Genomic DNA, 144,179 nt, shown 5'->3' with positions numbered 1-144,179 from the left:
AGTCAAAATAATGGGTCGACTTTGATTGCAGGGCTAGTTGGAGCATGCAAGGGCTACATGCATCTCACTAGGTGGATCGGCAGGAAAGGTTTGAGAGGTGACGCCAGCCTCAAGGAAGGGATCTGGTGGAGCCATGCATTAGGGAGGTGCAGAACCCCATTCGCCGAGCATGATTTGCACAGAGCTTGTAGCGCTAGCAAGAAAGGTGTAAGGAGGTGGGAGGACTTGTGGAATGACTCCAAAGCCAACCGGCTATCAATGGAGGAGATCTAGCACAAGTTCTGGCTCAATTTAGGCAAAGCAGACCTTCAAAGGGTTGTAATGGAAAGGATCCCCCAAAACTAGCCTACGAACACTTTGAAATCGCTAGAGAATAGAGTAGTACAGTGGAAGATAGGCAACACCCAGCTTAAGAAAATTGCATCAAGAATAGTGTACAAAAGGCTAGCTCAAGATCTTCCGGTGAATTCAGATCTGAACAAGAAGTGGATGTTGAGGAGATGACCTGCATCATGGAGAGACAAGTTTAGAGAGGTTTGGAAGGATTGTAAAATTGGGAAAGCGAGCTTCCTCCTATGAAATATTATGCATCAGTTGCTCCCCATGAGGGGCAAACTAGCCAAAAGGTTCCAAGTGGACCCTCACTAACCACTTTGTGAGAAGGCCATGGAGTCCGCATGCCACCTATTCTGGAACTGCCCGGTGATGATGGAAGTTTGGTAGAGCTTGGAGCGTGCCATGCGGGACTCAAGGCTGATGTCCATGTTCAATATCCATGGCCGATGGAAGGTTCCCCTGGTCGGTGATACATCTAGAATGCCCTCGACTTTGGCTATCGGCGGCTGGGCATCCGTATGGGCTGCTATTTTGTTTGCAGTCTATGAGACCTGTAACTCTTAGATTTTCAAGAGAAAACTTTGTATAGGAGGGCGACTTCAAGCAATTAAGCAATTAGTGGGGGCCAACCTCAGAGACTTTAGTTTGGTTCTACACCTGAAGGGGCCGGTCATTACCAGTGCTGTTCTGGAAATATGGTGGTTCTTCATCAAGAAATAGGCTGCTTGTAGCATAGGCCCCAAATGCTTTGTCCATTCTAGGCCAAATTTTGTATAGGTCCTTTTTGGCAAGGCTGACCACCCCCCTAATATATCCAGCATTTTTATTTAAAAAAACAAAATGCTTTCACTTTGCAACTTGCTATCATTGAGGTGCATGTAACTAAGTAGGATGTGGGCTCAAAAAAGGGGTATTTGAATCTATAAAAATCACAACAATGAACCTATGAAATGGGTTCTTTAGTCCACAAAATCAAAATCAAAATAAAAGATTTATGATAGAGAATGGAGTCTACAAATACTATCTCTTGATGTACAATCTACGTAGGGTTTGTCTAGTAGTGAAATCTTGAGCTCGTTTTCACCATCAAAGATGAGATATGAAAGTTATATTATTGCTCTTCTCGAGCCCTCTTGAACATTATTCTATTTTCAAACATATATTCCTTATCCACAGTACTTCCTTTCTCACATAGTTTGAGCCAATGCATTACTTCTATAGTGCTCTACTTTTTCATATTCAAATCATTGGAATTTGCAACCTTATTTGAAACCAAGCTATTGCTTTCATCTTGAAGAACATGGCGACTTAATTGATTATGATCTAAATTTGGAGGCTATCTTTTCATGGATACTATTTCTAGCATGTTGGACTAACTGAGGATATCCAAACTCTACTTCACTAAATATTTGATTAGGTTTCCTTTGACATTACAAGACATTGCAAGCTAAAGACTATGGTAAGGTTCTCATGGGAGGATGGCCGCTTTAATGAAAGATTCCAATGCTAACATCATCATTTTTGAAATACTTTATGGATTAGTTCCTTGTAGCATATGTTTTGGGAGAATGCACTTGGTCCTCTAATAATTCATAAGCTTCGATTGTATTGCTAAATACAACTATTATATTTATAGGTTTTCTAGAGGTTTTGCTCCATACTTTGATTACTTTTGTAGCATCAATGTGACTAAGGGAATATACTAGGGTTTCACATCCTAATATATAATTCTATACTATGCACTCGAGGTGGTTGTGTGTAGCTCTTGTATGACTTTTGTGTTGTCACATGGCTCTCTTAAATATTCTTTGAAGTGATGTCTATGAGGGCCCTCAAGACCCTAATCCTTGCCACACTAGATCCCTTGAGTTTAGGAAAAGGTCAACAAGGATGCTAGGAAGGTGTCTCAGTTTATCCATGGGTGTATACCTCATAGTTATGGATATAAGACTATCAAAAGCCCTCTTAATTACATGTGCCAAGAGGTGCTTTCATGAGGCCATGATCTCCACTTACCAATGAAGCTATTTGTATATTGCACCACTAAAGGGCATAGAGGACTACAAATCAGCATCCCCCTGTGGACCCCTCCCCGCGGTGGCCCCTCTTTCTTCCCCTTGAAATCAAAGTAGTGAGTGTGATTAGTGGGACACTCAACATATTTATTTGGCATATGACATTGCCATGTGTCTAAAGCTACCATGCACCCAGATGGCATGCCATTGCAATTACTATACTTGTCCACAATTGTTAGCTCAAGCTCAATTTTGACCATTCCTACCATGTGTCAATATCCATGAGCAACTCTGAGGTTGTAATTGTAGTTGTGCCAAGTAGGTTCAATGACCAACCAACATGATAGTCCCACGGGGAGCCTCCGAGGAGCGCACAATCCTAAAATTCCCCCACTACATGCATTCACCATAAACCCTTGTATATCTCTATAGCAAGAGAAATTCCTAAAGTAAATGGATGCTCCCCTCTTGAAAAATCCCCCTAATTGTAAACACACTTTGGGGAAAAACAAAGATACCCCTAGTGTGCATTCATATATGTCCACACTTTTTAAACTAGGGACCTAGATGCTTGAAAGGAACCACTGTCATTGCCTTGTATTGAATATGTTACCGTGAGACACCACCTCCCATGATATTTATTGGAAACTGCACCAGGCTCGCACTGGTGCTTGTTTTTCTCTAACTATAGAAAATTACTCCTTCCTACTTTGATACCATGTATTGCCATATAGCCACCTTAAGGGTCTTGAAAATTGCACCTAGAAGGTTTCTCAATCCTTGCAACCTAGCCATATTAGCACCCCCAAGCTTTTAAAAAAAAAAGCTAGTGAGGAAGTCAAGACTATAAGAGGGGAGCACATTCTCCTCTTCATTCTAGGGATTATAAATTACTTCAGACATTGATGAATTGTATCAAATTGCCTTAGCTTCTACCCACATAGTAGCATAGTCAATGTGGCGATGAGTATATACTTGTTTTGAGTGAACTTTTTGAGTTTAAAAGGACCAAGAAATTCCAAACCCAATGTTGAAAGGCTTTCCACAGTCGGGTGGGTTGCAAGGCATAGACTAATTAGCTAATAACTTTTTAGTGCATTGACACGCATCACATTGCATAAATCTAGTTTGAGAAACTTTGAATAGTGTCTCCCACCACAATCCTACTTGTAGACTTTTCAAGCAGTTAGCTCGCTCCTCCAAAAAGACTCGATTGAGCCTCTTAAAATAGAACTACACGTTCATGGGGTAACACCCATCGGCAGCGGTGAAGAATCCCATATGTCCATTGTTGATAGAGCTGCCCACCAATGAGAGTGTATTTTCATGCCTTGAGAGCGACACTTATCTCAAGGCATAGTGTTAGGGAATGTGCCTTTAGATAGGTAATCTACCAACTCAGCATATTCATTCTCACAATAATCAAATGCAAACAAGTTAGCATCTGGTTTCCATATCCACTCCATGTGTTTGTTGGGGTGTTGGTAACCTAGACAAACAATTAGATCTCACATGGCTATTGCCTAGTTTATGAATAATTTTGAAGTTTAACTCCTACATCAGAAGAAGCATCTAACAAACAAGCCATCCTTGAATGACAATCTTGTTAATATGATATAGTAAAACTTGATGGTCCACAAAGAACACAAAGGGATTTGTAAGTAAATAATGCCTTAGTTTTTATACACTAAAAACCATCCCCAAAGCTATTTGCTCGGTAGTGCTATAGTTTGACTCAGTATGTGTTAGTGAATTGCTAGCATAATATATTGGGTAGTCTAATCAACCATCCGGTTGAGCTAAAATAATACCCAAAGCATAACCAAAATCATCCACAAGCACATGAAAGATAACATTCCATCTTGGTAGTCTGAGGATACGAGAATCCAATGCTTGGTTTTTTAGATCATTGAAAACTATAATCAACTCGACATTCCATTATACAAGGGTGCTGCAATCTTGGCAACATCCTTGATGAACCTACACAATAGAAACTCATGAAGCCCACAAAAGAACGTAAATGAGTTAAATTCTGAGGTTTAGGCATCTGTTGTATGGCTTTTAATTTACCTGGCTCTGTTTTGATTCCATCCTTAGAAATAACATGACCAAGTAGTATACTAACTCGGACATGGAACACACTCTTAGCAGGATTCAAAGAGATACCCACTTGTCTACATCTCAAAAAAACCTTATCAAGGTATCCCAGGGGATCAATATCAAAGGAATACAAGGTGAAAGCATTTTTTGGCAAAAGAATAACAGGTACTATTTTGGTATTGATTGTGTACTTGTGAATACTTTGATTTTGTTCCATGTCAATTAGACTACTTTTTAAGTTTGGCTATGTTAGATGCAATGTCTTATGAAAAAGAACTCTTAAAACTTTTTTTTCACATAATATTTTAGTAATCTTGAATTTTGGTACTATTTTTTCCAATAGTATATACACCGTAGCAATCACCCTACACATGGAAATCACCTAAGTAAATTGCAATGAGTGGATTTCTGTCAAGTTCTAGTAGATTTTGAGTTGATTTCTTAAAATTTCTTAAATCTTCTTGGACTTTGGGTAGCCTTGCGCTAACTTCGAGATGCTCTTAATTGGTTTTACTATATTCTTGTAGCTTTTTGTGTCAAATATCATGTCCTTATAGGTCAATGCTATTCTTTGGATGGCAAGGCAAGTATTTGGGCCTAGTGTGGCCTATGTATTGAGCCTCAATGTAGGGTTCTTGGGTGGCTGCTTCCCGTAGTAGCTCCATGGGCTGCTCCAAGCAGCTCATGTAGGGAGGTTCTAGGTAGAGGGCCTTGGTGGCATCTTGGTGGCTCCTCCCTACAACCCATACCAAGTGCAGCATGAAGGGAAGTAGGGAAGAGCTGATTGAAGTAGCACAAAGGTGGCTAAGGTAGCACATAGGTGTATGATACAATGCAGGGGTGGCTAAGGTAGTATGGGGGTGTGTGAAGTAGGGTAGGGGGCTGGGAGGGAGGTGAGGTTCTGTCTACAATTTAATAGCACCAACACCATGTTGGTGGATGACTCTATGTGCAAGTGTAGCAAGAATACCTCTAGCATGTATGTAATAGTCCCAAGGGTGGAGGACTAGTCTCCTGCAGAGCTATGGGGTTTCATGATGAGTGACATTGGGCCATGGTTGCATAAGTGGCTACTATCAATTGATTGGGTGGAATGGGCATCAGTGAGCCCATTTAATGCACCCGCATGGGCTAAAAATCAGTCTCTTCTCCAAGGAGGAATTAGTTTACCTTATGATGAATGGTTGAACATGGAAAATAATATGGAAAAGGCTAGGAAAAGGACAAATAGCAGGTAAGGGGAAATTATGTACCACTCCTTATACATTTTTGTATAAGTTGCCTTTGCAATGTAAACATGGGAAAATTTACCCTCGTGATGGCACAAAAATTCAAGGCTACCAATAGTAGAGAAATCAGATCTAAATAAGGCATTTAAAAAAACAAGATTACTACAAGCGCCACTTAAATACCAAGGTTTGGGAAATTCTAATGCTAGTTTTGGATATAAATGCTTGTTCAATGCATGCATGTGTGCACACACACATGAACGTGTGTGTGTCTGTGTGTGCATGCACACACACACATGTGTGTGCATGTGGAAGACAAAACAACAACTGCATTTTGCATAGTGAAAACACAAAAGAGTCAGGGTAAAGGATAGAAAGAGAAGATTATAGAATTAAGGAGGAGTTTGAGTATGTAGGTAAAGCACCTATGAAATTGCATAGGAAGTATATAAGAGCTTTGATAAGAAAAGACAATAATGTTTTTGCAAAAAAAATTGGAGCTTGGTGAAGTCCTAATAAGCATCTCTTTTATTTAAGAGGAGAGTCTGCATACTTGCCACCATCCAACAAGAAAACATGGTAAGAACCAGCTTAACTTTAAGTGGGAAGACTAGTGTCATAAACACCCCTCCCTTGTTATCAAGGCCACAAAAAAATAGTGGCTTAAACACAAACTTAAACAGCTCGATATGGACTTTAAAGGTGTTAAAAAAGGGGCCTAGAGAAAATTTGAAAAAAAGGAAAATTTATTTTAAATTTTAGTTTTAAAAATAATAAAAATAATTGGGAAAATCACATGAAACTAGGGAAAATTATAGGGGAGGAAGAAGAAAAAATAGGGAAGAAAATTGGAGAAAATTGGTTAAAGACGCCGGGGGGGGAGGGGCAGAGAGAGAGACACACAGAGAGAGAGAGAGAGAGACAGAGACAGAGAGAGAGAGAGAGAGAGAGAGAGAGAGAGAGAGAGAGAGAGAGAGAGAGAGAGAGAGAGAGACTTAAGAAAGAAATTGAAAAGAAATTAGGAGGAATCATGAAAAATTAGGAAGTGTTTGTGCTATAGAAGGAAAAGGAATTAGAAAAAATAGGAAAAGGGAAAATTAAGAAATTAAGTGGATGCAAAAGGGAAAGGAGAATAGTAAGTGTGTGTGTGTGTGTACCCACCTTTGCCCCAGTAGGATACAATGCACTAGGTGAGACAATAGGACATCACCTAGTGTGATGACCTACTGTCTACCCAAAAAGGACAAGTAATGTTTTAGAGGTGTCAAATAAGTAGTGAAAAAATAGTAAGAGAAGTGCTTGAGTAAGGCATGCAATTTTGGAGCAATGGGAGCTGTTGGTTTTGCAAGTAAAAATAGTTTATTTGATAGCCATAACAGGGATGGAGTGGCTTAATCTGGGAGTTGTTTGGGGTGGAAGACTTCTTAGAAAGAAGAAAAACCAAAAGAAAGAGAAAATTGCTCGGAAAGCAATAAAGTGAGTCAAAAGGCAATGCCATGATGAATTAAATGTAATAAGTACAACCATCCAAAGATGCTTGGGATGAGGGAGAAGGAGCCGAAAGAGGTTAAGATCTTCTGATTCGAGCAAAATATCCCATGACATTTTCTAAAAGGAAAACAAGACACAAGTTAAAGAAAGGGCTCAAGAAGCCAAAAAAGGCCTTAATGACTTAAGTGTACCATCCAAAGTTGCATGGGAAAGTACATGTGTAGAAGACAAGACAACAACCCCTTTTGCATAGTGAAAATACAAAAGAGTTAGGGTAAAGGATAGAAAGAGAACATTATAGAATTAGGGAAGAATTTTGACTATGTAGGTAAAGGACCTACAAAATTACATACAAGTATATAAGAGCTTTGATAAGGAATGATGTGCAACCATCTAGAGTTGCATGGGAAAGGACGTGTGTAGAAGACAAGACAACAACCCCTTTTGCATAGTGAAAATACAAAAGAGTCAGGGTAAAGGATAGAAAGAGAACATTATAGAATTAGGGAAGAGTTTGAGTATGTAGGTAAAGGACCTACAAAATTGCATACAAGTATGTAAGAGCTTTGATAAGGAATGACAATAATGTTTTTGCAAAAAAATTGAAGCTTGGTGAAGTCCTGATAAGCATCTTTTATTGAAGAGGAGAGTCTACATACCTACCATCATCCAACAAGAAAACATGGTAAGAACCAGCGTAACTTTAATTGAGAAGATAGGTGTCATAAACACCTCTCCCTTGTTATTACGATCAGAATAAAATATTGGCTTAAACACAGACTTAAACAGCTCAATATAGACTCTAAAGATGTTAAAAAAGGGGCCTAGAGAGAATTTGAAAAAAAGAAAAAAGGATTTGAATTTTTAGTTTTTAAAAAATTAATAAAAATAATTGGGGGGAAATCAAGTGAAATTAGGGAAAATTATAGGGAAGGAAGAGGAAAAAATAGGGAAGAAAATCGGAGAAGATTGGTTAAAGATGCAAGGGGGGGGGATGGGGCACAAAGAGAGAGAGAGAGAGAGAGAGAGAGAGAGAGAGAGAGAGCTAGCTAGAGCTTTAAGAAAGAAATTGAAAAAAAATTAGGAGGAATCATGGAAAATTAAGAAGTGTTTGTGCAATAGAAGGAAAAGGAATTAGAAAAAATAGGAAAAGGGAAAATTAAGAAATTAAGTGGACGCAAAAGAAAAAGGAGAATAGTAAGTGTGTGGGGTGTGTGTGTGTGTGTGTGTGTGTGTGTGTGTGTGTGTGTGTGTGTGGTGCAAACCATTCTAATGGCCTATGTGCAATTTCATTTGCAATTGATTCCTTGGTCTTTTGCTAACATTGAGAAATTCATATCCAAGGCAACAGAATGCTTGTGGTGCACTAAAAAGGACTGTAAGGTGGTTCTCCTTCTAAAGTATAGCTATGTCTATTTGCCTAAGATGCATGTGCGATTTAAATATTTTGAAAATTCACACTCATGTGATAGCTCGCAAGGCTACTCTTCTGCTTACTTTTTTGGAGCAGCATCAGCCACCATGGGCACTGATGCTCTCTTGTATGTTTGCTTCTCTTGGTCTCCTGATAGATTTGGACACTAGACATAGCCTGAGTGGCTTATCTACCACGTGGCAGAAAGCTAGGGTGAGCTTTGTTTTTAGGTCATGGCTAGTTGAAGGCGATGGAGATGGAGGTTGTGTTGTGGCACAGGCGCTTGGTTGCCTGTAGCAATTAAGCCACTATCGTGGAAGCATGGATCTAGTGAATAACCATGCCTGCAAGTTGCAACCGTTGGGTTATCAAGGTTTGTGAAGTCCAAATTCAATGGCCAGCAGATTGCCCCATCCTAAGCTGCATAACCAAATGTCGACAATGCGCGCTCAGAGAAGCTATGCACTCACACCATTCTATCGTCTACAGTTCCTAGATTTTGGTTGTATACTTCCTTCATCTTTCGATGATACTGCCCCACCAAGGACGCGATCAGAATCGCCACATCCACCTCTGCAGAGTCCTACAATGTTCTACTATATAGAGTGGCCATTTTGGTGGAGTTCTTGGCAGAGGACACCATGGGAGCTTCGTTGTGCTATAACCAAATAAGAGTTTCTATTTCTACCGAGTCACTCTTTTGCTCTCTAGGCGCTACTGCTTGCTGCTACTGGCTAATCGGGTGTCAAGGCTAGGGAGTCATCCGCATTGTTGAAGGTGTTGAGCATTTGTTGTTGGCTTCACATTGGCTTGTTGTAGCTATTGGGAGTTGGTGAGATGCTTGATAGTGGAGAAAAGCAAGCTCTTTTAGCTTGCCGTTGGAGTTGTGGAGTGCTTGGAACAGCATGTGGAGCAATCGCAATGAAGACAGGTAATGACGGAAGGTCTGATTGCAAGGTGGAAAATCAGCCGAGTGGTGTTCTAGTAGCAAATATGCCTACAAACATCAAAGCAGGCTTTGATTCTCTTGCAGATCTGGTTCTTGCTCACTTGATGCACAACTTGGCACTTGATGTCTCTAACTATCTACTCGATAAAGTATTTTCGTACCAGACTTAGAGCTTCTTCAGAGAGGCAACAAAAAATCTCTCAAGAATGAATAGAATTCCTCTCACATGAACGAAAGTCTCTCATATGGCCAAAAATTCTCTCACCCCATTGAAATGAAAGAATGAGATAAACTCACTATCACTCAAGAACTCTCGATCTATCAAGTGGATCACAATGCCTCAGCAGAAGGCAAGGGAGCTCTGATACCATGTTAAAGTGAGGGATCAAGGAGGATTAAAATACCATGAGAGAGACAATTTTAGGCAACACTCAATCTATTGCAATGTATATTCAACATTACATGATAGGCCTCTTATATAGAGAGAGCCTTTAGAATAGTCAACACTTGTGGGACCTCTAATCCACATCTCTCCTTGTGGATGTCCTTGATCCATATCCTCACATCATGTAGTCCACATCCTTGAGTGGCTACTTTAATACATTCCTATACCATACCTTAGCCTCTAATCTTGTGCTTATGGCACCATATCTCAACACTTTTTACATTGACTGGTTATCTCTATAGTGGATGATGTGGTGGATGACAAGGGCCTTACTCTTTCTTTTCCACATGCCAAGGAGACAATTTTCTTTGGCTATGCATCACAGGCCTATCTGGCCTGTATATTCTCGCTACCATGTTGCTTCCTTTTCAATCGATCCCCGTTTGTTTACTGATCTTTCTCTTATAGATTGGAGATTTTATTTAACCTTTCTCTTATGGATTGGAGATTTGATTTGACCTTTCTCTTATGGATTGGATATTTGATCAAGGAATTTGGGGTTATTCTACTTTCTTCTTTGCAGACCTCACTGCAAAGAAAGCTTATAATCTTCTTCTACTATAGCCATGGATTCAAGGAGCGTGGTCTTTCTATCTGACATCTAGACAAACCACTCTCTTGGTGGAAGTTTTGTCTTGGCTATATTTGAAACAGTAAGCTGCTCAGACATACGCTTTTCTTATGGTGATATTTGGTTGGTGCTTTGCCAATGGGTTCTTACTTGGCTGCCAGACACATTGCTTCTTTGCATTGTCCATCTTGTTCACATCTGAGGGAGACAGTCCTCCATCTACTCTAGAATTTCCCAGTTGCCCATGATTTTCTTCCCAAATTGAACAACCAAAACAGAAAGAACTAGTTTTAACTTTAGTTGGGAAGACAAGTGTCATAAACACCCCTCCCTTGTTATTGGAGTCATAATAAAAATTAACACTTGGCCTTGTTTGGGTAGAAGAATGAGTTTAGAGGTTATGGGTAGAGGAATATTGAACCTTTATAGAAGGGCGTAGGTGAGAAGAGTGTGGAAGGCGAGGGGGAGGGGAGGGGTTTATGGAAAAAGTGTGGAAGAGGAATAGTGATGCTAGAAGGTATAGTTATTAAACATCCAAGCAACTTGAGAGGGAAATTTAAAACAAATGAATATAAAGAAAATGGGGGAAAGTGATTAAAAAGAAATAATCTAACCAAAGGTAAGTCAAAAAATAAAGACATTTGGATGTGGATGCCAATCCACAAGACAAGAGATAAAGGGGAGGTGGGGGTTTTGAGAAGTGTGAAGAAATTAATGAAAATTAAAGGACCATAGATTAAAGGGGGAAAATAATGCAAGGAGTTTATAAAGGACCATAGATTCAAAGAAAAGTAAAGAAATTAATGAAAATTAAAGGACCATAGATTAAAGAGAAGTAAAGAAATAATGCAAGGAGTTAATAAATCTAACTATGAGGGAAAATATTATAAATAGAGAAGGGGGAAAAGCTCAAGGGTTAGTGGGATCAGATCCAGGGAGAGTCCCAGGCAGGGAAGGAAAAGAGACGACGTTTCCTTCATGACTGGGATCACCGGAAGTTATTCTTCCAGCACTCCACTCAGAGTCTTCAGTGGCATTACGCCCCTCCACCATGGCTGTTTGTCCACTCTCTGATGATTATGCCCTAAGAGGCTTGTATTTAGCATTTTGACTTCTCGGGCTGAATCCGTTTTGTGATTACAGCCCATTAGACTTAAGGCCTTCTTGTACTCTCGCTTTCAAGTAATATAACTAGCACTACTTTTTGTGCAAAAAAAAATAGAGAGAATGAAAATAATGCATATAGAGAAGGGGGAGGGAAAAAGAGAAAATATGGAAAAAGGGGGGTTGGGGGGTAAGGTTTAGGGTTTAGATTAATGAGAAGAAAGGGTTCCATAAAGTTTAGAGAGGGGAATTAAAAAAGGAAAGAGGGAGGGGTTAGATTAAAAAGGGGGCGGGGGTTGTTAAATATAAGGTAACTAAAGGGTTCATGGAATGGGGTGTAAAAGTATAGAACCTGTGAGTCCATGGCGGCATAAGGCTTGAAACCAAAGAGGTGTACACATGGTAGAATCTCGCACGAGGTGGTACAAGGCACACGGAGTAGGGGAGATTTACAGTAGGCGGCATGGCAGCAGTACTGTAAGAAAATAATACAACGTCTATGCTCAATAGATAATAGGATCTCGTATGCAAGAGAGAAAACAAGATAGTATGGAGAATCAAAAATTTGATTACTGTAAAACTGATACAATAGATGGCGCTGCCTCCCAGCCATGTGCTCCTATGAAAGAAGCTTCGATGGCATGCTGGAAACAGTAGAAGATGGAGGCTGAATGCTAAGGAATAAGGGTTGCTGTAGCCAGTGATGAAATGGGCTTCACGGGCTTGCTCTTATATAGGAACCAGTTGTAGTTGGTTAGGCTCAAGTGAGTGGCCGACCCAGTCCACCCAAAACGGTCGACTGGGGGTCCGAAGAGGCCACTGACCATACGATAGAACCGGTGCGCAAAACAGAGCAACTTACCTACAACGTTCGGCCCACAGCCCTCCGGGATCATCTGAGGCTCCAAACGGTCCCTGCAACCCGAGAGTGGGCTGCCCTGAGAAATGCTCCGTCTATCCTCAGTGCGTTCAGTCAAGGGATGCCTTCTCACACTTGCATGTAGCCTAGTTGGTAGTGTGCCAACTCTATCTGAAGGCGTCCAGCCATCAGGCCACACATGGCCCCCATCTGGTGTCCAAACCACGACCTACCGGATAACCGAGCTACTCAAATGCCTTCTCCTCATATGGGGGGCTTACAAGTAGAGTTAGCTGGTTCCCGCGTAGTTACACGAGAGTGGAGCATTGATATCTAACACCCCTCCTCAATGTCCACCCGCAAGTGAACTTACTTTTTCGGCCCAATGCCAAGTCGATGAAGATGCCTCTCCAGCAAGTCTCTTCCAAGAGCCTTCATGAAGATGTCCGCAGCATTCTCTATAGTCAGACAGTACACCAAGTTGACCTCTCCATCCATGATGAGCTCGCGTACAAAGTGATATTGAATCTCAATGTGTTTTGTGCGAGCGTGGAACACCGGGTTCTTTGCAATCACCATGCAACTCTGATTGTCACATGATAACTACGTAGGCTTGTTCTGCACTACACCCATGTCCCCCAAAATCCTCCTCAACCACACTGCCTCACAAGAAGCAAAGCATGTAGATTTGTACTCGACCTCGGTAGAAGAAAGAGCAACTGTGGGTTGCTTCTTGCTGACCCATGACACAACTCCAGATCTAAGTGAAAAAGAGTACCTTGTCACTGATCTCCTGCTGTCCACGTCTCCTGCCCAATCTGAGTCACAGAATCCGATCAAGATGTTGCCCTTGGTATAGGTGATGCCATAATCAAGTGTGCCTTTGATGTATTTCAGCACCCGCATCCCTGCCCTCCAATGGTTCTCCCGGGGCTTATTGGAAAACCTGTTTAGTACACCAGTCACAAAGCTGATGTCCAGCCGTGTGTTGCACAAGTAGATCAAGCTGCCCACAAGCCTTCTGTACTTCGCTTCGTCCACTAGTGGTGATGAATCCTCGTTTGAGAGCTTCGCGTCAACCTCCATAGGGGTACCAACTGTCTTGCACTCAGCCATGCCAAATGCCTTCAGTATCTCTCTAACATACTTCAGCTATGAAATGAAGATCTGCTATTTCGGCTCCTGCCAAACTTCAATCCCCAAACAAAAATGCATCAGTCCGAGGTCTGTCATTTCAAACTCTTTTCCTAGCAAATGCTTCGTTTGTGATATCTTCTCTTCATGGTTCCCTGTTATGACAAGGTCATCCACATAAAGGACCACAATCATACACTTGCCTCCTTCTCTGAAGATATACAAATTTGCATTAGATGGGCTCCTCTTGAACCCGTTTTGCAGAAAGTAGGCATCAATTCACTGGTACCATGCTCGTGGGGACTGTTTCAGCCCGTAAAGTGCCTTCTTCAATTTGCAAACTTTACCTTCTGAACCGGGGATCTCAAAACCTAGTGGTTGTTCCACGTATACCTCCTCCTTGAGATCTCCGTTCAGAAAGGCGGATTTCACATCCATCTAAAACACGGGCCAACTTCCCTGGGCAGCTAAAGCCAAAACACTACGAATTGTGGTTAGTCGAGCTGTGGGAGCAAAAGTATCTTGATAATCAAAACCATGTACCTGTGCAAATCCTTTTGCCACAAGCCGAGCCTTGTACTTATCCAACGTGTTGTCGGACTTGTACTTGATCTTGTACACCCACTTGGTTCCGATTACCTTGCACTTTGGTGGTCGATCCATAAGGTCCCAAGTGTTGTTCTTCATTATGGAGCCATACTCTGACTACATAGCCTCCATCCACCTATCATCGCCCTGTGCCTCTTCAAGACACTTGGGTTCATCAGCACAGATCGCTTCTGTCATCAAAGCATAGTTGACCAAGTGTTCCTGTGCCCTTCTTTGCTCCTCTAATCTCTTGGACCGGTGGTGTTCGGATGGTTCCTCCTCAATGGCTAGAGGTTCTCTACCATCCAAAGGCTGCTTTACCCACTTCGGGAATGGCCGTTGCCGTTGTGGTTCTGTAGGCTCTTCTTCATCTTCTTTGTCTTGAATCCTCCCAAGCACCATTAGGGGAGTTCGGTCTGCTATTGGTGGCGGTATTGGATGGATATCCTGGTCCTGGTTGTCTGGGAAGGAAGCATCCTCCTCCAATTGATGCGGTTGTTCTGAGAAAACCACATCGCAACTTACAATTACCTTCTTGGTAACAGGGTTATAGAGATGGTAACCCTTCGCCTCTTCACTGTAGCCCAAGAAAATACACTTCCGGCTCTTCGGTTCCCATTTGGTCCTGGTAGCATCAGGGACATGCACAAAACAGTCACATCCAAAAACTTTGAAATGTGCAGCTGAAGGTTTCTTACCAGAAAAGGCTTGCAGTGGAGTCATCTCGTTCACAGCCTTCGTGTAGCTACAATTGAGGATGTAAACTGCAGTGTTGCATGCTTCAGCCTAGAAAGTCTTTGGCAAATCTTTCCCTTTCATCATACTCCGGCCCATTTTGCAGATGACATGCATCTTGCATTCTGCTACTCCATTTTGCTGTGATGTATGTGGCGGGGGTTTCTGCCTCTTGATTCCGTGACTTTTACAGTAACTTTTGAATTCAATCGATGTGAACTCTCCACCTCTGTCTGATCTCAGCTTCTTCACCTCCCCCCCCTGATTCTTTCTCGACTATTACATGCCATTCCTTGAACCTACTGAAAGCCTCGTCTTTCGTCTTCAAGAAGTATATCCATATCCTTCTACTGTAGTCGTCGATCAGCATCATGAAGTAGAAGGAACCACCCAAAGCTTCCGTCTCCATCTTTCCGCAGAGGTCCATGTGAACAAGCTCTAGAGGAGCCTTTGCTCTACTGGCCTCTTTAGGAAAGGGCTGCCGATGTTGCTTGCCCATCATGCAAGCTTCACATACATCGAGCAGATTTGAAATTTCTGGTAGGTCTGCAATCATTCCACTTTTATGCATCTCCTTCAAAGAACTAAGGTTTAGATGACCAAACCTCTCATGCCATAGCTTAGTGTTCTTCACATTCGCTCGAGCATTGAAAGCTGAGAGTTCGTAAATGTTGTTGTGTCGTGTACCTTTACCAACTACCTTTCCTTGAAGATCCAGGATCTGTGCACCATTCTTATTGAATTGAACTTTGAGGTCCTAATCCGTGATCGTAGAAATGGACAACAAGTTCCTCTTGATATCTGGCACATAAAGAACATCGGACAACTATCTTATAACTCCATCTGACTTGAGAGCAATCGCACCTTTTCCTTTTGCTAGACATTTTGCATCATTGCCGGCTGCTACCATGATGTCATTCCCTACCGGCTGTAGAGAGGTATACCAATCCTTCTGACTGGTCATGTGGTGCGATGCACCACTGTTAATGATCCAAGGTTCATTTGCAAGTACATGAACTGCCTCCATGCAAATCTCCTCAATTGCGATGAACAGCTCTATTGGTACTGCTTGTGCACTGTTGCTGGACTCTTTCTTTACTCCGTTCTTCTCATCTGCAATCTTCTTTTAGCACTCATTCTGCTTGTGCCTTGCCTTGTTGCAATAGAAGCACTTGATCTTCTTCTTTCTCTTTTTATCAGCAGAAGAAGATGGGTTACTAGAGTCCTTACCTTACCTTTCTTTAATCCGGTCCAGAAAGCCGAATCTTCTCTAGTCCTCGTCTTTCGATGCATCTCCTCCTCCAGAACATCGCGCTGAAATCCTCAAAGTTGAGGGGCAGATTTCTGTTCTACGTATTCAGTGCCGTAACAAGACCATCGTACTTTGGTGGGAGAATCCGTATGCACCTTCGTGCTAGATTCTCACTGGTGATGGTGATGCCAATCGCAGTCATCTGATCGCGCAGATTCTTCACCCTGGTAATGAACTTCTCTGCCACTTCAGACTCAGACAACTTCTCGTTCACGAGTTGAGTCTCCAAATTCTGAATCCGCATCTAATTCATGGTCTCGTACTGATTTTTCAAGACCGTCCATGCCTCCTCTGCTGTGGTGACATGTTGAATTAATGCCATGACAGAATCACTAACATTGCAAACAATAGAACACAGCACATCTACATTTCTTCTTGTCCACGCGAGAATCTCATCCGCAGTTGGTACTATTTGTTTCCTGCATTGGCTGGATCCGGTCTCAGGATCCGGTCTCAGAACCGGCCTCACGTCCACCCCAGTAGCAGTGTCCCAAAGCTCATATGCGCTTAGGATGGCCTTCATCTTGAACTTCCAGAGAGGATAGTTAGAGCCGTCCAACTTTTCGCTTTCACCGAAAGGTGGGATTCACAGTCTTGCGGGCTGGGCCATCTCTCACAATCTGCTCGCAAACAGAAACACACTACCGAATCTTCTTGCTAAAGTCCAGGCTCTGATACCATGTAAGAAAATAATACAACGTCTGTGCTCAACAGATAACAGGATCTCGTACGCAAGAGAGAAAACAAGATAGTATGGAGAATCAAAAATTTGATTACTGTAGAACTGATACAATAGATGGCACTGCCTCCGAGTTGTGCACTCCTGTGAAAGAAGCTTCGATGGCATGCTAGAAATAGTAGAAGATGGAGGCTGAATGCTAAGGAATAAGGGTTGCTGTAGCCAGTGATGAAATAAGCTTCACGGGCTTGCTCTTATATAGCAACCAGTTGTAGTCGGTTAGGCTCAATTGGGTGGCCGATCTAGTCCGCCCAAAACGGTCGACTGGGGGTCGGTCCCAAAATAGGCCACCGACCATATGATAGAACCGGTGTGCAAAACAGAGCAACTTACCTATAGTTTCCGTTCGGCCCACAGCCATCCGGGATCATCTAAGGCTCCAAACGGGCCCCGCAACTTGAGAGTGGGCTGCCTCGAGAAATGCTCCATCTACCCTTAGTGCGGTCCCACACTTGCATGTAGCCTAGTTGGCGGTGTGCCAATTCTATCTGAAGCCGTCCAGCCATTAGGCCACACATGGCCCCCATCTAGTGTCCAAACCAGGACCTACTGGATAACCGAGCTACTCAAATGCCTTCTCCTCATATGGGGGCTTACAAGTAGAGTTAGCTGGTTCCCGCATAGTTATAAGCGAGTGGAGCATTGATATCTAACATGTCAATGCTCCATTCTCGTGTAACTACGCGGGAACCAGCTAACTCTGTTTCTCATTTGGATCTGGAGTTGTGTCATGGGTTAGCAAGAAGCAACCCACAGTTGCTCTTTCTTCTACCGAGGCCGAGTACAAAACTGCATGCTTTGCTTCTTGCGAAGCACTGTGGTTGAGGAGGATTTTGGGGACATGGGTGCAGTGCAGAACAAGCCTACGCAGTTATCATGTGACAATCAGAGTTGCATGGCGATTGCAAAGAACCCGGTGTTCCACGCTCGCACAAAACACATTGAGATTCAATATCACTTTGTACGTGAGCTCATCATGGATGGAGAGGTTGACTTGGTGTACTGTCCGACTACGTAGAATGCTGCGGACATCTTCACAAAGGCTCTTGGAAGAGACTTGCTGGAGAGGCATCTTCATCGACTTGGCATTGGGCCGAAAAAGTAAGTTCACTTGTGGGTGGACATTGAGGGAAGGTGTTAGATATCAATGCTCTGTGGGGGTTAAAGGTCACTGTGCCTTAACCCCGGTTATGTACAATACTCAAACACATATATAAATGAATGAAAAAGAAGATTAGGGTGGTTCTGCACCCACCAAAACTTGTGTGGCTCTCTGTCTCTCTCTCTCCTTCTTCTGTTCTTACTTCCGTTGAGAGCACTCTCAACTGGTATCAGAGCCCGGGTGTCTAGCTGAGCGTGCGTGAATGCTTGGAAGCTCAGTAGCTCTGTGGGAGGAAGGAGAAGCTTTGTGGGAAGCTTTGTGGGTGACTTTACTTGCATCCGAGTGTGGAGAGACCTTGGAGGAACCTTTGGAAAAGTCACTTTGGCTTTGCGAAGTGGTTTTGAGAGCGTGTTAAGTGGTTTCAAAGAAAAAGTCGTTTTTTGAGCTTTTCCCTGTTCTGTTCGATGACAGAGTCTCCGTATTGACTTGTAGAGGCAACTATTGCTTGCTTTTGGTGTCCACTTCACTTTAGGAGCTTGGAAACACCTTCATTCTTGAATCTGGAATCATTTCATTGGATTTCTGACTCACTGTGTCAGTTCCTGCGTTTTTTGCCGGGGTGTTGAAACTCAAGTTTAGAGCAACCATTTGCAGATCTGTCAGTTCCAGTGGACTCAGGAGGTGCTAAAACTTCTATGTTGCTCATCATTTGCACTCCGGTGGAGTTTACAAACAGCTCTGTTTCCAAAAACATTTTTCAGTCCGTGTGTTGGACCCAGTGATTGAGACCACGGTTTCCAAAACCGTCTATCCCATTGCGTTTCGGACGCCCAAAAACCCCTACCTGTTAGTTCTTGCACAATTCGGTGGAGGATTTTCAGAGTTATAGATCTTTGTGTATTCGATTTCGTCTCTCTGTTATGCATTTTTCATTCTAAGGTTTTGAAACCTTAGATTTATGCCACATGGCAGTGGATAAGTGTTGACTCCCATTTCTCACTCATCGGTTGGGATTTTGAAGTTCTGGCAGAAGAGAGATATTTGCAGATTTTCTTGTTGAGTCTGATTATGCAATGGCGCCCATGTTTTGAGGCATCTCAGGTTCTATTTTCAGTAGCGGTCATTACCGTGGGACTATGATTTCTTGAGCATACCTTATGCAGATCACTCTGGTTGCAATTTGAGCAATGTGCGCTCCTTTGTGGTATGCATTGGGTTGCAGTGGATGATTTATAGGCCATTTGGATGCATTACGGTCCTTGTTGGATGCGCTGATAGGCCCAAATTGCCTTGTGGGATGCTATTTTTTATGGACGCTTTGCACATGGATGCTATTTTATGCTGAGGGACAGCTTTGACACATTGCAGGTGATGCACTGATAGTGCTATGATCTCTTGGATGAGATATTATTGATGCATATGCCAGTGGACGGTGTTTATGCTTGAGTCATTTGGCACTTATTAGCATTTTGGATTGCCATTGCAATTGGCATTTTCTTTTGGGCCAGATTTGCTCATATGGATGCATAGTATATGCACATGACTCAGATGCATCTTTTGATGCTTTGAGCTTTGAGTTTTGGTGATATTTCACTCTATTGTGGCATACACATTTGGGTGCACCTAGTATTTGGTGTGATTCTCTCTTGCAGGTACTAGCATTTGGAATTTTGTTTCATTTGCATCATGGCATCCTCTTCCATGTGTGAAAAGGAGTTTTTTAGCATGAAAAAGTTTGATGGGACAAACTTTTCTTTGTGGAAAGAACAAATAAGGGATGTGCTTATTCAAAAGAAGCAGATTAAACCCTTGGCAGGTATTGAAGCTAAGCCTGCAGATATGTCTGAGGATGATTGGAATGAGTTGGATGCATTAGCAAAGTCTACTATTAGACTTCATCTTGCAGAGTTAGTTTAGTTCACAATAGTAAATGAGCAGACTACGGAAGATTTGTGGAAGAAACTATGTGCCACTTATGAAAAGGAAACTGCCTCTAATAAAGTTTACCTCATGAAGAGGTTGTTTGAGCTGTAGATGAAGGAAGTGTTCTCCATTGCTTCTCACTTGAATGAATTCAATATTATTTTCAGCCAGCTTCAGGCTCAGAAGATGAATTTTGATGCGGAGACTAAGGCAATATTTCTCTTATGTTCATTGCCATCCTCATGGGATACCTTCCGTACAGCTGTCAGTAACTCTGCACCTGGTGGAGTACTGAAATTTGATGATGTTGTGGGTAGCTTGTTGTCCGAGGAGATTAGACGGAAGTCTATGGACGGCAACAAGCAGGATGCAGCCTTAAATGTGCAAAGGGGCAGGTCACAGTTCAGGGGGAAGTCCCAAGAAAGAGGGAAGCCTCGTAGCAAATCCAGGGCACTGAACATTGAGTGTTACCATTGTGGCAAGAAGGGCCATATGAAAAAGGATTGCTACAAGCTGAAAAGAGAGCAAAAGGATAAGAAAAAGAATGCAAATTGGGGTGCAAATCAAAAGGAAGAGAGTCCAAGGGAGGACAAAGGAAAAGTGAAGATCAAGGAGATCAATGCAGTCACACATGATAGTGACAATGATGTTCTCTTCATGTCTAGTTTATCTGCAGAGTTGCTTACCACTTCAGATGATGCATATTCCCAGGATTGGATTTTGGATTCTGGTGCTTCATTCCATGTTACTCCCCATAGGGAATGGTTCTCCATTTATGATAGTAGAAAGACAGGTGTGTGCATCTTGGAAATGACTATGCATGTGATATAGTGGGAGCAGGTGACATAAAGTTTTCTTTTGCAAATGGGTCTGCATTTGTTTTGAAACATGTGAGACATGTGCCTAAGTTGACCAAGAGTCTTATTTTAGTGGGTCAGCTAGATGATGCTGGTTTTCACACCAATTTTGGCTTTCAGACTTGGAAAATTCAGAAGGGCTCTATGCTTTTGTCCAGGGGTGCCAAGTGTGGGACTTTGTATCCCTTACATGTATCAAGGGTATTGGATCATGTTGTTGCAATAACCGAGCAGCCAAGCACTTCTTTGTGGCATTGCAGGTTGGGACACATGAGCCAGAATGGAATGAAACTCTTATGTCGTTTGGGTTATGTACCGCATTTGAGTTTCTCTGATTTTGAATTTTGTGAGCACTGTCTCTATGGGAAGCATACTAAATCAGCCCATAAAAGAAGGGGAAAGAAAGAGTTTGAAAAGCTTGATTTGGTGCATTCAGATGTATGCGGTCCCATGCCTACACGGTCATTAGGCGGGGCTGAATACTATGTGACATTCATTGATGATGCAACTAGGAAAGTGTGGGCTTAAGCTATAGCTCGGAAGAGTGATGTGTTCCAGGTATTTTAGAAATGGCTGGCCTTGGTTGAGAATCAGTCAGGTAGAATGCTTAAATGCCTACGGACTGACAATGGTGGAGAGTATCTCTCTCATGACTTTCAGCATTTCTGTGATACACATGGGATTAAGAGAGAGCTCACATCCCCTCGTACTCCAGAGCAAAATCCAGTTGCAGAAAAGATGAACCGTACCATTCAAGAAAGGTTGCAATGCATGCTTTCCAATGCAAGTCTTTCTGGTGGTTTTTGGGCTAAGGCAATGAAGACTGTAGTGCATGTGATCAATAGATCACCTAGTAAGAGTTTGGATGGTGGTATTCCTAAAGAGGCATGGAGTGGCAAGAAGCCCTCTTACTCTCATTTGTGTATATTTGGGTGTGAGGCATATGCACATGTGCCAAAAGAGCTTCGAAAGAAGCTAGATCCTAAGTCTAGGAAATGCATCTTTCTGGGTTATGGTGAAAGTGGAGAGATGGGCTATCGTCTCTGGGATCCAGAAGCAAAGAAGATCATACGCAGCCATGATGTAGTCTTCAATGAGAAAAAGATGCATAAGGCACCCATGAGGGATGTGGAAATGAGGAGAATCACTTTCCAGGATGTGAATCCACCTGCATATGTTGATAGACAGCAAGCTGTCCATGCACCAAATGTGCAAGAAATGGTACCACTAAGTACTCCCACAGGTATACAATCAAGGGTAGATGATGGATCATCTATTGGTGGAAATGATGAGCCAAATGTGGCTGATATGCAGGTGGGACAGCAAGCTAAAATGCCATTGAGAAGATCATCTAGAGCGTCTAGATTGTCTAATAGGTTTGTTCCAGGGGTAGACTATGTGATGCTTACTAATTGCGGGGAGCCTTCTTGCTACAGAGAGGCTATGATGCGTGAGGATCAACGCAAGTGGGAGTATGCTATGCAATCAAAGATGAGTTCACTTATGAAGAATAAGACTTGGGACTTGGTTTCTTTGCCACATGGAAAGAAAGCATTGCCATGTAAATGGGTCTACAAAATGAAGGTCACAGGTGATGATGTGCCTAGGTACAAGGCCCATTTGGTTGCTAAAGGGTTCAAGCAAGAGAAGGGTGTGGACTTTGATGAGATATTCTCTCCAGTTGTGAAGATGACCACACTTAGATGCATGCTTGGACTAGTGGCAGCAGAGGATATGGAGCTTATGCAGATGGATGTCAAGACAACTTTCTTGCATGGGGATTTGCATGAGGAAATTTACATGGTGCAGCCGGAAGGCTTTGAAGAAAAGGACAAAGAGCATTTAGTTTGCAAGCTGAAGAATAGTCTCTATGGTCTTAAGCAAGCGCCTAGAGAATGGTATCAGAAGTTTGATGCTTTCATTCAGTCCCAAGGTTTTAGAAGGAGTGAAATTGATCATTGCCTACACTAAAAGGGCTAAGGATAATAGCCTGATAATCCTGGCACTATATGTGGATGATATGCTATTGGCTAGCAAGAATACTTATGAGCTAGATGCATTAAAGGCCAAGTTGCATGAGGCCTTTGATATGAAGGATTTGGGACTTGTAGGTCATATTCTTGGTATGCGCATCACGCGTGATCGGAGTAGGAAACTCCTTTGGCTTTCACAAAAAGAGTATGTTACAAAAGTATTACAGCGTTTCAATATGGAGGGGGGGAAGCCAGTGAGTACTCCATTGCCTCCATATGTGAAACTTAGTCATACAGATAGTCCCAAATCAGATGAGGAAAGGGCCATGATGGCCAAGGTTCCTTATGCATCAGCAGTTGGGAGTCTTATGTATGCTATGATAGCTACTAGGCCAAACATTGCATTTGCAGTGGGAGTTGTTAGCTGGTATATGGCTAATCCAGGAAAGAGGCATTGGGAGGCAGTTAAGTGCATCATGAGGTACATGAAGGGTACCAAGGAGATGTGCATCTGCTTTGGTAAAGGAGACATGCGTGTACTTGGGTACACAGATTCAGACTATGCACGGCATGTGGATAGTAGGAGATCCATTTCTGGTTATGTGTTCACCTTTGCAGGTGGTGCAGTGTCGTGGATGTCTCACGCACAGAAGTGTGTTGCTTTGTCTACCACAGAGGCTGAGTATGTTGCAGCCACAGAGGGATGCAAGGAGGCTATATGGCTTGATCAGCTAGTGGGAGATTTGGGGATTCATACAGGTGTACTGACATTGCATAGTGATTCCATGAGTGCTATTCAGCTAGCACGGAATCCGGTCTTTCATGCAAAGACCAAACACATTGAAGTCAGGTACCATTTCATCAGGGAGGTACTTGAGGACAAGCGCATAGAGCTTGTCAAGATTCATACAGATGATAACCCTGCAGATATGCTGACGAAGAGTCTGCCTAGTCAGCAGTTTGAGTATTGTCGCGTATTGATAGGCATTGGATAGTATGCTCACTGGTTGTTCTCCCTTAAAGGCACATTGTCCTTTAAGTGGGAGGTTGTGGGGGTTAAAGGTCACTGTGCCTTAACCCCGGTTATGTACAATACTCAAACACATATATAAATGAATGAAAAAGAAGATTAGGGTGGTTCTGCACCCACCAAAACTTGTGTGGCTCTCTGTCTCTCTCTCTCCTTCTTCCGTTCTTGCTTCCGTTGAGAGCACTCTCATGCTCCACTCTCGTATAACTACGCGGGAACCAGCTAACTCTACTTGTAAGCCCCCCATATGAGGAGAAGACATTTGAGTAGCTCGGTTATCCAGTAGGTCCTGGTTTGGACACCAGATGGGGGCCATGTGCGGCCTGATGGCTGGACGGCTTCAGATAGAGTTGGACAGAGCATTTCTCGGGGCAGCCCACTCTTGGGTTGCGGGGCCCATTTGGAGTCTCAAATGATCCCGGATGGCTGTGGGCCGAACGGAGACCATAGGTTAGTTGCTCTATTTTGCACACCGGTTCTATCGTATGGTCGGTGGCCTATTTCGGGACCAACCCCCAGTCGACTGTTTTGGGCGGACTAGGTCGGCCACCCAATTGAGCCTAACTGAGACTGGTGGCTATATAAGAGCAAGCCTGTGAAGCCCATTTCATCACTGGCTACAACAACCCTTATTCCTTAGCATTCAGCCTTCGTCTTCTACTGTTTCCAACATGCCATCGAAGCTTCTTTCACAAGAGCGCATGGCTGGGAGGTAGCGCCATCTATTGTATCAGTTCTACAGTAATCAAATTTTTGATTCTCCATACTATCTTGTTTTCTCTCTTGCGTACGAGATCCTATTATCTGTTGTACTGCAACAAGAACGGACGACAGTGGGCACTGGTCCTCCACTATACTGAGTGGAGATAGGGAACACGAGGGTAGAGGGCAAGAGAGTAGGAGGCTTGAGAACTTAGAAGTGTGTGAGGGGGTATGTTTGGTAGAGGAGGTTTAAAGTCTACGGAGGCGTGAAGTCGAAACATGACAAGTGTTAGAGTAGAGCAGTTATTCGCAATCGGTAATGATTGATGTGAAATGGAGATTGAGGCTCGCGGGAATCAAAGGGATTGGAGCAGCATGATTCATGCAAGAGTCAAAGGGCGAGTGGCATAACACGTGGTGCAGGGATTTTTTGGGGGTTTGTTTTAAAAAAAGGAGATAATTAACAGTGGATTTAAAGTGAATAGGAAAAATAGGCAGAAAAAAAATAAAAAATAGGGGGAGAAATGAAAAAGGGGGGAGGGGGGGGTTGGTTGGTTGGTTTGATGGGTATGGTAGAGTTGGGTAGGGAGAGTAAAGTAGATAAAATGAGAAAGAAGGAAAAAATGGTTTTTAAAAAACAAAAGAATTTAGGAATTTTTAATTATAAAAAGCTAGAAATTTAGGAAGAGATTAAAGACTTTGAAAATTAAAAAAGAATTAGGGGGAATCTAATGAGCTAGAGAGAGGGGAAAAGTTGTGAAACGACTTTCAAGGAAAATAACAGGTGGGGGGGGGGAGAAAAATAGGGTAAAGTGAATGTAAAGGGGGAAAGGAATAGGAAGTGTGTGTGTGTGTGTAAAAGCCTTAGCTAAGTTGTTAATTGATAGTGTCACACTCATATCATGAGAAAATTCTACAGTTGGTGCTTTGCCCTTTAATTCTTGGGATATCTGAGATGCAAACGGTTTTTGTGCTTTTTAATTATTATATTATGATGGTCAATGGAGAATATTTTTCCCTATCCACCAAACCTTGGGACCAAGGTACTACATTAGCATCCATAGATTTTGGAAGCTCTGCCAATATAACCTATCATCTAATGTAGTTAAGGTTAGCTACCTCACTACTGTGTGTAAAATGCCAACATTTATTAGTAGAGCATGATGTCGATCATGGTGCAGATAGTTGCTTACAAATCATTCTCTCCATCACTTCCTTCAACCTTTTTCTCAGACTTCTCCTTGGCAAGTCCACTTTTCTCAAATGCAACACCTCAATTCAGGAACTCCTCATATGTCTTTGTTAGGTTGATAATTTTGAGAGACCTCAAATCAATTTGAGTACAACCCATAATAAACCATGCACATAGTGACTTGTTGTCTCCTAGTGTACCGAATTGATTAATAAGAGCTTGCATTCTTAGGAAAAAATCTTGAAAGGACTGAGCCTAGTGCGGACTTCTTTTTCATTAATTTCTTATTTGAACCACTTGAGAAAAGCCTAAAAAATAGTTGTCAATCTTTGAAGTAGCCAATTGGGAACTAGTTAAACCAACATTGAGTCATCTTGTCAACAGGCAATGGAACTAGTTCATATATCCTCCTTGTTCACAGCACCATTAATGTGAAAAACTCATAGCAAACATTGCAAATGGATGTATGGAGTCCCGTTGAAATCTTGAAACTTGACCTTGATAGGTGTAGCTAACAATTGTAAACTCCATACCCTAGTTTCTCCTCATAGCCTTAAGATATTCTTTGTGACATACATCTTTATGTCAACATTCATTAGTGTGAACATGCTCGTGTCGATGTCTTTTGAAGGTGGTCAAGGTATCATCTTCCAACCACGAGGACCTTTGGAGCTACTAGACTAAGTCAATACAAGACTCGGCATTCTATTGCTTGACGGTTTGTAGAAATACTACATGTCATGTATCTTGATCGTGATGTAGCAAGACTAGGTGTCTACTGACCCAATGTTGTTTGATAGTGACTACATGTCATGTATCTTGATGGTGGTGTAGCAAGACTAGGTGTCCACTGACCCAATATTGTTTGATAGTGTGAGATTCTACTAGCTTGACTATGTCCAAGATTTTATTCTTGCTTAGAAGCTCATCCAAGACTATGATGACTGCTTTCCTACTCCATTTCTGATGCGTGAGCAGATCTTCTTTGTTGGTCCTGACTTGAGACATGTCCTACCTCTTTTACTTGGGGATCTATGCTTGTGGCTTGGGTCCATCGGCATACTCATTAGCTTCCTTAAAATCTAGACTTCCTATTGAGACTGCTCAAAATCTTCTTGCCAAAACCTAAAAGGTGTTGAGCTAACTGCCTTCATAACTCTTTTCCACTAATGGACAGCTCATGATGATTCGGCCATAATTGCTCCTGATTACTTGCCTCTCTGTGAGGCTTGGAGGTGCATTGCCTGCCAATTGGTGTTGGCCAAATCCTAAAGCTACTCACCTGGATGATCTCCACCCAAGCTGGCACAATTCAAGTTGTGATCTCAAGACACCTACTAACCATGGGTTAACAAATACATAGACATACTTAAACTAAGCACATATAATGAGTGACCCTCCTAAGTAAGCCATGTGAGTAACTTTTCTACACTAGCAACAGCTAATCAAACGTCTAATTATTTTCAATTTTATAATTAGTTATCAGTGTTATAGTGTATTCATTATTAATGTATTTTAATTTAGTTTTTTATTATCCGATCATTTTATTAAGTATAAATTAACCATTTAAGTTATAAATAATGCTCACATGGCCATGTGCAAGAAAGCTTTTTTTTAACTTTAAAAAAAAGATTTACTTGTTACTCAGTTATTACTTATAATCGGTTATCACTACTACAAATAATATACACATTAATTACAATCACAAATCTATTTAATTCTCTATAAATTGTTTTTGTATAATAATTTATGTCCACCATCAATTTTTTTAGTTCTTAAAAACTCATTATGTAGAATTAGTTTTTTGTATTATAACTAAATTACACTGATTATTAGTATTATAAATTGTTTAGACAATGATGCCGCCCAAACTTCATTTTTTTGAAATTTTTAAAAAGTGACCACACTCTTCATAACTTATATATGGGTACCCTAAGTTCAATTATGGTAACTTAATTACAATAACTTTGTACGAGCTTCATTTTTCCAATTTTTAAAATTAGCTTGACTACATTTACTTCTATCACAAATCTATTTAATTCTTTATAAATTATTTTTGTTTAATACTTTATGTCCACCATCACTTTTTTTCGTTCTTAAAAACTCATTACGTATAATTAGTTTTATGTATTATAACTAAATTACACTAATTATTAGTATTATAAATTTTTTAAACAATGATGTTGGCTTGAACTTCATTCCTCTTAGCATACATTGTGCATGAGTTGGCATCCTCAAGGAAATGAGCAACATGTCAAAAGCCTCTTAGATGGCAGAAATGATACTGAATTGAATTTGAAGGCTATCTTTGTATTCCACAATTTCTCCTTCACCAAGCAAGCAAACGGAATCAAAGGTTCCACTTTTACTACTTCCAAATCTCGTAGCGTGCTTTCATCCATGGCTTCCTGCATCACCTCCTTGGAACACTTTTGCCACTACCACTACCACCACCTTGATTGCCTCCTCCTCCCTCAGGTATTTTCCTTGTCTCTTTGGCACCATTGGTTTTCCACTCCTCTTTGGTGGAGATTTTCCTTGCACTAAAGTCCTTGCCTTTGGGAACTCGGGAGGATTGTTACCTCATTGGCTGTCGTCACGTGCCTCATGGTCATTGAATTCTTCATATTGAATGATTTCCCTTAAAGTGTGCTTTTTGCCTGGAAGGTCCTCCATCCCCTTCCCCTCTTTCCTCGTGTAGAGTTGTGTATGGTCTTTGTTGGCTTTCATTCTCTCTTGAAGAGCTCTCCTTATATGTTAGTGTCTCGTCCTCTCCATATTCTTTCAATGTTTATATCCAAGTCCACCTCTTTGGTAGCTTTGCATCTTTACTTGAGGAGTCTATTGTACTTTCTCTCTAGATATGTGGGTCTCCAATATTATGGCTCTTCCTACCTTTTTTGTCCTTGCCATGCAAGTAATTGAGATGTATAAGAAGTGGAAGGAGAGATGGTGAAGGAGTTGTGAGGAATAGCGAATAAGGTTTTGTGTTTTTGTAAATGTTGGGATTAGGTTTATATAGCCACTTTAACGTTTTGGTATTTGTGGTTGCCCTAAGCTATTGCTAGACCTGAAGTTTTTGTTCAAAACCATAATGTCTATACAAGCTGGAAACTTTCTAATGCTAATATCAACATCGATATTTTTTTATCTTTTGTGTGTGAAAATAATAAACATGTAGAGATTGATTAATGAAAGATGTTAAAATGAAAATATAAACTCCGGAAATATAAAATGAAAAATTTGCAAAAGTATGCCAAAATTACCAAAGTCAAAGACAACCTAAGAAATGTCATTCGATATTTTGTTGTGGTTTGAAATAATCGCTTTCCAAAATAGATTTTCCTTATAATCCATGCTTTGGTGTAGCTTTTAAGGATTTCTAGAAGCCACGTTTGCAAAGCTTTTTCCCTTGCATCAAAGCGGCCAATTATTCCACAATAGAAACACTCATGCATTTCATAAAGAGCATTACTTCACTTGACTTCACCCCCATGCTGCATACTTTTGAAGATGTGCCTCCGTATTGCGATTTCTCCATACCTTGGGTGCCCCAAACATTCAAAGAACCATATTCACCATGGACCCATAAGGGTAAGAAAATAAAAAGTTTGACGTGATTAAAAAAAGAGTAGTGAAGGTTGATAAAACATCTAATGAGTAATGTGTTTTCACTGCATCCATCCACCATGGCTTAAGTGGACTCTTTCACAATCAAAATAGATGATTTGAGATTTCTCACATTAGGATTAGCTTCTAAATTTTTGCACACATAATGCTTTCCAAATCCCCAATGCATCTTTTGTCGATTTTACAATGATTTTACAAAAACAGTTGTTGAGGATTCATCTCAACATCATTTTTCATATTGTGCATAGCACTACTAACACAAAAGATTGCTAAAAAGTCATAAGGGTTGGAAACGCTAATAGGGATATGTGTATATTCATTCTTTTCAACTAATATAATGTACAGTTGGTTATTTATGGTGTGCTCTCTATTGGGCCCTCTATCCACATCTCCACTCTTCCCTCTCCCTCTTCATATTTATGTTATGCCCTCTAGGTGTGCCCTCTGTCCTCATCTCCACTCTTCTCCTCTCCCTCCTAATAGAATATATTTGTTCATGAGAAGTTTTATTCCTTGTGAGCATTTATTCTTGAATGTTTTGAAAGATTCCATTCATTTCTTTCCTTTATGTTTGAGAGAGAGAGAGAGAGAGAGAGAGAGTGAGAGAGAGAGAGAGGCCAACATACCAAAAGTAATACAAGCCATGCAAACAAGCAGCATGATGCCATCGACTTGGGTGCACCAATAGCTAAGATTACCTCTACAACAACAAGGCACTCAATAAGCAACAAAGCATCCTTCATTGGGCTACAATCAATAGCGCAGCACCAGCAGCAAGACCCCATCGGATGTTGGCCTACAAGTAATAGCTAAGATTACCTCTACAACAACAAGGCACTCAATAAGCAACAAAGCATCCTTCATTGGTGGGCTACAATCAATAGCGCAGTACCAGCAGCAAGACCCCATTGGATGTTGGCCTAAAAGCAACTGTGTAGCACCTAGCAACAAGACCACAACAACAAAGTAATAGAAGATGTACATGCAACAAACACACATAGCTTAATGATGGATGCATCTACAAAGCAAACCCATGCCCCGATGGTGGACAATATCCATGACAAAATAGACGTGAGAAGGTTTTAAAAAAATATGAGCAGTCATGAGAAGCTGATGACAATGATGAAGGAGATGTTCCTTTCTCCTCCATCACAAGAAGATAAGGCCACATGGTAGGGGAGGTAAGAGTCACCCACAACTAGATTTGGACACAATTTTGACAAATGTCAAGATAAAGTGCCATGTCAGCTTGCAATATGGCCAATAGGCCATCTCATCACATAGTCCACATCATCCATACACTTCAGGACTAACTAACACATGGCATTTACCATGTCAGCACAAGTCTAGTCAACATCTTGACATGTGCCACATCACCATGTCAATAGCACAGATGGTAACTACCACATCATCCATGCCAGCTAAGCACTCTAACCCCCTACTAAGCACACTATGCACCATGCGTGCACACACACCTACCACCTCATCACGACGTCCCACAAACACTTCTTCACAGGCACACATTGCATGTACACCTAACTACCACATCACCCTTTTGTACCTCTCTTCTTGATTAAATCTTTGGCAAGCCATAATTTGCGATCCAGGAAGAATTCAAAGATGGTCCAAAAAGGAAAAGTGATCAATTTCTTAATTTCTATGTGCTTGTCACATCATATGCACGTTTTGACACTTACATTCGATAGTTTTGAGCATCTACATTAGAATTGATTCCTTTTCACATTGAAGGCTCTTAATTGACACATTTGACCCTAGTAGAGAAAAAAGAACTGAGTAAATAATTTGTTTCTTACATTTCATCAATGTTGTCATGGTTGGTCTAGCATAGATTAGTTTATTTCAGAGGAGATTTAACTCCACAAAGCCATAGATGGTGTCCATGTATCATGATAGAGAGAATCTAGAGGATTGAATTCTCACACGCTATTATATTTGTTTCATGACCTAGTCCTCTCTTTTTGTGTAATTCATTCACTCTTAATGGACAATTTTTGTCAAGGTAAAGGGAAGCAATAAGAAGAAACAATATGCATGTGCTTCATTTAAGGCTTGTCTATCTATTCTTGCCTACTTCATTAACATCTTGCCAGATGGTGTCCATCAAAATGAGGGAACAACAGAGATAGAATCTTGAAAAAATAAAAAAATGATACGCATATGGCTGTGTGGACATCATCTTTTCAATTTAAATAAATAAATTCAGTACAATTCGTAACAAAAATCTATGAAACCTACAATTGACTTGAAATGGGACAAAGATGAAATTAAAAAGTGTGAATATATATTTCTCTTGTGCAACTAGTTAGCATTGTACTACCTAGATTGTACTTCACCTTGTAAATCCATTTGTTTGCAATGGCTTTCTTTCTTGGTTTGGTAAGTCACGTAACTTCGATGTACATACAAGTCAAATGAAGCTGCATTTCACAATTGACTCGGAGCAAGGTGGAGGGGGGGTAGGCAACTCAAGAGTGTGAATAGCCCAATCACCAATAGTCACAACCCCCGTTTGAGTGCCGTTGGAAGTAACAACTTCCTTGGAGACTCGAGGAGAGCTCGCATGAGAAGCAGAACGAGAAAGAAAAGCAGAAGTGTTGGAATAGTGCGATAAAAAAATAACCTTGTCCCAAGGTTGAGTCCCTGTGTAACCTTGTAAGAAAGGGTTGCATGTTGCACACCTTTCATTTTACGACGTTTACAGACTACCCTGTGGTGCATTAAATGCATTAGGGCTGTGGTGGGCAATCTTGCCAATTCATGATCTGTCGCCCATGGTGAGGTACTTAGAGCCTGTTCACGCGGACAAATTGGTTTGCAATTGTAGACGAAAACATTCACGTGCACATTGTTTTTTGGTAATGATGACATTTTGGTTCAAAAGTGGTTGTTGGATGAGCCCCTGCTTGAGAGGAGGGGCTCAGGAGCAATAATGATTATTGGAAGGTTAATGTGTCGACACGTCATCTTTTCGGAGTGCAGAGTCTGAACATCTACCTGCACCCTACGTACACGTGAACGTAACAAAAATTGCGACCTAGTGTTTTCCTTATACTGAGGCTCTTAAGGAAGTCTTTGAAATTCGGAGGAAAAAGAAGTGAAATGAAGGTTCTCGCCCAAAACCCTCAAGAAGTGAATGCAATAGGCATAAAAACCTCTCCTGTTGAGTGTTCACGTGAAGTGTCCAAACTACATACAATGAACTTGCAACATTTTGATGTTCACCTGTAAAAAATGTTTTCTGGATTCTGTAAACCTGCAAATTTTGAAGCAAGTCAGTTACATTTTAGCTTTAAAAATCTGCAAATTCTCAAGAACCTTCAAGAATTTGAAACCCGAATGTAACTTTAAAAATCTGCAAATTCTCGACAACCTTCAAGAATTTGAAACCTGTCTTGTAGATAAAAGATTAAAGAAGCAAGATGAGCACCATCATCCAGCAAAGCTTCCTCTTTGTTCACTCCTCTCCTCATATAATTTAGCTTGCAGTACACTGATCTTGCTTGGGACTAAATTCCATGCAATTAGCGCTGCAGTGAAGAATTCTCGTCTGTCTGAGCTTCCACAATGCAGGCAAGAAGCGCATTGTCTAAAGCCGTTACAGAAGGTGATGAGCACAAAGTGGTTTTGAGCTTGTAGAAAGGGCGTGGAGCTTGATCTTCGCCGTTGGCATAGGGCAACACATCAGACACTATGAGAGTACAGATAATGTATATCCACAACAAAACTAGTAGTCGGGAAAGCAAAAGGATTGCCAGTTTCCGTCATCTTAACGTATGGGCGTGACAATTTACAGGGAATGCATAAACAGGACAGTCAGCCCAATCGGTCCTTGTGCATGGAGAGTCCGCAGTAGTTTCGAACGAAACCTGCAATCAGCCGTCAAAATGGGAAACGAAGCGCATTTGCCCGTATGATTTGTACAGGTCTTGAGAGTTTTGTTTTGACGCATGATAAGGCGAACTTTTCTTGTCTCTCTGTGCTTCAGAAGCTGCTTTCCACTTGACCTTATCGAATCGATACATTTTTGCCTTTCTGATGAGAGCCAAATATCAGATTGCCGCCGATCAACCCTATTAACGGGCAGAAATAGATTCCAAACAGCTGCAAAACACAAAATAAAAGAATCTGCAACGTCGATCAGGGCATCCTCGTTCTCCTCGCCAGTACTGACGACAACAGCATCAAGCTTGACGATGGGTGCAACTTCAGCACCAGTATCTTCCTCGTTGGAGAGCTTAGAGATCCAAAGATATAAAAACATCACAAAAAACCATGCAATAAAGCAAAAAGCCATGAGACTCACATTGTTGGGTCTTGATCAGGATCGACGATATAAAGAACGCCATGTGACTTCATGAGAGATCAGAAAAGGGAAAACTGGGGCTAGATTGCCTACGGTAAACATACCAAAATGACTTTAATGTTGCCCTCAGAAACCTTCTACAAGCTTCTGCCTATGTACCCGCACGTAAAATTAATGAACTGAATTTTATTTTGCAGCGTTTTTTGTACCAAAATCTTTCGCCCAAAATGCAGACAGCCGGAACGGAGAGGTCTGTAGTACTGAGTGAAATGTTCACGGAATTGCAATGCGAACTAGTCAGGTGTGGTACTCCATAGTATGTATTTTCTAATCTTTGTTATAAGCTAGATTGAAGCCCATTTGCTTATTATTGCAAGGCTCCCAGAACTTATTTCAATTTGCAGCTTGAGAGTTTTGCTGCTTCTCTATATCTTTTGCTTCTTCTCTATCAGAGCTCAGGCGACATAGAGAGACTTTGTTGGGAGATAGACAGCCGAGACCAGCCCCACCCAGGCAAAGTACACTCAGAGACTTCTTCACTGCCAGCACCTCAGCTAGTTTTATGCCCTCCCCGCCATCAGAAACCCCTGGCGCCACCACCACCTTATCACACACAGGCAGATTGCCACACTCTAGTGGTGTGATTTTGGACCGAGCCATTGCCATATCCAGGTCACGGAGGCCCAGGCCCCCAAGACCCCGTGCCCGGCACCCATATCTTCATCGGATCCGTGCCATCATTGCCAAACACCGGAAACTTGTGGCACCGAGTTATGAGATCCTAGAGCTGCCCATGATTGGGATTTTTGATATAAGAAGAGTGCAACCTTTTTATTGATTAGCTTTCTGCCTATGCTGATCAATTGGTACTTTAGTAAATACTTGCTTGGTATTTCATTAGTTTTGGGTCACTTGCAGTCCCTCTGACTGTAAGTACCTTTAGTAGCTCTCAGCCCTCCTCCAAAAGTAGTAAATCCTGGTTATTATTCAGGGTTTGTCTCTTGATGAGACAACACTAGCATATGTATCAACTGTTTTAGTCTCATAGGCCGTTTGGCCTTTTAGAGACGTTAATATATATATATATATATCTATCTATCTATCTATCTCTTTTAAGGAGAGGGTGGCTCGGGGGAGGCTCGTAGAGTATGTTGAGTCGTTATTGAGGCTCTCTTACTTTCTGCATAAACCTACTAACTTCCTGCTACTCTTGCTCCTCCACCTTCACTTTTTCTTAATCCCCCTTTGCTACAAGCTCCTACACCCAATCAGGTTGGGCATCCATACTACTATCCTTGGTGTATTACCCACCGTACCAACTACCTGCTCCAAGAGGTCCTTACTGCAGATGAGCTTGATGGGTGGTTTTTGGGGAGGTCGAGGAGGACTAGGAGAGGACCCAACCTTTGAAAGTGATAAGAAGGCATTCTCGTTGTCTTCTACTACCCCGGGTCAGAAAGAATATCTAAGGGCACACAGTTGTCAAAGCCTGTTATAGCTTCCAAGGGTAGTACTTCCAAGAGTGGTCAAAGTATGCCTTCACAATACCAGGCTGTGGTCAGGGGGCTACTCCGGACCTACAATCATGTTTTGAGGAAGGGGGAAGCATTCACTTTCCTTCCTGAAAGCTTAAAGCAGTGCGATTTGCAACCAATCCAAGAAGTGTACACACAAAAGAGCAACTGGGACCCAAACACATACAGTACTAATCCTGTCCAATTAGGGAAAGAAGATGCTCCGTAGAAACCAAGACAAAGGGAAGAAGGTAGTGGACCAAACTTTACAAGAAACAATGGCCAAAGACTCAAATCTACATCCCTTGGCTTGAATAAGCTTTGATCCTCGGATGGACTAGGGTTCTCCGGTCTCAAGAAGGAGATGGTCAGGATGGACCAACAGTGAACCGAGCTCAGCTTATGTTGCCCTCATGTGTGAATGAAGTCCCAGGCTAATCGTGGAAATAAATGGGGTACAATTGAAGGATGTCTTCCTAGATTTACATAATGCCCAAAACAACTTGGCTTCAATCTGACAAGTGACATACATTTCCAAGTACGAACTGCTGATGAATGCAAAGTGATGCCTATGGGAATAGTCAAAGGCATCCAAACAAAGATTGGTGGGGTCACTTTCCCATCCAACTTTGTTGTGGACATGACCTGGGATGAACTAACCTATCCTCTCCTTCTTGGAAGACCATGGGTGAGATTTACCAAGGCTATGTGAGATTAGTCCACTAATGAAGTCAAGTTGCCCTAAGGATTGACATCCTTGTAAATAGACATGATCACTAGAAAGGCTCACCTATTCTCCTACCCATTCAAGGAGAATAGTTGGCTTACATTGAGGATCACACTTTTAGGAGGAAACATATGTGATGCAAAAGCATTAGAGGGTGGTGAGAGCTTCGGGAGCATAGTCCCAGCTGAGATCGTGGAGCATTGTATTGATTTGTACCCAGACATAGGCCCAATTATCAAACGACCAAACTGCATGAACCCCAACTATGGTAAAGCCATGCGACTTGATATTGAAAAATGGAGCAAGTAGGGTTGATCTGCCTAGTAGACTATACCGATTGGGTAAGTGGAATTGTAATCATTCCCAAAAGGGACACATGCAAACTTCTGTGTAGACTACAAGAGTTTGAATACTTTCACATGGAGGGATTGGTTTCCTCTTCACTTAAAGACAGGGTGTTGGAGATAGTCGCTGGTTGTGCTCTGTACTCATTCGTGGATGGTTACATTGGTTATAACATGTAAGGGCTAGTGTTAGAAATTACCCAACAGAGGGTACGCACAGCGGAAGACTGATACTATTGCCCTGGAGCTCACACAGTGTGTGTGGGGTGTGGAATCACAGACTTCTTAACTTAATGTTGTGCAAAGATGTGCAAGCCAGTAAATAACAATGCTCAGAAACAAATATAGAAGCAACTCTTTATATTTCTGTCTGTCCACAAAGTAGGACAGGATACAATACCAAAAGGTTCTCCTACTAGATGTCAAGAACTTCTAGATCTTTGAGCCCACGTGCTCCACCTCGAGCAAATGTAGACTCTCTGTCTAGAGTGATCCTCTCCTTAACCTTGCTGCCCTGAATGTCAGCCTAGGTAGGCAGCCCCCCAAGCTCAGTCTGCAGCTCTTCCTTCTCCTCTTGGTCCTCCGGGAATAGGCTCCAAGAGTAGGTCTTCTGCTGCTCCTGTCTGCCTGTCTTTTGCTGCTGCAGAAGATGTGATGATCACCTCACCTTGCTGCCCTAGAAGACAGCCAAGGTCCAGCCTCTAGGGAACTCAGTCTGCAGCACACCTTCCACTCTCCTTCACCCCCAGTGTGAGGCCCAAGGGAGTGGCTTCTGGCTGCTCCTGTCTGCTCTTTTTCTTGCTGGATAGTTGGATGTTTGTATGAGGCATAATGGCCTCCTTTTATAGGCTCAAGGCCCTTCCCAAAAACCGACTAGTCTGGCTGACTTTCAGGGTCTGTTTGGGCCGACCCTGGTCCGTAGGAATATGTGCTGTAGACAGCCCCTTTTAGGGTCCTCTTTTCCAGGGCCTTTGGCCCACACTCCAAGGGCTTTAGCCCCCCTTCCAAGGCAGGGTCCCAGCCCCTTCTGTCTGCCTATATAAGGCTTGGTTGGCTGGCTCCAACTAGCCCAACCAGCCCAACCAGGATGGCTGACCCTGCTGCTGGTGCACCCGCTTCTGCTGCGCCCCTTTCTGGCACCCTGTCCTGCCCACACATGTGTCCCTTTGCTGCGCCACATGTCGCCTCAGTTGGCCCTCCTGTGTGCCTCTGTTAGGGGCCTATTCCAGCCCGTAGGGACAGTCCTTGAAGCGACTTTGCCAGGCTGCTGTGCTGCTCACATGGCAGCTCATGTGCTGCCCATGTGGCAGCCCCTTTTGGCTGTCCTTTCCCTGTGAGGTGCTGCCCATGTGGCAGCCCCCTCCCTTACCTTTTCTTTTGGGCACATGCCCTAGGTCTCCCTCCCCCATGCTCTCCTCATATGGGGGCTTACTAGGGAGGTGACCTTTCGAACACCCCCTCTCACTGATACATCTTGGCCCAATGCCAACACGTCGATGACGATGCTCCAATAATTCCCTAGCCGTAGTTCTCTGGAACGTTTCGATGTTGAAATCTTTTCTTGGCTTTTCATCGAGTGGCTCCTGCTCCAGCAGGTTTGGTTCCGCTTCCGCACACCATTCTGGTACACAGGTCCATCTCTGGTAGCACCACCTGGCACCACCTCCTTCAGTCATGTTCCTGCCTTTGAACTCGAGCAATCTAGCCGTCACGATCTTCCAGTTGTCCCCCTCATAATGAGTGAACAACTTGGAGTCTTCCAGGCACCATGCTCTGAGGGTCTGTTTCAACCCATCCTTCCTTTGGCAAGGTCTGCAAGAGAAGAACACCTCCAGATAACCTGGACCACGAACTCTAAACGCACCTGAGTGAACCTGAGTCACCCTCCTTCTTGCAAGGGCACTGTCCTCCAGTCGTGGAAGTCGATTCCCAAGAGCTTCTGAATCAGGGTCGTCCTTCAGCAAGGTCCTTGCCTTTAGGCTCCCATACCTGTGAGCCTCCTACTTGGGCTCTGATACCATGTTAGAAATTACCCAAGAGAGGGTACGCACAGCGGAAGACTGATAGTATTGCCCAGGAGCTCACACAGTGTGGTGTGGGGTGTGGAATCACACAGCGTTACAGGCCATAAGGAACCTCCTTACATGTGCCTCTGCATACTAGGGCCTTCTTCATGTGGGCTTTGATAAGTAGCTCCAGGAGTTGTCCCCTCTTTGTGGAATTGAGGACGCCATGGTTGACACGCATCCACCCACTCCAATATGGCAAAAACAGACCTACACCTGTCTATAGCATAGAACAGCCAATACAACATGTAGATAAACCAATGTCCTTGCAATCACCAGATTCATCTAGCGCTGAAGATAGGCCAAGGTACAACACCCGCTGAATCTCACTTAAACACATTTGCACACACAAAACGATAGACACAATTGCAGATCTGGGAGAGAGAACACTCAGATGTACAACCCAAAAGATCTCATGAATACATGTAGAAATCAATACAAAAGAAGCTCCCAAAAAGTAACAAATGCTGCTAAGGTAAGGCACTACCACGAGCCTCATATGCACCCTCTGCCAAGGATCTCCTCCAAGCTGCTGCATGGCTCTTGTTAGGCTTCAGTAGCTGCTCAAGGGAGCCCTGCTACTAACTATGCTCGTGGGCTAAGCATTTGTTCATACTGTGCCGTGGGCCCCTGGCAGGTGGCCACTTTATGGGCCTTTTGGGTCTTTTTTACAGGGCCTGACCACCCCAGAAATTGAAAATAGTCAGAGGAAATGGTAAGAATTGAAGGGCAGAGTTGGAGGCGTACCTGTGGAGAATTATTATGCTGATGAAGATTTCAATGCTTTAACAAAATTGTGCCATCCATCATGTGTTATACCTACTTGATGGAGTCAATTGATAAAGCTGGAAAGGGTTGCACTTTATAGTTTATATCATGGGGAAAAAGTTGAATTCATTTGCCAAGCTAAATGGCTGAAAGGCTTGAAAGTTTAGATATCAGATGATCTCACTCCAGCTCAACTTAAACCGAGACCTGCTGAATTGGACAAAGTGTAGCTAGAAATGCAGGAACGTGGGCAGTTTACAGGGATGTGCACCTCTTTATCATTCCCAAGCTCTTGCTCTCTTTGTTCTCTTTTTTAAAATTTATCTAGTTTTCAGTATTTCTCGTCAGTAAGATTTGACATAATTTTGTCTTGGGCAAGTATGTTTTTGCTGTTCTTTTCTGTATCTCCTTAACTATGTATGAGCTTGGATAAAGATTCTTACCTTAAATTCAATCTGACCTGCTGTAATTATGTGTGGCTTTCCAGAGCTTTCCGTCGCCACAAAAGAAAACTTGCGAGGATTGTTGTTGACCATTGGTTATACAAGGCTAGACTGGTAAAAGAATCAACCAGCCATTCTTTAGCTTCAATTTACTTAGTGGAAAGCGGTGGACAACAAAGTTAAATTCATTGATTTTTTTTGAAGAGAACTGCTAATGCAATAAACTTGTAAGGAGAGATTAAACCTAGAAAATTGAAATACCGCTGTATTATAGCACTGGGATAGCCCCCGTCTTGTCCTTAAAACCTTCACGTAACACATAGACATTGAACTGGGTATTATGTACATAGTGTGACAAATGAGAGCTGCACCAACCAAAACTGATTGCATGGCAATGCATGACAGTCACATGCAAGTTGCTGACCCTGCTCAAATACTGACAATCCGAGCTGCACAAATTGTAGTTATCTCTGCTGTCATGTCAATATTGTTGACGAGCTTGCTGTGTGTTGACTGTCGACAAGAATTTCCACTGAGGTGTTGCTGTAGTAGGACACACAAACTCTTAGGGGTTTTCCTGTGGAAGAGATTTCACAATCCGTTCAGTTGCGAGATTGTTTCAGCTGAGCAAGTCTCTTCATTCACAGTTGATACAAGCTTCAAAGACAAGGAGGAAGGAGCACCAAAGGAGGTAGTACCGGGAGGGCTCTGAAAACAAAGGCAACTGAAGAATTGTCCTTGTGAATTGGCATGGCTTCCCATCCCCATTCACCCACCTGTGAATGCACTCAAGGGTTGCCTCAGTTTGAAAGCAGGAGACAAGGCATGTTATATCTGAATGACATATCCTCAAGAATCAAAGCCGCTTTTGTGGCAAAATAATTTGCAACCCTTTGAGAGGCCCTTTTTTGCTTTTTGTGTACCCTTCCTGAGGGGTAGCTTTTCCCCAACACACCTTTCCACTATCTGATTGCCCCCAAGGTGCCCCCCCGGCCCTTTTCCCACCCTGCTCATGGTTCCTTCTTTCCCTGCCTTTGTTATCTTTTATGCAGCCCTGTTCCCTTTGCTTGCTTTCTTCCACCCAACAGTGAGGAATCTTAGCCTCTTTGGAAGGACAGCGGATTGTTTGCATTTTATTAGAGGTTTTTGTTTGGTGAACTTCTAATGCCTTTTATGGAAGCTCCTTCAACTCCCACCATTGTCAGAAATTAATTTTTTCCTCAAGGCATTTGACAGGTGGAGCTTACTATTGGGAGCTCCAAGCCACAATAGTGGTAGAGTGCATTGTTGGCCTTTCTCCCACATGCTGACAGTTTTAAAGTTGCTTTCAAAGAACGTTGCTTGGAAAGGTGATTACATTCTAAATGTAACCACTACTAGTGAGGAGGTTTTGCATCTAGCTCACCTACTTGTACCTTAGAGGATGTTGGAGTTGCAAGAAGAATTGAGCAAGTGAAGCAAAAGAGAGAGAGTTTATTCAAGAGAGACAAGCCCAATATATAGGCTCCAGTTACATCTAGTATTGACATCACATGTGAGCTCAGTAGAGCATCTAGATCCACAAATCTCTCAATTAGTTCCATGATTCTCTCAATCACACACCACACACCTAGATTCACTCAATCACACCTAATGACACCTATCCAGGCACACCATGTGTTCACACACTCAAAACCTTAGACCTTAGGACTCTAGATCCCACTACATCAATTTGTCCTTCATTCCCCCCCACAAATTGATGACCTCAACCCTAGCAGTAGTCCATGGGAAACTTCATGGCTTGCCCACCTCTAGTGGCAACACACACGATCCACAACCTGGTACTCACTCTAGTTGCATCAGCAGTAGACTCATTTGGGCATCCTCATCCCAACATGATCTCACTCTGACTTTGGTTTGTTGGTTTACAATTTGGTTTACAATTGGGAGATAGACAATGACTATGCATGGGAATACCCTTAGATCCAACAAGGTAACACATAAGACTAACAATCATTTGAGGGGGACATCCCAAGGCAGAGAACCCTTATTGACCACACACACAAAAACATTCTAAGTGGAAGATGTGGGGAAATACCCCCCTTTGATGACATATCTTGTCCTTTTCCTCCTCCTCTTCAAAGCTACCATAGTGTGAGGTTCATTGTCATCGGAGAGGTTCTTGGTGTAGCCAATCTTGTAACTCCTTTGCTCTTTGTCCTTCTCTACACTCTTTAATGTATCTTGTCCATATTCTGCAATACAAGATCATTGTAGTCCTTCACCTTCTTTGAGTGTCCTAGCCTTAAAAACATTTTGTGAATCATATGGACTGAAGAGGGTCTTACCACTTGTCATGCAAGGGTAGTGTCTACTCTTGTACAAGAGGTGGTCATGACTGTATGGCGAGGTATAGTCAACCAAATGCAAGCACATTTCATACATCATGAAAGATACTGAAAACATAACTAAGGCATCTTCAAAATAAGAATCATAATGGTTGTAGTTGAAACCATTGTTCCAATCATATCCAGTGGAAATCATCATGCAAGTCATGATATATACTTTCTTCATGAAAGCTCCTGTCATAGTCAACCCACACTAGTCAACAAGATAGTATGACTTGAAATCCACTTCAAAGTATCATAACCTCAATATAAAAGATGAAAAATGCATTCAACTGAACTTCAAAGAGCATTCTCACAATTGAAAAAGCAATCTCTGAATCTCTGATCTGTACTTCAACTCCTCAAGCATCACCTTAGCATTTAATGTAGCATCAACCTTCAAAAATAGTCTAGAAATGCTTGCAGAAATCAGAGGAACTTTGGAGGGTTGCTACCTCACTCCACAAAGCATCAAGTAGAGGGCATTTGCTGCTCAAAGGTACTTGGAAGTAGAAGACTCAGTGCAAGTCTCAGACCAAATGAAGCTTCACACCTCCAGGGGCAGTAGCATCTTCTCTGCCTCCAAAAACATGTCTTCTTCAAAATTGGACTGGTTTTTCTTTAGTTTCTCCTCATTCCCTTGACCATTTGCCCTCAAAATTCACCAGTAGGTAGCCCATAGGGTCGCCGAAGTGCACCTCAGACCGTTTTTCAAATGGTGGCTCTAGCAAGCTGTATCATCAGAAATGGCGCGGGATAGGGCGAGTGTAAGCATGGGCTGTAGAGGCCATAATCCTTCAATTCCTCTCAAGTGGAAGTGCACCTTAACTACGAGAATCTACACCTGAAAGGGTTGGAGCAATGGTTCAGAGATGAAAGAGAACAAGCACTTGGAAATTTCGTGGGAAGAAGAGGAAGAAAAGCTTCAAAAACTTCATGGTGAAGAAGATGATGACATGGCACTCAAGGAGGTCTCAAGGAGAGTGAACCAAGGCTCTGATACCACATGTTTAGGTGTCAGTAGGTGTGATTGAGTGAATCTAGGTGTGTGGTGTGTGATTGAGAGAATCATGGAACTGATTGAGAGATTTGTGGATCTAGATGCTCTACTGAGCTCACATGTGATGTCACTACTGGATGTAACTGGAGCCTATATATTGGGCCTGTCTCTCTTGTCATAGTCAACCCACACTAGTTAACTAGTCAACTAGTCAACATGATAGTATGACTTGAAATCCACTTCAAAGTATCATAACCTGACCACTAAGTCCCTAACTTATCCCAATCACACCAACATAGGTGACACCTAACTGATGAGTCACCTGACACACCTACCATGGTACTCACTAGTACTCACACCATGTCCTACACAAGCACTAGCACACTGGCACACGCACACCACATGACCATGTCCATAAGTGTGTCCCCTAAACATCAATTTATCCAACAGAGGAACCTCCTAATTATGTGAAGAACAAGCCTATCAAAGTTCTCTTGGTTGGTTGATTAATATGATTGAACGTAAGTAGAGTAACACAATGATGTGACAAGTATTCCATCTATTTTCCTTGGGCACTTTGGACTCAACAAGGGGATCTGACTACCACTTTCTATAGCCTGTTTATTCTAGGCAAAGCCCTCCTTGCTTGAAGTAGAGGCAGCTTGAGAGGAGCACACGAAGGTCTTTTGGACATGATGTGGTGATTGGAGAAGGTCTTGCCAAGTGAAAATGACCCTTGAGAGGACAAATGCCCTCCCTCCCCTTAATGTTGGAACTTTTGGAATCTAGTATCCAAACCTCTCTGCCTTGCTTTCCAAGAGCTCTTCAGGGATGATGTGCCCTTTCTTATTCAGAGGATGTATTTGCCTTTCTCGTAGGAGGGGAATAGGACTGAGATTCGTCGTTAGTTGTGAATGATCACCCTTGTGGACACAATCCACATTTGGGGACAATGGGGTTAACTAGATGGGAGCAATTACCCAACCTAGAAGAGTGATCCAAGTGACTCATGTTGGAGGAGTTGGGTCCTATTTTCCTGCAAGAGGAAATCAGGGACAAGAAGTATGGGGACAATGTGCCATGGACCATGCCATCAGAGAATACATGCAAGAGTTTGAGCTAAGGGTGTTTGGATCACACTTGAAGATCGCCTTCAACGTGTCGGCGTGCTCCTAAGCACTCTTCCTAGGGAGAAACTGGTCCATGTTCTTCAAGGATTGGGCTATGGTAGCCAACGGCTCATTGAGAGGGGGTGGTCAGAAAGGAATTGTCAACTCCCCAATTGTATGCCTCCAAATGAGGAGAGCATGGATGAGTGACCTATAGAATGGTGGGGGGCAGTTCATGGTTATCCTTCTTGGGTTTGAAGAAGACCTACCCTTTAGGGCAGATCTTCCTTCATGGGAAGCTATGGTGTAGGCTAGTTCACCTCAAGAGGGAGTCAAACGAGATTAAAGAAGGATTGAAGGGAAGGACGCAGGATGAGGACTTATCATCCTTTGCAACTCGGGTCTGGAGTGGTCTTTGGTGCAGCGAATGTAGTGGTTCGTATGCTGCAAGTGTTGGTGCAACCTCCGATAGGTTTTGTATAGGACATTCTATAATGACATGGATATGTAGGACATACAATAGTTTTCATTGATTTTCTATTTTCTAGTGCCTGGATATAAATACTAGTGCATGTACTTTCATTTCTACCTAAGTACAACTAAGTCCATTGCTCTCCTATGCTTGTGTTGCATTGGTTGCTCTGCAGAGGTGCGGTGTATCACCATTGTGGGGAAGAGGCACAACCTCTATGAGGTACCCAAAGCGACGAGAGCTCATCTCTCATTAGCTCGAAGAGGTCATCTCCCTTCTACCCCAAATTCAAAGTAGCACAGTAGTTGAAGTGACCCGCTTGCAAGCCTGTTTGAGTGACGTGTGTTGGTTCGAGTGATCTCTAGTAAGCAACTATGAAGTTCATTACCAGCAGTTCAAGTGACTTGCTCAAACAAATAGTGCTCGCAAGCAAGCAATTATGCAGCTATGAGCAACACAACACATACTCGGGCGACATGAAGCTTGCGTAGAGATCAAGAGCTTGGACCTGAGCAGGTCATAATCTTGCCTTGGTCGTAGCAGCCCTACTTGTCGCATCTCCAGCCCGAAACCATCACGAACCATCTACAAGCCTATCATTTCCAAGATCCATCTATAAGCCTATCACTTTCAAGCAATGTCTGAAGCCCAAGCTTCCAAGTTCAAAATCCCACCTTGAAATCCTGCCTTCAAGTCCTATCGCTTCAGCTTACAAGCTCATCTTCTCATAGCACGCTTCATCCTCATCTACACCTGAGGTGCAGCCCTACTTATCGTTGCCCATAGCCAGCAACACACACTAGTCTCCTCAACAAATCCCTAATCAGTCGGTGATGTGGCAAACACACCGCAGGGCTGATGTAGCATAGACATGTGGCATAGACACATGGTAGGGATGACATGGAAGACTCTTGTGGCAGGTGATGTGCCAAGACGGTCCTAAAGTTAACCTAACTTAAATGGATTTAGTGAACCTATGTTAGAAAAATGAAATCCCACCAGAGGGTATTCCATAGTGGAAGAATGATAGATAGCTCAAGAATTACATACGGAAGTATTTCACTATGGAATCAAGCTTCATCAACATGTGTGTACTTCGCAACCATTCAAGTGTGTGCAGACTAGCAAATAGACTGTGCTCAAAGACAATATAGAAGCAACTCTTATATATTTCTGTCCATCCACAAACTTGACAAGATACAATACTAAAAAGGTTCTCCTACTATATGCCTAGCACCTCTAGAGCTGGGAGCCTGCGTGCTCCACTTGGCTTATGTAGACTTTCTGTCCAAAGGATCTCTTCCACCTTGCTGTCCAGAAAATCAGCCTAGGTGGGCCACTTCTTGAGCTAAGTCTACAGCCCTCTGTAGGTCACCTTCACCTCCTGTGTATAGGCCCAAGGATGGTCCTCTTGCTGCTCCAATCTGCTCTTGGATTGCTGCTCCAAGTGATGTGTTATGAGGGCCAAATGACCTCCTTTTATAGGGCTGGAGCCCCTGCCAAAAAACCAACCAGCATGGCCACCTTTTACTGCCCCTACCAGCCAACTGGAGGGCGAGGGCTATAAATAGCCCCCCCAGGGCTCAGCTCCTTGTTTTGATTGGCCCTGCCTAGCCACATGGCTTCCAGCCGTTGGCCTAGGAAGTCCCAACCTTTAACCTTTGGCCCAAACCTGTCCATAGGGTCCAGTACCTTTGCTTAACCTTTTTTCCCTATGCATTTCGGTCCTCTCCATGTGTGAACAGCATTTGGATCTAGATCTGCCCTCCATGGTGGATCTCCTCTGCCAAGTACTTCCATATTCTCTATGCTGCCCACATGACATCTCATGTGCTTCCCATGTGGCAGCCCCATGCCTATTACTACTCTATGGTCCACCCCCCCGATGCACTCCTCATATGGGGGCCACAAGTGGGGAGGTCACCAGTCCTATTCCAACACCCTCTCTCATCTTCCCACATTGGCCATATCCCAATCCCTCGATCAAGATGCTCCAGTAGCTCCCGTGTCGTAGCCCTTTGGAACACTTTGGTGTCATCATAGTCTTCTCTTGGCTTGCTCTGCCAAGTCCTGTTCTGCTTTCGCACACCAATTTGGTACACAGGTCTATCTTTGGCAGCACTAATGGCACCACCACCTTCAGTCACGAACCCGCCTCTGAACTCGAGCTTTCCTGATACCAGCGTCCTCCAACTATCCTCCTTATGATGGGTGAATAGGCTGAAGTCCTCGAGGCACCAAGCTCTTAGGGTTTGTTTGAACCCGTCCTTGTGTGGCTAGATCTGCAACCAAACAACATACCTGAGACATCATATCCCAAGCACAAATCTAAATAACCTAGACCGTCAAGCTTCAATTGTGGTTCTGCATTTTTGTGCCATCGTCTAACCCTGATTTTTTAGGTCCTGGTCTGTCAAGCTTCAACTGTGGTTCTGCATTGTTGTCCCACCGTCTGACACTGAGCCTTCAAGTCCTGTCTAAGAATCCTCCTCTACTTCAGCAACAACAGCCAAGCACCCAGATGACTCTCCTTGGAGAGGTAAGAGCCACGGAAAGGCTTGCATTTGTACGTTCAGATGTCTATGGACCAATATATGTCATCATGCACAGCGCTAAAGGATATTTTGTGTTATTCATTGATGATTTATTCTAGATTTACATGTGTGTTTTTATGGACTATAAATAAAAAATAGTCCATTTTGTCTTGGAATACAAAAACGTGGTAGAAAACCAAGTATCAAGACATTACACACAAATGATGGAGGGGAATACACATCAAACTCCTTTATGAAATACTTGAAAGACAATGGTATTCACTACAACTCATAGTTCCCAACACCAGCAAAATGGGGTAGCAGAGAGGAAGTCATTTTAGAATTTTTGTTCTGCTACATATGTTTTTGGTTCACAAACAGCACCGCAAAAGCTTGATAGTAAGGCTACAAAATGCATTTTAGTCGATTGCAGCTTGGCAAGCAAGGGCTTCAGACTTTGGAATCCAACCATAGAGATGTGATTTTCAAAGAAGAGGAATCACCCCTACAAAATGTTGCAGAAGTGATGGACATGGATGACATGCCACTTGACATACTTCTTTTCCTACTTTGATTAGGAGGACCGGCACACATCTTCCTTAAGGGGAAGAGAGCTGAAAAGAGCAGGAAATGACCATATTTGATGCCGCAAATGAGAACTGGAAGGCCTATTACTGGAAAACACAGGTTCAACCTGTTGTACACACAGAAAAACCAGTCCCGAGATGGGCAAAAGGCTTTGTTCAAGGTTCTAGTGAACAACCTTCACTTCGCAAGACATGAGTAGCCACCAAAAAACTAAATCAGATCAACTTTGCATTCATGACATAGTGATGCAAGCTCCAAGTGAGACTACATGTTTCAAGGATGCTATGGGCAATTCATTATGGATTGATGCAATAGAGTCAGAAGTGAGATCTATTTGAAACAATGACACATGAGATCTTGTAGTCTTCCAATTGGAAGTTTAGTGATTGGCACCAAACGGGTGTAAAGATCAAATACCATGCTAATGATGAGGTGGAAAAGTATAAAGCAAGACTTGTAGCACGAGGCTATGAACAAAAGGAAGGATTGACTATGAGCAAACACTTGCTTCCGTTGCCAAAATGAACACAATACATGGAGCCATTTCTCTCTTTTTTTCTAGAGAAACAGGTGCATGCTCTTGTACTGTTTCTGTCGCTGTGATATATGGATGGTCAGAGTACTAGACGGATGTGAAGGCTGCTTTCTTGAATGTATACCTTAAAGAAAAGGTCTACGTGTTGATGGACATGTTGGGGGGGGGGGGGGGGGGGGGGTTCCTCCGACTTCTGGAAGTGTTACCGGAGGCCTAAGGCCATTGGTGCGAGGGGAGCAAGTAGGATGTGTCAATGAGAGCATGGAACAAGCAGGGGAGGATGGTGTCACTAGTGCGAGTGCTGAATGATGGTGGCAATGATGGAATGAGCAGGGGACAATGGTGTCACCAATGGTGCGAGTGCTGGACGATGGTGTCAATGATGGAAAAAGCCGGGGAGAATGGTGTCACCAATGGTGCGAGCACGATACGAGTGCAAGAGTGATGTGAATGAGCAAGATGATAAAGTGGAGCGTAATCACAAGAGCCAACCTTTAACATGAATGTAATAGAACTCAAGCCTCATGACACAAGGTCCGTTGTACAAGGTGAAGGGGGCATACGAATTGAAGAGGGCTTGGAGTTGCGACCAGAGATGGAAGGAAGCATAGTGTATAAGAGCTAAACAAAGAAAATACACCAAAAGGACACCACCATGATACGAGCTCGTGACTCAAGCCTTTGTCCCACTCTCCTTTCCTCAATCATCCCATACCCATCCCCCTTCTTCCCCTCTCCTTAATCCCCTTTGTTGCCTTGTGGAGGGTCCCTTGTACTTGCTAAGAATCTCCTTCCATTCTCCCTATTGATGGCGTCTCTGTCTCCCTTAGCCGTTCCACCGCTTCTACTCTTGATGGCTTCAACTACTTCTGACTTGCACGCCTCCTCCCAGTTGGTAACATAATTACCCTACGTGCACCTCCCGGTTGGTCGACTGCTCCATGTGCTCTACTCCATGTGCACCGCTTAGCCCTCTGACTCCTAGTGGGTGCGGGCTTAACTTCTTCACATGTGCAGCTCCCTGTTGTTCGCTGTGTTCCACCTACACCTCTTGTAGCTTGTGACTCCTAGTTGGTGAGGAGCTGCTTGCATAAGTTGTCACATGATTGCTTTGGTGGTCACTTGACATAATTGTCACCATGGGTGACATGGTTGTCATAGTTGTCACTGGTCACATGGTTGTCACGCGGTTTGTCATAGTTGACCTGGTGGTCAATTAGTCACATGGTCCCCTTTGAACATCTACTGGTCTGGTCGTGAATATCCACAATAGTTTACCCTGCCACTATCATTCACCATCCTTGTGAATCGTGAAGTGGAAGGGAATGCAAGTGTGGCAGGAAGTTACAAGTGAGAAACGATAGTGGGTCATGGCCTTACAATGGAATAATCAAAATGACCAACGTGTTGCCTTACATCGGATAAAGAAATAAATTGTTGAATGTCTCATGGCCATACATTCTAGAATAAAAAGAAATGAAATTAAAAAAAACACCATGTATGTACAATATCAACACCAATCTATGTAGAAGCGCAAAAGACTAACAATACATCATTGATACCACAGATGACCATGCCCACGCCCACATCCGGGAGTGAGGGAGCTTGTTGGGCTATGGTAAAAAAGAAGACGAGACAAAAAAAAAAAATCCAAGTCCAAGAGCAAGAGCTTGCTTGATTGCAGTAAAAGAAAGTAGAAAGGAGAATTCCAGGAACAAGCGTGTCACGGAGCTCTAGATGCAGCAGAGCGTGTGTCCTTCTCAATAGGGTCCATGATGTTTCTTAAGTTCTCATACTTCGCCTTGTAGGATTGTGAAGGAACATGGTGGAGAGGGAGAGGGAGAGAGAGAGGGTAGGCTAGTGAGAGAGAAGCTAATACTCAAATGGAAACATAAATGAAATTTAAGTATCAAAATGAAAGGACTCCCTTTTTTATGATGTGTGCTGAATCTGTTGATGTGACACACAAGTACAATTATATATAGGATAGGAACACACACTAGAATATCAAAGTGTATATGGCCAGACACGTGGCACTCACACATAAGACTTTGCTAGAACTCCTAGTAAAACACACTAAAACACACTCGACTTCATGTTCTAACACTCCCCCATGGAGCAAAGGTGAGGGACTACTGGAATGGAACCAAGAACAGAACATGACAATGACAGACTACTAATCTATGCACCCCATGTAACAGTATGAGCGTGTTCTAAGGTTGATGCAAGCACTCTCATGGCTTGAGACTCAACATGCTCAGAGGCTCACGTCTTAGCATGGCTATATGACCAGCTCATAGGTCTAGGAATACACCAACATCCTGGAACTCGGCTAGGCCTGATAAAGAGACCCCATCAAAGCTAATACGTGGCTCCCACAATACATCCCCCTTCTGGCTCCAAAACAAGGTGACATGGAGCCACACACCATAGATAGAAAAATATCATTTTAGGAGGACTATCCAAGGCTGAAAACCTTTATTGACTCCATTACATAGGACTAAGACTCGTGAGATTATTACATTCAAGTTTTTGAGGGACTACCCAAGGCAGAGTACCCAAATACATCAAGCTCATGGACATATTTTAGAAGACAAATTCATGTGCAGTGTCATCAAAATCCAAGTGATGAATAACTTGATCGGACAAATCCAAACCAATGATAGAAAGAGCTTTGTCATTGAGATTTTCCCAAGCTAGAATTTTCTTTTCATCAGATTCAGGTTTTTTGTCTTTGCCACTAACCACCTTCCACACACCTTCCTTCATAAACAGAAGCCTCGTCTTGGTTTGCCAAGTTGGAAAGTTATTACCAGAAAAATTTTCAATGACAGTTCCTGTTTTGGAATACTCCATGTCTGCTCCAAATGTTGCAGCAATACGGGCTTTAAAAGGGAGCTTGGAGAAAAGGATAGAGTAGTATGAGCTGTAGCAGCAACTCAGCTTGCAATCGGGGCCAAAAATGACCAAGAGAAGGCGTCGGACCAGCTGGAACAGCGAAATTGTTTTTCTATGTACTAGTGCCTGGGTATAAATATCAGTGCACATACTTTCATTTCTAACGAAGTACAACTAAGTTCATTGCTCTCCTATGTATGTAGATACACAGAAAATGGTATGGACAAAAGAAGCTAAGATAACACACATGCACCAACCTTTGATTCCAGTAAACACGAACAATCACTTAGATATTTTCTTCTTCTTCACAAAATTCCATGTGATATACATACGCAGGAAGGTTCTCCTCATCAACTAGAGTTACCCCTGCCCATTCCTCTTCTTTCACCCGCAAAAGCAAAGACCACTGGTACCCAAGAACCTCATTGAACAACACTTCAATTTGAAAACTCTCAAAATACACACCAAATACTTCTGGGCCAAGCTCAAGAGATAAAATCATCATATACTTTCAGATTTGTATAAGAGAAAACAAACTGCAGCTGGAACTTGAGGGATCAGCAGCAATGTGGGCTCGAGTTCAAGAGCACGTGCACTAGTATCCAGAGCAGGGATCCTTGACATAGGCACCGAGACAAACCCTCCACAAAAAAACTGACTGAACATGAACCACACAGACTCGGAGAGAACCAAAACACTACACAACCCGAAACGGATAAAACTTAGAACTGAACTTTTCCACAAAACTTAGAGAACAGCCAGCCTCAGAATTCTATGAACCCACGGTCAAAACTCCTAAGCTTCCATGAAGGACAACAGCACGCAACTCTCCCCAAAGATGCAGTCAGCGACCAAAGAGTGAAAGGGACTGGCATATCAGGTCGCATCAACCATCTCTGCATTACAAATCCACTGCTCTGGATAATTTTCCTGGTGCTCTCACATTACATTTCATCATATCCCACGAGCCCCTGCAAAGACATCTGCAATCTCAAAAGAATATTTAATATCAGTACAAAGCCTTTTGATGAGAGTGCCCATTGACTCAAAAGCATCACCCACTAGCTATGTGCATACCTATGTGCCTACCCTCAAACATGCAACAAGTGAAAAAACTATTGACATTTGTTGGCATATCAACATGTGGCACTCGCCTCTCACTCCTGCACCTCCATTTTATATTTGCATTAATATCTACTTTCTTTTGGTTGGGCATCTAAGTATACTTCCTCCATATCTGAAGTGTTCTTTCATTACATGCATGCACACAGAGAGAGTTATCGTTTCATGTTCATTTGTGTGATCTCGGGGAGGTCTCCACTACTGCTGCGGGGAGTTGGCTATAGCAAGCAAGCTCTCTTATCTGACATGGTATCCGGTTCTTGTATGGTAGAGACCCTCTAAGCAAGGTGCTTTGCAGAATCCAGGCTTTGAGGGTGACAGGTGAGATGAATGATGGTCTTGACATTTGCAGAGTCAAGAAGATTCTGACCTCATGGAGAAATGGGTTGGTGCGCACGAGGAAAGCATGTTTGTGATCGGGATTTGTGGTGCCATAGGCTGTTGGTGCTGCATGGAAAGAATCTGTGTTTCAAGATGGTTTGCTTGTAGGGAGCAGAACCTAGAGGAGAAAGAGCTGTGGGATCATCGACTAGAGATTGAGGACGCCTTCAAGGTTTTCCTCAGAGCTTCTCCATGAGAGTTGATGGAGCATCTGCATCTATGCGTGGGTGCTGGCCCACAGTGGTGTTGGTGTATACTTACCTCCCCCCTTGTGAGCTCCCAAATGAGGGGGACATGGGGGAGGATGAATACAACATAGGATGGGTCAAATGATGATGGAGAGGAGTTGCCATGTGGACTGCAATCTGGCTGCCACATGGCAGCATGTTCATATCCTTTTTGCATTGAATTGTCAGCGGCCGTATGGGCCACCCAAGTCAGCAGCTATGGCTGATTTAATGCCCATTAATTAGGGTAGGTATAAGAGCTTCTATTAGCCCAGCCATGTGTCTTAGAAAAGGGACAAGAAATTCTTTGCAGAAATCCATTTGGAAGAGACTCTGCAAATCCCATAGGAATAGAAAAATCAGTCTTTTTTTTGGCCTTCTATTCATGGAGGGGTTGTAGTGAACGAGTGGAGGTCTAGGTTTGGGACATCACCTACTTGTCCGCATTGCCATTCTGCTGAGAAGTCCATTCAGCATTGCTTATGGGATTGCAGACATGCGAGAATTATTTGGAAAGGGATTGCTAGTCTTTTGAGCACTTTTCTTCCTTTCGCCTTCATCATGACCTGAGGCTCGGTGGCTTGGCTCTTCTAGGACCTCAAGTCTTTTATGAGAGGCATGACACTTCTTGGGCTCTTTCGGTTCAACGACATTTAGTTGAGTCATCTTTCTAGTTGATGTGCCACCCCTTGATGGATACTTTTCGCGAGACAAGCATTTCAACACGGCAATTTGTAGGTCCAGATGCACAACGGCTTTGGATGGCTCCTAGATCCACCCATAGCACGCATTGGCTAGTATTTGGACAGATATCATACAGACTTTGATGGCCATTTGGGTGAGCATGCATGGGTCCTCTTGAGTCTTGGGTGACTTTTGCCAGGAGGATTGTTCTCTTGTGCTATTGGAGGGGCTCCCCATTTGGGTGAGCATGCATGGGTCCTCTTGAGTCTTGGGTGGCTTCTGCTAGGAGGACTGTTTTCCTGTGGGGTTGGAGTGGCTCCCCATTTTCTCCAAGTCCATTATAGGGTTGAGGTGGCACTTTCAGCCTCAACTTTGGGCATACTTATTCGATGAAAAGAAGAAAAAGAAAAAAAGAAATGGGGCTAGGGGCTAAAGTCGTTTACAAAATCCCTTGCCTTTGTTCTTTCACTTGTTCTATAATTAACTTTAATTTGTAAGATTGGATGTATTCTAGTCTTATGAATGTGCCATGCGTGTGTGTGCGTGTATCATATATATACAAGGGGATGGGGAAATGGGAAGCACAAGGAGAAGCAAATAGGTGGGGTTGGCCATCTATAGGCCTCCCCTGGTCGGCCAGAATTACTGGTCAGAGAGCATTATGCAAGGTCATAGACGTGTCGACCTGCCATGTGGCCGTCAGCAGTGGGTCAGCACAAGTCGGCTGATCTGGTTTGGCGAGATCTAAGAGGATTTATTTCCTTTATAAGGAGCCAGACTGGGGGGTTCCAACCAACAAAGGTTTGAGTCTGCAAGTCACCTTTTAGGGTGAATAGTAGAGGCAGTTCTTGTGATCAGCATTAGTCCTTCCCGGTGCACATACCAAAGGAACAGATCTAGAGCATTGTAGAAGAGCAATAGGAGGTATATGAAGGAGAAGCAGTTTGGCTCATCCTTGTAGCTACTGAAGCCTATAGGAAGGCACATGGCAGAAGAGGAAGAGTCTACATCAGTGGCACATCATATGAGACCATTTTGGATGCTTTGCCTCAGCCCTAGTATGCTGCAGGTGTTTGTACAAATTTTGGCAGGTTCTAAACTCAGATTTATACATCCATCTATATTCTTTTGGCTGTATATCTGAGTGTACTTCTGCCATATCTGAAGTGTTCTTTCATTGCATGCATGCAATGGAGTGATTTTTTGTCTCTGTGATCTTGGAAAGGTCTTCCTTTGTGGGGAGTTACCTGTAGCAAATAAGCTCTCTTACATGGTATCCAAATGCATGTTCTTGTATTGTTTGACAGCACTGGAAGTGAGCTTAGGTGCATAGTTGGGTCCGTACGCATATGGTTGGCTGAAGCGTACATGTATGAAATAAGTATTCCGTACGCGTATGGTACGACCAATCATACTTGGCTTTTTTTTGGGGGGGGGGGGGGACGGGTTCCCAGACCTGTATAAAAACGTTTTTTTAAATTAGTTTCTTGACTTTAAAATTAATACAAGTTTGAAGTTGAAAGTTTTGTAGCTCTCTGTCAATTACATGTGTACAATGTATATTTTCTTGGGGTAAAATTAGGGTCACGTATGATTCAACCCCAGGGGCTGTTCCATACTCCAATCATACTTCTGTACCTGTATGCAGTATGTGTATGGTAACGTATGGAAAAAGCTATGCTTAGGTGTCAACATGTGTATGACATTCACTGATATTTGAATATGGCATGCTACTTGTTTGTTGTCTGGGAGTGAACTTAGGTGTCAACTCTGATATTGGTGATGTTGTGGCAGAGGCTACTGGTTTTGAGATTGCAGAAGATCCAGCAAAAAATTTTGAAAAGGTAAACTCACACAAATCCTCAGTACTTTTGTTTGTACTTACTGCATGCTGAGAGAGATCTTGTTTCAAATTGTTTAAGTCCATCACTTAAATATGAAAACTGTGCATGCTCAGTTCTTTAGAAGGAAAAATCTTATCTATCTTTATTATTGATACCTATCCACTCAAAGCATTGAGAAGGAAGAGATCACCAGAGTAAAAACCACTTCCTCTCGAAAAAACAAAGGGATGAATGAGCCTTTTTTCAAGGTCTAGTATATCCATCAGGAGTGGTAAATTTCAGCCTGACTACGAGAAGCAAAGAAATTACATGTGATTGGAGAGCCAAATATAGTGGGGTCGCAACTTCAAAGAACATTAAAAAAGGAGAACGCTTCCACCTCATAACATAATCACTGAGGTTTTGTAACATCTCACCATTGTCTTCTATGAAAAGGGTTCTTTACAGATTGAAATTCTGTCTCATTTCGACACAAGTTACTTCATGCAAATCTCTAGTAGCTAGTGACAGTTTGGGAACATGCAAGGGAAACAAAATTGGATAAGGTGGAGTAAATACATGAGATTTTGGGAATTGAAAAGATCAACAGTTGAAAATAAGTTCTATTAGGTACTAGTATGAGTGTAACGCATGCATCTCGAAATAGTGGGGCTCTATTTGCAGATTCCTAGGATGGTCAAAGCAAGGATACTATTTTGGAACAAGGGGAAGATCCTTAAGCATTGATAAAAAATGGGGGGTCATTGATCTTAAAAGGTGGCTGTCACTGAAGTATATCAAAGAAGATTATGTCATAGATTTTGAAAAGCACAAGGGAGAACACGAGCTCTCCCTATGCATAATAAAGATCAGTACAATAGGGAGATGGATGATCAATGAACATTAACAATAGATTTGCCATGGCAAACAGGGGGGAGGCATATAAAGACTTAGCAGCCCCTTGCTGAAAAGGTGGGGAAAAGGCATATAGGCCCTTCCAAGAAATTGGCATCATAGTGGCATGCCAATGGATCCCAACTGAATCGCACTCCTTTAACCTTTCTATGAGGGGAGGTCTAATCTCTTTGGAAGTTACCGAAGGCCAAAGGCCACTATCTGAGGTTCAAGGAGTGCATGGTACTTGGAACTGTGGCTGTTGATGGGACACTACTAGTGACTTCATCTCACAAGTCAAGGTGCGATGGATTGCGCAATAATGCTGCAAGTAGGGACGGGTACTAAGTAGTATGGGGTGCTGGTGATGGCACAAATGCGAGACAGAAGAGAAAGAAATGATCTAATGAAAAACAAAGATAGAACAAAGCTCACAAGATGGGTGATGGTGCAAGTGCGGGACGGAACAGAAGGAAACGGTCGAATGAAAGACAAGGAAAGAACAATGCTCATGCTTGTAAGAATGAGAACAAGATGCACATGCTAGAGTGAAACAGGACAGACTTGCACAATGTCACCAGGCTGAACAGAGTACACAAGTGCACCTCTCAGATGGTATAGAGATCACTCATCAGAAATCCCCAATGCAATAGGCGAGCTCATAGCTCAAGCCTCTTTCATCTCCCTCTATACAATGATGCTCTTTGCCCCCCTTTACCCTTGCCTTCCCCATTGGTCACATCCCTGGCAGAGTCCTCTTTTATTGATGCAATCTCCCCCCTTCATTCTCATTGGTTATCCTCATATCTCCTTTATCCGTCTCTTAATGGATTTGGTGGCTTTTGGATTGCGCCATCCTCTAACTCGTCGGTGCTCCCTAACTACTTCATGTGCACTACCTAATGCCTCTAAGTGGTACTGAGCTGGACCGGGTGCCACCCTCCATGTGCACTGCTGTCGGTTGACCAATTGGCCTCTTTCGGATGTCAGACAAGTGCCATCACCTGTAACTGTCCTGGTAACCACAGGTCATAGGTCATCCTTGTATCATCCAAATAGCTCATAGGTCATCCTTGTACCAATGACCTTTCCTGTAACAGTTTTCCCTGCCCTATCATCCATTGTCCTGGTGAATGGGAGAACAAGGTTGTTTTGCAAGTAAGAAACTAGAATCGCATGCCTAATGGCTATACACAAGCACAAAGAGCTCAATCAACAAAAACTGAGATGGGAATCTGTAAGACTATTCAGGAGCGAAAGCCTGCTGGACCCAGTGAAAGTACATCCGATGGAAGTATTATGGCGCTGCAGTGGTGGGCTGCCTCCTCCTCGTCAATGGTGTCCATGATGTTCCGCAGATCCTCATACTTTGCTTTATAATGATGGTAGCCAAACTTTTATTGATCATGGTTAGATTGAACAAGAGAGGGATCAACTTGTAGGGAGGAAAGCAGCTGCATTTGCAAAGTCGCATGTGACCTTTCTCGATTTGAATGTCCTTCACGAAATGAGGATAGCTTCACATAGTCCTGCTCCATGGGTTCTGCAGTTCAGCCACCCTAGGTTCCGATTTGGCATGCGCAACACTAAAGATGTGTGGGTCCCTTGAAGGAGTGTCAATGCATGCTGCAGCCCAGCTTGTTGATCAGCATGGCAGTGTTGCATCGTCCTGTTTCTGCATTTCATTCCTACCTTGGATGCTGTTTTTAACAGACTCCTTCCTTCACTTGGAGTACATTTCTTCTCTGATCCTGATAGACCCCATCCACCTCCATCTTCAAAAGCTGTTTTTGGGACAGCAGACGCTGCATGTGACCTGTGGAGTGGAAGAGGACTGCACCTAACTATGCAAAGGTCCATGACCCTAAGTATGCAAAGGTGTCATCCATGACACCTCGGGCACTTGTGAAACCCATACTACCATTGTGTCTTCTTGGAGGCATCATCGTGCGAGAAGTCATAAGTGGTGGTTGCCTGAGGGAGAGGGTGCGGGCTGGCTACATGAGATTCAGGTTGAACCCATGGGTGTCAACCTGACTAAAATGCTCTATAATAGGCTGAGAGGAAAGAGAGTCCAGAGTCTGCGTAGGGCCAGCGACAATCAACTCTTGTTAGGAAATGGATTCATCGTCACCCAATGACACAAGTCATCCTGGGTTCATGTGTGCCTCTTGAAAAATTGATGAGATGATGGCGTCTATCATGGTACTCGCCATAGGAGGATCTATCGCTGATATCACCATCGGCAGAGGAAAACCTGTCAGTGGCCTATAGGCCCTCCAATCCTCTATGTCTGTAAACACCTGCGAAGAGGGGTCACAAGAGAAGTGTCAATGATGCCCACCTGCTTTAAAATAGGACTAGACACCAGGCTCGTCGCACACGGCACCTGAGCTGAAATCGGTGTAGACATTGGGCCCCCGCCTCAGCTGGAATTAGAGTAGACATGGGCTCGTCGCACATGTCACTAGAGAACTCTGTCAATGAAAGTGCCTCAATCTCTGGTAATTATAATACAAAAGGGAGATGGAGATTGGGTTCCAGAAAGGGTTTAAAGACAACCTGAACTTGGAGGAAGAAGAGTGGTGATCAAAATGACTTTCACCTTGACTTGGCCCACTAAACCCCTCCTGAGATGTGGGTGTGTAATTGGGGCCACCATGATCTGAAGTTGAGGGGGCGAGGACTACAGTGTGAAGTATGAGAAACCTCCACTTGATAGCAGGTCAGGAATCGGGATGTAGGGCTCTGATCTACCTTTTGTCCTTCGTTCTTGCTCTCTTATGGGAGTTTGATTTTGCCCTATTTGGGTTATGTTTTGCATGATTGCATGATGTATTCTTCCCTTGAGCTTTTCTCTGGGAAGATGGGAGCATGTATCAAAATAGAGCAGAGTTTGCAAATAATAAAGGAGACATTGAAGATGAGCATCGTAAACTGTGCATATGTTTGGCTTATCGGGACATCAGGGAGAAAACTAAGATATAGGTTCTCTCATTTGTGAGTTCTCATAGTCTCTTTGGGCAACCAGCAAAAATTATCGCGTCCTACATAAAAGAAATCTTGGATTTTCTAGTAGGGTCTGAGCCTCCACAAACACCTTAACAAGATTTGTCAAGAGGACAAATAGATAAAAATTATGACGTTGATGATTATTTATAGAGATACAACTCGTGATATGTCCTACGAATCCTGCCAAATCTCCAAAAAACATTAATAATATCAGGTCATAACAGAACTTTTCCTCTTTCTGGCCCCATGAAGACGTTGATCTTTCTTCTTTCCCTTTCCTCTTCTTTGAAGTACAAGAGGGCATCATGATTCTCATTTTTCTCTTAAATATTTAAAGCATCCTTGACGAAAAAGGAGGTGGTTACTCTTGCACACTTTGTGCTTGAAGTCTCACCAGTTTACATTTTTGTTTGCGGCAATGACCCCCTAGTAATACAATTGAGGTCAAATTTTGAGGTTATTAATACATTTTCTCAGTGTGGAGACTTGCATTTTGGATATGGTTTGACTAGCTATGTTGAGAACATACATATTTTTATTTTCAAATCCACCTTTACTGTGGGCTAATTGTAGAAAGTGTCATCTGCATGTACATAGTTTCTACTTCAAACAGATGCGGCAATTTGTAGTCAAGACTCTGGAAAAACGTGAGAAAGGTGAAATTGCCCTTAGCTTCAATGCATCGTTGACCAAGAAAAAGGCTCTTCGTGCCTGGATTGCATTCTTCCAGAGCCAGCTAAAGAGGTGGACAGCAGCAGGACAACTTTCAAACTCGGGTATATTTGATATCGCTATATCCTCTCTTTAGAATTTATGCCTTTCGTACTATTTGAGGGTTTCCCTTGCAATAACTTCTTAGATTATTCAGAAACGCTAATTTTATGTGTTAAGAGAAAGATTCACTGTGATTTGATTGCTGGATTTTGACACAAAACCCCCAAGCTACTGATTGCTAGGTTGTTGTTCGTCCCCAAGAACAATATTTATAGTCACTTTTCTTAAAAGTGCAGAGAACATCATACATGTAATGTGATGCAGAAATACAGAACACCTTATTCACCCTACAAATGTGGAAGATTTCTAGCAGTGGAAATGATGTGTTCATATTGAACATTGACTTTTTGCGTTCTACTATACACACACAAGCAGGCTGCAAGAAATGGAACGAATTGAACCTCAATTCAAGGGCTATCTACTCTTAGTTGGATTTTGATCTTTTGTTAATAAGATTCTTAGGGTCTTTCGCAACCACTCCCTTCTACTAGGCCCACTAGGTCTATAGGTGCATTATATTAATGTCTCCATTACTAGGAGCTAACTCTTGTATGTGGGTGCATTTAAGGCATACATAACATCTAAACAATAATATCTCCCTGAGCTTGACAGTTGTTTCAGAAAACGTTGACAGATCAGGTGCAGCCATTTTGTTTGCAAATGACTCCAAAAGCTTGTTAAGAATCATCATGCTAGAAATTCAACCCAACAGTCCAACAAATTACAAAATTTAAATGTGTCTGAGGGGAGGGGTTCCTATCCTTCCAGAGGTATTACCGAAGGCCAAAGGCTGCTGGCGTGAGAAGCATAAGTGTCGCAATGCTCTAATGCAATGGATCACGCAGAGTGCACCGTGCATGGTGTGCAAGTGCCGTATGCTATACTGCAGTGAACGACGACGTACGAGTGCACTCGTACGAGTGCACTATGCTAAATGACAATCACCTGAGAACTCCACAACATAAGTAGAATAAGAAAATCTCGTCATACACTAGTGAACAATCCCCATATTGGGAAGAGAGAAGAAAAATGAGAAAGTGACCAAGATGGCCAAGGTACATATCACTGGACTAGTGTCTCTAGGTCACAAGTCGCAAGTCACAAGAACACATAGGTCTATCCCCATAGTAGACAGAGGGTACACACAAGTCTCTCCACTCTCTCTCCTTGGCGAGCTCGTAGCTCCAGCCTCTATCTCTCCTCACACTCTCCTTTCTCCCGCTCCAGTGCCGAACGCTGAATGCTCCATCCTCTCCCTCCCCTCCCCTTTCCCCCTTAGCCTTCATCCTCATCCCCGCCTTGGTGGAGGGCCCCTTCTTCGCTGAGAATCTCCCTCTTTCTTCCCATTGGTCATCCTCTTATCTCCTTAGCTATTGAGGATGGCTGTTGTGCCGTTGGCTCTCTTGATGGCTACGGTGACTTCCTGACTCCCTGACTCGCCAGCCTCTTCTAGTCAGGATGGTGTAAATTCTCCATGTGCAGGTGAGCTGGATCACCGCACCACTGAACCACTGTGTAACTGTAAATACTCATGACTGCTCCATGTGCTAAGCTCACTCTCCATGTGTGCAGCTCTCGATGAGATCGCCTTGGGCCTTGGGCATGATACTCCTGGTTGACCAGTGGTTGACATGTGTCGACGCATGGTTGCCTCGGATAGTACTCCTGAATGAACCCGTGTGATCAACTCCTCCTGTCGTGTGGCTGACTTGTGTTGACACATGGTCAACATGTGGTCAACACATGTCGTCATGTGGTCAATGCCTGTCGACAGGTGGTCAACGCTTGTCGTCGTGTGGTCAACATGTGGTCAGCACATGTTGTCATGTGGTCAACGCAAAAAAAAAAAACTGAGTACATCCTGAGGTAAAACACCCTGATATTTACATTGAGAGCCATTCAGCCTGGCAAAAATCTAACAGTGCAAAAGAAACCAGAAACCCATGTATCAAATTACTGAGGGAGGTCCTCAGTAGCCTTCTCCTCTTCCGCCTTCTTATGTAGCTCTGTGGCCTTTTGCTCATCCCTTTGCTCTGCCCCAGTCATATGTAGCTGTGGATGGGGTGTTTTCTCCTCAGCCTCAAGCATGTCCATCACGTTTCTCAAATTTTCATACTTGGCTATACCGGTGGTATTGCCGGTAGTAATGATCCTTTTGCCCTTGCAAGGTGGACTGGGAAGTATGGAGGGTGGCCAACTATGTTCGAAGGTTTGTGAATTCTTCCTCCATGGATGAACGCTTCTTTTCCAATTCAGCCACTCTAGATTCTGATTTTTCCTGGGCAATCTCTGAGGAAGACGATGACTCCTTTAACTGTGTGATTTCCTGTTGAAATCTGGTCACCTCTGTGACATGCTGGCTTTGCAAAGTTGCGAGAGCTGCTGCATGCTAGCTGCGTAGTGTTGTCATTTCTGCTTCCCATTCCTGCTTGTGACTGTGGAGGCGATCCTCAAGGGCAGCCCGCTGAATGTTCCAAGCGATGTCACCCTCGTGAATAGCTGAGTCCTTCTCTTTCTGCCACCTTTCCTCCTGTTGCCGAAGTGTCACCTTTGTGGCATGCTACTGGGCTTGAGCTCTTTCAAATTCTAACTTCAAATGTTGCTGTTGGGAGAGGAGCTTATGTGCATAACCTGAGGAATTGAAGACCGCTGTCCCTAGCTGCGTGAAAGTGCCATCCATGATACGCTGAGCAAGATGCAAGGACCTCTTCATCCAGGTGTACCTATCGCTGTAATTCATCCTGTCAGCCAAATTAATCACGTCCCCCAATTCCTCGAACATGTCAGGGAGAGCTCCCTCTTCCTCCGTAGACAGGTTGCCTGTAGGTGCCAATTTATCTAAGTGCACAAAACATGTCGGGGCCCTCCAGGTCTTTAGGTTTTGTGCGAGGCATTCTTGCAAAGAAATGGTGAAGATTTGATTCAGATCCTCCTCTTTCCCACATACTGGTGAGCGTTTCCTGTGAAGAACAGATAGTATTTGGCTGTAATCTTTATTCTATTTTTCCACAAGAGACATTTGAAAGCGGTGGGCCTGATGAAGCAGCTATGTAAGCTGTGAACATATCATTCTGATGAAGTGGTGGGCAATCCATAGACTTGGGCGAACTCCCTCCCTCAAATACCTCCTCTGATGCTGAAGTGGTTGATGAAGGATCTCTTGGGGAGGGGGTCCCACTCCGGTCTCTGCTCCTGTCTCTGCCCTGTGGTGGTCATGGTGGGGAGGTCGAAATGTGAAGTACTCCCTGAGAAGACAGCCCCTGAGAAAGCTCGTGGGAGTCAGGGCCCAGAGTAAGATTCAGGTCCAACACATGGTCAGAGGTCGCCTGAACTGTGGTGATGATTGCATCGGTGAAAGTGGTGGCAAGGGAAGATGAAATGGCTGCAGTTCTTCGCAAAAATACACTTTTCGAGGAAGTCACTGGTACAACACCCGTCGTCACTAGTACAATAGGGGGTGTACCTGGTGCAATCAGACCCACTGAAACTCTGGAGATCCCTGGAGAAGCCTGGACAAGTGTGACTGATGGAGATGCAAGTCCGGGCACGGGACATGTCACACAAACAACTTGAGCAGGGCCATACCGTTGTAGATGATGAGATCATGCATTCTGTCCAGATCAAGGAGCGCGTGTCCATAAGGTGTAATAGGCCCGTGTCGGTCCGATGAGGTCCTGGTCATACCTGCTCCGTCTAGGTCCATGTCTGGTAGCATGATCGAGTCGTCTCGAAAGTCTAGGAGTGGTGCCTGGCGTGTGCTTGTCCTGGCGTTGAAGTCCCCAACAAGGAGAACTTCCCCGTGGGCTGAAAGGTCTAGGATATCCTGATGTAAGGGTGCATATGGCGATGTCTCACCCTCCTCTCGTGCCACTCTGGCGAAGTGGGATGTGTCTGGTGGGAAGTAGCATATTGCTATGAAAAGGTCACGGGTGTCTGTGCATCAGATTTGGATCCACATGAATCGGGAGTTTGCGTCCTTCCTCTCACTGGAGATGGCTCCAGCGAGAGAAGACCTGTACAAAGACCTGTACAATACTGCGACCCCGCCTGATCCTCAGATTGCTCATGTATCCCTCGTCTCATCCCTGAAGGATGACTCCCATGTGTAGCCACTGACCATAAGGTACCATTACAGTTCCAAATGTTGTAGTCTAGGGTCTCGGAAACCTGAGCCTCATAGGCCCCATCCCCCCTAGGGGGTACAGGTGGGAGCCCGACAGGTGCCGGTCAACAACCTACCATCTCGGACCACGAGAGGTAGAGGTGGACAGAGAGTCGAAAGAGAAGGAGTTTGTAAGAGAGAGGTAGGGGGTTGGACATAGGGTGGAAAGGGGAGGTTTTTGTAAGAGAGAGGTAGAGGTGGACAGAGAGTGGAAAGAGAAGGAGTTTGTAAGACTGAAAGAAAACATGATACAAATCACAGTAAGGGTGGAGCTATTGAAACGAGCATCATCACCCGTGCTGAATCCTAAGTCTGATCATACATAATCAAATACATCTGGATGTAACAATGAAAAGAAAAGAAAAGGACTGGAGCGGAGCGGAATCCTCCGTATGTCATGTTGCCCTGGTTGGTGCATAGCCGGTGATGGGACGTTGGCGCCTGTCAAGGGGTGCCGTGCGTCTCAGTCTCCTGGACGAGGCTCGACACAAGACCAGAGCCACCGTGACTCCCATGGGACGTATCCCGGGTCTAAACAATGACGGGAGGTCTCCCAGAGTGATCTGTGTCTCCCCTCGATGTCTCGTGTGTCGTGCTACAGTCGTCGGGTTGGGGTCTCTGTCACGTCTGCGGCTAGTGATTGGAAGATCAATGTCACTCGATGGGAAGAACTCTGTGATCCTGCTTTGAGAGGTGTCTAATGATGTGGCCAAGCCTCGTCGGCTGAGTAAGTTGTTGGACCCTCTCGTGAATGAAGGCGCATCTCTGATCTGGGTAGGCGAGGAATCTGGAAAGGAGCTCGAAGCCATCTCTGAAGAGGTAGTGGTAGCGACCTCGGATCTCGTAGTACACTGGGCACCTAAAAATAAAATGCTCCTCCGACTCAACCTCTTGGCAGTCGCACAATATGCATAAGTGATGCTCCCTAGGAATCCCCTCTGCTCTGCCACTCTCTATGCGGAGGTGGTGTGATGATATCCGAAACTGTCCGAGGGAGATCGGTAGTGAGTGAGGCATATGAAGCTCAGTGTATCCCGGTGGTGTGATGAATCCCTCCTCCGAAATACGAAGACAGTAATCTCTGTAGAAACTTAGCTTCATTGGGAGCTCCCTCGGCTCCAACCAGGTCCTAAAGGTGTGTAGCTGCAGGAGATCCTCTCGAATGACCTGGTTGGTGTGTGGCCCAATTGGGATGGTGGGTGGGAGTACCGGAGGGGCCTCTAAAATGTACTGAAAAGAAGGTATCCTATCGATGTGGAACCCTAGTCTCACAAACCATCTGTGAGTCCGTGCATACCAGCATCGCTCATCTCCCTCTACTGCCAACCTCATGGAGGAATCGAGAGCCAACCATGGCAACCTCTCTCTCCCTGATGTGTAGTCCCCATATGATCTAACCTGGTGTAGATATGTGATGGTCTGAAAGGCTGCATCTAGTTGGAGTGGAGAAGCACCACACTTGGCCTGAATGATGTGATGCGGTACAGATGGTTTCCCCCGGATCATCCGTGCGAGCATGAGGATCTGCAGGCGCTCCACCCATGTCCACTCTGTCTCTGACATGTCAGGGCCCCAACAAGGGCTGCCATACATACCGGCTGGTCGGACCAAGGAGTTGAAGAGAAGAGCCTTGGTCCGAGGGTCCTAGAAGTGGGAGTGAAAGCATTGTCTCTCTAGCCGAGCCAGTGAGGCGTATCCCCTGCTCAGTCTGGCGTGCATCGCTGGTCTCATCGTGAAGATCGGGCCGTAGAAGATGACCCCCAAGTAAGTGTATGAGGATATGATCTCAATGGGTGACCCACCGAAAGTAAAAGTAACCTGCTTCCATTGCATGTTTGCTCGAGAGGTGTTAAAGATCATGACCTTCGTCTTGCGAAGGTTGACCTCCAAATCATGGGATAAACAAAAAACCTGCAGTGCATCCAGGTGTCGCTGGAGCCCCTCGGGTGTGGATGACAAGAGTGCCACGTCATCTGCATAAAGAAGAATCTTGATGATGATCCCGACAAGTGAGCAACCGGTCCCTCCGAATGCCCCCATGAAAGTCTCAAGCTCATCAATGTAGAGGCCAAACAAGGTCGGTGATAAGGGACAACCCTGTTTGACCCCTATGGTACTCAAGATCTCATCTGTCCAACTTACGCTTGTCCGAACTCGGCTACTCTCTCATACAGTGCCATGACTGCCCAGATGATCTCCTAATCAAATCCCAGTGTCTGTAGGCATGTGATGAGACGAGCTCGAGGTATTGTGTCAAAGGCTTTGTGGAAATCCACAAATCAACAATATACCCTCTCCTTCCATGATCTGGCCTCGTCAATGACACTCCTGAGTGAGAGTATGTGATCCATAGTCCCATGGTCTCTCCTGAAACCGGCATGACCCTCTCCTCTGAGCCCTCTTATCTTTGCGAACAGGCTGACCGATGCATCCAATACAGCTGCATACCCAGGAAACCTTCTTGCCTTGGCCGCCCAAGTGGTTGGTGCTGACCGGAGCTGTTGGAGGGGTGTGCAGTGGATGAGGCGGATGAGGTGGGGGCACGAGCTAGCGGTGTGGTCCTCTTCTTGTAACGTATATTTTTGGAAGAGACGTCCTTGAGGTGAGCGGGGCCTTCTATGCTACCTTCACATCCTCTGGGAGTCGGGTCCGATCGAAGTGACGTTGGGCACAGAGTTTGTAAGAGAGAGGAAGGGGGTTGGACATAGGGTGGAAAGGGAAGGGTTTTTGTAAGAGAGAGGTGGGAGGTTGGACATAGGGTGGAAAGAGAAGGGAAAAGTGACACAGGATGAAAAGGGGAGGCCGTAGTTAGAGAGAAAAATTGACACGGGATGAAAAGGGGAGGTCGCACTTAGAGAGAGAAAGTGGCAAGTGGCACGGGGTGAAAAAGGAAGGCCTCACTTAGAGAGAGAAAGCGGCACGGGATGAAAAGGAGAGGTCGCACTTAGAGAGAGAAAGTGACACGGGGTGAAAAAGGGAGGCCTCACTTAGAGAGAGAAAGTAGCATGGGGTGAAAAGGAGAGGTTGCACTTAGAGAGAGAAAGTGGCATGGGGTGAAAAGGGGAGGCCTCACTTAGAGAGAGAAAGTGACAAGAGATGAGAAGACGAGGCCTCACTTAGAGAGAGAAAGTGACACGGAGTGAAAAAGGGAGGCCGCACTTAGAGGGAGGCCTCACTTAGAGAGAGAAAGTGGGACGGGATGAAAAGGGAAGGTCACATTTAGAGAGAGAAAGTGGCACGGGGTGAAAAAGGGAGGTCTCACTTAGAGAGAGAAAGTGGCATGGGGTGAAAAGGAGAGGTCGCACTTAGAGAGAGAAAGTGGCATGGGGTGAAAAGGGGAGGCCTCACTTAGAGAGAGAAAGTGACACTGGGTGGAAAGAGAAGGACCCATGTAGAGAGAGAAAGTGGAGAAGGAGAAGATGTCACCAGGGAAGGAGAAGGCAAGAGTGTATATAGGACTAGAAGGGTGTTTTCTCATTGATCATGGTACCTCTTGATGCGTGACCCATTCACTGGTGCAGGTAGGAGTTTGCCTTCCAAAGTGGCCAAGTAGACTCCACCACTTGGGATAAGCTTGGCAATGAAAAATGGAACAAACTTAGGTTTGTGTTTGAGAAACTTACTGGAATACAAGAGTACTAAATCACCAACTTTGAAATTTCTTTTTCTGAGGTTTCGGTCATGCCAAGCTTTTTGTCATTTCTGCCACACTTCTTGAGCGAAGACTGCTTCACGTCGATGCTCTGCTAGTGCCTCCAAATCCACAAGCTTTCCATTGTGCAAGCTTCAAAGTTGTCATTTTTGTCTGAAAGAACTTTGTGGGTGTCAAGATGAAATTCATAAGGCATGACGGCCTCCAGTCCATAACCAGCTTGAAGGGTGAATACCCAGTACTCGCCTTGTAAGCAGTTCGATAGGCGAATAAAGCAGCTGGAAGTATGTCATCCCCATTTGCTAAAGAACCTAGGCAAAGACGATGCATGATCCCGCACATTGTGCGATTTGAGCTCTCAGCTAGACCATTGGTGCGTGGGTAATAGGGAGATGAAAATTTGTGAACTATTTGTAGCAGGTGAACCAGTGCATCAATGGTGTCATTTAGGAAGTGAGACCCTCTATCACTTATCAACTCAACAGGACAGCCAAACCGAGAGATGATCTGGTCATATAGAAATGTGGCTACTACCTGGGCTGTACGGTTCTTGACTGCCTTGGCTTCGACCCATTTGGTTCCATAGTTGGTGGCAAGCAGAGCATACTTGTTCCCTTGGCGTGAGGAAGGAGAGATGGGTCCAATGAAATCCAATTTCCAACGATAGAAGGGGGGCACCGGAGTGAATGGTTTGAGAGGAAGGTACTCGCGCCTTGTAGGCTTGGGGCCTGCTTGTTGACATGAATCACATCTGGTCACATGAGCATGGCAGTCGCGGAAGAGCTTGGACTACTAGAACCCTGCACGCATGATCTTCCGAGCAGTAGCATCTGAGGCCATATGCCCTCCACCTATGCCAGCGTGTGCCTCTTCAAGAATGGATTGTGTCTCGTGGGGAAGCACACACCGTCTCAAGATCTGGTCCTTCCCGAGCTTGTACAATTGACCTGCAATCAACTTAAAAGGAGCAGCTTGAAGGATCCGCTTGCGTTTCTTTGTTGGAGTCAGACCTGGAGGAAAGCCACCTATAGACAAGAGGTGTACTATGTTGGCATACCATGGTGGAAAGCAGTCCACCACAAACAGGCATTCATCAGGTAGTGCCGTCACCCCGAACAAGCCCGCATCGGGTAATTCATCGGTGATACCACTGGCTGGTTCCCGGGAATGTAACCTGGACAAGTGGTCTGCACGTTGACGCAGTCTCCCAGCCCTCACCACAATATCGAATTCTTAAAAAAGAAGAATCCATTTGCTTAACCGGCCACCAAGAGTAGGCTTATTCAATAAATACTTAAGAGCTTGATGACTAGTGATGATCACAAACTTGTTGCCCAAGAGGTAGTGATGATACTTGGTCATGGCATAGACCATGCCGAGGCCCTCCCTTTCTGTGATACTGTAATTGCGTTTTGCTCCATTGAGTTGTCGATTGGCAAAGTAGATGGGCAAATCAATCTTGGTATCCTGGTTAGGTTGAGCCAATATAGCACCTACTGCCCACCCACTAGCATCCACATGGACATGAAAAATTACATCCCAATCGGGCTGCCTGAGGATGGGGCCCTTCACGAGGCGATGCTTCAGATCATCAAAGGCTAGTTGTTGCGAGGTGGCCCAAACAAAGGATTGGTCTTGATGTAGGAGTTCTGTCAGTGCAACAGCAATGTCGGCATAGAAACGTATGAACCTTCAGTAATATCCTACATGCCCTAAGAAGGACTTCACCTCTTTGGGTGTACGAGGGATAGGCAATGAGATGATCACCTCTACCTTTCTGGGGTCTATAGTCATGCCCTTAGCAGGAACAATATGACTAAGGAGAACACCTCGGAGTGCGAGAAGAAACATTTGTCAGGGATCAAGCACAAGCGCACTTCTCTGCACTTATCAAAGACCCATATCAACTTATGTAGATGATCATTTTGTATGGCCGGATCAAGATGGGAGGCCGATTTACCATTAAAAACAGAGAAGTCATCTAGAAATACCTAAAGAAACTTGCCGATATTCTCCTGAAAGATAGCGTTGAAATGTTGCCAGGGCATTACATAATCCAAAGGGCATCATTTGGTAGGTGTATGTTCCGCATTGAGTGACAAAGGTAGTCTTGGGCTGATCTTGTTCTTTCACTCGGACTTGGTTGTACCCGCTATATCCATCCATGAATGAGTATAAAGCATGTCCTGCCACTGTCTCCAACACTCTATCTGTGAAGGGAAGGGGGAACCTATCACGTCGTGTTGCAGCATTCAAACTCCGATAGTCAACACATATTCTAAGTTTGCCAGTCTCTCTTTTGGGTACAATGACAATTCCGCTGACCAATCAGAGTAATACACTGGGTAGATTAATCCTGCTTGCTCCGTTTTCTGTATATCTGTTTGGACTGCCTTGCCATAGTTGGGATTCATGCGGTATGGACCTTTAATCACAGCATCCAGATATAAGTCGATGCGATGCTCCATGAAATCAACGGGCACCCCCTTCAGATCTTGTAGGACCAAGCAAAGACATCCGCAAATTCTTTAAAAATGTCGGCGACTGTAGCTAGAAGATAGTCATGTTCCCAGACCCAAGTGGCTAACTTCAAATGTCGGGGTTGTGGTTCTCAGTCCCAATAGATACCGCCAGTTCCGTGCCTCATCAACAGGGGCAATGCATTGGGATGTTGAGGCACTTGGTTCACCCATTCTCAGTCTTGTATGTGCTAGAGTATCTTCAAGGGGAAAGTCCCCCTCCACTTCTCTCAACCAAGATGGGGGGTAAGTAACTGGTGGGTTCTCGGGTACTGACTGAGATGTAGAATCAGTAGTCAGGAAGGTCTTGAACTGAGGGGTGGTCGGCTTCTGATAAGAAAAGGTCAAGCAAAGTGAGATCGGCCATGTCCTCATCTCCGTATCCAGTATGCACCCTGGGTCCCCCCAAGACCTCAAGCTATTGGTGGTGATTCTCCTCAAGTTCAGCAATGTCTATGTCACTTTCTTCTAAATCACTATCACCATCACTTTCTTCTTCATTAGTGTTACTGTCTTCTGTATGACCATCATTGCACTCAGCAGTACCATGGTTGTACACCGTAGTACCATCATTGTACTCTGGAGTACCATTGGTGGGTTGTGCAATACCGGCCTTGTATACAGTAGATCCATCATTGTATCCTATAGTACTATCAGCATCATTTTGACCAATGTCCTCCATGTCGGCCACTGGACGATCCTCAGTGTTCACTTCAGTACCATCATTGTCCTCAGTACGATTAGTGGTGTCCACTGTAGTACCCCTAGTGACCATTCTCTTATACATGTGTGGACTATTACAAAGTCCAAAGGGCATCCTTTCGTAAACTAGTTCAGCTAGACCCTATGCATGTGGTTCTGGGTGGATTTTTGATACTGCAAGTAGGTGTTCTTTGGGATCTTCTTGTTGGCATAGTTCCACCATGTTGATGGCTAAGGAGCCCAGGGCTCCCATCCAATCCAAAATGACAGCTTCCTCGTCTTCTTGATTAGCCCGATCCAACAAGTAGGTCAAACTTTCGAATCCTTCCAGGGTTGTCTCCTCATTGATATCTTGGTCACCACCCATGGGCCAGTCCTCACAAGCCCAATGCTCCTCTTCGGCTCCGGCTTGTTCTTCAAAATCCTCCTCTCCCAATTCTATTGGTATGTGCCTTGCCTGTCCTGTGACCATATTTATTTCGAGGGATGTGGATCCCAGGGGCAATCAAACTTCATCAGTTGACCAATCTTGAATGGCCTTTGTGGACCGCAACCATGGCCTACCAAGAAGGAGAGGGTAAGTCTGCTCATTTTCGGTCATATCAAGGATAACAAAATTGGAGAGAAAAGTTACTCCACCAATCTTCATGTGAACACCTTGACTGCACCCATTGGTTTAACTCTGCGTTGATCAGCCATGCGTACTTGAAAGTGAACATCACTTGTCAATTTAACCCCAGTTGCCCCCCCCCCCCCCCCCCCCCCCCAAAAAAAAAGAGACTTCTATTAAGTAAGAAAGAAACCCGCTAGAGCAAGCTCTGTGCGGAAATACACCATGCTAAGCATGTAATAAAAAACACCTCAGAGGAATGAGGTAGAAAGAAACCAAGGCTGAGGCTGAAAATGCCATCTCAACCCTGTAGAAGTCTCAGCAAAGAAGGGAGAGTCTCTCCAATCTCTGAGAAAAGTAACTCTCCTGGAGGAGGCTGCTCGAGATGATCCCTGCATGGTCGCCCAAATGGCCATCAGAGTGTGTATCGTATCTGTCCAAGTACTGCTGGCCAAGATCTGAGAAGGGTGAACCTGAGAACCCTCCAAAGCCTCAGTGCATCTGGCTCTCCAAATGTGCCATGCTGCAATGCTAGCTAGGATCTCCAATGGAGAGTCGACCGAGGAGTGAGTAGCTCTGAAAAGAGTGGCCGGAACATCCTCTAGAGAGCACGACTCCACAAGGTGTCGTCGAATGTGAAGAGCCCAAGAGGAATCAAGTCTCAAAAAATACATGGGCCCCTGAAAGAGTAAGCCAAGCCACTGATCCCCAGGTCATATAGAAAGGTAGGCGAACAAAAGTGCTGAAAAGTCTTGCAATCCCCTTCCATATGATTCTCGCCTGTCTGCAATCCCAAAACCCCAGTTTTTGGAGTGTACCTTTCGGCATAATGTTCACAGCCGCCCCACCATCAAGGAAGACGTCCTTCAGATACACTCCATGAATCTCCACGGTGAGCTTGGGACTTTGTTCACAAGTAAGGATAGCGTAGGCATGGTGGGCAGAGAAGTGGTCCCATGCTGAGCTGGTAATGTCTTTGGTGTTGGCTCACTCGGAGTAGATCCCTTCTGTCGACCTCCTGGGAGGCGGTTAAGAAATGTACATAAGATCTTCAAACAAGGAGTAGTGGTGGACACTAGCATTAGCCTTCTGCAACCTCATACTCCTAGCCTCTGGCCGAGGGTCGAAACTTACACAAGGATGCGGATGTACGTCTGAACTGTGAGTCATTGTCTCCCGTGGTTCCTCTTCCATCACCCCTCTCCCTTTTGGGTGGGCAGGACCAGGTCTTGTCCCCATCGCCCCTTCTCTGTTGAGTGATGTTGGGGACAAAGTGGAAGGACCTAGTTCTGCCTCATTATCCCGGTGCTGTCTGAGGGTTGTCACTTCTGTTGCAAACCTCACAGTTCTGGACTTGCGGGATGGAAACCGAGGTGTGCTACCTTCATCTTCAGAACTCGTTTGAAGATCTCTCGTGATACTCTTTACCACCTCTTGATACCTCAAAGGCATAGAGTGATCACCCGAGGATGAGGCACTTCCAGAGTTAGTGGTTGACCTTAATGGCTGTGTGCCCTTCGAGTTTGTGTCTGAATCACTATCAGAAGCAAGCATGGGTGGTCTATTCCTGGGCGTACTATGTACCTTGGAGGGGAGAATGACCTTGGTGGAGGAACACTTGTCGAATTGATTGGTGCTGAGGTTTCCAGTGCTGACTCTGAGTCGTTTTTACATTTGTCACCTTTTGTTTGTGATCGTGTCACAGCGCCCAACACTACGCCAATCAAATGGGGGCTGTTGCCCTCCCCAGCCACTACTACATCAACCATATTCATTTGGGATGCGGGTTCCACTCTTCCATTGGGACAATCTCTGGTGTAGTGGTCGTTTGTGTTGCACTGTGTACAATAGGGTCCCCCGAACGGCTGTGTATCAAAGACCATGGTTAGAACCCTTGCATTCTGTGCACCAAAGACCTCGAATCTGGGCCTCAAAAGACGACTGACCATCCACCTTTATTCTATCTTTTAGGCCTTCTTTGATTTCTTCTAACTCCTTCTTGAGTTGCTGCCATGCGGATGATCCCTCCTCTCTTGGGAGTTGGGTGGTCGTAGTTGTTGATGAGGCAAACTATTGTGCTGGAGAGATGCCCAATCCTATTTGGCATCCCAAATATCTGATAGGAACACCCCTCTGAATCCAAGAAAAGCCAATGTCAACTCCCCAGCCTGGAGTGTTCTCATCACTGATCCAAAAGCCAAAGGATTTATGCCAGTTAATGTGTGCCCCCGCAGTTGAGCAAAAGATATCCAAGGCTGTCCGGAAAGAATCAAGTGACTGCGAAGAGGCCTCAATAAGAATAGCAGTGTCATCAGCCAACCCATAGTCAAGAAGCTCCTGCTCCTGTCTCAAGGGCAATCTCAGCCCATAAAGATCAGCGTGAGATCTAAGGAAGATACTCATAGCTTCTGCCACAAAAAGAAAGAGGAAGGGGGCTAAAGGGCATCCTTGACGAACTGACCTGGAAATTTGAAACCTGTCACCCCTTACCCCTCCGATCAAAACTTGGCTATGGGCTGATCTGTAAAGGGAGGCCACCCCTCTAATCCATGCATCTGAAAATCCAAATCATAGAAGAGTGCCCTCAAGAAAACCCCAATCTACTCTATCATAGGCTTTCTCAAAGTCCAAGAGTAGAACTGCCAGCCTTTGCCTACTTTGCATAGCCCACTCTGTGGCTTCCCAAAAGGAAAAGATATTATCAAATATGCTCTTGCCATGCACAAAACCTGTCTGAGTATCATGGATGAGGTCTGGAAGAAGGGGCTGCAATCAGATGCTGATCGCCTTGGCAAGGATTTTGTATAGAGTGCCCAAAAGAGTGATGGTTCTCCAATGGGATACAAAATTCATGTTGCCACCTTTCGGGATAAGGTGTATGAGTCCCTCGGTCAGTGAGTCAGGCATCTCACCGGAGTCCCAAATGCCCTACAGGGCTGAAGTAATATGATCACCTATCATATCCCAAAAGGCCGTATATCCCAAAAGGCTGTAAAAAAAGATGGAGTAAGGCCATCGGAACCAGGGCACTTGCCCTTATGAAGGGCGGAGAGAGCAGTCCTGAACTCTGTGTTGGTAAAGCGTGCATCAAGTGAGCATATCATCTCTGGTGTGACCAACACAGGTAAACTCTGCCAAACTACATCTCTAGCCACATCTCTGGCCTGTGTGTCAGGATTTGCAGAAAGAAGGGAGGCGTAAAAATTTGTTGCTAAGTGCATGACGGTATCGGATGAGACTGCAAAACGCCGTCAGAGTCAATAAGTTGCCTGACAATCTCTCTACTATGTCTGGGACCAAGTGTAGAGAAAAAGTGTTTATTGACTCTCCCTCCCATCTGTATCCAAAAGGACTAGCGTGCATGAAAGGCATACTCTGCTCTCTGATCAAGCAATGTTTGCAAGTGAGCCCTTGTTGCAGCAAGGCGGTCCGGTATCCAAGTATCTGATGGTGGTCTCTGCTCCTCCCTCTGCAAGGCTGCCAACTGCCGAATTATATCAAACTCCCGCTTGAGTACCTCACCTCACCGAGCACTAGCGATAGAGTGATAAAAGTCACTGATACTGGCAAGTGCTGTGGCCACATGTGAAGGATCGGCCACCCCCCCCTGCAAGTGAGAAACCCAAATCTCCAAGACTGCCTCTGTGAGAGTCTCATCTGTGTATAAGGCATTAGGGATCTTGATACTGTGAGACCGTCCTCTCAGATGGGGCTCTGAGATAGACAAAACTATCGGAAAATGGTCGGAGGTGGAGACACCAGGTGCAATGCAAATTGTCCCCCCTCTATCAAGAGCCAGTCATCCACATAGGCATCTTCACCCTACGGTTTGACCACGAAAACAAAAGTGACTGAGGCTGAATATGAAATGCATCATCTGACCAAACATCTCTGCCACTGAACCTGAACAAGAAGGCATCCCAAGCTGCTCTCTTGAGGGAATGAATACCACCTTCTTTGCCCCCTTGCTTATCGGATGGTTTCTCAACCATGTTGAAGTCACCTCCAATAATCCACGAATCTGCAATGTCAGCCCACGAGAGCAACTCTTTCAAAAAAGTTCCCCTCTATTGTTCGGAGCGTAGAGGTTGAGGAAACCAACCTTACGTCCGTCAATCAAAAGTAAAATCCACTGGGCCCTGGAGGGGGTGATGGTACTGTGTCCAATGACCAGAGGGAGAAAAGAATTTGAAACTGATATGCACGTACCTCCTCTGGTTCCCAAGGTAGGAAGCCAAAAAGTCCGGCCTGAAAACAGCTTACCTGACTTGGAGCAATCTCTGGCATCCAGTTTGTGCTCCTGAAGAAAAAGAATGTCTAAGGAACCACTTGACACACCTGGATGGAGCTGATTCCTGATCAAATGTCTGCGACGGCGATGAGGGATGCCGCCCAATCCCTGTATATTCCAACTGGCTATCCTCATCGGCGGGAGGAAGCGGGTTGGAATACCTTAGCCGACCTGGTGGCAGAAAAAGAACCCTCCACCAGAGCTAACCTCCTGCCATACACACGAGGTCTAAGGGGAGAAAAGTCCATAGGTGAGAGAGAGAAAGATCTCTCAATAGGGATGCCGATAACTGGCACTCCGAAAGTGGAAGGTACAAAATCATCATCTGGGAGGTCAGAGAGGTCCTCAAGAGCGGAAAAGGAGTTCCGCTGAGCTAGTCCTGGGGAGGGGGTCCGAAGGTTTCCTACCGAAGCAGAGAGAGAATGTAAGACCCCCTTCCCTCTATCCATGAAAGGAGGCACCTGTACTGGGTCCTGATCAAGAAGTGCTGCGGATGAGGTGCCAACAACTTGGGATGTTGAGGGAGGTACAGCCTAATCCTGGGGTGGAGTGGAAGAAGGCTCCTGAACACTAGGCTCAGAGGCGTTAGCCTCCCAAGGCTCCAAGGTGGATGCCTCTGAAGCGGTGGAAGTATGATTTGAAGTAGAGGGCCTAGCCCTCCGTGGGCTAGAGGTGGTGTGGGGTGTAGGAGGGACTCGAGCAGCCCTAGGAGGAGGGGGAGCTCGTGTCTGAAGCAGTGCCTGTGGAACGGTAGGTCCTGCTCCTGCTCTCTGTGGTAAGCTAGTACGAGCTGGTTGCTTTCTGGGCCTCTTTTTCTTCTTTGGGCAATCTCTGGCGAAGTGCCCTGAGGATCTGCAAATCCTACACTGGTTCTGCCGACCTGCAACCTCAAATCTCTGGCGGAAGAATGACCCATCGGGTCGCTGTAGCATGATGTGGTCATCTGAAATATTAGGGTCCTGGACAATGACCCTAATCTTGGGTACCCCATCCATCTTGACTGCCTTAGCAGCCGAAGAGGGCTCATCAGGGGAGGGGGGATCTCGGCTACCACACCAAACCTCTCGCCAATAACTGAAAGAAGCCAGTGATAAACTGAGGGGAGAGCAGGGATCCTGATGAAAACAAAAACCCCCTGCTTGTCCTCTTCAATTGGGTCAAAGCTCAGTTGAAAGGGAAACAAAAAAATCCTCTTGTAGCCTAGAAATAGAAACCCAGCCTGTAGCAAGTCTCTCGTGACGTCCGGGGAATCTAGGCACACTTGAAAGAAACCTCGTCCCAACAAACGAACATCCTTAAGCTGGGGGGCGAGCTCTTGGGGAAGCGCCGCAAGCATCCAATTTCTAGCCTGTGATCTGGAGGGGTGTGAACCAAAGATGCGTGCGAAGAGAGTCATGGAACACTCATGCTCCAAGTCCTTTTGCAACTGCTGCAGCTCGTCTTTTGAAAATGTGACGGTTCTCGCGGCCGGTGTGTGCGGTAACAGATTGACTGAATGGGTGCCCATTCGTCAATTGAGGTGGGGAAGGCCGACTCAAACACACAAAAACTCCGTCCGCTTTCTTGATGCCCAGGAGACCCCCAAAAAACGGGGGTACACCTGAAAGGAGAGGGTGAAGGAAGGAGGGAGAGAGGAGAGAGAGCAAGTCAGAAGAAGAAGGGGGTAGGTTGAAGGAGGAGGGAGGTTGAAGAAGGGGGGAGCCGGAAGGGGGGAGAGGGAGGGCAGCAAGGGAGAGAAGGGAAAGGGACAGCAGGAGGAGAGGGGGAGGAGTGAAGAGGAGAGAGGGAGGGGAGGAGAGAAGGAGGGGGGGGGGAGGAGGAAAGGGAAAGGGAAAGGGGGGGGGGGGGTAGCGCAGCAGCAGCGCGGGGGGGAAGGGGAGGGGAGGGGAGGAGAGGGGAAGGGAAGGGGCAGCAGGTAGGGAGGGAGGGGAGGGAGGAGGCAGCAAGGAGGCGAGTCGAGGGGAGGGCAGCAGGAGGAGCGAGGAGCAGCAGCAGGTCTAGAGTATAAGAATACTCATTTTGTATATGGTAGTGAGCATTGTGATGCAAGCGTAGGAGGAATTCAAAGGAATGAAAAAGCCTCGCAAGCAAGTGTATGAGGCATGCTGTGGACAAATGCTCAGAATGCATGGTACAATTACATAAGAGGCCCGGTGGAGCGAGTGCGTATGGAGATGACAATACGCTTAACGAGTGCTAGGAGAGACAAGAACGCCCAGAAAGTGCAAAGAGAGAAAGGGGAACCACAAAAAAGAATATACTCTCCATTGTCACTTCATGTAGTACAAAAAACCAGTTTTGCCAAAGTGAGACACCAATAAGCAATCTCGACCCCTTCTCCATGTCCTATGATGCTTCCGTAGGTGGGCTCTTAGCTCAAGCCTCTTCTTCTGTTCACTCCTTTCTCCCTCTTTGTTGAATGCCCTCTCCCCCCCTTTGGCATCCCCTTCATCCTCTCCTCTCTTGGTCACATCTCTTGTGGTCCTTCACCTCTTCTCCATTGGTGGTGTGGAGCCTCCCCCTACTCTCATTGGCGGATGGTCTGTCGTATTCCTCAATCGTCATTATCCAGAGTTCTTCTCCTTGGTGACTTCTAGATTTCTTGCATGGTTACCATGTCACAGCCATGTGCAGCTTTGTCAGCCCACTTGGAACTAGTGGCCTGTGTCATGGGCTATGATTTGTACTCTATGGCGTGGTGACCTCAAGCCCAGGGTCACCTGGCGTCCAAGTTCCTTGGTTGTCTTGAACTTTGGTTTTCTGGTTGCTCAGTACTCTATCCATGTGGGTGACAAGATACTCCTCTTTTTTTCTGCAAATCTTTCTGCTCCTCTTGTATGCTGTTTTTATGATGTGCCACTTCACTTGTGTCACTTTCAGCCCGTCAAGCTTGTGGATCCAAAATGATTCACGCCCATGAAGGCATAGTCTGCTCTCTGATCTAGCAAGATCTGCATATGAGCCCTTGCTGCAGCAAGGCGCTCCTGAACCCAAGCATCCGTAGGCCTTTTTTACTCTTCTCTCTTGAGGGCTACTAACTATCGATGGAGGCCCCTCTCCTGTCCAAGAATCTCATGTCTCCTAGTGTTAGCAATAGTATGGTAAAAATCACTAACACCAAGCTACTGCTGCAACATGTGAGGCAATGACACTTCACCTTGCAAATGAGAAATTAATATTTGCAAAACATTCCCTAAACCCTGAACCTTCTCTCCTTCGATTTTTTCTTGAAGGCTACTCCACCATGTCAAAGTTGCCTCTAATAATCCATGACTTTGCAGTGGGGGCCCAAGAGAGAAATCCTTCCAAAAAAAGACATGGTCCCCTTTGTTATTGGGGGCATAGAGGTTGAGAAGGCCAACCTTATGTCCACCAATCAATAAGATAATCCATTGGGATCTGGAGGGCATAATGACATCTTTTCCAACCACAAGGGAAAGAAAAGATTCCAAAATTGAAATGCAAGTTCCCCCTGGTGTCCAAAGTAGGATATCAAAAAGTATGACTCGAAAGTAATTTATGTGACTTTGAGCAATCTTTGGCATCCAATTTGATACTTAGATGAAAAAGTATATCAATAGAGCCACTAGTGACACCTAGATGAAGCTGATTATGAATCAGCTGCCTCTGAAGGTGGTGAGCCACACCATTGAGGCCTTGAATTTTCAAACTAACAATCCTCATCGGCAGGAGGAAGTAGGGTGGAACACCTTACCTAACTTAGATAAACCCCTCTAGGATAATAGGCCTCCTGTCATATGAGTGAGTGAGGGTAGGGAAGTCCTTAGGGGAGAGAGCCTCAGGAGAAGCCCTATCCATAGGGAAGCCCATAACGTGTCCTCAATAGTAGAGGGAACAAAGCCCTCCTTACCATAGTCCACCAAGGTAGAAAAAGAGTTCTTGTGAAACTTGTTTGGCGTCGGAGTCCGTAAAATCCCTGCACTCGAAGAAGGAGATGAGGCTAAAGCCACCCTTTGCCCTCGGTTGATGAATGGAGTCTAGAAAGTAGAGGAAGAAGGGGGCTACTCTGAAGAGGGGCTAGGCCCTCAAAAAAGATCTGCAAGAGAAGCGTCATTGGTCCTAACAAGATTGGATCCATTTTACAATGCTGGCCATGATCTGGAGTTTGTAAAGAAGAGGAAGAAGGGGCTGCTCTGATGAGGGACCAAGGCCTCGAAGAAGATCTATAGGGGAAGCATCACTTGTCCTAACCAAGACTGGATCTGATACAATGCTGGCTGCGACCTCAACATGATCGGGGAGGCTAGAAGGCCCATTAGAGGCAGGGCCCAGGGTGGATGAGGCCCCCTCTTGATCTATATGTGGTGGAGGAGACTCTCACTCTAACCGGAACCCAACGTGGGCCGGCAAGAGGTTTGTTGGTGCCGAATGATGAGGCGCTGCCAAAGGTGCACTCTGTTGTTGGAAGTATTCTCTGCTTACGGCACGCCCTCATAGGGGGGGGATTTAGTTACTCTAAGGTTGTGTGTTGGTGACTTATGGTTGGTGTGATGAAGTGGATGGCTCCATGCAACTGGTTCATGCGAGAAGGTACAAGATGATTGGTGCAAAGGCATGGTAGAGAAATGATGATTGGTACATGTGGTATTTTCTTGTATGTGGCAAAGTACCTACTGTGATCGGTATGCATGACGGTTTTTCGAGATTGGTGGTGATCAAGATGGCAACGCTGCCCATAAATTTACATTTTGGCGAAGTACTCACTCTCTTTGTCCACTCGGCTTGATGAGAGTTGTGATATCATGTTTCATATTATGTTGATGAGGAGCTGCTCTAGGAGGTTATTAGTCGAGTCCTTAGTAGAGTCTTGATGTCTTGTAACCTGCAACAAAACCAGTCGGTGTGAGCAGGAACGCTGTTGTCAAATTTCTCGAGTCATTTCAATATATATAATTGTCTCTTCGTATTTCTATTGTGTCGCAATTCTTCTCTGGTGCACGAGTCTCAATTTGAAAGTGTCACGATTGTTCAACACTTGGCAATTCACTTTGGAAATTCAGAGCATAAATGTAGTTGCATGCTTCTAATTCCAACATTTTGGTATCAGAGCAGCGTCAAGGTCTTGGAGAGAGTTCCTTTTGCGAATGATATTCTTGAAAACAGTGTTCATGATTTAGTTGTGTTCACACGCAAAGCTTCGGCTTTGAGGGAATTTGGGTCTTGAGTGACCTTGCCATTTGAATTGCATGCAACAGAGTTGAATTCCAAGTACTGGAGAATCTGAGCAGTCAGTTGAGGTACTTGACGATCTGTGAATTCTTGCTATGATTGCCTCAAGGATTTTCTCGTGAAGGTCCGAGTGCCAAAAGTTTGCCGTGAGTTTTTTGCTCGAACATAATACAAAGGTACTTTGTATTTGCTGTTAGGGACACTTGGTCCAGGGTAGAATGAAGTTTTTATCGACAAGCAATTCTCAGAGTTTGCTGTAATAATTGAATTCAAGCATGCTGTTGTCCCAGGAGACTTGATGTTTTTTAAAAGACGAGTGGGTGGTCAATTTGGTTGATCAATCTCGGCTCTTTGGCTTTCTTGTGTTTGCACAGACGATTGGATTTTTTCTATGTCATCAAAGTTCATGATTTTTTGCAGACGATGATTTGCAGTTGCAAGTAATGCTTTTTGTTGCAGTTGCAAACGATGCTATTTGTTACAGTCGATGCTATTTGTTGCAATTGCAGACGATGATTTATAGATGAAGAATGGGGTTTGAGGTCAAGAACCCGTTTTAGAATTGCTTGGTAAAGGCAATTGTTTGAGATGGTCGGATTTGTTGGTAAGATTGACCGTGTTTCAGGTGTTCATAATATTGGTGCTCAAGTCTTCTTTTTGGTGTTGTTGGTGAATTGATTGAGGCTTTTGTACTCAGACATAGTGTCAGAATTGCTTTGGCTTTTAGTAAGCATGCAATTGTTTGGTGATCTTGGCCCTTAGTGGGTAGATCCTTTTCAAATATTCGGGTAGTGTGTGGCTCAATTTTTTGGTTAGTTTGTTCCCCCATTCGGTTTTGGGGGGGGATTGTTGGAAGTATTCTTTGCTTATGGCACGCTCTCATGGGGGGGGGGGAGGATTCAGTTACTCTAGGTTGTGTGTTCATGACTTATGGTTCGTGTGATGAAGTGGATTGCTCCATGCAATTGGTTCATGCGAGAAGGTACAAGATAATTGGTGCAAAGGTGTGGTAGAGAAATGATGATTGGTACACGTGGTATTTTCTTGTACGTGGCTAAGTACCTATTGTGATTGGTGGATTGTTGCATGCATGGTGGTTTCTCGAGATTGATCGTGACGGTGATCAAGACGGCAACGCATGCCCATAAATTTACATTTTGGCGAAGTACTCACTCTCTTTGTCCGCTTGGCTCAATGAGAGTCATGATATCATGTTTGATATTATGTTGAAGAGAAGCTGCTCTAGGAGGCCCTTAGTCGAGTCCTTAGTAGAGTCTTGATTTCTTGTAACTACCAACAAAACCAGTCGGTGTGAGAAGGAACACTGTTGTTAGATTTCTCGAGTTATTTCAATATATATAATTGTCTCTTCATATTTCTATTGTGTCACAATTCTTCTCTGGTGCATGATTCCAATTTCCCGAATTGAAAGTGTCATGAATGTTCAAATTATAGTTTGCAGCTGGCAATTCACTTTGGGAATTCAGAGCATAAATGTAGCGGTGGATGGACAAAAGCAGTAGAGCCCAATCCGCCTTCACAGCCACCCTCATCCACGTTTAAAACACCCGAACAACACAATCACAAGGTAAAAGGCATTCATTCAACATCCTCGTCTCTTTACAGACCTTCTGATACAACTCACACTCTGGCAACATTTTCTTCGGAAGCCAGACAACCTAAACAACCCAGTGGATTACACAGCTCAACACAAGTGGACTTCTTCCCTCAACAACTTAGAAAGCATTCAGCTTCATACTTCCAATCCACAACCCACAGCGAGACATATATTGTTCCTTCAAAAGCAACTACAACGATCATGCTTTGTTACCAAGAGCCAGCCAAACACTTCGGCTTGCTACAGCAGGATCTCCCTTTATGCAGTAGATGGCCACCCAAATCAAGAAGCTCCTTCCAAAGCTACCGTCAACCTCTCCAGCAAGATCCCTGGGTTGCCATTATTCCTCACATGATAATACCCAGCTCACACGGTTTCTTTTCTTCTCACTGAGCACCTGCATCGCCCATGATCCTCCAACCTCCTAGTAGAGACACCGCCCCTGTCCCAAATCCCCTCACTCCACAGTCATCCTCTTGCTCACAAAGTCCTCCTACTCATACATGACCTCTGCTATCCTCCATGAACCTCTAGACTTGCATAGTCGTCAAGCTCCTTCAATCCAAAAAGCCCCCAGCCATGCAATGGACGTCCTTCCAACCGAAACACAGCTCGCCATAAGTGGAGCTCTTCAACTATCGAGATCCCCACAGCTGTACCCATCGCCTTCTACTATATGCAAAGATAGCTGCCATTACGCAGCTCCTCCTCATAAATCTTGGCGCACACGCACTCGTTGCCAAGGTTCTCTGGCGTGGTAGTGTCACCTCCAAAAACTCGTCATCCAAAACCTTCATGCGAATATCACTGTTGTAACTACTCTCTTGCTCACGAAGCACACAACTCTGTCCTAAAGCTCCCGACCAGAGCACAGCCCGTCCTTCAAGCAAGATCTCTCTCACTCATCTCTTCTTCCCGTTAGCGTATTGCGATCCTCCACAAGGCCAACTCCAAGCTTACGGTTCTCCTTGTCTGTGGTCCTCCCTTCACCCACAGAGCTCATGAAGCTCCCTCAACAAGAGAACCAGCAATGTCCTGCACTCCTGCACTCTTCCAGAGCTCCTCTCTACCCTCTGAGATCCCTGGTTCAGCAGCGCGATCCCCCTCACAGAACCTACGACCACCTCTAAACAATCATGGAGTTCCTGCAATCGAGTCGCCTCCAGTAACTCAAGCTCCTACAACTTGTTGCTACAAGATCACCTGCTCCATTGCTCACTAACTCCAGCACTCCATCCCTTTCTCCAAAAGCCTCAGCCCACGTCCATATGGTGGAATACGACCTGCAGTAGCAATGCTCTCTGCCAGCCCAAGGCCTCTCTGCGTACGTGACTTCCAGCAAGCCTCCCTCTCTGTCGTGTGAGATCCTCCGGGTGCCCACGATCCCTTCATGAACTCCCAGTTCCGCTCCTTCCACTAGACCGTCGGATACTCCTTCCCCCCCCTGCACTTCGTTCCCCGTCACCTTCATCAAGAAGAGCCTCCCTTCACGTGAAGCTTCTAGACCAGATCTCCCCTTCATCACGTAGCCATGTGCATGCATGCTCCTTTCCAAATCAATTTGGCCACCTCAACAATGGTATTTTACCACTCTCAAAGATATTCCCTTAAATTCATACACCAAGGCACTTAAGCACATATTCATTGACTATGTGCACACAAATGCATGCCACCAGTCATTTAGCATTTAATTGCCCACCGACCATTCACATATGATGAGCACAATCCCGACCCTGGATACCATGAAGTGCTGGAAAGCTGCTTGCACAAAATCTGATTGAACGCCAGCAAGCACACACACAAGTTGAACATCACACATGTACATATGTACAAGACAAGTTTGGGGTTTTCAAAAATCTCCACACAGCAGCATGCTCCTAATTTCAGCATTTGTCGAGCATGACAGGGAGCAACACAACTACTTTGGGTAATCTCTAATAAAATGCCCAAAGATCCTGCATATCTGACACTGGTCTTGTCTACCTGCTATCTCGATTGCCGAAAAGGAGAGCCGTCCTCCAATCACTGGAGCATAATGTGGTCATTAGAAGTGTCAAGTTTAGAGATGATGACCCTAACTTTAGGCACTCTATCCAATCTGATCGCATCTACCACTGAGGAGGGCAAACCATGGAGGGGGAATCTCAGTGACCACTACAACAGAAGGTCCGATCATGGCAAGGAGTAATGGTACACATGGGGTAGACTTGGAAATCTAATGAACAGGGATGTTGTCTGCCTGCCCTTCTCAATTGGGCCGAATCCAGAGAGAAGGGCTAAGGAAAACTTCCAACTACCAAGGGATTAGCCTTGAGCAATGCTTGTAGCTCTAGAGTACCAAAAGCCACCTAAAAGAAACCATGCCCCAAGAGGAAAATATCAGTGAGTTGCAGGGTAAGGTCTAAGGGGTAAGGCCGCAGGTATCGTTCCCTAGCGTGTAATATGAAAGGGCGAGACCCATGGATGCGTGTGAATAGGGTGGTGGACATCTCAAGCTCCACATCCTTTTGTACTTGTATAGCTCATCTTTTGAAAAGATACACGTTCTCGTGGCCGGTGGAAGTGGAGGAGGATTGACTAGATGGGTCACCATTTGTCAAAGGTGAAACGCTGATTCAAACCATTGTAAATGTATCGGTCGTTGATAGCATAGGATAGAGAGGAAGAGCTAGAAGGGAAGAGAAGCAGGAATTCCTAAGACCAAGCTAAGGGGAGGGAAAAGCTGAGGGACAGCAGGCTGAAGGGAAGGGGTTGAGAGAGATGTTGAGAGGAGAGAGGGAAGGGCTGATGCGGAGGGGCTGAGATGGAGAGGGGAGGTTGAGGGGATGAGAGGGAGGAGCAGAGAGAGGAGAGGCTGAGAAGAGAGGCTGAGCGGAGAGTGGTACAGAGAGGCTGAGAAGGGTGAGGGGCTAGGAAGATGGCCTCCAAGGCAGGTACAAATCGAATCAAGTCCAGCTCTAGCCAGTCTAGCGCAGATATTCAACCACATGGTATGCCACGGCTTCCCACTTGCTTGGAGTACGACCACCATTGTGCCGATACACAAAGTAGGGGACTTCGTGGACACTAGAGACTACCGCATTCTTATGATTTTTTTTTTTTCCAAAAAAGAGACTTCTATTAAGTAAGAAAGAAACCCGCTAGAGCAAGCTCTGTGCAGAAATACACCATGCTAAGCATGTAATAAAAAACACCTCAGAGGAATGAGGTAGAAAGAAACCAAGGCTGAGGCTGAAAATGCCATCTCAACCTTGTAGAAGTCTCAGCAAAGAAGGGAGAGTCTCTCCAATCTCTGAGAAAAGTAACTTTCCTGGAGGAGGTTGCTCGAGATGATCCCTGCATGGTCGCCCAAATGGCCATCAGAGTGTGTATCGTATCTGTCCAAGTACTGCTGGCCAAGATCTGAGAAGGGTGAACCTGAGAACCCTCCAAAGCCTCAGTGCATCTGGCTCTCCAAATGTGCCATGCTGCAATGCTAGCTAGGGTCTCCCATGGAGAGTCGACCGAGGAGTGAGCAGCCCTAAAAAGAGTGGCCTGAACATCCTCTAGAGAGCACGACTCCACAAGGTGTCGTCAGATGTGAAGAGCCCAAGAGGAATCAAGTCTCTCAAAAAATACCTGGGGCCCTGAAAGAGTAAGCCAAGCCACTGATCCCCAGGTCATATAGAAAGGTAGGCGAACAAAAGTGCTGAAAAGTCTTGCAATCCCCTTCCATATGATTCTCGCCTGTCTGCAATCCCATAGGCAGTGCTGTATTGTCTCCAAAGCAGAAAGGCGGCGAGGGCAAGAAGGGTTAGCTCCGAACTTGGACCTCCAATGGTTTACTGCTATCCCACCATGAATAGAAAGCCAAAAGAAGAGAGTGATTTTTCTATTCCGGTGGGATTTCTAGAGTCTTTGCCAAAAAAATTTCTGCAAGTCAGCAGGAATCTGAAAGTTCTCCCAATGATGAGCTCTGGTGGGCCTCCAACCCCTACAGCTGAGCTGGAATTTCCTGGCATTACTGACCGTGTAACGAAAGAAGGGGATGCCCTTCTCTCGGTGCCCTTCATCTATCGAGTCCCATTCCCCAGGGTCCCACTGCAAAAACTTAATTGGGACACCTCCATAGAGCCACAGCCTCCATGAGCCAAGGGCGAGGAGAAGCGGTGGGTTAGGATCCAAGTACCACTGTGAAAGAGAGCCATGCTTCATGAAGCCCACTATCTTGACTGGTTGAAACAGTACCTCCAACAAGATATCGTCTGTGGATCTGGACAACCTGCCCCCCGAAGAAACATCAAATACTAAGGCATCCTCATGTGGGTCAAGAAAAGCAATCACCTATAAAGGAACTCCCAATCTGGAAAATGCCCCCATCCAGGTGGAGCAAGTAATAGTTATGTCATCTGTGTCCACCCAATCCAAGGGCAAGGCTGCATCAATCTGTTGGACTCTCCCTGCACTCTCTCTGAGATTAAGAACCATCTGGGCCTGTTGGTCTGGAGGAAGCTTCTTGAAGGCTTTCCATGCTCCCACTGTAGATGCAGGGCCCCTCTCCCATCTTAACCATTGCATGTAAGGAGAAGCTCCAAGTGGTCTGCCAAGCTCATCCAAAATCCTGTCATTCCACATGATAGGCTGCCTTTCAATCTCTTCACAGGTGGATGGGGGAATCCTGCGAAGAGTACTCCTGAAGCTGGCCCATGCTTTCAGGATAGCAACCATAAGAGGGGAAGAGGGAGACCTGAGGTGGGCTGTGGTGAAAACCCATCTAGTACTGTGTGTCCAATCCTCTCCTGAAGTGGGCGTGCGAGACTGTATGCATCTGATAAAAAAATCCTTCCAAGGCTCTTGCCCTGGCATAACCCCTCTCACAACGAACTTGCAGAGTAAAGCTCTGCATTGTAGATCTGGGTCGATGATATTCAAACCCCCTTCTCTTGTAGGAAGAATCAAGGTCTCCCAAGCCACGCTGGCTGTAACATCAGTTGTGCCATCTAGACCACTCCATAAAGAGTTTCGTACAGGCCTCTTAAGCTGAGTGATACAATTCCTAGAGTGGCACCAACAAGAGCATACAAACCATGCTGTGGCTAGAAGAACCTAGTTAACCACCACCACCCTGGAGGCCAAGTCAAGTTTGGCTGAGCTCGAGAAAAGGAGCTTTCTTCTGATGCTTTCCAACACCGGAGCAAACTGTTGTGAAGGAGAGATGCCCAGCCCAACCTGGCAGCCCAAATATTTGACGGAGACGCCCCTCTGTACCCAAGTGAAGCCAATATCATTACCCCAATCTGGGGTGTCATCCTCACAAATCCAAAAACCACTGGATTTATGCCAATTAATGTGTGCGCCTGCAGCCGTGCAAAACAAATCCAAGGCTATTCGGAAGGAAGTGAGTGTCCTGGGGGAGGCATCCAAAAAAACAGCCGTGTCATCTGCCAACTCACTATCCAGGAGCTCTTCTTCCCGGCGGATAGGAAGACTCAGCCCATAAATATCAGCTTGAGATCTAATGTAGATACTCATAGCTTCCGCCACAATCAGGCTTTGGTCCAATCTCACGAGATTGATCCACTTCTAGGACTAGGTCTGCATAGGGCTCTATCTGATCGAGATGCGACGATACAGAGAGACAATATTGCGATAGATCAGAGAGCAGAGGAAGGGGACCACGCCGTAGGAGGCTGAGGTACACCGAGCACAGTAACATGTCATGGACTTCTATGCATTTAAGTCAGCTCCAGGACATAGGGGGATGGAGGAGGAAGGGCTAGCTGACATGAGGGTAGTGTGGATAAGCGGGGAGAGACACCATGACGGTGTCTAGCTGACATGAGGGTAGTGTGGATAAGCGGGGAGAGACAAGGCATCATTGTTGACATAGCCCATTAGAGATAGAGATTGAGGAGACCACGTCCTCCACCGGCAGTGAGAGACAGCCCGATAGATGTAGATCCGGGATATCTTTGCAGCTCACAGGAGAGCCACCACGGCATAGGATTTTGGCTTCTGAGATTTCAGTTTTCTCCGTCTCTCAGGCTTTGGAAGTCTTGATTTTAGCATAGCACTCTGCAAGGGCCCTAGCCTGCCCTTTGCTTCAGCCCACAGAGGCTTGTATAAGTTTCTTTCTTTGATGTACTTTGTCCCATAGGCCCATGAGGTCTTTTGAGGGCATCTCTCTCTCTCTCTCTCTCTTTCGAGTACTTGCGAGACACCCTGGAGGGTGGGTAAGCTTAAGGCACTTACAAAGCCACTAGTGCTGAAGTTCCGGACAACCATGGACAGAAAGACCCTCATGAGCAGAGCTTGAGATGATGCCACGTATAGGGTGTGGCAGTATGTTAATGTATTGGTGAAACCACATATGATAGATATGCTTGATGCTCCTTTTACCAATCATAAATACAAGACTGCACTCCTGGCCCTGAATAAGGGCAAGTGCCCGGTTCAGATGGGTCATCACCTTCTTTCTTTATTGCCCTTTGGGATATGATTGGGGATCACTTGACTTTAATCCTTGTTGCAGGGCTTATGGGACTTTGATACTAGGCTTGACTAACTTACAGAGGGTCTCATTCATCTCATCCCTAAGGGGGTTGCAAAAATTTTATCTCCCAATGGAGGTCCATCACTCTCTTGGGAACTTGTTGATAAGATTTTAGCCAAAGCCATGAGTTGCATTTGAATCCCCTTCATCTAGACCTTATTCATTAGACACAAACAAGCGTTGTGCATGGCAAAAGTATATTTGATAACGTATTTCATTTGGTGAAGCTTTGCAAATGGGCTATGCATAGTGGCCAAAGACTTGCCATTCTACTACTGGATTTTGAAAAGGCTTATGACAGAGTAAATTGGGTTTTTTGGAGGGTACCCTTCTATGGTTTGGATTCTCAAATGCATGGATTAGATGGTTAACCTCGTTGCACAAATCAGCCCACAACTAGGTGCTTATTAGAGGAGTAAAGAGGGGGAGGTTTCGGATTTCAAGATCAGTCCGATAGGGATGCCCTCTTGCACCCTTTCTTTACTTATTCATGGTGGCTGAAGCGATGAGCTTATTTTTGAGAGCTTAGGCAGATGTGGTTGGGGCTGAGACTCCCCCTAAGACAGAATGAGAAATTTTTGGATAGTGAGTTGGCTGATGATATTGCTGTTTTTTTTGGATCTCAATTCATTCAGCGCAGCTTTGTATTTGTTCTATTTGGCAGCACAGCAGAAGCACATATTAATTGGAATAAATCCAAACGATTCTGGGTTAGTGACCAGCATACTTCGGATTGGGAGACTAGTTTTGGATTCATTGGATCCAAATACTAGGTATTTGGGATGCGAGTCGGTATGGGCATCTCTCCATCACAACAGTTGCTCCTGTGTTGGAGAGTATTAGGAGGGAACCTCTTTTTTGGAGTTGAGCTACCCTTGACCTTGCCTCCAAGGTGGTGGGGGTCAACCAGGTACTGCTGGCCACGGCTTGGTTTGTATGCTCTTGTTGGTGCCATTCCAAGGATTGCATTACTCAGCCTCAAAAGGCCAATAAGGAATTTCCTTTGGGGTGGTTTAGATGGTTTGGCAGACACCAGAGCTAGGGTGGCTTGGGAAACCGTGATCCTTCCCAATCGGGAAGGAGGCCTTAATATCATAGACCCAGACTTGCAGAGTAGAGCTCTACTATGCAAGATGGTGGTCAGAGGTCTTATGCAAGGGTTGGAACCTTCGAAGGAATTTTTCATTCGATGCATACAATCTTGTTCTCCTTCTACAAGTGGAGATTGGTTGGATAGTGCTAGGTGGATTTTTACCTCATCCCGTCCCGTCTCAGGGCCCCCTCTTCCCTTCTTATGACTGCCATCTTGAAAGCCTAGGCTAGCTTCAAGATTATTCTTTGGTGAGTTCCCCCTACCTCTTGAGAAGAGATTGATAGGCAGCCAATAATGTGGAGTGACGTCATCTTGAGCATGGTAGACCCTTGGGTTTTTGTCCTTATATGCAGTGGTCTAGATGGAAGAGAGGTCCTGCTTTCTTGGTGGGCTCCTGGAAGAATTTCAAAAGACTCCGAAATGGTCGACAATCCCTTTTAGTCAGCCACCTCAGAGGAAGTGTACGGAGAATTTAAGAGAGAGATGCTGCTGTGCCTATGGATTGGGAACTCCCAGGTGACAAATACCATTCTCCTAATATTTGGCTAGGAGCCTTTATGAGATGAGGAATCCCTCTTCAGGTAAGAGGACTTTCACATTCAGAAAGGGATGCCTTGGTCTTTGATGTTCATTTCCGGGGACAGGTTGTCAAGATATACTTATGCGTTTTCCTTTTCAACCTGTCAGGGTTGTAGGCCATGTGGAGCTGAGTTTCTTGGATTCAGGATGGTATCTAGACCCAAACATAGATCACATTTCCTTGGACTCTTGGAGACTTTAGATTTATGGAGGGGTCCCAATTAAGTATTTGCAGTGGGATCTCAGGAATGGGAATGGATTGATGCAGGAGATCAAGAGAAGAGCCTCCTCTTCTTTTGATACACGGTGAGTAATGCCAGGAAATTTCAGCTCAGCTTGAGAGGCTCGAGGCCTACCGGAGCGCATCATTGGAAGAATTTCAAATTTCTGCCGACTTGCAGAAATATTTATGGAAGCGACTCTAGAAATCCATTAGGAATATAAAGATCACTCTTTTATCCTGGCTTTGTGTGCATGGAGGGATCGGAACTAACCAATGGAGGTCGTGGTTCGGCGCAGATTGTCGATGCCTTTTATTTGAGGAGTCCATCAAGCTTTGTCTTTGGGATTGAAGGCAAGTGCTGATTATTTGGAAAGCGATTGCTAAGCTATTGAGCACCTTTACACACTCCCCTTTCTACACTACTTGGGGATCGGTAGCTTGGCTTTCCCTTTTTGGGCCTTAGTAGCTATAGGAGAGACATGACTTCTCTTGGTCTCTATGGATTTGACAACATGTAGATGAGTCATGTTCCTTGGATGATGTTCCAATACTTCCACACAGACCTACACACATGCATCAGTTGATACATCTTGGGAGATTCTGCGGAGTATCTCAGCTTGGCATATTTGGAGGTCTAATGTACAAAGACCTTGGACAGCTCCCAGTTTCATCCTGCTCACACGTTGGCCAGTCTCTAGACAGACACGGTACACTTTGATGGCCCTATGGGTGAGGATGCAGGGCTCTTCGTGGGCAGCCTCTACCAGGACGAAGGTATTTCTTAGGGAATAGAGTGGCTCCCCTTTTTTCTCAGAGTCTTTCATTGCTCCATTTAGGAGTTTGTTTTTGGCCCATTTATGGGGTATTTTATGTACTGCATGATGTTTTGTCTCCCTTGAGTTTTCTCAGGGGGAGAGTTCTTTCATAGTTAATAGAAGTGCTTTTCTTGAAAAATAAACTAAAATTAAATGAGGCCACCCTAAAGCTTAAAAAATCCTTAATTTTGCTCTCAAGTCTCATTTTTATCAGAAATTTGTATGCAATCCACTTCCTCATTTTCTCATCTAAGAAAAATTACCCCTTTTTCTTATTTGGTGATCAGTTATCATCTTTCCATACTTCCATTGTGCTAAAGGAGAATCAGAAGTACACATGCCATCACAATGCTTTACTTATGCCTTCTTGTAATATATCATATTCTGAAACTTTCAAGTGTACTTTTCATGCCTTTCAGTTGTGGCTGTACTCTGTTCTCTTTTGATTTCGCTTTTGTTTCCTAAGCAGTCAGGAGAAGAATATGCAAATCTATTTTTTGCACATGGTACGTGCACACTCAGCAACGTAGTCTGCAGCAAAGGCATTTTATGATGGCAAGACATTTTTGGAGGCTATCACTTTTATCTGCATTCTTTGTGAACTGGCGGATTGGAATGCAGAACCTACAGAAACGAAACTATTTAAAGAGATTAGCCCTGGGATTCTGGGCTCACAAAAGGCTGAGCATTGCTTGGCAAGCATTCAAGATTTCTGTGGAAATACGACATATAATTCTGAAGTTTTCCTATAGAAGAAAACAAAGATTGATGGCATCTATATTTCAGCACTGGCGTCAGGTTGCTGTCAAAGGCAAGTGATCTAAGCTTCCAATTTTTTTAAACCAGTTCATTCCTCATTTCATGAATGTCTGCTAATTATTTGATGGAATTTTGCATAGAGGTATATTTTTTCCACTTTAAAAGGTCCATATTTTTTTAGCTGACCATTGTAAACTCTCTAAAAAGGTTTCACATTTTCTATGACAATCCTAATTCTTTTTTGGCAGATTGGCAAAATTTACAGAAAACTGCAATCTGTATTTGCAGCAAGTCAATGTTGCAGAGATCATTTATAAGCTTCCAAGATTATCTTTTGTGGATTAAGCAATACAAGCAGATGAAACTGAATGCATTGCATTTTCAGTATAATCGGCTCACGTATTGTGTATATAAAGCATGGCATGATTGTATCCTTTGATATTCTATATGTATCCTTCTATATGATAGCTACATATCCTATTACTTCAAAGTTTCTTTTTCACTTATCAAACCTCTTGATCGTTTCCTTAAGATCAGTCCTTTTGGACACGTAGATTGCAAGACCAGGGTTTTTATTGTTCATGCCAACTCTTTAACCTCACTCACTTGCAGATGCTGCAAAAAGATGCAGTAAAAGAATCCTAGCAGCTTCAGCGCAGATGTGTTTTGAGAAGAAACTGCTGGTATAGTGGTTACTTTCAATAGGCTGTTTTTTTCAATTAAATGGATAGCCATTCTGAATATGTAAGTTTTGTATTGATATGATGTTTCCATCATGCAGACCTCTATGTTCAATAGGTGGCGTAGATATATGCAAATTCAAACTCAGAGCAAGGAGGTACTTCACAAGGAGTTTCAAGTAAATTTTACAAATTTGATTTTCCATTATTTTATTTTCTTGCTTAGGGTAATATGATTATAGTCTTGCTCATATGAGACCCGTACTGGTGATCCGTGGAACTACACCAGACGTGGTGAGGATTCTAGAGGATGCATTTTATGAGGTTTGGTTGGGTCCTTGATCTCCAAGTATGAGGTCGTTCCACATGACATGTAGCCTATCAATCTCTTATTGTGAAGAGGGTGGGATTTTCTGAAGATTAATTTTGAACTGCCATAGGCTTTCAAGATGGTAGCCATAAGAAGGGACTAAGGAATCCTATGATGAGGTGAGGTAAAGATCCACATGATATTGTTCATCCAATCGCCACTCGAGGAGGGGGAGCAGCGGATTGTATGTAAATATTTCCAAGGCTCTTGTCATGGCAAAAGGCCCCTGGCCACCATGGTGCAAGCAAACATTTGCAGTGTAGTTTGCAAATGTTTGCTTGTTAGTTTTGTTTGAAACAAATGTGAACACTTTACAAACTGACCTGCAGCTTTTAATAGATGCATATAGTATTTTAACTCTAGGCTATTAAATGTCAAACATCCTCATTCAAAAAGACAACAACTACCAAGCTGCATATGAGGGTTGAAGCCTATAGGCAGGTCATCATTCATGCCCAAGTGTCATTGCCTCATGGTCTTCATCATTCTCATCCCCTCCACCACTGCTAGCATTAAGATGTTTGCAAACACCTGCTTAGCTAACGTTTGCTAAATCATACAAATGTGTTTGTTTGTAACTATGCTGGTTGCAACCTTTCAAAGCAAGGCCCTGCACTGCAAATTTGGATCAATGATATTAAGGCCCCTTTCTTGTGGGGATAAATCAAGTCATCCCAAGCCATTATGGCTCTGAGATATGCAAAACCATCAAGTCCACTCCACAACAAACTCATCGGTAGCGTTTTGAAATGAGTGATGCATTCCCTAGAATGGCACCAACAAGAGCAAATAAACTTGGCTATGGCCAGCAGCACCTGGTTAACAACTACCGCTCTAGATGTGAGGTCAAGTCTAGTTGAACTCCATAAAGGGAAGTACAAGAAAGGGGTAAGAGGGCACCCCTGTTGGACTGATTTGGAAATCTGAAATCTCTCTCCTCTAACCCCTCTAATAAGCACCTAGTTGTGGGATGAGTTGTACATGGAAGAGAGCCCTCTTTTATTTTTTTAATGAAGAGAATTCTATTAAGCATGAAAGAAACCCCAAGAGTGAGGCTCATGGTGGAAATACATCATGCAAGACATGAGAAATAACACTGTAAGTGGGCAAAAAACATGCACATCCTAGAGCATTAGAAAAGCACCAAGGTTGAGGCTGAAAATCCACCTCAAAGCCATGGTGGACTCTTAAGAAGAATGGGAAGCGTCAACACTCCCTAAGAAAAACTATCCTCTTGGCAAAATCCATTTGGAAAGACCCGTGCATTCTCACCCAAATGGTGATCAAGGTGTGTATAATTTCTATCCAAATACTAGACGATTTTGGATGACCATGGTAGGCCACTTGGAGTGTCACATTATATGTAGTGGTCTAGATGGGAGAGGGGACCTGCTTCTACAGTAGGCGCGGGAGGTCTTTAGGAGACTTCCAGAGGATCAGAGACTTCTAGCAGTTGGCCACCTCAGAGGGAGTGCAGTCAGGATACAGCAGATAGAGGCAGCCATTCCGCTACTAGAGTAGATTGACACAGATGACATGCCGATCACAGAGTCCATTTGGTGGGGAGCGTTTTCAGGGACAGGCATTTCGTTACAGATTATTGCCTTGCAGGATGCACATGAGGATACCCTAGTCTTTGATGTTCAGTCAGGAGGCAGACTTACCAGATCTTCTGATGATATTCTTTTGGAGGTTGCCTGTCAGGATTGTAGGTTTCATGGAGTGGGGCAAGGACTCACAGTGGTATCTTGACCCCAATTCTCTCTCCTTGCGCTGGGGTCTTGGAGACTCTGGTTGTATCGTAGTTCCCCTATTAGGTTCTTGCAGTGGGACCCAAAGGAGTGGGAATGGATTGATGAGGGGCACTGAGAGAAGAGCTTCATTTTCTTTCGCTATACAGTCAGAAATGCCGGGGGATTTCAGCTCAACAGTAGAGGTTGGAGCCTGGAGGCTCTCCAGAGCGCCTCATTGGGATAGTTTTCAGATTTTGCACTATTTATGCGGAAGAACTTTTGGCATAGGCTCTGGAAATCCCTTAGGAATAGAAAGATTACTCTTTTCTTTTGGCTTTCTATTCATGGAGGGATTGCAGTGAACCTATGGAGATCCAGGTTCGGGGCTAACCCTACTTGTCCTCATTGCTACATTGCAGTTGAGTCAGTACAACATTGCCTTTGGGAGTGCAGACAGGTGAGGACGATCTAGAAAGGTATTGGTAGGGTTTTCAGTATCTTTCATACATCACCTTTCTATATGACTTGGGGTTCAGTAGCTTGGTTATCTCTTACTGGCCCTCGGGTGTTTTTTGAGGGACATGATCCAGATCCATCTCTCATTGTACGACGACACTCAGTGGAGTCTTGTTCCCTCCAGGATGTTCCCTTCACTCCTTTCAGAGTTGCTCATGCTTGGGGATCCCTCAGATATGATAGCTTCTGTTGCAGAAAAGGGTTAACTAGGGAGAGGGGGGATTGCTGTTACCAAACCAAAGGAAGCTCCAATCGTGGCGAGGAGCCGGTGGTAGAGCTCACGGAGACCAAGGAACATGATAATGAGTGATGTGACATGTCTGTCCTCCACTTGGTCGAAGCCTAGTGAAAAAGGTGAGAGAAAAATCTTCCTTAAACCAATTGCCAATGGGCTAGCCTCGAGCACTGTGCTTGTGACTCTAGGAGAATATAAAACCACCTGAAAAAACCTCGCTAAAATAAACGAACATTTGATAGGTGGGGGATGAGCTGAAGGCAAGGCAGCAAGCCTCCAGTCCACAATCTGAGTCCTAGAGGGGTGGGACATGGGTGCATGCGAAGAGGGTGGTGGAGCTGCAGGATCTTTTTTAAAGAAAAAAATGCAAGTTCTCACAGCCGGTGGAAGGGGATGAGGATTGGCTGAATGGGTAGTCATTTTCCAATTGAATGTGCAAGGCCAAATTAAACAAAATTAGGATCCGTCCGTCATTGAGGGGGGAAAACAGGGAGGGAGGAGGGTCGGATGGGGGGGACGGAAGTCAAAGAGATGAAAGGGGGGAGGGAGTGGGGAGCGCAACAGAGGGGAGGGAAGGGGAGGGGAGGGGAGGGGCAACAGACAGGTAGGGATGGGAGGGACAGCAATGAGGGAGGGGAGGAGGGGGAGGGAGGGAGGTGCAAAGGGGAGGGAAGGGGGGGAGGCAGCAGGGAGGGAGGAAGCAGCAAGTGGTAGGGAGGGAGGCAGAAGGGGAGAGGCAAGACGAAAGGCAGCAAGCGGAGAGGGAGGGGGAGGGGAGAGAGAGGCAGCAGCGGGGAGGAAAGGAGGAAGGTGGGGAGGGAGGGGCAGGGGGACAATATCAGGGTGGGAGGGGCGAGGGAGGGCAGGTGGAAGGGGGAGGAAAAGGGGGAGGGAGAGAGGCACGGGGGAGAGCAGGTGGGAGGGGGAGGGAGAGACTAGGGAGGGGGAGGGGGGGTGGGCGAAGCAAGCTGCAGGGTGGGGGGGGGGAGAGAACAGCAGTGGGACGGAGGGGAGCACTGCAGTGGGAGGAGAGGCAATGGAGGGAGGCGGCAAGGGAAGGAGGGGTCACTAGGAGGAGCTGCAGCCTCGATGAGGTTGAATTGTCAATACTTTGATACCAATATCTAGGGAAATTTATGACTAGATTGGAATCTAAACGAGCAGTTTGTCTAATTCTCCATCCAACCTTTGTGTCTATGGAAGCCCTCCCTAAATTCGTTATCTCTCTCTCATTTTTGGGGGAGGTCTTGGAATGCAAGGTGGCTGCTACCCCACACACTTTTTTTTGTGGGTGAAATCTTTGATTGATTATATTATATGAGTAGCAACCTCAAAACAATGTGCTACAATTACATCAACTGAAAATTTCAGTATATGCCAAAAAGACCTCATGGTCTATGCAGCGGGTCTGCAAGCAATCAAAGAAAGCTTGCTGCAGAGAACGCCTAAAAAAGCCAAACAGAGAGAAAGTAGGATCACCAAAGACTTTACAATTCCTATATGTCCATAAAGTCCATAGTGCCCAGTAGCGAACCCAAATGAAGAAAAGATGAAACTTCGGTTTGGATGGATGAAACCCAAATAGCCAGAAGAACTTCCCAAACGGAACAGATGGGAATCTCGCTCGTAGGCTGAAAGCATTCACAAGTCTTTCAGCCTCCCTTGGCTGCTACCACACACACCCTATCCCCATGGGCTAATTACTCTAACCTTTGATGTGTAGGTAACCTTGTATTATGTTGCCCCCTAACTTTGTGTCTCTAAGATACACCTACATTTCTATTTAGTACTCACACCAGCGGCATGGTTTAGCACTCATATGCGAACTGTTAATCATAGGTTTAGCCCATGGTTTATTGCTCCTAGGTCCAGCACCTAGGGCATAACGAAGGGCATTAAGGATAACACCACCATCACATCATTATAGGTGCTGTAACAAGAATCGACAGGGATCACGGCCTGAAAAATGCAAGAAAGAAAGAAGAAAGAAAGTTTATTAAAGTCTTCGGAAGGGCTGGTGGAGCAAGAGGAATGGGAAGGGCTGGTGGAGCAAGAGGAAGAAGCAACAGGCAGGAAGAGGGGAGCATGTTGGAGAAGACAAAAGCAACAAGGTAGAAGTGGGACAACAAATCATGAGAGAAGCTAGAGCAATGAAAGGAGGGAGAGAGGAGGTAGACAAGGCATAGAGGGATTAGTAAATGAATAGAAATTAAGTGTTTATCTATTGACTATGAAAAAACCTAAGGATTCTTTTGTAGTTCTTTCTTTACTTGGTGGTGACTATAGTACCAAAGTGGGGCTATAGTGGAAAATTAATAGATTGTCTAGGATATAGATGAAAGTTAGGATCCTACTACAAGGTCCTTGGTATTGATTTATTGTATAGAAAATGATTTTGATAAGCATACGTTTTTTATATGCTTAATGAGCACATCATTTTCTGACTTAATTCTGATGGGCTCCTCAAAAAAAGCATTCCTGGTTGACCCAGATTTCAAAATGAGAATCCAAACTGGATCTGTCAAGTATGTGTGCAATCAATAAGAGGGGAAGTAGGACAGGGGAGGACAGTCGCCAATAAGGTAGTGCGAGGGTCTCACAAAAGAAAGGAATCTACCATTTATGAATTCCAGAACTCAAAAAACTTGAGAATCTCGTAATTCTAAGTAGTGCATCAAGGAAGGAAAACTCTTCATTTTTTTTCAAATCAATGTGATCTTGGCTGCTATATTTTGATCCGTCTAATTGATCAATGTATCAAACTAGATGCTTACTATATACATAAATTTCTTGCTTGCAGGACGACAGCAGGGATTGGTATAATGGCAGGTTGTGCTCTCAATCTATACATATCTGGAAGGAACATACACTCAAAAGAAAGGAAGTTTGTAGTTGCAGGGAGCTTTGTATGGGACATAAGCAGGTGCACTTGGTACTAAGGCATTAACCTGAAGCTGCCTCATTTCGCATCGGGGTGAAAAGTTTCATGCAAACGCTGCATGCTCTTGTAAATGTGGTCAAAGTTTCTAAGTATTAATTAGACATGGTTCTGGAACTAACTCCATGTTAGTCCTATCTGTGGGACCCTACAAAATAGAAAACGCAAGTATATCCTAATGACTATTAACTTTGCATTGTACAGAAGGAGAAGATATACAATCTTCCATGTACAGCTAAACCTAAGCTACCAAACAGAAAGCTACAGAAAAAACATCCTTTAAGGGCTTCCTATGGAAGGTTCAGTTGGAAAAGGTTCCATCGAGATATTAGGATCAAGTCTATAATCCTTTCACAAGCACAAGCCTTTTACAAGAGATGTATCCAAGAGCTGAAGCATTCTGCTTGGCAAGAGCTGAACAAGCTTAATGAAGCAAACAGGTATGCAAATTCTTGCCATGTTTACTGCGCCTTTTTTTGGGGTGGCTGGAGGTGGAACTTTATGTTCTAAGAAAATAAACGAAATGGGACAAATGCATAAGAAATATATTTGCCAGAAATACTCCAAAATGTAAATGACAATTGCACAAGGAAACTTCTCATCAGAAAAGTAGGATGTAATCTGAGTATTAAACCATTCCAGTCCAAATGCAGTTCTACATCAGTTCTACATGGTAAAAAGGAGATTAAGGCCTGGTGCTTGAAATAAGAAATGCCTCAGTTAACTTGGCGTTGAAAGATTGGTACAAGCAGTGAGGGCTTGTCTCGTGCTTCCATTGAGCTCCCCCCTTCCTCGCTCCCCCCCTGCCCGCTCTTCCCTCCCGCCTCTCCTGCGCTCGCGGCGATCTCAGGCCCTCACCCGTCGCGGGGGCAGGCCCCTGGGATGCACACAGTTCCACAAGGGCTCGCGGCTGCTAGGTGGCCTCACCATGGGTGCGTGCCCCCCCCCCCCCTCTCTTCAATTTTGGTGCAGTGAGAAGCTGCTTCACAATAGCTGTGTGCATGCCTGGGCTTACCCCGGGTGTGGTGCAGTAGGGTGCAGCCTTGAGCTGCCCTTGGACCTCCATTGTGAAGGCCCAAGCCTTTCGAAATAAGGCTCAACCCTGGCATTCAGTTTGTCACAAGAAGCCCCTCCCCTCCAGTTCTTTTTTGGGAGTGGAGGCTCTTGCCTATGGCCTCAGCACTGTGCCATTTACAGCTAGAAGGTTGCTAGATCCGGATCAAGGCCTTTTTGGGAGCTTTCACTTTCAGCTTCTCTTTTTTGGGTCAGCTTGTGGTGCTTGTTTTGACCATTAGGTGCAGCCTGCAGCCTGCCTTCTCCTTTGGGTGGGTTGCCTTTTGTGTGGTAGAGGCTCCGAAGGCTCCCTTTGCTGGTTTTTCGCTTTCCTTACACCAATGTGCAACCAAATTGGGGATTGAGGTGTCCTTCATGATGCAGTGGGCCCTCAAGATTGGCGTGGAACCAGCTATGTCCTTGATTCGGTGGCACACGGATGCAGATTATTCTCCATCTAAACCCCCTTCAAAGTCTTAGAAATCAGATACAGCTATGTAGGCTCCTCATGAGAGAGCTCTGTTCCCTCAAGTCTCTTCTCCATGAGCTGGAAAATAGTGAGTTGGAATTGTAGGAACAAAGTGGAGACAGGTTGTGAACACAAGTGAGCAAGAGGGCACACATAAGAAAGCTCCAATAGAAATGTTCAAATGAAACAATACAAGTACTTGGTATATATAGTACCCAAGTACTACTGGTCAACCATAGGGTTGACTTTATGCCTACAACACCATATCTTTGTAATCTCTTACAAATTCCCCCTCAAAGATATAGCTGAAAGTATCTTGGAAACGTCTGAGGTGTACCCCGCGGTACTTAAAGGAGATCAATGAAGCCATCAGAAATACAATCCCGTACATAATGCTAATGATTTTCAATGTGTTTCATGCGAGCATGAAAGACAGGATTGTTGGCTATGGCAATGCAACTCTGGCTGTCACAGAAGATAGAGTTTGCTTCGCCATCTTGTGCATGATGCAAGTCATGCAAAAGCTTCCTTAACCACATTAACTCCGTAGTGGCTGAATTTGCAGCTTTGTACTCTGCTTCACTGGAGGAAAGAGAGACTTGCTCTTGCTTCTTACTGAGCCATGAGATACAGGCTGAACCCAATGAGAAGCAATAGCCAGTAGTGGACCGTCTGTTGTCAATGTCCCCTGACTAATCTGAGTCGGTGAAACCACTCGGCGCTAGATCGCAATATGAAGCATAATGCAAGCCAAGAGAGAGAGTGCCATGACATATTTGAGAACCCTCTTTGCTACATTCCAATGTGTGATCGTGAGACAATGCATGAACTGGCTCAAAAGCCCTATGGCGTAGGCAATATCAGGCCGTGTGTAGCATAGATATAAAAAACTGCGAACCAACTGCCTATACAAAGTGCCATCAAACTTTTCAGCAGCATCGTGCTTACTCAGCTTGAGTCCCTTTTCCAATGGAGTAGCCACAGGCTTACAGTTCTCCATTTTTAATTTCTGCAACAACCCCTTCGAATACTTTGTCTGTGACATAGAAATCCCATCATGGGTCTGCCAAAACTCAATGCCAAGACAAAAATGCAATAGGCCCAAATCTGTCATGTCAAAATTGTGACATAAAGCAGACTACACTGCTGTAATTTGCTGCAAATCACTGCCAGTGAGTATGATGTCATCCACATATGGTACCAACATGACCAATTCTAAATTTTGCTGCAGAACATACAGATTTGTCTATGTATGAGTGTTTACGAAGCCCTGGGACAGCAAAAACGATGTATCTTCTGATACCACGCACGAGGTGCTTGCTTCAGCCCATATAGAGCCTTCCTGAGCTTGCATACCTTGTGCTCTTGTCCCTTCACCTCAAAACCTTGGGACTGATTTCACCTCAAAACCTTGGGGCTGATGTACATAGACCTCCTCTTTAAGATCTCCATTGAGGAAAGCGGTCTTGACATCTATCTGGTACACTGACCAACCATAAAACGCAGCAAGAGAGATGACAGAACGAATGGTGGTCATCTTGGCCACTGGAGCAAAAGTCTCCTTAGAATCTATCCCCTCCTCTTGTGCATACCCCTTGGCAACCAAACGGGCTTTGTATTTCTCAAGTGTGCCATTTGAATGGTATTTCACCTTATAAATCCATTTCGTGCCAACCACATTTTTTCCAATGGGCGCATCAACCAAGTCCCATGTGGCATTCTTCTCAATGGATTAATCTCAGCTTCCATAGCTTTTTGCCATACCGGATTATGCTGAGCATCCTTGAAGCTCTGAGGCTCATTTTCAGCTTCCATCACTGAGGTCATCAAAGCAAAATTGAGCTTTTTCTGATTTTTCTGAGTGCTGGCCCTGGCTTTCCCCAAAGTAGGCTGATCCTTAGCATCTTGAATGATTAATCTTGCCCAACGTGGAATAGATTTCTCTGCTGTACTATCGGGGCTGCATCAACATCTTTAGTGGCCTCACGACGTTGATAATGCCTCCAAACATGAGGCGGTCTACTCTCATTAATTGGCTGCAAATCTTAAACGTTTGAGGGAGAGCCATCCTCAACATGTGGCAAGCCATCTGAACTATGAGAAGTAGAAGAAGCATCAAGAGACTCCGTCTCATCATCCTCAAACTGGATGATGTCCAAAGGGGTATCATCGTATGGTGATAAGTCTGGACTAGCGGGCTGCATGCACTCATTTCTCAGCAAAGAGGACATCTCTGCTGATTATTACCTTCCTGGTAGCGGGATTATAAAGCCTAAATCCCTTGCTTTTAGTGCTATACCCCATGAAAATGCATTTGACACTCTTGTCATCAAGCTTTGTCCGATGTGCATCTGGAACCAAAGCATATGCCACTGAGCCAAAAACTCTGAAATGATTAACCTTTGGCTTAAAGCCATACAAAGCCTCAAATGGAGTCACATTAACCAAAGCTTTGGTAGGGCATCTGTTCTGAATATAAGTGGATGTCACAACTGCTTCTCCCCAAAAAGCCTTTGAGACTCTCTTGAATTTCAGCATGCATCTCGTCATTTCCATGAGAGTATGATTCTTCCTCTCAGGGAGTGGATTCTGCTGTGGTGTGTAAGGGCATGTCAAGTGATGTTTGATCCCATGCTGCTTCAAAAATCCCTGGAATGCATGTGACATGTACTCTCCCCCTCTATCTGAGTTGAGTGTTCCAATTCTAGAATTGGTTTGGTTCTCAGCCATAGCTTTGAACTTCTGAAACCAATAGAACACCTTAGATTTTTCCTTCATGAGAAAAAGCCATGTGAACCTGTAGAAGTCATCTATAAAGGTCACAAAGTACCTTGCTCCTCTATGCGTGGGAATAGTCATGGGGCCATATACATCACTGTGTACTATCTGTTGCACTCTGGTTGCCTTGACCCAATTCTTGCCTTGTTTACTGAATGGCAAGCGATGCAATTTGCCAAGTGCACACCCCTCACACACTTCATTTGCTGGTTGTTGTAATTTTGGCATTCCCTGAGTCATATTATTGTTGTACAAGTAGGACAATGCTCTGTGATGGACATGTCTAAACCTGGCGTGCCATAAATCAGCTTGGAAAGTGTTTGCTACAGCCAATACCTTTTGATCATAAGGCTGAGCATCAAGCTTGTATAAGCCTCTGTCATATGTGCCTGTTGCTACAACCTCATACTCTTTCTTTGGATCCTTGATCTTGCATTGGTTATCCTGAAATTCGACCAACATATGTTGATCATGGGCAATGTTTGAAACTAAAATTAGATTTTGCCTCAAATCTGGAACATACCAAACATCTCGGATATACTTAACTTTCCCATCATCAAGCTGAATAGGAATGTGCCCAACTCAGATGATGTCTTGAGAAGCATCATTGGCACACGCAACCTGTCTGCCATGAACAGGTGTGATGCTCTCAAACCACTCTTGGCGAGGAGTCATGTGCTTAGTAGCACCATTGTCGATATACCATGTATCACTTGCAACAAGGGAAGTATCCCTTGATTGATTTTCAGCATTCAAATCCCCCTTGGCATCCATCTTCTCACTAAATGCAACAAACACAAAATTTCTATCACCTTGGGCAAGATGAGCTTCACCTTGGGCAAGATGAGCTGATAGAAATATTATCATTGCAGAATATGCAGTTTTGATGGCATAAGCAAATATATATAAGCTGAAAAGGAGACATAAGCTGCCCCAAATCTGTCATCACTATTCATCTTCATAAAAAACCCTCATACAGTAAGAATCTAATGGAGGCTCCTTTGTAGGTTATTCAATGGTTAAATCATTACCTTATACTCACCAAGCATTGTTTGTAAGTTGTGGATCATGAAGGAAAGCTAAATATTGTTTCTCATAGGAATAATTGGTGACAAGGAAAAAGAGAAACAGACGTGACCACTTTAAGCACGAGTTTCAGTGGGGGCAACAAAATTACTGCTAGACCTGTCCCTTTGCCTCTTCTTTTCATTGGCAATCCTTTTCTGACACTCTGCAATGTAATGCCCCCTGGCTTCTTGCAATAATTGCATTTGCCGTTTTTCTGATTTTTGCTTGAACTGCTTGCATTCCTCTCCTTGGGCTGAGTTGTATGGCTGTGTTTTGGCTCAAACTTTTTCTAAAATTCGCCCTTTCCACCCATGGCAAGTGCTTGCTTACCTTGACAAGAGGCTTTGGCAAAATTTGAGCATCTCTCCTCTTCCTGCAACAAAAGCCCAACTAATTCATCGAACGAGAGTGCGGCTGCCTTGAGAACAATGGTCAATGAAGTGACGAATGTGCCATATGAGGGCGCTAAGCTATTGAGAGTAATAGAGATGAGCTTCTTGTCTTCTATTTCCTCATCAGTACTTACGAACTGATCACGTAGATCAGTGATCTTGGCAATATGATCAGTGATGGTCTTTCCCATGCTGCCTTTGCATCCTTGCACGACATGATCGTCGTCATAATGTGCCTCTTTACATTTGTGGCAATCAAAAACATCGCTTGGGCACTGCGGCGGTCAAACTTCTTCTGCTCCTCCATCGATGCTATGGGACTAGTAGGAGGGACTGTAGTAGTCTTTTGTCTGCCTGTAGTCTGACCTGAAGAAGGTGTGCTGGATGTAGATGAGCCTGTTGGTCTCACCTCATCCCCACTAACAATATCCCACAAGCCCTTACCAACCAAGATGTTCTTAAGCATGAATGACCACAAGGCATAGTTTGGTCCATCCAGCTTGTCACCCTCGGACAAATTGCCAAAACTGTCTGAAAGAGTCGACATGATGCAAAATGGGATACCCACAAGCTACAAATGTACTTGCAAAAAGAACTGCAAGTCCCAAAAGTGCAACTGGCTGCAAATGTGCCTGCAAATTCCAAATAAATGCTTGCTGCAAATGCAAAGTACGACTGGCTGCTCTGAAATGCCACTGATTGCACAATGCAATCATTGCAAAAACATAAGATGCATTCTTCACTTGATAATTTGCAGTATGTACAGGAGATGCTCCTCCATTCCAGGGAATACTCCTATTCATGCTAGATAGCATGTCATCAAATATTCCATATTTTGTGGATGACAACAAATTTGCATCTCTAGCATTGTCAACCAATGGGTTCTTTGCTCTTGCATATGATTCTACATAACCATGATGGCAAGTATCTTGCTTTACCTTTTCATCATTCCATGTCAATGAACTCACCTTACTCCCTCAAACACTGCTGCCATATGCCTCCTCTTGTGATTCCAAGGTCTGTATCGGGCGCCCTGCTTGTGCAAGTTCTGGCTCCGAGGGCTTCTTGCAGGGGTAGTGAAAACGTTACTCAAGTCCTCCTCCAAACACAATGGAGATCTTTTTCTTTAGTTTAATCGTCATTCTGCAAGCGTGTTTGCTCAACATTGGAGAATGATTGACCAGATAAAGAAGCCAAGTAATGCACCAACATATCATTTTCATGAAGTGGGGGATACTCAGCCAGAAGGGGCAATGATCCTCCCTCAAAAATAAGTTTCCCAGGCCTTCTCTCAAATGGGTGGCTTGTTGCACCCCATGTACCTATGAATCTTCTTGGGGGCTGCTGCATATCCTTGAGATGAAACATGGCAAGGAGATGGCGGGGCTCTTGATGTTTGCTTTTTGAGTTAGAGGTAGAACCCACACACAAGCTCAAATTCAGGTTGAATTGAGGAGTATCAACTTGAATTAAAAGCAGCCTGCGAAAGGAAGGAGTCTGTGCAACATCTGGCTGACATAGAGCCATATAGAATGGGAATGATATCAGAGAGTGAATAGGGTCCTGAATCGGGTAGCAAGTCACCTGCAATGGAATGGGATCATCATCAGAGAACATCACATATGGCCTTGTGTCCTTAATTGCCTTTTGGACCAGGAAACAGATGACTGCATCTAACATGGTACTTGCAAATAGGAGCAATTAGCTCCGATATCATTACAGAAGTGGGAATGGGTCAAGAAAGTTAGGCAGCTCCACCCAGTCTGAGTATCTATTGGGACATCTAGTGATGTCGAAAAAAAGTGAAGAGGGGATGACTCTAGGAGAGTCGATGAGTTCCACCAGGGCCAACAGGATGAGCTACATTGGCTCATGGATGACACCTTCGCACAAGTAGGTGCAGCCCGATTCAACCCCACAGGTCACACGCAGCACATGCTGTCCCAAAAACAGGATATGAAGATGGATTGCAAGCTCAGTGCACCCAATATCCTGATATTCTTTTCTACACAGGGCCCTCAATGGCATTAGTCTCCTCCTCCATATAGCCCACAAGTTTATATGAGCCATGTAATTGATACTCATGTAGTTTTCTATGGGTGTTAGCGACGTTATGCACCAAGGGATATTTGATGTTGTTTTTTTTGTACTTAGTAAAGAAGGATTGTATTTTCCCACCCAAAAATAGGAATCTTCTTATAAGGGAACAGAATTCTGTCTTTCTGTTTTCTTGGGAATATTATATTTTACAATTGGCATTTAATAATATTTTTGCTCATGTAAAGATGTCAACAGTACTAATTTTTTCGGAAGATATTCTCTCACTGATGTATTGTGTTAACAATGGTGTGGAATGTTACAGTCAAGGAGTGCCCCAGCCGTCACCTTGCCTTTTCAAGGTGGACACATGTTCTCGAAATGACAGAATCATTTCTCAGACGGAAGATATATATCAAACACAAGTTCTTTGTTCTAGAATAAGAGAACATAATCCTTGTATAGGGAAAGATTTCCCCAGGGAAGACAATGCTAGACCTAAGCCGCTCACTTCTCAAGATGAAGGCACATGCAATTCTACATCAGTGATGCAGCCTTGCATCCAATCTTCAGAGCAGAATGCTTTCAGTTCATTTTGTGTGGTTCCTTCCTGTAAAGAGGAAGCAGTCTGTTCCCCGTTGACAATTGCAACAAAGTTTCCTTGCACTGAGGAATCCAGAATAGGCTCCGAGATGAGCAGGGATAACCCCCAAAGGAGACCTTCCAGAAGGTCACGGTTACCTCCTCGGATACCTGCATATTTAAGGGATAATTCATTATTCCCTAAGAATCATAAAAGAGTGCAGACTAATGTAAGAGGCTCACTTCTGCCATATGCATCTGACACAAGAGAAAGAGAAAGGCTGCCAAAAAATATTGGGGGGCACAATTGGCAAGGGTATATTGCACTTGAGAGGATGTTGACAGAAAAGAACCAATGTAAACAAGAAGATTCAGGAAACGATGACCCAAGCTTATTCCCAGTTAAATGTTTTCCCAAAGGAGGTGATGTATTCAAGGTAGATCTTCAGAAAAAGCTGGCAGATCCAAAATTGATCACAGAGGAGCTCTTATGGACACAGGAGTTACTTTGCAATTTCGATAATCTCAGAGAAGAGATACTTCAGAAGGGCGCAGAATTATCTGCCGTCAAGGAAAGGCATGGGTCAGGTGAATTGTCCTGATATCAATTTATTTCTTTTAATTATTGCGATTCTGCCTTATCTATCCACCTCCACTAGGCATTTCTTTTCCACAAGCTAATGCTATGCTGCCTTGTCAGGTGAACAGTTCAAAGCAGATCGAATTTCATCATTAGAGCAGAAGATTGTGGCTTTGCAGAAAAGAAGGGAGCTTCTGCTGCCTTGCATTGAAAATCTTGCAACAAGAGCTAGTGCACTTCGCCAAATGTTGTCAAGCACAGGAAAGCAGGTTTTGCATCTTGATTAAATTATGCATTGATGTTGGCAGACATTGTCTTTGAATCAAATTGATTTGTCCTGTCAATTCAACTAGATTTCAGATAAGAAGGAAATTAATGTCATGCTGGATGAGAAAAAGGTGCCTTTCATGATCTGTATGGTTGTCAGAAAATGTATTCTCAAGCCAACTCCCTGATTAAACATTTGCTTTAGGAACAACTGTTTGACTTTTCTTGGTTTTGCTGGATGTGCTTTCTAGGAAAAGATGTATCATTTCTTCCTTTTGTAAAAGAGTGATATATTCCATTCAAAACAAATCATACAACAGGTGGGAGAGAAAGTACTCTATCCCTAGCCTCAACAATGTGGCAAAAAAGCCATGGTGGTGGTCTAAAATGCCACGACATCCCAAAAGGGGTCATTTCTTCCTTTTGCATTAAGCTCACTGCAATTGCTTCAATAAGGGCATGTATATTATCTTAAATTATGGATTTCAATCTTTGATATGGCAAGATGCAAGCATGCATATGGTACTATAAAAACAAAAGTGCAGTTGAAAGAACTCCAAACATACATATGGATAGGACCATGTAAGGATAGAGAAAGCATCACATGAGAGGCTACAAATTCATGTTTATCCTAAATTATGAAAAGGATACCTTATTCTTCTACGTGGAAGATTGTGATAAAACCACGGTATTCACTCGGAGTATGTCAAAATGCTCTGCAGCTGCTTACCCTCGATGGTGGTTGTCTGTATTTTTTGTCGTTTTAGCAGCTCGATGCTGCTCTTGGTCAAGCTTCATTATGTGTGCGGAGCTGGAAGTTAGCAGTTCATTACTGCGCAATGGAGGTACTGTCTTCCCCAGTTTGTCTCACAGCTCTTTGCTTCTCTGGAATTGCTTCATGGCATGTCTGGTGCTGAAGCCTTGCAGCTTTTTGCTGCTCTACATATGTGTGGCTCACATTTTTTGGAGCTGCGCAGTGCCGTGTTTGATTGGTTTTGGCCAGTGTTGACTGGCTTTTGCTGCCCTTGGGCAGTCGAGAGGCCCAAATTCGCACCCTATTGGAAAATTGTGTTTTCTAATGCAAATGTCTCCCCAATCAACTTTGCCATCTGCACTGAAGTCAAATGCCTTCAAGTTTTCTAGAAATTTGGATTTGAGTCTTCAAAAATGTTCAAGAGATGCTTTAGACAACCTATTATGCCATGCAATGAACCCATTTTATATAAAAAACCAAAATATACATACACGTTTTTTTGTGTGAAATTTCTTTTGCATTATATTACAGAGTCGCTATCCCAAAAAGGGATGTGCCCAAATACATCAAGAGAAGCGCATGCGCACACACCCTTTTTTTTTGTTTTTTTAAAGTGAAAACTTTGAGTGCCCAAATACATCAAGAGAAGCGCGCGCGCGTGCACACACACACTTTTTTTAAAGTGAAAGCTTTGATTGATTATATTACAAGAATAGTCATCTCAGAAAAGATGCGCTAGAAAATACATCAACTGAAGATCTCAGTATAAGTCACACACTTAAAGAATGCTTAAAGAAAGCACGCACGCGTGCACACACACATTCACAATTTGTTTTTGGGTGATTTTTTTTTGGCATTATATTATAGAATCACTATCCTGAAATGGGATGTGCTCATACATCAAGAGAAGATCTTAATATATGACAAGTATACATCATGGTCTATGGATTGTGTTTGCAAGCAATCATAAAAGGATTGTTGCAAAGAGTGCCTAAAAAAAGAGGAAATTGAAAAAGTTGGATCACCAAAAACTCTATGATTTCTGTCCTTCCATAGAGTCCAGAGTGCTCAATAGCGAACCCAAGTGAAAAATAAATCAAACTCCTGTCTAGGTGGGTGAATTCCAAACAACCAGAAAAACTTTCCAAAAGTAGCACTCGGAAATCTGGTTCGCAAATGTTATCCAAGAAATTCGAGGAAATCACGTGTGGGAGCAATGCCAAAGGAGATGAGGCATTGATTCTTGCGGTGCCAAGCATCTGCGGCGAACAGTTGGAGCTATATGTATGTGTGCTAAAAGTTGCCCAGATGGAAGAACCCCTAGCAAGACCCTCCACAACTGTTGTCGAAGAGGAATCTTAGAATTCAAAATCCCTCTCAATCTCTTTCGCCAGCACTTTGCGAGACGATTCATTTGCCAAAGGTTATTTTTCTACACCTTGCTTGTCTTCTTGCTCTCTCTCAGCCTCCGTTTTCTGTTGGCAGCCTCTTTGTCTCTTTTTTCTGCCCTCATCCTCTGTGTTCGGGTTTTGTGGCGTTTGTTTTTGTGTTTTCGCCCCCTTCCTTTCCTTCGTTTTCTGTTGTTTTCCAGTTTGTTTTCAGTCGCTTTTTGGTTCGTTTTTTCTTGCTCTTCTTCAGGTAACTTGTTGTACATGATTTCTTGGGTCTATCGTTTCTGTATTTACGGCCTCTGTTCAGTATTTTGTGTCTTCTCTTTCTTTTTTCATCTCTTCTTACTCTCTTTTTTTGTGCTTCAGCTCCTTATTTCTATTCTTTATTCCAGGCTGTCTTTTCTCTTTTCCATTCTATGCTGTTCATACTCTCTTTGTATCTTCTATCCACTCTATCTTTTTCTTTGTTCCTCATGGTAGATAAAAAAACTTATACTCATAAGAAGCAAAAGCAGGATGTGGGTCAGGATGACCATGTTTATGCCTCTCTTCAGGCTCAACTGGTTCATGATGTTATGCACGAAGGTTTTGAAGATACATGCAAGAATTGGAAAGACTCTGCTCCCACTGTTGGAATTGGATGAAATAGTGGGTCCTGTGCATGAAACATGTTGTTATTATGTTTTTCCTAGGTCGTATGCTACTTTGCAGCAGATGTGGGTAACTGGTTGACGAGAACATTGGGTGGTTGTTTTGTTCGTCAGGTACATTATGCAACTAGAGGTTTTTTTGAGATCATAATGGTGGATGAGCACCACAAACAAATGTTGCTAGAGCACTCTTCACTCTTCTATGGATAGCAGATGGTGCATGTACTCCCATGGTCACCTACCAAGGATTATCAAGCTTTGATTCGAAATCAATGTTCAGTGTGGGTGGAGTTGTTGATTTTCCTCAGTGTCTTGATTCCCTTTTGCCAAAAATTGTAGCCTCTTTAGGCAAGGTCGTGTCCACCCAGGCCAAATGGAAATTCAAATGGGTTTTGCATTTTGTGGGATACAGATAACCCCACCCCCGAATCTATGGAGAGTGCTTTTTATAAGCTCAAATGGGGTTTATTTGCAGGAGTATGCTTTGAATGTAAAAAACATGGGCGCATGGCTTCACAATGTCCTTTAGTTCTACATGAAATGCCTCTAGTGACATATATGTTGCATGGAATGGAGATTCATGGAAGTCGCACTATGGTTTCTCAGGTGTATGATGATGATTCTTTTTTTACTCCACAAAATACTGAGAGAGATCTTTCTTCCCTTATGCATGCTCTCTCCATATATGGCCTTGTTGCTAATCTTCATGTGAATTTTCAGAAGTCTAGGTTGTTGCCACTGCATTCTAAAGGCTGGCATAGTCTTTTATGGCTGGGGTAAATTTTCTCGCCTACTCGGTTAATTTGCCATCTTGGTTATCCTTTGGGTTGGATGATTAATCGTCGGCCAACAAACTGACTGGGTACTTGCAAAAGTGAAGAAAAAGCTTGAATACTAGAAATTAGCAACTTGGCCATTGCATGTTTGGTTATGGATAGTCCAATCTATTCTGGTGGCATACATTTAATTTTATTTGCCTTTGATCATGTTTAGCAAGGGAGATATGACATACTTTATGGCGACCATTATGGAAACTTTTTAGCGTTCAAAACATGGCCGAAAAAGTTTGAGATTGCTTTCAAAGCAACATCTCTGTTCACCAAAGATGCATGGGGGGTTTAAATCTTCTCAAATTTCATGTGCATATCCTTGCCCATAAAGGGAAAAATGATGCTGCAATTTATGCAAGGAGATCAACCTTGGGTTGCCATGATGCGCCACTTGCTTTTACAGATCACCACCCTTGCTTTTGGTGGAGAGTTTTTTCTCTTATGGTTACCACACCTTGCCAAGGGATAACATGATTCTTTTCATTTGAGAAGATTTTTGCATCAATTTGTCTAGAAGTGGTGAGTTTCCCAACAGCATGCTAGAGGCTATTAAAGCATGTTGGATTGGGCATGAGTTGATTTTTTGACATTGTGGCTACTTAGGGGAGATTTGACTCTCCGCTGGCTTTACAGGAACCCAAATATTCATACTTTCTTAGTTTCAAAGGGATTCGTTCAGTGGCTGATGTCATTCATGATGATGGTACCCCCATCTCTTTTTCTTTGGCTGTTAGAAACTATGGATTAGGGATATGCATTATTGCCCTCTATGGAAAAATGTTACTCGAACGCTTCAACCTTTTCTGTCGGTGCCGCTATTGGAACATGAGTCAGGATTGGACTCTCCATTCACCAGGGTAACAGCCCATCCCTTGAGGTTGTCCACATTACAGTGCCTGCCTTGCATAAAGTTTTATTGCCCCCACCTTGGGCTTCAGATAAGGCAAATCAGCTTTGGCAAATGAATCGCCCGGCAAACTAGTGGCGGAAAAGATTGCGGCAGATTTGGAATTCTAAAGTTCCTCTTCGACAATAGGTTTTTTATCACGAGTGTTGCTAGGTGTTCTTCCCTCTGGGTTGCTCTTGGCACGTAGACATATTGCTTTGGCTATTTGTCATAGATGTTTGGCTCTACGAGAATCTGTGCCTCATCTTCTTTGGCATTGTCCACATACTCGTGATTACTTGGGTCTCCTTAGATAGTGTTTTAAGAACTAGATTTTCTAACGCTATCTTTGGGAAGCATTTCTGGCTTTTTGGGATTCACCTACTACTGGGTACTTTGGACTCTATGGAAGGATAGAAATCATAGTCTTTGGTGATCCTACTTTTTTCACTTTCTTTTTTTGCCGACATGCTTTGCAGCAATCTTTCTTTAATTGTCTGCAAACTCATTACATAGATTACAATGTATACCTGTCATATACTGAAATCTTCAGCTGATGTACTCTTGAGCTTCCCTTTCAGGGATAGCTACTTTGTAATATAAAGCTTCAAAATTTTCACAAAAAACATTGTGTGTGTGTGTGCACTTTTTTTTCTTGGGTGGTGAAAGCCATTTGCATGAGATCTGGATTATCTTGCTTTTAAGTCCTATAATGAGATCTTTTGATGTAACTGCTTGTTCCCTCTTTTTTGGGAGATAGTTTTGCAGTTTCTTGTAATATGATGCAAATGGCTTTTACCCTTTTTGGGTGAAATCCATGTATTCTTATATTACAAGAGGTTGTCTCCAAAGTGGAGATCAGTAAATACAACATTAGAAAATTTCATTGTAAGACAAGTAGATAGGGTAATCTATCTTAAGAACAAATAGGCGATCATAAAAGGATGGCTTGAGTGACATCCGAAAAAGTGGAACATGGAAGAAGTAGGCTCTTGAAAGACTCAGTTGTTCCTGTCTTTCCATAAAGTCCAAAGTGCCCAATATCGGACCCGTGTAAAAAATAGATCAAACTCTGCTCGCCATGGGTAAATGCCACACACACACACACACACACAATTTTTTTTTGGATGAAATCTTTGCTTGATTATATTATATGAGTAGCAACCTCAAAACAAGGTGCTACAATTACAGCAACTGAAAATTTCAGTATATGCCAAAAAGACCTCATGATCTATGCAGTGGGTCTGCAAGAAATCAAAGAAAGATTGTTATAGAGAACGCCTAGAAAAGCCAAACAGAGAGAAAGTAGGATCACCAAAGACTTCACAATTCCTATATGTCCATAAAGTCCATAGTGCCCACTAGCAAACCCAAATGAAGAAAAGATGAAACTCCGGTTTGGATGGATGAAACCCAAATAGCTAGAAGAACTTCCCAAACAAAACAGATGGGAATCTCGCTCGCAGGCGCTATCGAAGCAGATAAAAAAACTCATGAGAGCACGGACAATGCCAAAACAAGTACACACACACACACACGTGTGTTTGTACATACATACATACATTTTTACATATATACATGTATATATGTATATGTATATGAATATGTTTGTATGTCTATGTACTCGTCAGTTAGATTCTCTTGCCTGCTTGTCTTATAATGATATTTTTTGATGTACTAATATGTCTTTTTTCTGAGAACTGCTCATTGAAATATAAAGTGGCATGGATTTCATACAAAAATATGTGCGTGTGTGTGCACGGTCGCAAGGCTACTACTGTATTTTAGATTGGTTTTTTCATATGAAGCGCCCATCTGCTAGACACCAAGTATTTGTCACTTAATGACTCATTGGATCTTTTGAGAACGCAGAGTTGTTGCATCCTAGTCCATGCGCTTTGTTAGCAAGGTGGTGTTAGTGGAAATGTGCATAGTGATTGAAAGGCCTTCCTTGAGGGCTTCACTTCAGCTCCACATGTTTATTTTTGATGTGTTGCTTTTCGTGTTGTAATGCATGCCGCCTTTAGCACACTTTGTGCCGAACTTTTGATTCAGCCTCCTTTTTAGTCTCCATGATAAAGGATAGTGCTCCTAGCACGTATGCTTCCTTGTTTTGCTACGTGTAGTTTTTGTGTGATGAATTCAATATAATGTTATTTTTGTTATAGAAATCACAAAAAAAGTCTTAGAAAAAGTAGGAAAAGTGTTAAGTCCCATACCTAGGGGGTCGCGTAGAGTACGCGTTTTTCCCCACTCCACAACCTACACAAAGGCGAACATGGAAACCCAAAATGGAGGAACCCATCAATAGAGAATAAGCTCTATAAGAAGGATTGAGCCATTGATATAGAATACCATCAAGTCACCCTAAAGTCTGAGGTATGGACCGTGAACATGAATAGCTGTGTGTGTTCCTTACAATAGGTCCTCCTTGCAAGAGTCCAAAGCAAGGCCCATCAAGTTGATATGGTTGGGAATGGCATTATCCAAGGTCTCAATAGGTAGGATCTAGTCTGCCTCACAAAGAGCTAGTTGTGTCCCTTACCATAGGTCCTCCTTGATAGAGTTCAAATCGAGGCCCCCAATCAAGGCCCATAAGGTCCATACGCTTGGGAGTGGCATTACCCAATGTCTCAATGCAATGGTTCCTTTGTGTATATTACAATTTAGGTGCTGTTATATTTGGCATCCAATCCCAAATGTGAGAGTTACACACCAAACAGCCAGGTTTTCATGGAATAACCAAGCTATTTCAAGAGACGCCCTCCCCAAGGGGATCTAGACCCCATCCACACATGGGATGAATTCCAAGAAGTTTTTTATTGAGACTTAATCCAAGAAGGTGATGAGTTCAACCATTTTAATAAATTGACAACTTTGCAAATGAATTGACAAGGATTGGATCATTACATCCAACGATCTAGAGATCCAAGTGCCAATGCCCTAAATATGGATCTACTCATGATTCTTAATATGTTCATACAAGGTCTTCTATAAATTTGATGCCACCTACCATAATTGCATGCCAAAATGGGAACGGGGGAAACGAAAACAGCGGAAACGTCAAAAACAGAGTTTTCGAGCCCAGTCGAAATGGCAAAACGAGAAACAGCAATATTGTACAACTTATGTAAAAAAATAAATTTATGAGGAGAATGGGGAGGTAGAATATGAGTAGGAGGAGGAGGAGGAGGAAGAGTATGAGGAGGAGGGGGGGAGAATATAGGGAGAAAGAGGAGGGACAATAAGAGAATGAGGAGGAGCAGGAGGATGGAGAGGCTAGGGTAGGAGAGTGGAGAGGCTAAAGTAGGAGAGTTTATAGGATAGGAGAGTGTAGGAGAGTGGGGAGGCTAGAGTGGGAGAGTGTAGCAGAGTGGAAACCCTAGAGTAGGAGGATGGAGAGGGTATGGGAGTGGAGAGGCTAGATTAGGAGAGTTGAGAGGGTTGAGGAGAATGGAGAGGCTGGAAGGTGTTTTAGAAAATCCCCCACAAAATTTTAAAACTTTTTTTTTAATAAAAAAAACAAGAAATCAAAAACACCGTTTTGCCATTTTGGAATCGGCTGGCGTTTTCATTTCCATTTCAGCCAAAAGAAACGGAGTTTCGTGCAATTATGCTACTTGCATTATTGTGAACTTTCCTCCATTCATGGGGAGATTGTTGTTCCAGTGTGGCTGCAGTTGTAGGAGTGACTTCAGGGAGATCATCTATCGAATCCATAAGAATGCACACTTGAGGATGGGCTCTTGGGTTGATAAAATTTTCTTTCTCTACTTCAATAACTTTCCCCAGGCTTAAACAAAGTGGTGCAGCTTGACTTCAGAAAGCTAGAGGTAGGTTGGAAAGCTCAACCTAGGTCAAAACCTTTATAGACCTGGGAGCTTTAAGATCGAAGGCAAGAGACCACTAGTCTAAGTACATAGGCTAGTTTCATATCAACCATAAGCAGTGATGCTTAATCCCAAGGCCATTTTTGGTCTCTCAAAGAGGAATACAATGTAGCCTTTCCACAAATATTGAATATTTGGCACAAAAAAACCCTTCTTTACCCAAAATTTTTAAACCTAATTTTCTAAGAAATGAGTTGGGGAAGGAGACCATGAAGATATTGTACTAGCGCATGAGTCTTTAGCCATTGCACCAAATTGCATAGGGTGTCCTTGGCTGTAACAGGTACTACTGTTTTCCCTTGAGGTAGCACAATGCTCCCTTGGCCTTATGCCTGCGGCAACAAAGAACAAGTGGTGATCACCTTGAAAGAAGCTGACCCGTGAAGTAGAAACACTAGTTGGCCCTAAAAAAAGCCCTTTGGAGAGAGCTTGGAAATTTCTCAGATAGGAGCTTTGCTGGACAATGATTAGTTTGAGAGTTCACTATGAAGTGGGCTGTTAAACCATTTGGTAACTCAGGGAAGAAGGCGAAGCAAGAGCAGTAGGAGCTACATGAATAGTGGGAAGGGCAATGGGGGGAGGGCCAAGTTGAGGAAGGGAGGGGAACGGAGGAGGAGGAAGGTGGCTCAGGTTGCTTCCTTTTCCTTTTGATATGACATACAATAGAAATACTCGAAAGAATCAAGAGTGATCACATTGATGTATTTCCGAATGATTTGCCTTACACGTTATCACCTTCTTGAGGTATTAACCATAAGATCAATCTTCTTCCTGTACTGAACCACATTGATGTATTTCCGAATGATTTGCCTTACACGTTATCACCTTCTTGAGGTATTAACCATAAGATCAATCTTCTTCTTGTACTGAACCAGTTTCATGAATCCAAAATTGGTGAGTCAGAAGAAAGAAGATGAGATAATTAGGCTCATTAAAGAGTATTTGAGGATGGGACATATAAGACCTAGTAAATCCCATGGAATGCACTAGTATTAATGGCAGATAAGAAAGATCAGGAGAAATGCATGTATGTCAACTATAATAATTGGGTAAGTTTACCATAAATATCTCATTCCTAGAACGTAGATCGACTAGCTGGTGCTAAGTATCTCACTAAGATTAATCTATATACGTGTTATCATTAGATATGTATTGATGATAGGATGTATATAAAATTTGGTTTAGAATGAGGTATGGCTATTATGAAGTCCTAGTCTTACCTTTTGGTTTAATGAGGTATAGGCATTATGAATTCCTAGTCTTACATTTTGGTCTCACAAATACTCTAGCCACCTTTCAACAAATGATGAATGATATATTAAGGCCTTATTTGGGCAAGGTTGTGGTGTTCTGGGATGATATCCTAGTCTATAGTAAGATATTGACAGAGCATGATACTTATCTTAGAATTGTCTTGGATATTCTTAAATGGGAGAAATTGTATGCCAAAGAATTAATATTTGACTTTTCAAAGCATCATAAATGTGAGATCTTGTATCCTTGCCATATAATCGCTACAGATGGGATTTGTATAGATGGTTCCAAGGTTAAGAAGGTATTGGATGTCATAAAAGCCTATGTGCCTTGGGCGGGTGATATGGATAAAGTAGACTAACCCTTAAACGGTTAGACAAATATGGTCTTTTCTAGGATTTACAGCATTTTTTTAAATTCATATTCGTGTTCATGCTTAGATAGCTCTTTCCATGAAAAAACTTCTTAAGGGAGTGACAAAATAGAGCAACAAAGTTGTAAGTTGAAATAGAGGTTGAATGATAGGTTTGAAACTTGCAAGATGAAATAAAAATTTGAATGATAGTTTTGAGACTTCAAAAAATTAGATTACTAGTACACCTTTGATCCTAACATGCTATTTGTGATTGAAATGGATGCTAGTGATTTTGCTATAGTCGCCGCTCTTTTTTAAGACAAGAGGCACACTGCCTTTGAGAGTTAAAAGTTGAATGAGGCTCAACTAAAACATTACATGCAAGAGAGAGAATTGTATGATATGATACATGCCCAAAAACATGCTTTATATTGCTTGGCTTCCAAGGTTACAGTTGATATTGAGTCCCTTAATATAGTTTTAGAAAATTTGAGTCAATCCCATAGTTTTGAGACTATCTAAAATTGAGAAAGTGAGAAATGTAGTCCTTGTTATGGGCTTTCATAACATACTTATGAGCATTGCTCTTTTGCAGAATGATGATGGTACAAATGTATTATGCTAGTATCGAGTTTTGTTGAGAATTCGGGTATACATTTTCATGATATGTGTTGTTGCTGAAAGAAATGGGATATAGTGCAAAACCACAACAAAATGCGAGTACACAATAGAAACTAGAGAGACTAACTATACCAAAATTGTTGTTGATATAGGTAATGGTTGGTGTTGATACAACTGATGAGTGATGATGTCCACTCGTGCATTCTCAAGAGAACTTAGATGGTGATCTGGACAGGTAAGATGTTGGACGGATGATTGTGAGCACTAAAGGTCGTATAGTATCAAGAGAAGAGGGGTGACTATTATATAGTGTGCCACGCCGATCGATTAGATTGGCTGACTACAAATCTTGTACTATCGAGCTGGTTATAGACCGTACACAAAAATGTGGGGACTGTTGTCCTTCTAGATCCCCCCCTTCTTGGGGGGGCTAATGCATCCCCAAACACCCATCGAGCTTGGGCGATCTTGGTATCAAGCTCTATGCCACTTGAGTCCATATAGGATGTCTCTAACCATTTGGTCTACAAACTAAGATCCTTTCTAGTGTCTAAACTGGGACTCTCTGAATATCTAGTGCCCATCATGGCGTCTCCTCATATGGGGGCCTTACAACATAGGGCACTTGGAATAGTGGTGGGTACTTACATGAGAGGTGGGAATTGAAGCTAACTCTAATGGTTGCATATGTTGTTTTTGTGTTGCAATGGCAAACATCTTCATGATGTTCTCTATTACACAATTTAGGTGTTACACTATGTTTTCATTGTGTGTTGTTGTAGCTCTTCGTTTCAATAATGCGATCATACTTGATTTTGAAATAGTCTAAGATTGCATTTGTAGAAGACTTTTAAGATACGAGTTGCCTTTCTTTCTCAAATTATGGACATTGACAATCAATCTCTTTACAATTTAGTTCTCTTCATATCTTCCTTGGATTCTTGAGAGTTGGATTCATCAATTGGCTATGGAAGTTTTACAAGTGGAGCAGTATGGAGCTCAAGAAGATTGCTTAAATTTAGTATTATTGCATGCATATCTTAATTTGGATTCAATTTTCTTATATTGTGGGACTAATTTTTTAGTGCTATGCTATGTTGATTAATTAAAAACAATTTAAAATAAAAGTTTTCAACAATCTAATTGAAACAATCTTAAATAAAAATGATTACAAATGAAAATTTTCATGATATAGTAACGAAACAAAGGGAGACTTGAAGTGACGAAAATAGGAAGCCATTGCATTCTTGTCTAGTATTATTTATAGGAGGATTTCTACACTTCTTAGTGCAACACCCATCCACATTGGGTATACCACCATCATAAGGCCTCATCAATACAAATGATTCTTCTTGACGTCTTTTAGAAGACAAAATTTCTCTCTTGGCTTGTTGCAAGATGTCCAATGTAATGCACTACCTTCAAGATCTTTGAAGCCAAGAAGTTGGTTTTCTTCCATCATCTCATCACAATCATTCATCATGCTATCTCTCCATTGGATCTTTGTTGAAAAGGGATGGAAAAGTTCTTTTCGCATAATAGGATTCTTTATGAAAGAAATCACTACTCTCCAATAATCTATTATTGGAGAGACTCGTGTTTGATAAGACCTATCTACTCTTTCACCGTCATCCTTATTAATCCAAGACCTCCAATATTCCACATGCTTCTTCAAGCCACTAAGTACTAAATCTTTGTCTTTGTTTACCTTCTACATCAGGCTTTCAAATCTCAATAACAACCATTGACCTAACTGGATTCGTCATCTATTGTAACACCAAAGCCCCATCACAGAGGTTAAAATGAGGTTGTGATGGTTTGGAGTGAAATATCAGATGGTCTTTCCCATCATGTAGATATCCTTTAACATATCAAAGAAGTCAAGAACCTCTTATATAAAAAATGGTGCAGGTTTACTAGACTTACATTCATTGAATTCTTGCAAATAATGAGGCAATGTGAATACACAATTTGCCATGAGACTTTGAGAATCAATTAATCAACACATCAATATTTATGAGTGTGGCGCACCATAAAAATTCCTAGTTGTACCATTTGAAAGATTCCATGGGCAACTAACAATGACAAGTATGCAAACAAATATATGTTCTTGTTCTCTACTCCACAATATTGTCAATGTAAAGAAGAAGAACTCACAAAAGTAGTCAATGGCATTTCCTTAAATCTTTGAAGATCTTTTTTTAAATGTGACATTGATGAATCATGAAATAACATCACATTTCTTTGTCATCCCTTTTACCGCATGTGGCAAACTAATGCATCTCTATTTAACAAAGCATATAATATTTCTTGCAATTTTGAATCTTCCTTACTAAATAAGTAACTATACATATGGTTATCCTTTCTTTCAAGGTGTGTAAAGCACAAAGCAAGCAACCTATTGTAAACTTAGGATCATTCTTTTGAAATTGTAATGCCGATGGGTTGATACATTGTCATACATATAGTTGTCTTGATCCTTAAAACTTTGACCCCAGTATTGTTGCAGTAAGAAGACATTGCTAAAGTTTTACTCTCTCTCTCTCTCTCTCTCTCTCTCTCTCTTACACACACACACACACACACACACACACACACACACACACACACACACACATGCACGCATGCACGCACGCATGCACATGCATGCATGTGCATGTACACACACACATACACATTTTTTTGGGGGGTAGAAAGAACCTTTTATCAAAAGAAATTTACATTTCAAGATGACTCAAAGTGAGACAACTATTGCTCATATACTTAAAAAACTGGAAAAGGAAGCATATTGTGGTTGCTCTAGTAGAGCAGCTAGTACAAGAAAACTAAAAATAGTGAGAGAACACTTCTAGTTGGGCCATAGGAAGATTTTTGATGAAATGTGCATGGTACAAGGAGTGAATCAAGGAGGAACGAAAGAAGTGATAAACATCCACAACCGATTGTCCATAGAGTCGAGAGTTGTGAGCATGATACAAAGTCCATAGAGCCCAATAATCATACCAACTGATAAAATAAATGTAGTCCGAGGTAGTGGTGTATCTCCCAAATAATCAAAACTGGTAGGCAGATTCCCCTCTACAATAAAAATGATGCTGCCAATGACTTATCAAAGCTCAACTGCTCACATATCCTTTTTGGATAAAAAAATGTTCACCTCTAGTGATGCTACTTCATTCTTAGTGGATTTTCTATTTATTTTAAAGTTTATCTATAAAACATTTCTCATTCCTACTCTAAATTGTCTTTTCTTCACTACGGAAAGGGGTGTTGTAAATGTCTTCTATACACATTTCCCGTTTCTCTTACTTACATGCACTGGTGATGCTTGCACACACTTCCTCACATTTACTAATTCCCCAAAACCACACTCACACTCTACTGTCTTTTTCCTCTTGTAAACCTGGTGGAATTTTTGGAACCTCCGTTCCCCCTTCTCTTTTTAATTTCCCTTTATAATTTTTTAATGGCATTCATTTAGAATGCAAATTCATCTCAAGGAGTTGTATATCACAATCACACTCAGCCTTACCCTCATACCTCTAAGCAATTATCAACCCGCCCTTACACACCCTAATTAGTTCTTCACCTTCCATTTCATTTGCTTCTGGAGCTTCTTCTCACCTGTGCTCATTTAGTCCTAGTGCTTCACCTTTGCCTCTTCATCACCCACAGCCTCCCTCTGTCTTGTACTTACTATTGCCCGACTCTATGTCCTCTCCTTTGTAAGTGGACCTTGATCTCAGAGCTTGGACTACCTGATGGATTTGACACTTTTGTACTAATTATTTGCTTAAATTTGCAAACTCAATATAAAGAAAAATTCTATTGCCAATCCTGTTGCTTAGGTCCTTGCCAAAAAAATGTTTGGATTGCAATATTGTCAAAAATTACGTCAATTTTGTTTTCTTAAAAATTTCAATCCATTTAACATAGGCAAATTTTTATAATTATCCAAATGATTGAATTAATTGTATGGTTCATTTATTGATGAGATTAAATCTAAACACACACACACACACACACAATAATGTATGTATGTATATGTATATACATATACATAGTTACATACATACATACATATGTATCTATGTGTGTGTGTGTGTGTGTATTTACTGGTTGTCATTTTTTGCTCACAATGAGTTAAATTTCTTAGTTCCGTTTGTCTTTTCATTTCTTAACCTTGCCTGCTAATTTCATTTTCTTAGAAGAGCACTTGATGGATTCATGGTGTCACTCAAGATTTTCCAGAAGGTCATCACCTCCCAACGGCAATTGATGGTACATGAAGAGGAGAGAGTTAAGTCTCTTAGCGATGTCCATGCCCAATTGCTACACAGTAGTTAGGAAAGTGCCCAGAATGCTACACTTTGACAATGAGTGGTGACTCTAAAACACATACAAGCATTAATTCACAATCTTAACCAACATTTAGAGCCCTCAAGTGGTCCTCCAAAGTGAAAATATCTTGACGATGACATTGGCAACAACAATAGCATGATCTACCTCACAAATGATGTCAATATAGTTCTGGCCAATGTTGATGGCGTTCCACCAGTGGGCCACTGTCATTTAAACAAAGGCTATAATGAGTGCAATAAGAGCTATGAAGGCACAAGTCAAACTTAAGGCGAGTTGAGTATTAACCTCTGGTTAATATATGCGACTTGAGTTGGGTCACCATGGGTTGTGCTAGCTCGGGTGCTGGAGGCCATGTGTTAGAATTTAGATGATACCAATTGGCAGGTGGTGTGCTTCCAAGATTCACAATGAGGCAAGGAGTCAAGAGTAATTACAAGCCAACCATCAGTAGTGGTCTAACAAATCACTAGAAATAAGTTAGAAAGGTGGCTAGCGTGAACACTCAATCCGAGTAGAGTGTCTTAGTATATAGGAATAGAGAGTGAGTTGTAACATCCTTTTCCCAAACTAGTCTGGTCTTGTGGTGGAGAAGCTAGGAGGGTTGAGTCTGAGCTGCTATGCTCATACAGTACAATATCTCAGCCTAGGAGCAAGACTAAGTGTGTGAGCCTTGTATTCTAGTTTTGTACCTATGAGCTATTTGTATTGCAACAAAATTCTTGGAGTAATATAGGTACATTTGCATCTTTGATTGTATCTCTGCATCTTACTTGCATTCCACTTGATTGATCAATGATTTGTCTTCATAAGGTTTGCTCACATAGGACAAACCCCCATCTATTTAGTAACTTATTATTGACGTTTGCTTCTACACCTCGAGTGTAGGAAGCCTAGCAAAGTAACCTTAGGACTACAAGAGTGAGCATCTTCCCATTGATCTAAGCATGCACCTGCACCGAGTTGGGCACATGGATTACAATCAACCTCGGGTGAGAGGAAAAGACCATTAACACTATTTATGCCTACTTTAGTCATTGTTGTTGGGTGTTGTCTATTTGGATATAGTGAAGAATAGAGATGGAATCCCCACATGGAATGCTTGAGGAGGTCACTCACTATATGTAAATATAGCACGTGGGTTCGATAGAAGGGGTTTTTAAATATGCTATAGCAAAAATCCATAATTAAACAAAAAAACTTAGAAATTACATTCTAATTTTCTATATTTATAAGTTGACTAGATTGTGGTTCACACAGGCAAAATTGTCATAGGCACTTTTACTTTTTGCAACCTCAATTTGGAGGCATATGCTAGGCTAGACAACTCCAATTATGGTACTTGAAAGTATCTGATGGAGATCATATTCGTTCAACAAGATAAGTGGAAGTATGTAGATGGATATACACCTTGACCACATGCAACAAAGATCATGCCATTGCTTGAACACAAGTAGAATGGGATAAGAAGGACAATTATTCCTATCACTTAATCAAGTAGAATGCCATTGGTTCAAGTCATCTTCAATGGACTGGGTGAAGGTTATGACACTCTAGTCCATAGTATCAAGATTCGAAGGCAAGTTCCATCACTTGAAGAAATACACTTGGCCCATGGTGAGGAACTCAAAACTCATGCCATTCAAGAAAGGAAAGGAGAAACGTCTTGGGAGATTTTGGCTAGCATTGCAGCTTGGCATATTTGGAGAGCCAGGTGTACAGAGGCGATGGAGGGTATCCAGGTTCACCCTTCCCAAACTATGGCCAGTACTTGGACTGACACAGTGTACACTCTGATGGTCATTTGGGCGAGCATGTAGGGATCCTCCAAAGCAACCACTGCTAGGAGAGTTATTCTTTTCAGAGTTTGGAGGGGAGCTCCTTTCTTCGTTGAGTTTCCTTTAGGGTTGAGATGACATTTTCAACCTCCATCTTGGTTCTTTATTAGCTCACTTTGAGCTGTTTTCTCCTCATGCATTGCATGATGTACTCCCGCATTTGAGCTTGCTCTCATGGTTTTCATTCATACTTAATGAAGTAAATTTCATGGAAATAAAAAAAAGAAAGGAAAGGAGAATTAAATGAGAAACATTTGCAACCTTAAATATAGGTAGAGGCCAAGGTACAACATCTCAAAGAAGTGGATATCAGCATCAAAATCAAAAACTCAACATTAGCATAGCATCAAAATTTAAGAGGAAAGAATTCAAATAAAGGCAACTACCAAGGAAATAGAATTGCTTTCATCAACAAGTGAAACAAACAGTGCAACTACTACTATCATAAGTTTGCACGTTATGAAAGAGCTTGCCATAAGAAGCTCCATGTTAAAGAACTCAAGAAACCCATACTGGTTTTGTTGAGGACCGTAGCATCCTTGACAATATTTTTATTTTTTGGGAGGCTGTTTCACTTGCTCTTTTGAGAGGGGAGGAGGTGGAAGGAGAGCACCACACTTATGGGGGAAGATTATACCCAGCATGCTTATTTTGTCTCTTCCGTTTGTGGGTTTTGAGAGTTTTGCATATTTTCGACTTTGTTTTTCAAGGATTTGCAGGTTCCGTGAGTGTTTCCCGTCGCAACATAAAATTTTCTATATTTAAATTGGTAAGGCAATATATACAAAAATGTATAAGGAGGGGTATATAAATTTCCCCATGTTTACATTGTAAAGGCAACCTATACAAAAATGTATAAGGAGTGGTACATAATTTCTCCTCACCTCTTAATTTTCCTTTGTCTAGCCTTTTCCATATTATTTTCCATGTTCAACCATTCATCATAAGGCAAAATTCTTCCTCCTTGGAGAAATGACTCCTGTGCAAACTGAATTTTAGCCCATGCGAGTGCATTAAATGGGTTCATTGATGCCCATTCCACATGATCAATTGATTGTAGCCACTTATGCAACCATGGCCGGAGGTCACTCATCATGAAACCCCATAGCTTTGTGGCAGGTTGGTCCTCCATCCTTGGGACTATCACATACATGCCAAGGGTATTCTTGCTACACTTGTACATAGAGTCATCCACCAACAAGGTGTTGGTGCTATTGAATTGCGGGTACAACTTCAAAAAATGTCTAAGATGCTTAAAAAATATGGGTTTTTCTAATGGAAATTCGAAATCAGTAGCCAGATAACTTTCCTATGCTATCCACCCATCCAACAAACCTTTGTTCTTGCAAAGCATTTTTCTAGCTTATGTTCTAAATTGGCAAGCTTTGTAGTGCTCCAAATAAACACATTTGCATATGTACTTGCTATATACTATTGTGCATCTTTCCATAGATAGTGCTTCACCGAATTGTCACTGATACACTCTACAGTATCTAAGTTAAAATCAGGGTGACATTTGGCCCTTCTAGGGTCAAGCGTGTTCATTAATACATTATTAAGGTTGAGGATAAGGTATGGATTTCCCTTTCAGTAATCTTCTTGAAACTTTGGAGGTGTCATGAACACAGGTGGCACCCTATCAAGAGCCTATCAATCCTATGACTTCTGTGCAGTTTCTGGAACCTTAACTTTTTTGGGTTGCCGTGGTCCTATATAAGTGAGCTGTATTACCAAATAAACATGCTTAATAGTGTAATTTATCACAATAAGAACTATACTTTCATTACAAAAAGAGAGAGTACAAGTACATGCACAAATACAAAAAAATTATGATTCAAAAGTAAAGATTATAGAAGCGGAATTTTGCCTCATGAAAGCACAATGGAGGATCTACTACATTTCTAGAGTTTTTTACATGCTCAGAGAGTGCATTGTATGTGGTGTGAATGCTTTTCACATCCTCCCTTCAAATCATGGAAGGTGCATTCAAGGATCTTGCTACTCTAAAGCTTTTTGTGGGCCGCTAGGATTAGCAGATGGTATGGGAGTAGTACTTTTGGGAAGGAAGGGGCATCCATTTTCTCCCTTCTTTGCATGTCTAGAACTCCCTGCATTTTCCAGAGGGTCATGTCCTTGCTCCATTCCATCTACTTTAGTTTTCCTTTTTTGCCCACATACATTAAAAAAGGGATCATTAAACCCTGTCTTACGCACATATGTCCACAAAGTTGCAAGACAAGACAATGTTTCACGACAAGACAAGACAACCCTTTCTTACACATATATGTCCAAAGAGTCTAAAGACAAGGCAACATGGCATACTAGCTTCACCATCATTTTGTTTTCCCCTTCCTCCTCTCTTATTTGAAAACTTGTATGCCAATTGTTAAAGGGTTTTTACCTTTACAACATGGCTACAACTAACATCAATAAGTATTTTCAAAGCAACGTCCACACCAACTTCTACTACATCATCCAAATGGGCAGTCTCCTCCTCAACCTTCTTGTTGGTAGCACTCTTTTTTGCACACCCTTTTCCTTGCACACCAACTTCTGTTGTATCATCCAAATGAGCCATATTCTCCTCAATAGTCTTCTCCTCTACCTTCTTGGTAACACTCTCCATTGCATTCTATGCCCCTTGCCCACCAGCTGAACTCTCTTCTCATACATTAAGTGAAAACTCCTTATGTTGTGTGGTAGGCACACATGTGTCATGGGGATTTTGGAAGTGTGCAGATGGAGCTCCTAACTCTTGTGCTACTCCTTATGGGAGACTTGAGTAGTGAAGCCTTCACTTGTGTCACTCGAGTGCCTACCAAATCGTTGCAATGGGGTTTCCACCAAGAAGAAGGGGGTGTGAAAGAGAGAGAAGGGGGAGGGGAGAAGGGAAGGGGTGGAGAAGGAGACAAAGGGACAAAGGTGAAGGAGAATCGTGGCAAACACTAAAGGTAAACAAGGAGAGAAAGCAAACATCCATCTCAACACATGATCAAGAAGAGAGCTTGTATTTTTGAAAGGTTGCATACAACAATGAAGACCAAAGTCAACCACTTGGCCTTTTATACATGTCACCTTTTGAAGGGAGTGTTAACCTTATTCCTTGTACCACTCTCTCTCTCTCTCTCTCTCTCTCTCTCTCTCACTTTGTTACAACCAATTAGGCCCTTATGTTGCCAAGGCATATGATAATTCTCACAACCTTCCTTTTATCTTCAAATGGCTCTTGTGCTATCCATATATAGGTCCAAATGGCTCTTGTGTTATCCTTGCCAATTTGGGTGATCCCAATGACTACTTTGAAATTGAGCCATTTGTGGCGAAAAACCCATAGGGTTTGGATTGGCCAGATTCGTTAGCATGCTCAATGGCTGTTAACATGCCCCCCTTCCTATTGTAGAGCGACAATCAGCTACATTGTAGTAAGTGAGTGGAGAGGATCATCTGGAGTACTGCATAGTTGTCCAATTGTTGTGGGGTGATCGTTCACACTGTGTGAAATAAAACCAATACTTTTGGAATTGGGTGGCATGCATGCCCTCAAAAATTTGAATGTGATGGCCATGGAGATTTCGGACCCAAAGATACACACGCAAGTCTTGGAATTAGGAGGGGTCAATGTCAGGGCTGAAGACAATCTAGTTGTTGAGATTGGGAAATTGGTCATACCAAAACTCATTTGCCTCCTTCCCATCATATTCTCTTTCACAAGTTTGGAACAGTTTCAAGGATGCTATCCTATTCATTGTGTCAGATTCTGTGGCAAATACGCATCTTGATAGTGGGTGGTCCTTGTAGGTGTAGATGTCCACTTGCATGATTTGCTCCTCATGGATGTTGTCCATGCACCAATCATGTATGAGTCGACATTCGCAAGAAGGGCCTACCTAGGATGATTTTATATCTAAGCTACTGGGTGGAGTCCATAACCACAAATTAAATAGGGTATGTGAAGCCAAACACCTTAATGTTAATAATCATGAGAACTTCCAGGGGTTCAGCAGTTCTACTGTTGGCTAACTTCATTACCAAATGGGTTTGCTTGAGGGAAGGTTTCCCCCATGTTTCCCAACATTCTTTTGTGGGGGTTAAAGTTCATTGTGCCTTTACCTCGGTTATGTACAATACTCAAACACATATATAAATGAATGAAAAAGAAGATTAGGATGTTCTGCACCCTAATAGATCTGTTTCCAAAAACGTTTTTTAGTCCATGTGTTGGACCCAGTGATTGAGACCATGGTTTCCAAAACCGTCTATCCCATTGCATTTTGGACACCTAAAAACCCCTACCTGTTAGTTCTTGTGCGATTCCGTGGAGTATTTTTAGAGTTATAGATCTTTGTGTATTTGGATTTCATCTCTCTATTATGCATTTTTCATTCTAAGGTTTTGAAACCTTAGATTTATGCCACATGGCAGTGGATAAGTGTTGACTACCATTTCTCACTCATCGGTTGGGATTTTGGAGTTCCAGTAGAAGAGAGATATTTGCAGATTTTCTTGCTGAGTTCGATTATGCAATGGTGCCCATGTTTTGAGGCATCTCAGGTTCTATTTTTAGTAGCGGTCATTGCCATGGGACCATGATTTCTTGAGCATACCTTATGCAGATCACTTTGGTTGTAGTTTGAGCCATGTGTGCTCATTTGTGGTGTGCATTGGATTGCAGTGGATGATTTATAGGCCATTTGGAAGCATTGCAATCCTTATTGGATGCACTAATAGGCCCAGATTGCCTTGTGGGATGCTATTTTTATGGACGCTTTGCACATGGATGTATTTTATGCTGAGGGACAGCTTTGACACATTGCAGGTGATGCACTGATAGTGTTATGCTCTCTTGGATGAGATATTGGTAATGCATATGCCCATGGACGGTGTTTATGCTTGAGGCATTTGGCACTTATTGGCACTTTGGATTGCCATTGCAGTTGGCATTTTCTTTTGTGCCAGATTTGCTCATATGGATGCATAGTACATGTACTTGAGTCAGCTACATCTTTTGGTTCTTTGAGCTTTGAGTTTTGGTGATATTTCACTCTATTATGGCATACACATTTGGGTGCACCTGGTATTTGGCGTGATTTCTCTTTTGCAGGTACTAGCATTTGGGATTTTGCTTCATTTGCATCATGGCATCCTCTTCCATGTCTGAAAAGGAGTTTTTTAGCATTAAAAAGTTTGATGGGACAAACTTTTCTTTGTGGAAAGAATAGATAAGGGATGTGCTTATTCAAAAGAAGCAGATTAAACCCTTGGCAGGTATTGAAGCTAAGCCTGCAGATATGTCCGAGGATGATTGGGATGAGTTGGATGCATTAGCAAAGTCTACTATTAGACTTCATCTTGCAGAGTCAGTTTATTTCACAGTAGTAAATGAGCAGACTATGAAATATTTGTGGAAGAAACTATGTGCCACTTATGAGAAGGAAACTGCCTCTGATAAAGTTTACCTCATGAAGAGGTTGTTGGAGCTGCAGATGAAGGAAGGTGTCTCCATTGCTTCTCACTTGAATGAATTTAATATTATTTTCAGCTAGCTTCAGGCTTAGAAGATGAATTTTGATGCTGAGACTAAGGCAATATTTCTCTTATGTTCATTGCCATCCTCATGGGATACCTTCCGTACAGCTATCAATAACTCTGCACCTGCTGGAGTACTGAAGTTTGATGATGTTGTGGGTAGTTTGTTGGCCGAGGAGATTAGACAGAAGTCTATGGATGGCAAAAAGTAGGATGCAGCCTTAAATGTGCAAAGGGGTAGATCACAGTTCAGGGGGAAGTCCCAAGAAAGAGGGAAGTCTCATAGCAAATCTAAGGCACGGAACATTGAGTGTTACCACTGTGGCAAGAAGGGCCATACGAAAAAGGATTGCTACAAGTTGAAAAGAGAGCAAAAGGATAAGAAAAAGAATGCAAATTGGGGTGCAAATTAGAAGGAAGAGAGTCCAAGGGAGGACAAAGGAAAAGTGAAGATCAAGGAGATCAATGCAGTTGCACATGATAGTGATAATGACATTCTCTTCATGTCTAGTTTATCTGCAGAGTTTCTTACCACTTCAGATGATGCATATTCCTAGGATTGGATTTTAAATTCTCGTGCTTCATTCCATGTTATTCCCCATAGGGAATGGTTCTCCACTTATGACAGTGGAAAGATAGGTTGTGTGCATCTTGGAAATGACTATGCATGTGACATAGTGGGAGCAGGTGACATAAAGTTTTCTTTTGCAAATGGGTTTGCATTTGTTTTGAAACATGTGAGACATGTGCCTAAGTTGACCAAGAGTCTTATTTCAGTGGGTCAGCTAGATGATGCTTGTTTTCACACCACTTTTGGTTTTCAGAGTTGGAAAATTCAGAAGGGCTCTATGCTTTTGACCAGGGGTGCTAAGTGTGGGACTTTGTATCCCTTACATGTATCAAGGGTATTTGATCATGTTGTTGCAATAACCAAGCAGCCAAGCACTTCTTTATGGCATTGCTGGTTGGGCCATATGATCCAAAATGGGATGAAACTCTTATGTCGTTTGGGTTATGTACTGCATTTGAGTTTCTCTGATTTTGCATTTTGTAAGCACTGTCTCTATGGGAAGCAGACTAAATCAGCCCATAAAAGAAGGGGAAAGAAAGAGTTTGAAAATATTGATTTGGTGCATTCAGATGTATGTGGTCCCATGCCTACACGGTCATTAGGCGGGGCTGAATACTATGTGACATTCATTGATGATGCAACTAGGAAAGTGTGGGCTTATGCCATAGCTCAGAAGAGTGATGTATTCTAGGTATTTTAGAAATGGTTGGCCTTGGTTGAGAATCAGTTAGGTAGAACGCTTAAATGCCTACGAACTGACAATGGTGGAGAGTATCTCTCTCATGACTTTCAGCATTTCTGTGATACACGTGGGATTAAGAGGGAGCTCACATCCCCTCGCACTCCAGAGCAAAATCCAGTTGAAGAAAAGAAGAACCATACCATTCAAGAAAGGCTGCAATGCATGCTTTCCAATGGAAGTCTTTCTGGTGGTTTTTGGGCTGAGGCAATGAAGACTGCAGTGCATGTGATCAATAGATCACCTAGTAAGAGTTTGGATGGTGGTATTCCTGAAGAGGCATGGAGTGACAAGAAGCCCTCTTACTCTCATTTGCATATATTTGGGTGTGAGGCATATGCACATGTGCCAAAAGAGCTTCGAAAGAAGCTAGATCCTAAGTCTAGGAAATGCATCTTTCTGGGTTATGGTGAAAGTGGAGAGATGGGCTATCGTCTCTAGGATCTAGAAGCAAAGAAGATCATACGTAGCCATGATGTAGTCTTCAATGAGAAGAAGATGCATAAGGCACCCATGAGGGATGTTGAAATGAGGAGAATCACTTTCCAGGACGTGAAGCCACCTCCATATGTTGTCCATGCACCAAATGTGCAAGAAATGGTACCACCAAGTACTCCCATAGGTATACAATCAAGGGTAGATGATGGATCATCTATTGGTGGAAATAATGAGCCAAATGTGGCTGATATGCAGGTGGGAAAGCAAGCTAAAATGCCCTTGAGAAGATCATCTAGAGTGTCTAGACCACCTGATAGGTTTGTTCCAGGGGTAGACTATGTGATACTTATTGATTGCAGGGAGACTTCTTGCTATAGAGAGGCTATGATGTGCGAGGATCAATGCAAGTGGGAGTATGCTATATGCAATTAGAGATGAGTTCACTTATGAAGAATAAGACTTGGGACTTGGTTTCTTTGCCACATGGAAAGAAAGCATTGCCATGTAAATGGGTCTACAAGATGAAGGTCACACAGATGATGATGTGCCTAGGTACAAGGCCTATTTGGTCGCTAAAGGGTTCAAGCAAGAGAAGGGTGTGGACTTTGATGAGATATTCTCTCCGGTTGTGAAGATGACCACACTTAGATGCATGCTTTGACTAGTGGCAACAGAAGATATGGAGCTTATGTAGATGGATGTCAAGACAGCTTTCTTGCATGGGGATCTGCACGAGGAAATTTACATGGGGCAGCTAGAAGGCTTTGAAGAAAAGGGCAAAGAGCATTTAGTTTGCAAGTTGAAGAAGAGTCTCTATGGTCTTAAGAAAGTGCCTAGAGAATGGTATCAGAAGTTTGATGCTTTCATTTAGTCCATGGTTTTAGAAGGAGTGAAATTGATCACTGCCTCTACACTAAAAGGGCTAAGGATAATAGCCTGATAATCCTGGCACTATATGTGGATGATATGCTATTGGCTGGCAAGAATACTTATGAGCTAGATGCATTAAAGGCCAAGTTGCATGAGGCCTTTGATATGAAGTATTTGGGACTTGCAGGTCATATTCTTGGTATGCGCCTCATGCGTGATCGGAGCAGGAAACTCCTTTGGCTTTCACAAAAGGAGTATGTTACAAAAGTATTGCAGCATTTCAATATGGAGGGGGGGAAGGTAGTGAGTACTCCATTGCCTCCATATGTGAAACTGAGTCATACAGATAGTCCCAAATCAGATGAGGAGAGGGCCATGATGGCCAAGGTTCCTTATGCATCAGCGGTTGGGAGTCTTATGTATGCTATGATAGCTACTAGACTAGACATTGCATTTGCAGTGGGAGTTGTTAGCCGGTATATGGCTTATCCAAGAAAGAGGCATTGGGAGGCAGTTAAGTGCATCATGAGGTACATGAAGGGTACCAAGGAGATGTGCATCTGCTTTGGTAGAGGAGACATGCGTGTACTTGGGTACACAGATTCAGACTATGCAGGGCATGTGGATAATAGGAGATCCACTTCTGGTTATGTGTTCATCTTTGCAGGTGGTGCAGTGTCATGGATGTCTCACGCACAAAAGTGCATTGCTTTGTCTACCACAGAGGCTGAGTATGTTGCAACCACAGAGGGTTGCAAGGAGGCTATATGACTTGATCGACTAGTGGGAGATTTGGGGATTCATACATGTGTACTGACATTGTATAGTGATTCCATGAGTGCTATTTAGTTAGTGCGGAATTCGGTCTTTCATGCAAAGACCAAATACATTGAGGTCAGGTACCATTTCATCAAGGAGGTACTTGAGGACAAGCGCATAGAGCTTGTCAGATGATAACCCTGGAGATATGCTGACGAAGAGTCTACCTAGTCAGCGTTTTGAGTATTGTCGTGTATTGATGGGCATTGGATAGTATGCTCACTGGTTGTTCTCCCTTAAAGGCACATTGTCCTTTAAGTGGGAGGTTGTGGGGGTTAAAGGTCACTGTGCCTTTACCTCGGTTATGTGCAATACTCAAACACATATATAAATGAATGAAAAATAAGATTAGGGTGTTTTGCACCCACCAAAAGCTTGTGTGGCTCTCTATTTCTTTCTCTCCCTCTTCCATTCTGCTTCCATTGAGAGCATTCTCATCTTTGGTGCAGAACACTTACACTTGCTCCCCCATCTAGGATGATGTCAACCTTTTGGTTCTGGTAGGTTATGGGGATAGGTGAATTAGTGTCATCCCCTTCAAAATATTGGCCTAATTTATTGATGGGAACCTTAGGTAGGTTCATGCCCTCCTCTTGTGCTTGGTTTTCTTTGGGGTTGGTAGCTTCTTAGGCAAGAATTCACCCATTCATCTAGCTTGAGAAGGCTTGCTAGGGGGTAGGATTCCCCTGCAGCAAGGATGCAATTGGTCATCTAACCTCTATGGAGAGGAAAGTGCTAACCCAAAAATGTCATGTGATTCTTGGGGAGGTCTCCCTCCCCACCAATAGTGGCTCCTCAAAGCCGTAGAGGACTTCCTCCTCTCTCAGGTTTTGCAACACTTGGTCCTCTTGAAACATCCGTTCCATCAAGTTTGGGACCTCTAAGTTATCAGAGCTGGGTGGTTCCTCTTCTTCCACTCTCTCTGGAACCCTAAGTACCTTTTCTCCCCCATGAGTCATTAGGTGGTTAGGGTGGATGGTATCCGACCCTTTGTTGATGTTGAGTCTACGCTCAAATTTCTCTTAGCATTCCCGTACCAAGATTTGAGCATCCATTAAGCATTGTTTCTCTAAGATTGGGTTTGGATAAGCTCCCTTATGAGTAGGTGGAGATGTGAGGCCTTGGACCCATGCTAGTTTGTTTACCTCTGGATATGGGGGCATACTAGGATCATCTAGGGAAGGGGCTCATCTGAATGTAGAGGAGGTGGCAAGGGTGGCTATCTCCTCATCTGAATTGTCTTGGATGAGCACTTGCTTTGTTCCTTTGCCCACCCTGGTGACCTTCTTGGGCTTGGTTTGTGGGGACTGGTGTGCCTTAGGGATTTGGATGTGGAAGCCCTATCCTTCCTTGCCTGCTTCTTCATCTCCTTGCCTAGGGCCTTTGCCTGCATCCTTATGATAACTTTCAATGGCACTATTCCTACTTAACCTTGTTTGATGTTTAGCAAATTGATGCTAGTGCTCTTGAGTGGCATGGTCGGAGTGGCTACCTTCCTCAGGGGACAATCTTTAAATTAGTGCTCCACTCTACATCCAACCCATAGGGATGTGGGCCCAATCGAAGGGGGTACTACTGGGGTGAGATCCTTGTAAGGGTAGTCCTTTAAAAAGTGTGTGATACAAGAGGGTGAGATCCCTGTAAGGACAGTCCTTTGAAAAGTGTATGATACAATAGGGTTCATTGCACCCGTATATGGGCATTTTCTTGTATTGTGTGGACCTTGACATGTATAGCATTGGATCAGGGGCCTTCATGCCAAGGAATTCCCTCGAGGCCATGGATGCTATTTGATATATCGAGACATGCTATTTCTTATGTAAAAGGTAGTGACTTATGACGCCACTTCATCATGGGGATGATAGTCGAGATGACCGTGATCATGCTCGGGCTCTTCCCAATCACTAGGTAGTTCCTCCACCAATACTTGGTTGACTAGAGTTATACGTAGAGGGGGTAGTTGTCGGCATAGTATGGGTGGTGGTAATGGAGCATGTTGTGACCTATATTGCCCTGGATTGGTTAGAGGGGCTCCTTGTGCATTCGTTAGGTTAGATGGGGCCATTGGGGCCAGTTGGGGCCTTGGTTAGTAGATCGGTTGGGGAAGGACCTTCACAATTGACACTGAGAGGTGTCGTGGTTCCCCCATCTAGAGTAGTGTGCACAATAGAGCACTTGCCTTGCTCTAAGGCAAGGTCACTCATTCAAGGAGTGATTGCCCGTTGCATACCCCACACCAAATATTGTCCCTTCTTGGGAATAAGTGGGGGTTACTTCGTGCTTCCTTGGAGGTTTGCAATTTCCACTGCTGGCCTAGCCAATTCAATAGATTAGAGGCCAACTCACCCATATCTAAACCCTTAGACTCTTTATCTTCCTTCTTGGTAGGCTCCATACTGGAAGACCTTACCGATTGCAATACCTTAGACGGAGTTGTAGTTTTATCCTTGGTGTTCTTGTCCATCATGTTGTCACTTATACGGATGGCTATCTTGCTATAAAGTTTGAAAGAAGTGGGGTTTTAGATGGTCATGCAACTTTGGGTCCACCAATCTGATGAGGAAGCGTGGCAACAATTGCTCGTCGCTCATCCTCTCATGTGGTTCGCATCAGGGATTGAGGTGTTTGATCATAGCGACATAGTCTCAAAGGGATTCATTCTCATTTTGTCTCACCTCATACAACTGATTAATTGGGATCCACTTGTGACCACTGGGGGCAAAACCTACGATGAAGGCTTTCCACAATGCCTCCCAATTGACTTTCTCCTCAAGGCTGAGGGCCCTATACCATTGGCTTGCCTTGCCATCCAAGTTGAGGCTGAATGCATTAACCATTTCTAGGTCCCAGGGAGCATTAAATTCTTTTCATATTTTCTCAAATCGCTCCATGTCAGAGACCGGATCTCCTTCCTCGAGAAATTTAATTATTAGCTTGGAGATGGCTATGGGTCCGACTCATAGAGGAATTGGTGTTCCTTGCTAAAAATACGGGCATAGTCTAGGGTGGAGTGGCCCCCCTTCCTAGTGTGTCCACTAGGATGTGCATTGCCTCATCAAATAGCACTATTTCGAAAGCTTGAGGGGGGGCACTCTTGTGGGCCTAATAGGATGTAGAAGCAGGCCTCAGGCCTTACCCTAGTAGGGGGATCCATTGGTTCATCGGTGCCAATGTTGGGGCTATAAAGCCTACTCTCCCAAACATCGGGGTTGTAACTATGGGAGTGAGCTATCAGACTCTCTGAGGGAGTGTGTTACCAGGCATATGCATGGAGCTCCTTGCATTGACCTATAGTGTGGGACTTGGAAGCACACATAGTCGATGGCTTGTGGCTAACTGGAAGGTTGGGGGCTTATAAGGGGTTCCCTCTTGGACATCCCATGAGTTTCCAAGCCCGAGGTTTTGTCTAGTGAAGTCCCTCATCCATGGGTCCTCGTCTTCCATGTACTCTAGGTCATGGAGTACAATGAAGATTGTGAGTCTTGAGTCCACAAAAACGACCTCAACCCCTCCCTACTATGCAAGGACTAGTTGCTGGCCCTCCCTTTCCACGGGCATACTGGCAAAAGGGTTCTCCATTTCTACTGAATCCATTCGGTCTAACCATCCAAACATGTTGGAAATAGTCCCCCTTAATCTAGAGGCTATAGAAGGAGCAAGAGAATGAGGTAGAGCTATGCTAGTGTAGGGGACTTTGGAGGCCCTCGAGCTAGTTGGTTCTTGCATTTTCTCATTCAAGCTCTCGGTCTTATCTAAACTAGAGGGATCACTATGTCGAGTCCCTAACACTGAATGAGAAATGGGAATTGAATTCCTTGTTGGAGCTGAACCAAAACTGGGGTGAAGGGTGGGTTGCATGTAGTTGGAAATGCTGTCTTTGGCTTAGGCTCCTTGAACAAAATTCTCCTGGACCTCAAGTGCATGCATGAGATCCCTACGAAGGTACACCCTACCTCAAATTCAATTTTGTAATTTTTGTCAGAGAATTTGCTCCTAGAGCTATCCCTCTAATTAGAGGGTTAGCTGTATGCCGTCGGGTCGAATGGTTAGCCTTAAGGCATTGATTAGTAGGATAGAAAATGACACATGTCAGTGGGTTGGGTTGGTATGCCACCAGGTTGGTGGGTTAATGTAAAAGCACCAGGCAACGAGATATCTCAACTCAGCGGGATGGAACGATGGCACCGGTTGTAGGGTTAACTATTGACATGATAGCTTGCCTCAGAGGGATACCTGAATGGCACCAATCGGTGGAGGGATTGTGGTTATGGCAATGGCTCAACACTTGTTAGATTGGTGGAATAGAGACCCATAAAAAATCATAATTAAGGCAGCGGGCTAGGTGCTGACATGTTGGTGGGATAGAGAGACTAAGGCGATGGGTTGGCAAGATACCAAGCTAAGGCAATGGGTCAACATGATAGGAAATGTCTGGTAACACACATTGTCACCAACTCTCTTTTGATGATTCTTGGTGGTTCTTCAAGTTCTGTTCTAGGTTTGTGTGCATAGGGGGGTTGTTAAGGACCTAAACTACCTACCTTTTGGCACACAAATGAGTGGTTTCTACAAGTTGGACTGTTAAGCACCCAAAACCACTTCAAAATTCCACTCCAATCTTCATTTTCAAGTGTTTTTTGTTGAATTTGACACTACAACTAGTTTAGCAATCATTCTAGCTACCTTCTTGTATAAACAAACATTAAAAAACAATAAAAAGCAAGCGCGAATCCATGAAAATGGCTTTATGGGCAGAAAATTGAAAAGTAAGCTTTTCTACTTTGAAATCCCTCTTTCTTCACTATTTTCCACTTCCAATATTCTCCTAATATCCACTAACAACGCCTAAGGACATGTGCAATGGGTTGTTTTTATAGAAGGAAGCTAAACAAATGCAAAAGCATAACTTGTATCTCCTTGGCGGTGGTGCCAAAGATGTGTTGTTTGGCGGAGACACACTTGTTGTGGGGATGCTGGAAGTGTGTTGACGGAGCTCCTAGCTCCATGCTACTCCTTGTGTGAGCCTTGCATAGTGAAGCCTTCACATGTGTCACTCGAGTGCCTACTACCGGATCATTGCAATGGGGTTTCCACCAAGAAGAAGGGGGTGAGAATGAGCAAGAGGAGGGGGAGGGGAGAAGGGAAGGGGTGGAGAAGGAGACAAAGGTGAAGGGAAATCATGACAAACACCAAAGTCAAACAAGGAGAGCAAGAAAACCTCCATCTCAACACATGAGCAAGAAGAGAGCTTGTATTTCTCAAAGGTTGCATACAACAATGAAGACCAAAGTCAACCACTTGGTCTTTTATACATGTCACCTTTTAAAGGGAGGGCCATTGAGCCATAGGGTTTTGATGGTCTGGATCTATTAGCATGATCAATGGATATTAATACTCCTCTGCAAGCTTCTCTCCCCAAGGATAGTCACTAAACATTGATGGTTGGGGGGCAGACACTCGGCTGTGCTGTTGTAGGTGAGCTCTGGGATTCTCTGGCCTGGTTTCACACATGTTGATGTGGCTATACTTGCACAAGTAATGCACAAAGGGTGGTATTGGTGTCTACATGCAAGCATGTAGACACTCACCACATCCTCATCCTAGAATGGTTGGAATCCCTTCCAAGAAGTTTGAGGTCCAAAAAGCACTTTCAAGTACTTTGAAATGCATTAATGTGCTTTCTAGCAGATTGAAAAGGCAAATTTAGATGACTAAAGCACATTCAATTGCCCAAAATTAGTCCAAAAGCACTTTGAAGTGCTTTTAGGCTCTAAAACATGATTACCAACACATTGAAGTGCTTTCAAGTGCTATGATCAATAAAGAAAGAGCACTTTCATATGATTAAAAGCACTTTTAGGTGATTAAAATCCTGTCCAAGCAATTTAAGGTGCATGAAAGCACTTTCAAGTGGCTAGAAGGACATTTAGGTGTTTGCTACTTCCTATTGTGCTTTTCAACAATTGAAAGCCATGTGGGAAAGCATTTTCAAGTGTATAAATCCCGTACATTTTGATGGAAGCAATTCCAATTTATGTAAGGACTTGAAAGTGTTGCTTTCAAGAGATTTAAAGCAAAATAGAGAAAAGCATTTTGAGTTTTGGTTGCCTGTTGAGGGGTATCTAGGCACCACATTGTAATGGAGGAAGTTACAATAGTCATGGGTTGTGGGGTTGCAAGCAAGCAATGCAATGGGGCTTCCCCCTTCTCCTCCCTCTCCCATGCCTCAATGTTTTTCTCTATATTGTAATCAGTAGAACCTACACCACGGTGGTTAGAAAGGGTTCAAGCCTTCATCATTTTGTTCCAAAAAGGACTATCCACCAGGAGTGCTAGGTGTTGAGGCATATCTAGGCACCACACTTAGGATAGACATAGAGTATGACTGTGGTCTTGGTCAAAGGTCCTAGCATTAGTGGATGAAGTTACATCCATCATGGGTTGTGGGGCATCTTGGAGAGTGCTTACATGTAACTTTTGGGGGTATCTTCTTGGGACATGTATCTTTTTGGGGAGCCAGCTCCTTCCAGCAAGCAATCAACTCCCCTTCTCCTCCTCTCCATGTCTCAATGTTTTTCTCTATGTTGCCTTTTAGACTACTGCAAAATTCCTTCTGGATCAAAAGTTATGGCCATTTGAAATGTGTACCAAACTTTGTCCAAGCGAGTGGTCAAAATGATGATGTGGAAGTGTGTGATGACATGGTAGTGCCTGTTCACATGCCAATTACCAAAAAGTGCCTGTGTGGCACACTATGCTTAGGTGGCACTAGAGAACACCATCAACCACCACTGAGTCTCTAGGAGATCAGTGTCTTATTTGTACCAGGAGCTTTCCTGACAAGTTAAGCCCATACTGTGCATTCAATTCATTGGCTATATAGCAAAACTGAGTGAGATGAGGATATTCAAAGATATGCTCAAACCTTTTGACATGGGAGATCGGATCTCCTTCACCTAAGAACTTAGTAATGAGCTTAGAGATCATGATCGGGTGATTGCATGAGGCATTAGTATCCCTTCCCATTATAACCAGAAGCACTAGCCCCGTTCCTAGTGCTTGCACTAGGCTCCTCATCACCTCATATTGTATTTGTGGCATGGACGAAGGTGCTTGGGGTACTGGCACAGTGCCAAAGATAGGTGTCATCAAGGTGCACATACTTGCTGGTACACTTTCTTGGCAGAGTTTTCATTCTATATAGCTATCTGTTTAGGATGTTGTGAGAAAGAGAGTCTTGGAACAATTGCAGATGCTTGCTGAGAGAGAGAGAGAGAGAGAGAGAGAGAGAGAGAGAGAGAGAGAGAAGCTTGAAGTGAGAGTAGAGTGAAGTAGCACGTTTGGGATGCCTTGCACCTCATCATATCAATTTCTAAAATTCTAAAACTCTTCCCCCCATGTTGGAAAAATACGTTCTTTTACACCTCTAAAACCACCATGTGAAAGCCTTCAAAAATGGAGGAAAGTGGTACCACCTATCCATGCTTTCACCCTGAAATGATGACAACTATGTGTTGGGAGTAGCCAAGAGGCTGTACAAGGCTATGCATGTGTGCAAGAACCAATTCCAAAATTAGTCAATGAGTATTATTATACATGGGTGGCATGTGTGCGCAAGATGTATGCAACAATCCTGAATCCAAGGAGGACAACTTTGCGAAGTGTCACACTGAACTACAAAATGCCAAGAGACTGAGTTGGTGTTAGACGTGTGAATGTGTACAATGATATAGATCCAAAGGGACTAACATTGGTGGGAACAAATTGGGTGATATGACAATGGCTTACTTGTCTTGTGTGGAGAAATTCAAATGTCCCCTCTATGGATGTGCTAGTAGACTACACACGTCGATGCATAAAATGCACCAAAATGAATTTTAGTTCATTTATTTTAATGTGCTAGGTGGCTGCAATGGTTTAGGAGGTGTTTCCAATGAAGAGGTTTTCATATTGCTAACTTGTGCATAAGTTAGAGGGTAATGTGAGGTGCATAGAGCATGATCTACTTATCATTTTTGCTTTTCAGACTACTGCAAAATTCCTTCTGGATCAAAAGTTATGGCCATTTGAAATATGTACCAAACTTTGTCCAAGGGAGTGGTCAAAATGATGATGTGGTAGTGTGTGATGACATGGTCGTGCATGTTCACATGCCAATTACCAAAAAGTGCCTATGTGGCACACTATGCTTAGGTAGCACTTGGTGATGTGGCATGATGATTGGCCATAGAGGTGAGGTGTCATGCTCATGCGATATGGCAGCAGCTGACGTGGAGCTGGTGACAGAGCAGATAGGATTGCTATGCTGACATGTTAGGTGACATGGCAGATAAGGAGCCACATGTCAATTGATATGGTTGACGGATTGTCATGTGTCCAAGGGATAAGATCCACCAAAATCTTCAGATGCTACAAGGTCTTGATGATTCCATCATTCACCGACGTTGGTTTCCTTTTATCGATGGAGATTTTGCTAACTCGCATATTCTTCACCCGTGGATTGCTGGAGTGTTTGGGTTGCCTTCGATTTAGGAGTGTTTGCTGAGGTTCTTCTCGTTAGTAAAAGCTATGTTGTGACTCATTTGTTGCTTTGTTTTGGCATCTGAGTGAGCTATTGGCACTGATCATCGTTGAGTCATGTGGGTTTGGATAGATGAGCTAGTCCTAGATGCTCATGAGTGTCACCTTGCTGGAGTTGTGTTGGGCTATTAGCCCCTTACAATGTAGTCATTGGAGGTTGGCTATTTGCTGCAATCAAATCCCTCTAAGGAAGGAGATGAGCTTGTGCTTTCTAAGTAGCACCACAACAAAAATTGGTGTGGATGATTCAATAGCATAGGTAGTTGCTATTGTTAAGCATGGCACTGCTATAGGTGTTGCTTTGTGTTCCACAACCAACTATTGCAGTCTAGCTTGCATGATTACTTGCTAAGCTTAGATCCATGCTAAGTGGCTGAAATGAGGTTGGCTTGATAGGGAAGATATGATTGATGAAGCTTTGTTCATCAATCTCTATGCAGTGGTTGAAGATATTGATGCCTTTGGTCTACCGGCCATTGATGCCTTGTTGCTCAAAGATGCTTTGTTGAAGATGCTATATGGAGTCTTGTAGACTACTTGCAAGTAGCTGTGGGAGTTGTTGACATTGGCAGGTCAATGAAGCCACCATTGTTGAGCTTTGCAGGGGTGCTTGAAGTTGGTGGCTTATTGCTTGCACGAGATTCTTGAAGTCGAGGGGCCTATGTGCATTGGAGACAGTTCATGGAGGCTAGTCGATGCAGCTCAGCTTGTTTACTACTCATTAGTGTAGGCAGTCTACTGCTTTTTCATGTCCTTGCACTGCAGTAGCCTTCTCTATAGCCATCACTTGAGTCGCCCATTAGATATGAGCGTCATCTCTCTTTTTGTGATTTGAGTCTTCATCTTGCTTGTTTGTTTGCCTTTGTTGTAGAGTCTAAGATGCTCAAAGTCAACCAAGAAGTGGTTGCGATTTCTCTACCTATAGTTGCAGACTTTGTTGACAGGTCGAATCTATAGAAGCTATAATAGAATCAAAGGAGGCCTGCTTGAGAATCAAGAACTAGAGTGGTGAAATAATCCAAAATCCTCTCAAAAGAAGCCTTACATAGGACTTATCGAAACTCGTGAAATGAATCTCTAGACTTAATAAGAAGAGGATAGGCCCACACTAAAAAGAACTTAACTCTCTCTCCATAGCTTGGAATGACAAGCTTTTTGAAGCAAATAGGAGAAGAGGAGCTCTACAAGAAGAGCTAGAGAAATAGCAAAGAAGCCTCAAATGGAGGGCTTGTTTCCTTGATGAAACATGGGATTTCACCCTCGTAGAAACTCTCACATAAAGAAATGTACCTCGTAGATCTCTCGCTCAAAGATGGAGGATGCCTTGCAA

General features: G+C 43.6%; 1 protein-coding gene and 1 pseudogene across 1 annotated transcript; one reads left to right on the top strand and one right to left on the bottom strand.

Moving 5' to 3' along the window:
• Positions 1 to 33,101: 33,101 nt before the first annotated feature.
• On the bottom strand, positions 33,102 to 33,839 carry LOC147891688 (ran-binding protein 1 homolog c-like; annotated as a pseudogene).
• Positions 33,722 to 119,396, top strand: LOC147891687 (uncharacterized). Its single transcript, XM_087388833.1, has 14 exons — positions 33,722 to 33,848; positions 33,952 to 34,055; positions 39,661 to 39,730; positions 55,327 to 55,376; positions 59,859 to 60,037; positions 92,491 to 92,832; positions 93,029 to 93,208; positions 93,393 to 93,463; positions 93,562 to 93,618; positions 99,115 to 99,246; positions 99,457 to 99,692; positions 107,375 to 108,219; positions 108,332 to 108,480; positions 119,262 to 119,396. The coding sequence occupies exons 2-14, from the start codon at positions 33,982 to 33,984 to the stop codon at positions 119,292 to 119,294; spliced, it is 2,418 nt and encodes an 805-aa protein (XP_087244959.1). The 5' UTR covers positions 33,722 to 33,848; positions 33,952 to 33,981; the 3' UTR covers positions 119,295 to 119,396.
• Positions 119,397 to 144,179: the final 24,783 nt, after the last annotated feature.

This window comes from Dipteris shenzhenensis, chromosome 17 (genome assembly GCF_047967505.1).
Source record: "Dipteris shenzhenensis isolate YYH24624 ecotype China chromosome 17, Dip_SZ_1.0, whole genome shotgun sequence".
NCBI classification, from domain to species: domain Eukaryota; kingdom Viridiplantae; phylum Streptophyta; class Polypodiopsida; order Gleicheniales; family Dipteridaceae; genus Dipteris; species Dipteris shenzhenensis.
The sequence above is the reverse complement of the archived record's forward strand: the minus strand, read 5'-3'. Positions and strand labels throughout refer to the sequence as shown.

Coding starts and splice junctions, on each gene's coding strand:
- LOC147891687 (XM_087388833.1), top strand. CDS start 33,982: ATGCAGACAGCCGGAACGGAGAGGTCTGTAGTACTGAGTGAAATGTTC. Junction 55,377..59,858: donor CAGCAAAAAATTTTGAAAAG/GTAAACTCACAC, acceptor GCATGTACATAG/TTTCTACTTCAAACAGATGC. Junction 108,481..119,261: donor TGTCAAGCACAGGAAAGCAG/GTTTTGCATCTT, acceptor TTGTTGATATAG/GTAATGGTTGGTGTTGATAC.